Here is a 144,179-nt window from a genome sequence, read left to right on the forward strand (position 1 = left end):
CCTTTCCAAACCTTTCCTGTGTGCCCTTTGGAACATTCATTCCATACAAAACAAACTGTGCCATCTTTAATCTCTCTTCCGAATGATTCTTCCCCCTTAACTGAATTGGCGCTCTCACTTGAGGCCCGGCCTCTTCCCCGTCTCAAGGGGAGGCTTCTCATTCACCCAGGTCTCAGGTTCTAGAAAGATCAACCTCCTCCCTGATCCCACTGCATTTACAACCCACTTCCCTTCCAGCTCCATGGGGAAAATTCCCCTTTTGTGAAGTTCAACCTTCTAGCTAAACCATCTTCTAAGTCCAAATCGTTGATGTTATCCGTGGCTGCTGGTCCAATGTCCCAATTATGGACTACTGTGGTACCAGGCTCAGTCCTCTCTTAACCTGGACTGCTTGCGTTATTTGAGTAAATACTATGCCCAATGACAATATCCCAAAATTGTATTTTCACAATTGTTTGACATTTTAAACCTTAATAATTTTCTTTTCTTTTTTCCAGAGTTTAGGACTTTTAATTTGTCCTAAAGTCACTGAAGCAAAACTCATAAAACATTCTGCTTTCCTTTATACCCCCAACACAAACAAAACAAAAAACTATTTGTAGGAAAAAAAACCATTTTTGTACATGGGATGAAACAATATAAATTCAAAACTTACAGATAAGGGTTAGCTCTATCACTTATCTCTTTAAAAAGTTTATATGAATATCCAGTCAAAACCAACTGGGTATCTCCTTTGAAATGTCATCTATACGGATTTCCAAGTAGACCACAGGACTGTATACTGCCTTGGAATGTCCTCAGAAAGTTCTGTCATTGAACAGGTAACAGACTTTAAAAACCCCAGAGTCCATTCTTTCAAATAGAAGAGGGAACGACAGGGACAGAAGAAACTATTCAAACTTGGTCTTCTTTCCTTGTGGCTTGTGGTCGCCTCCTGCCCCTCTGCCTCCTCGTCCTCGAAAGCCTCCCCGGCCTCTGCTGCTGAATCCACTTCTGCCTCCTTGGCCGCCACCCCTGACTCCAAAGCCTCCTCTTCCTCCACCACGACCCCCAAGGCCACCTTCCCCTTTAGGCTTGGCCCAGTCCAAGGTCACTTTGTTTCCATCAATTTCACCATCTCCCATGGCCTCTTTGGCAGCTTTGGCATCTTCCTCACTGTTGAAGTCTACAAAACCAAACCCCTTGGAGGATTCGGTTTCCCGGTCAGTGACTATCCTTGCATGGACAGAGCCATCAAATGAGTCCTTTAAAAACCTTAATAATTTTCAATCACATACTTTCAAGGCTATACCTTAACCTCATCTTCACACCAAAAGTACCTACCTCTTGAATCTTATATTCTAATAACTCATTGCTCTAATCTCTTGTCCGGCCCACAACCCCCTTACTTGTTCTGTGCTTTGGCTTCATCCTGGACCCCCTTTCTCTCAACTGAAAATGTGTATAGTTAGAAAAAGGCTTTGGTTGCATTTTGCTGGGTTTAAACCATATTTATCGTTAATCGGTTGTCTTTATTTCTGTCATCTCTTAGTTTTTAGAGTTCTTGTGTTTGACACATGAGGGAACATGAGTCTGGGATTAGTGGTAGCTGTATTGGAGGAGGAAGAGAAGAAAAGAGGAGAGAGAGAGAGAAAAAGAGAGAGAGAGAAAGAGAGAGAGAGAGAGAGAGAGAGAGAGAGAGAGAGAGAGAGAGCACAAAGAACTGAGAAATGGGAGACAGTCCTGAAGATATCATTTGGACCCTGGATTCAGTTTACCCTGGAACCAAATTCATCTTGCACTTCCCAGACTGTATTAATCAAAACATTTCTTTTCTTTTCTACCTTCTTTCCTTCCTTCCTTCCTTCCTTCCTTCCTTCCTTCCTTCCTTCCTTCCTTCCATCCTTAACTTAATTTGGGTTGAGTTTCATACACTTGAAGCTGAGGGACTTTGACCAATAGTGTCTTAATCCATTTGTGTTATCATAACAAAATACCATAGGATATCTTATCATCAACAAAAAATTACTTTTAATAGTTCCAGAGGCTGAGGAGTCCAGGATTAAGTCACCAGCAGATTCTGCGCTTGGTGGACACAGATGATTCCTTCTTGCCATGTCCTCAAATGGTGGAAGGGATGAGCTCTGGCTCTGTGGGGTCTCTTTTGTAAAAGCCCTAGTCCCACACCTGAGGGTTCTACCCTCAGGACCTAATCACCTCTCAAAGACCTCACCTCTGAATTCCATTGTTCTGGGAAGCAGGTCTCAAAATATGAATTTTGGGGACACATAGTACCCCGTTTCTAGCAGCTAAGACACAATTCTAAGGAGAGCTTCTCTCACTCACTGAGTCCATTCCAGTCCTTGCTCCTCTGCATCTGTGCATGTGAGCTGGGGCTACTGGATGTCACATACTGATTTTTTCCATTAGTGGCTCATAAATGTCTTTAGACACCTTTACATTTGATTTCGTCGGAATCATTCAGAACCCGTACAAAAATATTCTTTCTTGATTTTTTTCATGGATGCAGGTTTTCTCACATTTTTATGTTCCTTTTCCCATTTCGGTGGGGCTGGGGTGGGGGTAAACACAGAAACGTGAGGCCCAGGGTTCTCAGCAACCTTAAGTCTGCCCTTTTAGTTCAACTGGCCTCATACCTGATCCTAGCCCACTCTTCCTTGCAGGAGTCTACTCCTGGCTCTCGGTGGCACATTGGTCGAGTGTTGGCACTCCGTGATTTGTGGCTTGGCTTCTGGGAGATATTTTATTGTACTAGATCTATGTTCAACTTCTAGTCACCCAAAATGCCTTTACTGAAGCGTCAGCAGATACCAGGAAGTCCAGGGGTGGCCCATCCAAGACAGGTAGGCAGACTCAGTGGTGTCACCAAGTCCAGGTTCCTCTGCCTTCTGGGCCTGTCATTTTACTGGTGTCTACGACACCTCCAGGCTTCGTACATATTCTAGGTGGGAGGAAGGGAAAGCAAAGAGGCAGCACCAGGAGATTCCTACTGTATTTCTTTGGTTAGGAATATGTGTCATGGCTGCTTCTAGTTGACAGGAGGTGGGGGAATTGAAGCTTTGTACACTAAGAAGCAGAGACAGAAAAGAAATAGATTGACAAAGGTGAGGACTGTGACCTCCTTCATTCCCAACACCTGTTGGTTGGAGGGAAAAGAAATAGTGATAGGACATGATTATTTTCCTAGATCCACATTCATGGGCTAGATTTTTTTTTTAAACATTTTGACACTTGTGTAATGTTCACATCGGGGTAAATATATCTATCTCCTCAATCATTTATCATTTCATCATGGTGAAAACATTGAAAATCTTTTCTTCTAGCCCTTAAAAACCAGTATACAGTGCACTATCATTATCTGTGGTCACTCTGCTATGCAAGAGGGCACCAGAACTTGTTTCTCTTATCTAACTCTAGCTTCAGACCCATGCTTCAGCCCTTCCTCATCTCTCCTTACCCTCCACTCTTCCCAGCCTCTGGTGACCACCTTCCTACTCCCAACTTCTCCAAGATCAACATTTTTAAATTCCACATGAGTGAGATCATGCAGTACTTGTCTTTCTGGGCCGGACTTGTTTCACGAAACATAATGTCCTCCAGTTGCATCCCATGTTTCTGTACACAGCAGAATTTTATTGTATTTTTATGGCTGAATAATATTCCATTTTCTTTATCCATTTATCAGTTTATGAACACTTAGGTTGTTTCCATTTCTTGGGTATTGTAAACAGTGCTATAGTAAACGCAAGTGAGCAGATGTCTCTCTCTCTCTTTTTTTTTTTTTTTTAGTTGTTGATGGACCTGTATTTTATTTATTTATAAATGGTGCTAGAATCAAACCCAGTACCTCACATATGCTAGGCAAGTGCTCTACCGCTGAGTGACAACCTCAGCCTGCAGATGTCTCTTTGACATTCTGATTTTGATTCCTTTGTTATAAACACAGTAGTGAGATTGGTGGATCGTATGGTAGTTCTAGTTTTAATTTTCTTCATTTTGGGGGGAATCTCTATACTGTTTTCCACAATGGTTGCACTGATTTACATTTCCAACATCAGTGTGTAAGGGTTCTCTTATTGTTATATCCTAACCAGCACTTGTTATCTTTTGTCTTTTTGGTAACATCTCTTTTAACTGAACTTAGGTGGTTTTGATTTACATTTTCCCATGATTAGAGATGCTGAGCATTTGTTCCTATACTGGTTGGCCATTTGTATGGTTTCTTTTGAGAAATATCTATTGCTCATTTTTTAGTTGCATTACTTGTTATTTTTTGCTATTGAATTTTGAAGATAAAAAGTCAGAGGAAGAGTGACTTTGAGTGGTTGTTTCTCATTTTTCCCCTGATGGACCCGCCTCCAAATCTGCACCTCTTCAAGTTAAGGAGTATCATGTTTCTCTCTGAAGTTCCTCTTCCATGTCCCACCACATTGCACAATTATTTCAAGAAAGTATTGCATGAATTTAATAACTGTTAAGGTAGGAACTTTTCCTTGGGTTTCCCATGGATCATTTTTGTTCAAAACTGTACTTTTTTCTTCTTCTCCTTCTTCTTTTTTTTTTTTTTCTTTTTGTGATAGTCTCTTTGAGGGAAAGGAGAATTGTACATATACATTCATGTCCCTGAGTTTCCCAGAGTGTACCTGTTTTTCAGATGAGGATGATTTTGTGGCCTCTGGATCTTTTGAGATCTTGCTTTCCTTATTTCTGACAGCACGGCAGAAACTTCTTACTTGTTTTTGTCCTTTCTTGTCTGCTGTGACTGCACCTTGGCATTTGGGGCCATTCCAGAACGTTCGGTAGCTTTCCCCTTCCTTTTGTGTGTCTCGGTGGCCACAGCAGGTTCACGGTTGCAGCACTGGAGAAGGGCAGAGAATGCTGGTAGGACATTTAGCAGCAAGCATTCCTGCTTGATTTGTTGTTGTTGTTGAAAATTAAATTGAATTGCCAGAAGGTGAAAATACAATTCTAACTTAATATAGAAACAGTCAAGCTAGGGGCGGGGATGTTATGTTTGTCGTTGGCAGATTTAATTGACAGATACACTCTCCTTCATCTTTACTCTAAAAATTACCTTATGAGTGAGTGGTTGGGTCAGCATGATATGAATCACAAGACACATTTCCTACCCATGACTTCTTTTGTGATGTACAAGATAGATTTTGAATGTGTTCAGTAAGTAAGCAGTAAAATGTGTGCATTAAAATTGTATTGAAATTTAGGATATATGCTATTGCAATTATAATTCTAAAGATTTTTATCCACTATGGAAAATCACCCCTGTAAGTGAAGTATTGTGACAAAGTGAAATGGTCAGGGTTGGAAGTTTGGATTACTAGTCCTGAATCTCACCTTTATTAACCATGTGAATTCAAATAAATCACTCGACTCCCAACTCTCAGTTTTACCCTCTTCAGAATGACAATAGGTACACACTCCACAGAGTGGCTGAAGAGTCACATGGTAGAATGTACTTGGAAAATTATAAAGCATTCTATGTGGGTCACATGTACTGTTTTTTTTTTTTTACGTTTACATAGGGTAATGATGTTTATTTTATTTTTCCCCTCACCCCCACCCCTCCCACCCCTCTTTTCCCTCTACACAGTCCTTCTTTCCTTCATTCTTACCGCTCTCCTTATCCCTAACCCTAAACCTAACCCTTAACCTAATGCTAACCCCTCCCACCCCCCATTATATGTCCTCATCTGCTTATCAGCGAGATCATTTGTCCTTTAGTTTTTTGAGATTGGCTTATCTCACTTAGCATGATATTCTCCAATTTCGACCATTTGCCTACAAATGCCATAATTTTATCATTCTTCATTGCGGAGTAATATTCCATTGTATAAATATGCCACAGTCTCTTTATCCATTCATCAACTGAAGGGCATCTAGGTTGGTTCCACAATCTGGCTATGGTGAATTGAGCAGCAATGAACATTGATGTGGCTGTATCTCTGTAGTATGCTGATTTTAAGTCCTTTGGGTATAGGCCAAGGAGTGGGATAGCTGGGTCAAAAGGTGGTTCCATTCCAAGCTTTCTGAGGAATCTCCACACTGCTTTCCAGAGTGGCTGCACTAATTTGCAACCCCACCAGCAATGTATGAGTGTTCCTTTTTCACCACATCCTCGCCAACACCTATTGTTGCTTGTATTCTTGATAATCGCCATTCTAATTGGGGTGAGATGAAATCTTAGGGTAGTTTTGATTTGCATTTCCCTTATTACTAGGGATGTTGAACATTTTTTCATATATCTGTTGATTACTTGTACATCTTCTTCTGTGAAGTGTCTGTTCATTTCCTTAGCCCATTTGTTGATTGGATTATTTGTATTTTTCGTGTAGAGTTTTTTGAGTTCTTTATAGATTCTGGAAATTAGCGCTCTATCTGAGGTATGGTTGGCAAAGATATTCTCCCACTCTGTAGGCTCTCTCTTCACATTTCTGATAGTTTCCTTTGCTGAGAGAAAGCTTTTAAGTTTGAATCTATCCCAGTTGTTGATTCTTGCTTTTATTTCTTGTGCTATGGGAGTCCTGTTAAGGAAGTCTGATCCTAAGCCATCAAGTTGAAGATTTGGACCTACTTTTTCTTCTATAAGATGCAGGATCTCTGGTCTGATTCCGAGGTCCTTGATCCATTTTGAGTTGAGTTTTGTGTAGGGTGAGAGATAGGGGTTTAATTTCATTCTATTGCATATGGTTTTCCAGTTTTCCCAGCACCATTTATTGAAGAGGCTATCTTTTCTCCATTGCGTATTGTTGGAACCTTTGTCTAGTATGAGAAAATTGTATTTATTTGGGTTTGTGTCCATGTCCTCTATTCTGTACCATTGATCTACCTGTCTATTTTGGTACCAATACCATGCCGTTTTTGTTACTATTGCTTTGTAGTAGAGTTGAAGATCTGGTATTGCAATACCCCCTGCTTCACTCTTGCTACTGAGGATTGCTTTAGCTATTCTAGGTTTTTTATTCTTCCAGATGAATTTCATAATTGCTTGCTCTATTTCTGCGAGGTACATCATTGGGATTTTAATTGGAATTGCATTGAATCTGTATAGCACTTTAGGTAGTATAGCCATTTTGACGATATTAATTCTGCCTATCCAGGAACATGGGAGATCTTTCCATCTTCTAAGGTTTTCTTGAATTTCTTTCTTTAGTGTTCTGTAGTTCTCATTGTAGAGATCTTTCACCTCTTTTGTGAGATTGATTCCCAAGTATTTTATTTTTTTCGATGCTATTGTGAATGGGGTAGTTTTCCTAATTTCTCTTTCTGAAGATTCATCACTTATGTATAAAAATGCATTGGATTTATGAGCATTGATCTTATAACCTGCTACTTTACTGAATTCACTTATGAGTTCTAAAAGTTTTCTGGTGGAATTTCCAGGTTCCTCTAAATATATAATCATGTCATGTACTGTTTTATAAATTGCCTTTTCATGTAACAAAACCACAAACACATTTAAGGATGTATATTTCATTACATGAAAGAAGCAAATGTTTAAGTCGTTTCATATGTATTTTGTTACTGATCTGATGGAATGAACAGCCTTATAGATAACTCTTTGCTCATATATATATATGTTTTTTTTTATTTTAATTTTTTATTTAAAGAATTTTTTTTAGTTGTAGGTGGACACCTTTATTTGTATTTGTTTATTTTTATGTGATGCTGAGGATCAAACCCAGCGCCTCACATGCACTAGCTGAGTGCTGTACTGCTGAGCCATAACCCCAGTCCCTATTTTTTTTTTTTTTTTGATGAAAATATTAGTTCACTTCAAGCATTCTTGTAGCTGAATAACATAGAAGTTAGGTGAACCTTTATCTGATTCTTAAATATTTATCACCTAGTGTTAACTCTGACTTCTGTTTTCTGATTGGATAGATTACCATCTCTCTTAGTTCCAAAAATATGCTTTACTAAACATTTTATCTCCAGAATGTAGGCCACTGAACAAATGACTGCATTAATTATTGCTGTTCTTTTTATTCATGATTTTTCTCATTAAAATGTTTTGTGTTGAATGTTCATTTGTTTTTAATTTTCATTTAAAGCACTGTTCCAACCAAACATGGTATGAGGTATAGAGTTATAAGCTAGAAATCATTTGGATAAATGTCCTGTATGTTATCCCTCAAGCAATATCTACTTTAAACATCAACAATCTCTACATTAAACACCCAGAAGTGTAGACACAGTGACTGTTTTTCTGTCTTACATTCTCTATTTCTCTTCCCATGATTTATGAAGCATTCTTAGATCAGTTTCTTGATTATGGTTCAAGCATATTTTTGTGCATTTCCTGGGGGATTGCACTGATATTCTTCACTGTGTATACTACACGAAGAGAAAATCTAATGACCACACAGATATGAGCTTCAATAGAGATGGGAGTGTGAACCTAGGAAGGTGTTTGTGGGCCTACTGCTCTCTTTGTGCTCACTACCATGAGAAAATCATGTATGAGTGGAGCACAGAACCAGAGTAGAAGCTTAATTGCCTCATAATTATTGAAAAAATTTTGATACAAATTCTAAAGTTCTTTTTGAAAACTCTAGTGAAAGCATATGTTAAAAGAGGGAGCATCACATTTTCATTAGCCTTTTTGTGTGTGTGTGGTATTAGGAATTGATCACACTGCCTTCACATTTGAGGAAGCGTTCTACTGCTGAGTTGCACCCCAGCCCATTTTATTTTATTTTGAGATAGGAGCTCACTAAGTTGTTCAGACTGGCCTCAAACTTTCAATACTCCTGTCTCAGCCTCCCAAGCCACTGGGATTATAGGCATGTTCCACCACACCTGGCTTTTAGTAACATCTTTATCTTTTGAATTGTCACTGCATAGTACTCCAATGCATGGATATGCCCTAAGTTCATCCATTCACTTTTGGTGGGTGTATTTATTGACTTCATATTTTTACCATAAAAATAATGCTATACCGAATAATTTTGAGCAGACATGGAGATATGTCTTTAGGGAGGATTCTTGGATAAGGCATTACTAGATCAGAGTGTGAATATATATGGAAATTGCCAAAGGCCCCTCCAAAACAGATTTTGTATTTTGTCTTCTCTTGATCAAATAAATGAGAGTGCTTGCTTTTCTGTATCTTATCTTCAAAGGTATTCTCCTACTTTCATATTTTTGCTAATCTGAAATTATAATTAGTGCCTTTTTATTCACTTTTTTCTTGCTTTGAGTGATGCTACACACCATTGCATATATTTAAGGAGCATGTTCCTTTCATTTTCTCTGAACTTCTGACTTCCTGACTGAACTGCCTCTTCTGCCACATGAATGTCATTCTTACCCATTAGGTCTAATTGTGGGTATATTTTCAAAGTTGTATTTTAATTCTAATTTTTTTGCTTTCTATTAAACTATTCTAAACTATAGTCAATAATAACCATCTTGTATATAATATTTTATTTGTTTATCTTTGGTCAAATAATCATATATGTTTCCTTTCATTTTTTTTTAAAAAATGGGGTAACATCATACACTCTGTACCTCAACATTTCTTTTTCCTTTCTGAATGATGTATCATTGGCATTTCGCCCAAGTCAACTAATACAGTTGATGTGTCCTTTTTAGTGGTTATGTAATATTCCATAGTATGATGCTTCATTCAAATATTTTCCTGAAGAAAGATTTTCCTTTTGTTTCTGGTGTTTTGCAACCAGCTTTGAATCTCACCTTGTTTGTACCCCAGTTTAAGATCTATCTTATACACGTCGACCCATTCCATAGACTTCTAATTTCCAACAAAAAGTTCAATCAGTATATTTGAAAATTCAGCATCAGTTGGAATTCCTTCTGATCATTAGCTGGAGGACTAGTTAAGGGGTATATTTTAGGCTCATTTTGAATGTTTCACAACATTTCTTTCCACTGATTCTTTCTCCGATGTCAGCAACCAAATGGAAAAACATAAAGAAGGACGACGTGTTGCCGGCACCTCTTCTAGTACTGTTTCTATTTCTGTTTTGTCTTGTGATATTTTCCTTGCTGGGACTTTCTCTTCCAGATATCATTATAACCAACCCTCAGTTCCAACCTGTTTTGATATCTGCAATTGTATAACTTTGAATGTAAGTTGTCTGGGAAGGATGGAGGAGAAGGGAGGGAGTGATATTTGGCTTCTTTAGAAAGTAATTTCCATGCCAAGTATGGAGGGTATCTGGTTTTCTGATTGGTTTAAGCCAGGGTCTCTGAGCAAGGAGCAGACAATGCAAGAAGCAGTGAAGTACCTACTTCCAGTCTTTTGAGATGACAGACTTCCCTGTTGAAGTACCAGTTCATATGTCAGCATGAGCCATTGATTATAATTTTCATTTCAGCTCCATAAATTTTATAATTAATCGACATCTATCCCTAATTCTGTCACTCAGATTTAATATTCATTGTTGTTATTTTTGTCTCTTTCTAGACATTTAAAGGAGACATTGGGAGAGTCTGGATGGGGACCTCTTGTCAAAATCTATCTAAGCCAGAAAACCTTTTTCTATTTTGGTTGTGATGGAAACCCAACCAGGTCAAACTTAGCTTAAAGTTTTAACTTGCCGAGATTGGAAAGAAGTTCAGAGGAATCCAGCTGACCAGGGCACTAGGTCTCACACATTTTAGGAAAAATGGGGAAAAAGTCATCTGTGATTGTCTCTAAAATTTCAGTAGTCAGGGCTGCCTATCAATTGAGGGGTAGAATGACAGTAAAAATTAATGAAAGTGAAGCTAAAATATTAGAAAAGATATAGTGATATCAAAGATAGGTAACCTCCTAGTACCATTAAGTGGTCAAGCAAAATACAGAGAAGAACATGATGCTAAAGGGAGCCCCATTTAAATAACTAAAACCACAGATATGCATATATATTTAGATGTATCTTAGTTTTGGGATATGATTTTGTGACATTTTAATTTTTGTGTGTGGGCCAAGAAAGAAAATAAACAAAAATAAGGGCTACCTGGAGACCTGAGAAGAATCAAACACAAAATACTACATTGAAAATGATCACGTTTCTTTTTTTTTTTTTTGGAAATTTACTTATATAAGAACATGTGTTCATGGATAAAGTGATGCAAAGAAGAATGATCACCAAAATTTTAATCATTATTTATCTCCATTTGGGGACTTTCAGAAGACTTTTTTTTCCCCACATGATTTTATATATTGTACCAATTCATTGTGATAACTTATTGTGTGTATAATCTTGAAAAACTGTTTTCCTTGTAAAAACTTGCAACTTATGCAATGCAAAAAATACTACCAAGAACAACAAAGCAAAAGACCAGCTGGCAATATCTTCTTACAGCATACACGGGAAATGGTTTGATCTCTTTAACACAGAGAGTTTTAAAATAAGTCAGCAAGGAAAAGTTGAAAACTCCAGTATAAGTTAGTTGAAAAGCCTGACTAGGTAGTTTATGTAAAAGGATCCTATCATGTTTGGATATGAGATGGCCTCCCCAAGCTCACGTGTTAGGTAATGCAGGAATGTTCAGAGGTGAAAATGAGATTATGAGAGCTGCGATCTCATCAGTAGGTTTATGAGTTGATGAATTAATAATCCAAATGAACTAAGTGGGTGGTAACTGTAGGCAGGTTGGGTGTGGCTAGAGGAAGTAGGTTACTGAGATGTGCCCTTGGGGATTATATCTTGTCCCTGGCTCCTCGATATCTCACGCTCTGCTTGGCTTCCATGAGCTAGCAGTTTTCTTCCAGCGCACCCTTCTGTCATGCTGTTCTGCCTCATCTCAGGTCCAGAGAAATGGAGTTGGCCAATCATGGACTGAAACTCTGAAATCGTGAGCCCCGGATAAACTTTTCCTCCTTTAAGTTGTTCTTAGCAGGTGTTTGGTTACACAACAAAACGCTGACTAATACAAACCCAAATGGCAAATATGTAAAAAGATGCTTTCTTCCTTTTATTGAGGAAACAAAATTAAAATCAGATTTCATTTTTTTCACTTGTTAGATTAGTAAGGATTAAGAAGTTTGAAACTATTAAGCAGATTTGAAGATATAAGGAAACATGCACTATAGAAATATGAATTGGTATGACTTTTTAGGAGTAGTTGGTTTCACAGTATCTTCAGACATTCAATGCAAATTTTGACCCAGCATTGTCACTTAGGATTTTATCTTATAAAAGCACTTGCTTAAATATCAAAGCTAATATAGTGATGCTTATTATAACAGTGTACATGTATGTTTCAGCAAAATGATCAAAGTAGAAATGACCTGTCATTATCTTTCAATTTGTCACTGATCAAATTATGTCCATTCATAAAATGAAGTTTTATATAGCAGCTAGAAATGAGACTGATTTCTGCATACTGATTTGAAAATGTTTTCCTGATGTGTTGGTAACTGAAAAGCAAGTTTCAGATTTGCTTCTGTGTACTTAACATCATCTGTTGCCTGGTACCAGGCAGGAAAAAAGCATGCTTGTATTTGCACAGACAACTTCTAGAAAAATATGAAAGAAATTGTTAAAAGTGGTTATCTTCTGAGAATTACACTGAAGTAAGTAAAAGGAGCATCTCTTTCTGTACCTTTGGAATTCATTCCCACCTCATATTTTATTATGAAAAATTTCAAACAAAGTTTAAAAGCTACCTAGTGAACACCAAAAAAACTCATTATCTAGATGCACCAATTAATGTTTTAGTCTATTGCCGTTATCAATTCTAAAAAAATCAAAGATGATGAATTATCTTTACGATCTATTTGGCAAGACATTAGTTTATTTAGCAAGTACTTCAAAACATCATGTTGTATACAGTAAATACAATTTTATTTCTCAATGTGAATAAATAAATAAGTTTGCAAAGAATAAAGAGAGTAGCAGGAGGAATAGTGAAACACTAAAATAAAAACAGAACATAGAGCTGCTGAAGGAGGAAACTAAGTAGGATGATGTGCTAATGTCAGCGGCTGTCAGGAGGACAAAATCTTAGGTGACAATTCTGCAAAGAGCAAAGAAAAAGAGACTCAGAGCCCTGGAAGGGTTTCCTGTCTGCAGCTCCTCAGGGCAGGGGAGGAGGGTCCCAGGGCAGAAAAGCCCCAGACCAGGTAGCTTTTGGTCTGCTTCACAAGCTTACTGTCTATCCATCAATAGAGAAGTCTGCTGAAACTCACCTGAGTCCATCATCCCTGCGTACGGAGGTGAGAGGTTTTATAAAAGCAGTTTAGATTTGAGTGAGGCCTGGAGAGATTTATTTATTTTTTTTAAATACTTTGTTGTTTAACACTGAACTACTCCATTGCCTGTAAACCTTAATTTGTTAGGAAAGAATTGGACTCAGAAATCTGAATTTCTGAATTCCGAAATCTTAATTTTTGACAAGTTCTCCAAGTGATTTCGCTGTGGGGGATGGGTGCTGCAAAATATCGTCCTTTTCTAAGGATGTGGTCTGTTTGACTCTGAAGAAGATCCAGCTGCTCCAGGAGGCTGCGGCTTAGCTTTGCTGGGAAAGCCTTTCTCCCGGCCTGCATGGCTCCCGAACAGCTTTAATTACTGAACTCCTAACGGACTTGGCCTCAGAGAGTTCTTATCACTAGGCGTAGGTAAATTATTTCACTCCAGGGTTGTAAACCAGTTTGGGTCTGGGTGAGGCTTCGAGAGGAGCTGGTCATTATTTTACATTTCCTGGTGGTTTCCTTTGACACCGGGGCTCTGTCCCTCTGGGTAAACGTGCATCTGGGCATCTGATGCCATCTTCTTGAACTCTTGGTCCAGTAGGGTCTTTCAGATTCACGTGGTTGAATTCTTCTCTTTTGGGAGGGAGGAAAGTCTCCAAATCTCTTCCCGTTGTTTTGCTTTGGAAGCTTCTCTCCGCTCTTATCATGGGCCTGTTCGCCTTCTCATCAATTTTCTTGTGACTTTTGTGGAATGTGCTGGTAGGACTGCAGCTGTTGCCTCTTCATTTAGAACAGGTTTTCTTCCCCTGAAGGATTAATAGGGAGGCAAAGTATTTGCAGTTGCTTCTACCCCACCTCTGACAGTTCTTTAACCCCCTGAGAAAGAACAATCTAGGAGTTTCTCATTCCTTCCTGGTGACAGTTGTGAGTTCTTCCTTGTCTAAGCTCACCTTCTTTCCTTCTCAGCCTTAAATGGGAGCTGAGGAATTTGATTCTATGGCAGCCCATCAAAACATGCAATTTAATTTTTAAAAAATGTGATACATATTTGTTGACCTCCTTCTGTGTGCTACACATTGTGCTAAATGCTGAAGACCCAGATGAAAAAGGAGAAGTAAGGGCAGCAAAGTCTCCAAAGAACCTAGACCAGTCCAAGTTGAGAACATCGCATCTAAACAGGGACAGCATCAGTAAAGGCTGGGAAGTGCATTTGTAGAGTGCAGAGTGCAGACTATTCAGGTCTGCCCCGGATACAGGGCACTTTGGTGAAAAAGAAAAGGTGATATCGTTAAGTCTGAACATCATTCAATAAGATATTATTTCTTGATTCTAAAAAATTAAGATCAGAGAATACATTGTTCTACTGTAAAAATATGGAAAATAAAATAATGTTTGCATTATGTTTGGTAGTCATGTCAGGGGAGTGTGGGAAGAGGTGAGGAAAGTGGAGATGATGAAAGGGAGAAAATTCAGATTTCTAGATGGTCAGAAAACAAGAAGTGTCAGCAAAGAGAAAGAGACATAGAGGAAAAAGGTTGACAGATGCAGCCTAAAGGTCTGGCATATAGTAGGTGCTTGTGAAATAGTTATTAAAGACAGATCAATTGTATGGGGAAAAGAAAGAAGAAAATCCATGACTGTGCACACACAGAAATATAAAGAAAGAAAAATATTAAAAGTCTACTAATGCCTATAGAAATGTACATATTCAAAGAAAGCACATGGAAAGGGACATAGGGAAAGAAGTAAGCCATTGGGAGTCAGGGAGGTTCATAAATTTGTGCCAAGTATTATTGAGCAAATGATTCTTTGTACCGTGTCTTAGTGTGCTGGGTGTGTGATGTGTGCCTGGGGAAAGTAACCCAATATTTTTTATGTTTAATCTGCTTCTTAAAAAATAAGGGTTTTCAAAGGAAATAGAATCATAAAAAGTATCATAAAATGTTAAAATCTGGACTGGGGATATAGCTCAGTTTGTAGAGTGCTTGCCTGTCAAGCACAAGGCCCTGGGTTCAATCCCCAGCACGAAAAAAAAAAAAAAAAAAGATGTTAAAATCTGATGAAGTGGGGTGGTGAGTACATGAGATTTTTTTGTCGGTGCTGGGGATTGAACCCAGGGACTTGTGCTTTAGAGGCGAGCACTCTACCAACTGAGCTATCTCCCCAGCCCCTGAAATTTTTCATACTGAAAAATCTTTAAAAAATCTTAGAAAACTTAATAACTAAGCATGAGCCCAGCTAGGTCTCTCTTGCCCCATGAAGTCACTAGTTAACTGAACTGCCAAGACACAGCAATGGATTGGGTGCAGGAGGCCAGTGGGGGAAGGTCATGTCCACTCCTAGAGCTGGTTAAGAGGATGATCGTGTCAAAGAGAATTGCAGGATGCTAATAGGTTCATCTTTTAAAAATTAATGTTGGGTGAATGCTCCAGGAAATATTTGTAGATCTGAGGAATTCGTTCCCGTAGAATTGGGGTTTCACAAGGCACAGTGGAGGGGCTTTAGAGAGGGAGCTCGCAGGTGGGGAGAAGAGGCGGGCCTGGCTGGGAGGGAGGAGGGAGGAGAGAGGAGGGGTGGCGGGAGGTGGGGGCTGGGCCTCGGCTTATAATTTTCAGTGGTGAGGGAGGAGGAGGTTTGGATGGAAGCTGAGACCATGGGCGTGGCCCGGATAACAGCTGAGATGGTTGAATTATCCAACCATAGTGTTCCCGGTGGAATGTTGACTCCTTGGCCTCTGCAGGGTTCTTGGGCCTCCCAGGTGCTGAGCACAGTTGTTCAGAGCAGCTCCTGCAGGGGGCGGTTAAAGGTCAGCAGGAGGGAGGTCAGAGGAGAGAGCCGGAGATGCCAAGCTCTGCAAAATGCCCTTATTTTTCTTGGCACGTGACAGGTGCACTAGATGAAACCTAGCTGGGGCCAAGGCCATCACAGTCCCTAGCTGTTCCCCACCCCTGTTCCGTCCTCCGTTGTTGCAGAAATCTCTTCTTCATGTTTTCTCCTTCTTTGGTGGACATTCTATTTCAATGTTTATTGGCTAAATGACAATTTAAAGAAAAAGCATAATAACTCACTTAACTAAAGTGATTTTTGAAAATGACACATCCGTTCACTTAAAGAAAATTTTATATTATTATAATTTCCTGGTATTTAGTACTAGTTTTTAGATCTTGGAGTTACCTGACTCATTAATTGAATTACAGAAAGATCTTTCCATTCTGAGATTAAGATGCAGACTTTAAGTTCTGAGTGCTGAAGAAATATTCCTCGTGCAATCCTGAATGATTGTTTTATAACATAACAAATCTGCTCCATGACAGGTATAGAACAATTAGCAAATACTATGTCCACATGATAACCCAGCGAAAATTAACATCATGTTCCAAAGAAACACCAATTGTTTAGATCATCATAGAGGGGGATGGGTGGATTCAAACTTAATTATTTCTTCCCTTGGTTAGAAAACAAAATTTTTGAACAAAGAGAACATTATATCCATAAAGCACTAGCATTTCTAAGATTCCACCCCCGGTAAGGGCAGCAGACATAAAGCCAAGTCTTTCACTGACTTTTGAATCCCTCACATAAACTTGGAAAATTACAGCAGAGTGACTGAGAGATTGTGTCTAGATAGCTGAAGTCAGAAACTTCTCTGCTTCCTTTTCTTTGTCCCTCCCTCCCTGCCCTGAGCGTTCCAGAGAGCTTTGATTTCTTTGCGTCCAGGTTGTCCTCAAATTTGATGTCTTAAAAACATCATCTGTTTCTTGTGGATTCTTCATAATCAGTTGCATCTGAACTTCCAAACTTGTTTATGAGTAGTAGGGAAGGCAGTTTAACAGGGGAGTTCAACTCGATTGCATTCCAGGACTATCCTAAGCACCATGTACCCACTACCATTTTTGTTCTTTATAACGACCCTCTGATAAGGTGCCAGCACCATCGTCATCCCACACTTCTTTCCATAAGGAAACCAGGACTTATTGCAATGGTTCTCAGCTGTAGTGGTTCTTTAGAATTACCTGGGGAAGCCCGGTGGCATGGTGTACACCTGTAATGCCAGTGGTTCAGGAGGCTGAGGCAGGACAATTGCAAATCCGAAGGCAGCCTCAGCAATTTAGCACGACCCTGACTCAAAATAAAAAAATAAAAAGGACCAGGAATGTAGCTCAGGGGTAAAATGTCCCTGGGTTCAATCTCTAATACAAAAAAAAAAAAAAAAAAAAAAAGAATTACTTGTGGAACCTTAAAAACTCTGAATGCTCAGGCCATCATATATGTAGAACAATTAAATCAGGTGGAGATGGAACCTGGCTTCAGCCCGTTTTAAAGCTGCCTAGGAGATTACAAGGCTTTTAGAGCAATTAGTTAACCAGTACAAGGTCACAGAGCTGAGCAAGGGAGTTGGGGCTGGAATTCAGGTTTGTTAGATATTAGAGCCTTATTTTAACCTAAGTTAAACACCCTCTTTCTAAAAAAAAAATTTTTTTTGTTCTTTTTAGTTATACATAAAAGTAGAGTGTATTTTTACATACTATACATACATGGAGTATAATTTACCATTCTTGTGGTTGCACGTGATGTGGAGTTGCACTGTGTATTCATTTATGAACATCGTAAAGTTTTGTCTGATTCATTCTACTGTCTGTCTTTCTGATTCCCATCTCCCTCCCTTCCCTTCATTCCCCTTTGTCTAATCCAATGAACTTCTATTCTTCCCTCCCACACCCTTACTGTGTGTTGGCATCCACATATCAGAGAGAACATTCAGCCTTTGGTTTTTTGGGATTGGCTTATTTCACTTACCATGATAGTCTCCAGTTCCATCCATTTACCAGCAAATGCCATAATTTTATTCTTCTTTATGGCTAAGTAATATTCCATAGTGTATATATAGCACATTTTCTTTATCCATTCATCCATTGAAGGGCATCTAGATTGGTTCCACAATCTAGTTATTGTAAATTGAGCTTCTATAAACATTGATGTGGCCGTATCACTGTAGCATGCTGATTTTAAGTCCTTTGGGCATATGCTGAGGAGTGGGATAACTGGGTCAAATGGTGGTTCCCTTCCAAGTTTTCTAAGGAATCTCCATACTGCTTTCCAGAGTGGTTGCACCCATTTGCAGTCCCACCAGCAATGTATGAGCGTACCTTTCTTCCCACATCCTCACCGACATTTATTGTTACTTGTATTCTTGATAATTGCCATTCTGACTGGAATGAGATGGAATTTCGTGTAGTTTAAATTTGCATTTCCCTAATTGCTAGAGATGCTGAACATTTTTTCATATATTTGTTGACTGATGGTATTTCCTCTGCTGTGAAGTACCTGTTCAATTCCTTTGCCCATTTTTTGATTGGATTATTTGTTTTTTTTTGTGTGTTAACACTGTTTTGGTGTTAGGTTTTTTGAGTTCTTTATATATCCTAGAGATTAATGCCCTATCTGAGGTGCAAGTGGCAAAGTTTTTCTCCCATTTTGTAGGCTCTCTTCTTGTTCTTGATTGTTCCTTTTCTGTGAAGAAGCTTTTTAATTTGATTCCATTCCATTTATTGATTCTTGATTTTACTTCTTGTTCTTTAGGAATCTTGTTGAGGAATTCGGTTCCTAAACCAACATGATGGAGATTTGTGCCTACTTTTTCTTCTAGAAGGCACCAGGTCTCTGCTCTAGCAAATAGGTGTTGGGGGCTATGCCATGCGGACTACGCCAAGATGGCGCCTGGCAGCCAGCCAGAGTTGTTTTGATCACATGGGTGGTGAGGAAGTCAGTTAACATAGACACACCCAGGTGCTTTCTCATTGGCTGTATTCAAATAAGTCCACGCACACAATGCGTGCACATGTGTTCCCGAGTGCTCCTGCTCATGCCTGCTTGTTTTTTGACCTTTACCTTGATTGGACAGCTAGCTCCTCACCTGATCTTGGTTTAACTAGCCTTGACCCTACCCTGCACCTCCTGGAGGGGATGGCTCTCCTCAAGTGCTGGGGTTCCGGGTTCATGAATCTTCAATAAACCGCTTCAAATTCAAGAATCTCACTGCCCGTTTGTCTCACGCGCCAAATTGACTCCGCTGGATGTCAAATAGGTCCTTGATCCACTTTGAGTTGAGTTTTGCCAGGTGAGAGAAAGGGGATTAATTTCATTTTGCTACATATGAATTTCCAGTTTTCTCAACACCATTTGTTGAAGAGGCTATTTTTCTCCAATGTATGTTTTTGGCGCCTTTGTCTAGTATGAGATAACTGTATTTATGTGGGTTTGTCTCTGTGTCTTCTCTTCTGTACCATTGGTCTATATATCTGTTTTGGTGCCAATACCATGTCGTTTTTGTTACTATACCTCTGTAGTATAATTTAAGGTCTGGTATTGTGATGCCTCCTGCTTTACTTTTTTTGTTAGGGATTGGCTTGGTTATTCTGGGTCTCTAATTTTTCCAAATGACTTTCATGACTAGATTTTCTATTTCTAGGAAGAATGTCATTGGAACCTTAATAACAATTGCATTAAATCTGTATAACACTTTTGGTAGTATGGCCACTTTGACAATGCTAGTTCTACCTATCCAAGAACATGGGAGATCTTTCCATCTTCTAAGGTCTTCTTCAGTTTCTTTCTTTAGTGTTCTCTAGTTTTCATTGAAGAGCTCTTTCACCTCTTTTTTAGATTGATTCCCAAGTATTTTATTTTAGTTTTTGAAGCTATTGTGAATGGGATACTTCTCCTGATTTCTCTTTCAGGTGATTTGTCATTAATGTGTAGGAACACCGCTGATTTATGGATGTTAATTTTATATCCTGCTACTTTGCTGAATTCATCAATGAGTTCTAGAGCTTTCTGGTGCACTTTTTTTTTTGGGTCTTCTAAGTATAGAATCATGTTGTAGGCAAATAGGGATAGTTTGAACTCTTTTCCAATTCATTTCCCTTCAATTTCTTTCTTTTGTCTAATTGCTCTGCCTAGAGTTTCAAGGACTATGTTGAATAGAAGTGGTGAAAGAGGGCATCCCTGTCTTGTTCCAGGTTTTAGAGGGAAGGTTTTCAATTTTTCTCCATTTAGAATGATGTTGGCCTTGGGTTTAACATAGCTAGCTCTTAAAATGTTCTGGTATGTTCCTACTATCCCTCATTTTCTAGCATTTTGAGGATGAATGGATGCTGAATTTTATGTCTTAAATACTGACTCTCAAAGTATTTAGGATTTGTTTTAAAAATAAAAAAAATTATTAAGATTAAATTTTTATATTTTATATAACTGTAGAAAAGTGCACAAAACCCTACATAGAATTAATGAATGATAATAAAATACACAGCATTTGTAAAAACCCACAGATTTTAGAAGAGACATTGCCCTGTGCACTCCTCCATGACCATAACTTTCTCCCTTTACAAATCTTATATTTTGACTTTTGTAATAATCATTGTGTGCTTTCTTTATGCTTTACCACGGATATATGTTTTCCCAAATGATGTTGTTAACTTTTGCCCAATTTTATGTGGAAGGATTCATGCTGTATATATCATTATTTGGTGTCTGGAGTTTTCGTTTGGTGCTGTGTTTGTGGTAACAAGGATGGTATGGATGTTGTTATTCATGGTTGTCATGGTAAGATATTCCATTGTGTGAGTCTGTTACAATTGATTTGTCTGTTTTATGGATGACTGATACTGAGTTGATTCCTGTTTGGGGCAAATGACAGCACCTTTCTGTTCCACCTGTGTATGAGACTCTAGAAGCTGACTTGTAGGCTGTGCCTACTTACTTATTTAAATTAACAAGTAAAACTTGCATTTATGGCGTGAAGTAGGATGTTTTGATATGTGTATAAATTGTGGAATGGCTACATCAAACTGTTTAACATGCGCTACCTCTCATGCTTTCTGTGTGTGTGATGAGGACACTTAAAATCTATTCTCAGTGATTTCAAACATACAATACATTGTTATTAACTGTAGTTGCCATGGTGTGCAATCTCTTGAATTTATCTCTCCTATCTAATTGAACTTGTGTCCATTGGCCAACATCTGAACCCTCCTACCTAGCTTATGCCAGTTGTAACTTTTTGTGGTGCTGGGTTTCAAACTCAGGGCCTCATACAAACTAGGCAAGCTGAGCTACACCCCCATCCCTGCCTATTTTAATTTGATTGGCAACACTGATCAAATTTCCAAACAGCTTTCTAACCAGTGTATGGCAGTGTCAGACTTTAATGTTTGTTAATGAGGTTCTTCTGAAATTTTAACTCTTAGTGTTTTCAATTTATGTTTTTCTGATTACCAATGTGGCCTAAAATCTTTTCATATGTTTATTCTTTATTTGGATTCCCTCTTTTTATGAAGTGCCTATTTAAAACTTGCCTGTTTTCCCAAAGTTTGTGTGTTATTCTTATTGATTTATAGGAGTTCTTTATATATTCAGGATTCTAATAGTTGTTGAGTAATATGGTCGTAAATATCGCTGAAATATTGAAAACATTCCTAATTTCAGTGTAGTTGAATTTTTCCTTTAGGGTTAATTATTTTAATGTTTAAGACATCCTTGCCTATTCTGGATTCCTAAACATATTTTCCTATATTTAAAAAAGACTATCATTTTATTTTTCATATTTAGGCTTTTAATTCATATGTTAATAAATTTTGTGGACATGGGAAAGGACAGACCAATTTCATTTCCGCCCATATAGACACTCAATAGTCCCAGCACCATTTTTTAGATAATCTTACCTTTCTCCTAGGATCTACTGTGTTATTCTGTCATATATTAAATATCTATTTATGCATTAGTCTGTTCTAGCATCTCTGTTCTGTTGCACTTGTCTTTCCTCAAGCAAATACCACATTATATTAGTTTTTATTAGTTTATAACAAATCTTGATATCTGGTGAAGCAAGTCTTCCTTTTTTATCAGATTACTTTGATAGGCCTCTACATTCCTATTAATTCAGGTTGTCAAGTTCCCATGCAAAGAAACCTGCTAGATTTTTACTGGGATTGCAATAAGGTTATCAATCAATTTGGGGATAAATTATATCCTTACAATTTTGAGTTTTCCAACCTTTAACATGATATGTCTCCCCATTTTTAAGAGATTTTCATTAATGGCTCTTAAGAAAGATGTATAATTTTCTCCAGATAGGTTTTTAACTATTTTTCCATTTGAGTTAATTATATATCCTTCATATAATATGTTACCTATTTAAAAGCACCTTTTTGATTTCATTTGCTGACTGAAAATATGATTGATAAGAAGTTAATGTAGACATGAATATTGACACTTTGACAGGGATACCAACAGAATGAAAAATTACAGATAATCACACTTATGGTTATGAGTGCAAAAATCCTAAAAAAATTAGCTAATCACATTGAACACTGTATAACACAATTCATCTATTATGACCAATCTGGATTCATTTTGGAAATACCAATTTACTTTTTCTTTTCTTTTTTCTTGCAGTGCTAGAGATGGAACCCATAGGTGTTCTATCACTGAACTACATCCCCAGACCTTTTTTATTTGAGACAGTCTCACTAAATTAGGGATGACAGTCTCACTAAATTGGATGGGCCTCCCACTTGCAATCCTCCTGCCTCAGCCTTCTGAGTTGTTGGGATTACAGGCGTGTGCCACCATGCCCTGTTCGAAGTCACCATTATTTACTATAATTTGAACATATGGACAAACATTATCATTGGGATCTTATATGTCTCCCAAAGCCTTCTGTGTTAAAGGCCTGGTCTCCAGTGCAGTAATGGTCAGCGGTGGAGTTTTGGAGAAGTGATTGGATCAAGAGGGCTCTAACCTCATCAATGAATGAATTCAATGACAGCTGAAAGGACTACTGGGGGGTGTTGGAACCTGTAGGGGTCCAGCCTGGTTGAAGAGAGTGGGTCCGTGGGGCATGCCCTTGGAACTATGTCTTGTCCCCAGCCACCCTCCACCTGTGCCCTGCTTCCTGGCTGCCAGAGCTGAGCAACTCTCCTCTGCCACACCCTTGAGCCGTGATGGCTGTCTTGCCTCAGGCTCAGAGCAATGGAGCCAGTCAGCCATGGACCAAAACCTTTGAAATCATGAGCCAAAATAAATCTTTCCTCCTTTAAGTCACTTTTCTCAGATATTTGTCATAGTGAGGAAAAGCTGACACAACAAGTAAAGGGAGAATAGAATATGATCATCTCAACAGTGTAGGAAATTAAAAAATTAAGGCATATATATGTAAATATATAGTCATGATTTGAAAAATATTAAAAGAAGAAAACTATTTTAATCTAAAAAAGGTTAGCTTCAAGAAGCATAGGCAAAATAATTATCCTTCATGACTAAACATAGAAAACATCTCCTTTCACATCGAGATGGTTCCAAGAACACCTTAAGTTGAAATAGAAACATTGAAATAGAAACTCTTGCCAGGTCAATTTGGCAAGAGAAAGGGGAAAAAGTTCTAATGATGAAGAGAAGGAACAAAGCTATTATTGTTCAGAAACAATATTTTCTTTGACATTTCAAAAGAATTTGTAGATAAATTAGAATTAAAGGAATTCAGTAAGTTTTCTTGATATGAAAAATCAATACATACAAATAATTCATATTGCTGTATGCCTGCAACCAACTATAATAATGCAGTTCCAGAAACATATCATTTAAATTAGCATTAAGCTATAAATTATCTTGGGAAGTGTAGCAAGTATTTGCAAACCTTTTAATGATAAAATCAGAATATTTTATTAAAATAACATTGAAGTCCAAACCATATCCATGGATTGGAAGTGTCAATTATACAATCGAAATGCTCTATCAATTGACCTACAGATTTGATAAAACAAGTCAAATACTGATTTGTTTAGATTTGCCATTTTGGGTCTAAAATTTACATGAAAAAGCAAAATCAATAACCTAATATTTTCTGAAGATTAAAGGGATATATTTTCCTTACCAGGTAGGAAGAATTATTATAAAGCTATAGTATAGTAACCTAATATTTGCAAAGGTAGAGATACACAAATGAAACAGAGAAGAAAACTCAAAACTAGAATCATATGTATATATGTGTGGATGCATGGACACACATATACTTTTATGGAATTTTATATTTGGTTATATAGTCATATTTGGGGAAATTTTCAAAAAACATCAAGGAAAGGACAAAGCAGAAATTTGGGACAGTACTGTGTCAGGGTGGCGTGCACAGAAAGCTTCAAATAGAGTGTTGTGTTCTAGTCCTTAAACTAGGTGGTGAGTATACAGGTTTTATTTTAATTCACAGATATTTGTTTTACTTTTATTCTTTATACTTCATATATATTTTTAAAATATTTTTTATCTAAAATATTTTAAAAGGCAATAGAAAAGAAACAATATGAAGTACTTTTTAGAGCAAAAAGAAAATCAAAACCCAAAAAGTCTCATAAAAACTGTCCCTACCCAGTCAGATGTGGTGGTGCAGGCCTTAATCCCAGCTATTTGGGAGACTGAGGTGGGAGGATGACAGGTTCAAGACCAGCCTGGGCAGCTTAGCAAGACTCTGTCCCAAGATGAAACATTTTAAAAAAGGGCTGGGGTTGTAGCTTAGTGGTGGAGCACTTGTTTGGTCAATGAGAGGCCCTGGGTTTAATTTCCAGCACTGAAAACAAAGCAAAACAAAATAAAAACAAGCCCCCCCCAAAAACAAAATAACAAAAACCAACTAACCAAGTGATCACTACCACCAATAAAACATCACTCAGAAGTACACATTAAGTAATAATCATTCAACAGTGTTCTCTATGCACATGCACAGAGAGGTCAGATAGATGAAAAAGAAACCATTAGCACTGTGTCAGGTATCTCGCATGCATGACAAACCACCCCAGAACTTAGTGGCGTATAGTAATAAAACCAGCTATTTACTCAGGATACTGCAGCTGAGCAGAGAGCTTGGTGGGCTGGCTTTCTCTATTCCCTGGGTTGTCCAGAGTTTTGTGTGTAGCTGCATCCAGCTGGGAACTCAGCAGGGATTGGAATAACTGAGATAACTTTATTTGTATGTTTGCATCATCTGCTGAGGGCTGACTGTCAGGCTTTCTCCTTTTCTGTGGTTTTTATCATTCAGTGGGTCTCAAGAAGGGGAAAGCAGAAGCTATAAGCCTTTGAAGGTCTGGGGGTGGGAGTCCCAGAACATCACTTCCATACATTCTCTTGGACAAAGCAAGTCACCAGGTCAGTTCAGACTCAAGGTGAAGGAACCAGATTCTGCCTCTTGATATGCAGAGATGTGTGCCTGCAGGGCTGGGAGGAATGACTGGAGGTCGTCTTGGGAAATGATCTGAGAAATGATTGACCTCTATAATCACAACATACATGCGACCTTCACGGTCTGTTGGCAGAAAGCTAGTGTTACCTGGTTCTTTGAGCAACTTCAACAATTCTTATTAAATATTTATTATGTGCCAGGGACTACTTTACTTTTATTTCTTTTATAATATTATTATTAATCACACAGTCTCATATAGGTTAGTTGAATGCTCTACCACTGGGCTATACCCCTACCCACAAGGGGACTGTTTTAACCACAAAAGAACAAGAACCAAGAAACAAAAGACAAGTCTTCACAGAACCTACATCTGAATGATTCAGGCAGTTATTCAGGTCATGTCACATTTTGTGCCAGAAATCAGTAAAATCTGGCAACAGGGAACTGCTGAATGTGCCCGTTACCATCGGCTCAGAGGTGGGTGCATATTTCCTCCTCGTCTCTAGCTGAAGCAAGCATTAATGGCACTCCAATGATTTCCATTTTCTACCTGAATTCCTTGTTTAAACGACCTGTTTAAACGACCTATTTACTTTACCAGTCTAGGTGACACCTATGGCTCGGGATGTCTGCTAGCTGGAGATGAACAAACAGCAGCTTGGTCTTTCTCATCTCTAACGGACGTTCCACGGATCCCTTAGCTTTAGCATGTACTGTGCAATGAAGTTTTAAAAAATGAGTAAAAGGGACAGAAGATGATAGAGATACACAAGCTGATCCTTTGTGCCCATGTGTTGTTCTGTGGTGGTGGCTCTGGATGTCAGATGTGCAGTTTGTGGCTGACTTAGAACCCTGTGTACCTTTTCCCTCACTCATTTCCCCTTTGTGATGAATGGCCTTGTGTGGGGGTTGGAGGGACTCTTGGTGTTTCTCATTTCTCAATTTGTTAATATTGCTACGTTGATGTTCTTGAAGTACTAGCTTCACCAGGGGATTCCTCTCTACAAGGGCTAGGATGAGTCTGTGTAGCCTACTGCAACCACGTCTTTTCTTTTGAAGCTTTGATTTCTCAGAGTACTATTGGAGCTGTATTACAAACATCTTTCTCTTCCTTCCAACAATATTTATCCATTCATTTAATAAATAAACAATTAATAAATAACTGTATTTACTAGACCCTATTCTATGTACTTGGGATACATTTATGAAGAAAATGATATCATTACCCTATGTACATGTATGATTACACAAATGGTATGAATCTACATTGTGTATGACCATAGAAACGAAATGATGTACCCTATTTGTGTACAATGAATCAAAATGCAGTCTGTAAAAAATTAAAAGATAAATAAAAAATAATTAAAAAAGAGAATATTCATATTCTATTAGGGCTTATAGTCTAATAATAGACTCAATAAGAAATTTTTATAGCATGTCAAAAGATGATAAATACTATGAAAAAATAGAATAGGAAAATGTTGGGTGTGAGTTAATGTGTAAATTACAATTGCAAAGAGATTGTCTCACTATGTTAGCTTTTTGTTACTATAACAAAATATAAAAACATAATCAACTTAAAAGGAGGAAAGGTTTATTTTAGTTCATAGTTTCAGAGGTTTCTGTCCACGGTTGGTTGGCCTCTGTTGCTTTTGAGCCTAATGTGAGGTAGTACATCATGGAGAAGAGTGTATGGTAGAGCAAATCTCTTACCTCATGGGCCAGGAAGGGACAGAGAGAAAGGACAAGAACAGGGTTTTACTCCCTGTGTGAGTTAGGTTTTCATTGCTGTCATCGAAATTCTTGACAAAAACAACTAAAAGGAGGAAAAGTTTATTTAAGTTTTATTTTATTTTTTCCATATTTTTTATTGGTACACTATAGGTATATACAATGGTGGAAACTTTTGTTGTTATATATTTGTACATGCACACAGTATAACAATATAATTTGGTCAGTATCATCCCCTAGTATTTCCCCTTTCATTTCCCTCCTCCCTTCCCCTGGTCCCTTCCTCTACTCTATTGATCTCCCTTCCATTTTCAAAAGATCACTGCTACCTTTCTTTTCCTTTTTCCTCTCCAGCTTCCACATACAAGAGAAAACATATGACCCTATCTTATGACTCTGGCTTACTTTGCTTAAAATAATGTTCTCAAGTTCCATCCATTTTCCTGGAAATGACATAATTTCATTTTTCTTTATCGCTGAATGAAACGCCATTGGGTATATATACCATATTTTCTTTATCCATTCATCCATTGATGGACACCTAGGCTGGTTGAAAAGTTTACTTTGGCTCACAGTTTCAGAGGTTCAGTCCATGACTGGCCTACTTCATTGCTTTGGGCCCCTGGTGGGGCAGAGCACCATGGCAGAAGGGTGGCAGTACGAGAGAGCTGCTCCCCTTACGGTGGCTGAGAAGCAGAAAGAGGAAGGGAAGGGGCTTCAGGGAAGATGAACCCTTTCAGGGCAGCCCCCAGTGACCCTGGGGGCTGTACTAGCCAGCAGGCCCCACCTGCCTACAGTTACCACCCAGTGAGTCCATTCAAACTAGGCCGGACTGATTAGGTTCAGCTCCCACAACCTAGTCATTTCACCTCTGAACTTTCCTGCCTTAATACAGGAGCTTTGGGGAACACCTCCTATTCAAACCATAATGCCCCCAATGACCTAAGACCTCCCATTACACCCCACTTCTTGAAGGTTTCACCACCTCCCAGTAGGGCCACAGGCCAACAACCAAGTCTCACCCACAAGTCTTTGGACAACATTCCAGATCCAAACCATGGCAGCTAAGAAGCGAGCCTTTGGCCCTCAAGCAAGTGGATCCACCAGGGCTCAGGACAAAAGGGCAAGCTTGTCCAGCATGTTCTAAAAACAGCCCAGTAGATGAGAGTGTTTACATCGCAGTGAGCCAAGGGGAGAGTAGGAGGAGAGGAGGCTGGGGAGGAGGTGAAAGAGGTAACAGATGGTGTGGAGACTAGAGCTTTGTAAGGACGGTGGCTTTTAGTCTTAGTGAACCGGGGAACCATGGAGGTTTTCAGTGGAGAAGTAATCTGCTTCCTTCCTTTGTGCTGTTGCTGTCATTAATTTTACCTTATTGCAAACCCTATGTCACTTTGTTATTTTTGCTTTAAACATAGGTTAGATTTTTGAGGGGGTGACGTTTGGAGTAATGATTGCCTGATACGTCTTTTTCAAACATTCTTATATTGTGTATATGTGAAGTGACTTTCTTGAAGACAGCATATTAATGGATCTTTTAAAAATCTACTGACCAGTCTTTTTACTTACATTATTTACATTTAAGGTAATTATTGATATGTTAAGTCTTAAATCTGCATCTTAATGTATATTTTTGTTTGTTTCCTGTAACTCTTCTTTCTCCCTCTCTTTTTCAGTCATTCCATGGTTACATAATCTTTTTTTTTTTTTTTTTTTTTTAGCATTTCATCTTGATTTATTTATGGTATGTTTTTGTATATCTTAGTGGTTACTTGGGTATAGCTTATTTCATACTTAAAAAAATTGTTGCAAGAATACTATAGCAATCTTCCTTGGCTACTTAGAGTCACCAATATTTTGCATTTGGCCTCATTTCCTTTTGCCTTCTCTCTGATTCTCTCTGTGGGGTGTGTGTGTGTGTGTGTGTGTGTGTGTTTTGCATATTTTTTGACCCACTTGAGAGTAAGCAGGCGAGATCATGCTTCTTCATCTCTAAATACTTCAGTATATATTTCCCAAGAGTAAGGGCATCATCCTTTTATAGAACAATTAACAAAATCCATAGATTTAACATCGACACAATATTATTACCTACTCCACAGAGCACATTCAGTTTTTGCTGTGTTCAACAATGTCTTAAGTAGCCATTCTCACTCAGTCTCTTTAATCTCTTTTAATCTAGAGCAGTTTTTCATTTTGTTCTTATGTTTCTTGACTTTGACTCTTTTTCTGAAGAAAAATTGTCTAGAATGTCCTTCAATTTGGGTTTATAGACTGTTTCTTAAGGAAATATTTACATTATGTATTTATAAGAGAATAAATTTGGAAAGGATCTAAATCTGACCTTTTTGGGGTTTTGGTTAAATAAATTCAGATATACCTGTAGTCTGAGATATGATGTGGTCATAATATACAGATATTTATATGATGACATAAAAAGTTGTTCTAAATACATAAAGAGCAAAAGGAAATGTACAAAGAATGCTATATAAGTGATCCAAGTATGTATATAGTTATTTATACATGCCTAGAAAGTAGCCTGGAAGGAACTGCACGGTTGCTGGCAGTGGTTAACTCTGGATGTCATTGCTATTGCTGGGTGAGAGCCTGAGTATTGTCACCTACTTTTCCTTTCCAAGTTAATTATGTCTCCTGCTTGTCTCCAGTAGAGGTTATCTCTGACAGTCCACACAGGGGTTTGCAGCCCTGTTATTACAGGGATTCTATTGTACATGATGCTATTATATCTCAGCATGCTCTAACAAACAGAAACATTTCTTGGGTTCCGTTGCCAGGAATGGTTGTGGGATCTGCCTTGCAACTGTTTTTTGTTTTTGTTTTGTTTTTAATTTGTAGCAGAATTAAGCTTTTTCTTTGGCTAAAATATATCTTAGGATTGAAGCTACGGCCTGTTCCTATCAATGTTAATCGCATGGGTTAGCTTACATTTTGTGATCTTTTCTTACTTCATTTTAACTTTTTTCCAAGCTCAGTTTCTTTTCTATTTTTCATGTGGTTTCTCTTGTCACCCCACCTTAACTTCCTCACTCACTGAAAACAAAATCTCTTTTTCTATGTTTATTCCACTTTGAAATATTCTTGTGAATAAAGCATAATATAAAAAAATGAAATCAACAACTTGAGAAGTGACAAACTAGAATAAAATTGTGTGTACAGTAAAATAATAACTAACACTTTTGCTTACCCTATGCCAGGCCCTGGGTTACACAATTTCTAGACATTTTCTCATCCTCACAACCATCTCATGTGGTTGGTCCTATTATTTCTTGTAGTTTTCGAATAAGGAAATCAACCTTTTTTTTCCCCTCCCATTTCTGCTTCTATATTTTTCTTGATTATGTGATCAGTTCTTGCTAACCTTTGAAAGGGTGTGGAAACGTCTCCTTTGCTCTTTAGAAATTTGGATTTGCCACATCCTAGGAATGGACATAAGAAAAAGCTGTTGGTAAATGTGCAGTGACCCAGTTGCTTCGGGGCCTCAGAGTTTCTGTCTCTTTCTGCAGTGGAAACTCCTCCTTGCCTTTTGCTCCTATGACGCCCAGGACCATAGCAGAGGCGGTGGCCGGGTGGATGAGGTGGCCTGTATGGAGGTCCTTGGCCACAGAAGAGAGTTCTGGAGCTACTGAGGAATTTTGATGGGAAGAGGATGTGGAAGGAGCAGGAAGGACTCCAGCAACGGTCTCGGGAGGTCACAGAGCTCAGCCTGGATTGCGCTTCTTTTTCTAGATCCAGTGGATGCTCCTGTCTGAAGCTGGTATTCTGTCTGCCACACCATCATGGACATTGTCAGTGTGAATGTTATTTAAGAAATAGTGATCATTCACATACTGGGGCTTGGAAGCCCACTTGGCCTTTTAAAACCTACATACGGATATTCCTCATGTCTTTCAGGGTTAATCGGAAAAAATTTTGTAATAATAATGTGGAAAAAAAATTGTGAACCCACAGTACACAGAATCAGGGGCTCTCTGAGTGATTATAATACAAGGAAATTTAGAGCTAACCGTTTTTTAAAAAATGACAGCTTAATATGTTACCCCAAACCATCTAAACAGTTTAGACATCATTTTAAACCACTCTGTGAAATGATTCATTATAAAAACAAAAAAAAAAATTTCATTAAAGACAAAAGCTTCTGGAAAATTAACTCTTCAAGACTTTTCTTTCTCCTAAATTTGATACTGAAGAAGGACATAGACAATAGTTAAGTCTGTTTATTAAAATCAAGGCAGACTTATTCCCATCATAGTCCAGGAGACTTATTATGCTGAATTGCCTTTTAATTACTTTGGACATCAGTGTTTATTCTAATCCCAGGATGTTCTAATAATTTTGATAATTTTGATGCTGTAAGGAGGGATCCATATTCAGAATATAAGTTTGGGGAAAGAGCTAACCTAGATTTAAGGATGTACTTAGGCTTTTTCTTTTCATTGTTTTCTTTTGGTGAATAATCCTTTATATCATTCCAATGTCATGAGAACATTTTTGATGAAATTAAGTGGAAACAGCTCCAAGCAGTATTATTAATTGCACTCTACATAGGATTAGGCATGACACAATTAAATGGCAACACCAGTGGCATACTTACTATAGGAAAAAGGTGACTGAAAATGGTGACTGAGGTTACAAAAGAGATATCGTGAGGCACATTGAGGGACCCAAGGAGCATCTTTACTCTTTCTTCCATTGCCACAAAGGATTATCATTGGGATAGAAAGAACAGAATGCAATGAAGAAAAGAATTCAGGCTAGAGATACCGGGAGCTATAGCATCATGTGGCCTCAACCTACACCTATTGTTGCCTGTATTCTTGATAATCATCATTCTAATTAGGATGAGATGGAATCTTAGGGTAGTTTTGATTTGCATTTTTCTTATTACTAGAGATGTTGAACATTTTTTCATATATCTGTTGATTGCTTATAGATCTTCTTCTGTGAAATGTCTGTTCATTTCCTTAGCCCATTTGTTGATTGGGTTATATGTATTCTTGGTGTAAAGTTTTTTGAGTTCTTTATAGATTCTGGTTTCTCTATTTGAAGTAGTAATTTTCCCCCTGATGTCTTCTGTTATCCATGCATCATTCAATAGCGTGTTATTTAATCTCCAGGTGTTGGAGTAGTTTCTGTTTTTTATTTTGTCATTGATTTCTAATTTCATTCCATTATGATCTGATAGAATACAAGGTAGTATCTATCTTTTTGTATTTGCTAAGAGTAGCTTTGTGGCATAACACATAGTCTATTTTAGAGAAGGATCCATGTGCTGCTGAGAAGAAAGTGTATTTGTTCTTTGTTGGATGGAATATTTTATATATGTCTGTTAAGAATAAATTATTGATTGTGTTATTGAGATCTATGGTTTCTTTGTTCAATTTTTGTTTGGAAGATCTGTCTAGTGGTGAGAGAGGTGTGTTAAAGTTACCTAGTATTGTTGTGTTGTTGTCTCTTTGGTTCCTGGAATTGAGAAGGATTTGTTTGATGTACATGGATGAACCATTGTTTGGGGCATAAATATTTATGATTATTACGTCTTGCTGATTTATGCTTCCCTTAAGCAGTATGAAATGTCCTTCTTTATCCCTTCTGACTAACTTCGGATTGAAGTCCACTTTATCTGATATGAGGATGGATACCTCCGTTTTTTTGCTGAGTCCATGTGCATGTTATGTTTTTTCCCATCCTTTCACCTTTAGTCTGTGGGTATCTTTTTCTCTGAGATGAGTCTCTTGAAGGCAGCATATTATTGGGTCTTTCTTTTTAATCCAATCTGCCTATCTTTGTCTTTTGATTGATGAGTTCAGGCCATTAACATTCGGGGTTATTATTGAGATATGATTTGTATTCCCAGTCACTTTGGATTATTTTTGGTTTTTAACTTGGATTATTTTTGGTTTCTCCTTTATTTGGCTATTCCTTTAGGGTAGTTCCTCCCTATGCTGATTTACATCATTGTTTTTCACCTCTTCCTCATGAAATATTTTGCTGAGAATGTTCTCTAGTGCTGACTTTCTATTTGTAAATTATTTTAACTTTTGTTTATCATGGAAGGATTTTATTTCTTCATCAAATCTGAAGGTAAGTTTTGCTGGGTATAAGATTCTTGGTTGGCATTCATTTTCTTTCAGAGCTTGAAAAATGTTGTTCAAGGCCCTTCTAGCTTTTAGGGTCTGGGTTGAGAAATCTGCTGATATCCGTAGTGGTTTCCCCTGAATGTAATTTGATTTTTTTTTCTTGCAACCTTTAAAATTCTATCTTTATTTTGTATGTTAGGTATTTTCATTTTAATGTACCTTGGTTTGGGTCTGTTGTAATTTTGTATATTTGGTGTCCTATAAGCCTCTTATATTTGATTTTCATTTAATTCTTCAGATTTGGGAAATTATCTGATACTATTTCATTGAATAGATTATTCATTCCTTTGGTTTGTTTCTCTGTGCCTTCCTCAAACCCAATAATTCTTAAATTTGGTCTTTTCATGATATCCCATAATTCATGTAGATTCTATTCATGATTTCTTACCATCTTCTCTGTTTGGTCAACTTTGTTTTCAAGGTTAAATATTTTTTCTTCAATGTCTGAGGTTCTGTCTTCCAGGGGTTCTATCCTATGCTTTCTATGGAGTTCTTAATTTGGTTTATTTTTTCTTTCATTTTAAGAATTTCTGGTTTTGTTTCAGAATCTCTATCTCTTTATTGAAATAATCCTTTGATTCCTGCATTTGCTCTTTTAACTGTTGATTGGTGTGATCATTCAATGCCTGCATTTGCTCTTTCATCTCATCCTTCAATGCCTGCATTTGCTCTCTTATCTCATCGTTTGCTTCTCTGATCATTTTAATTATATACATTCTGAACTCCCTTTCTGACATTTCTTCTGCTGTGCTGTCATTGGATTTTATTGAGGTAGCATCTAGGTTTGTTTGGGATTTTTCTTCCTTTGTTTTCTCATATTGTTCACATATCTTCCCCTCTAGGAGTGCAAATCTGAGGTATTGCAGTTTCCCCCCTGTAGACTTATAGTGTCCCTGTAGGTTTCCAATAACTCACCTCCCAGTCTTCAGTAGCCTGAAGTTTTGGAGGAACTCGATCATGCAGTGACCCAAAAAGAATGCTGCCCCTATAGGGATGGTGGCCTCCAGGTGGGGTATATTCATGTTGACAGATGGTCAACCACAGTGGCACTAGACTGTGGGCTGAGGCCTGGCTGGTCTGGTTCCGCTTTCTGGTCCTGCCTCCCAGTGTGGAAGTCTTGCCTGGTGGCTCTACATTGGGCCCGGCCCACTGGGCCTACCTTCCCGGCAGAGAAGTCTTGCCCATAAGCTTTGTGCTGGTCTCGGCTTTCTTGATATTTCTTCTTCTTGAATCCTGAATCATGGAGTGACACGGAATGCAGTCACCCTGTAGTCCACTGTCTTGCTTCTTTATTTAATTATTATTATTATTTTTTAATGTGATGCTGAGGATCAAACCCAGGGCCTCACCTGTGCTAGGCAAGTACTCTACCACTGAACTGCAACCCTGTTCTTGTACTTTAGGGTGTCATTAAGGAATTCAGATCCTAGGCTGACACATTGAAGATTTGGTCCTACTTTTTCTTCTATTAGGCACAGAATCTCTGTTCTAGTGCCTAAGTCTTTGATCCACTTTAAGTTGAGTTTTGTGCAGGGTGCGAGATAGAGGTTTAATTTCACTTTGTTACATATTTTTGGGTCTTGTTTTTTAATCCATTATACCAGTCTATGTCTTTTGATTGAGGAGTTTAGGCTGTTAACATTCAAAGTTATTATTGGGATATGATTTGTATTCCCTGTCATTTTGATTTATTCCTGGTTTTTAATTTGACTTAGTTTCACCTTTGATTTACTATTCTGTTAGTGTAGCTCCTCCCTTTGCTGGTTTTCACTTTTTTTTTTTTTGTCAATTCGTCCTCATGGAATATTTTGTTGAGAATGTTCTGTAGTGCAGGCTTTCTAGTTGTGAATTCTTTTAACTTGTGTTTATCATGGAAGGTTTTTTCATCTTCAAATCTGAAACTTAATTTTGCAGGATATAAAATTGGTTGGCACCCATTTTCTGTCAGAACTTGAAATATATTATTCCATAACCTCTTAGCTTTGAGCGTCTAAGTTGAGATCCAAATTGGTTTCCTCCCATACATAATTTTTTTTTCTCTCTCATGGCCTTTAAGATTTTATACTTATTCTGTATTTTACTCATTCTCATTATAATATGTCTTGGTGTGGGTCTGCTGTAATTTTGTACATTTGGTGTCCTGTAAGCCTCTTGTATTTGATTTTCTATCTCATTCTTTAGGTTTGTGAAATTTTCTGATATTATGTCATTTAAAAGATTGTATATTTCTTTGGTTTGTATCTCTGCTCCTTCATCTATCCTGATAACTCTTTATTTTGCTTTCTATTCTGCTTTATTTCTGTAAGGATACACTGAAACATTAGATGATAATATCTAATAATAAAATGTAGAAATGAATGAGGCATTGGCTTCTATAACCACTTCTAGAAGAATGTTAATATGTATTGTCATTACATGTTTACTTTCAATATTGTCTCCTTATACTATGTAATATAATAATGAAGAATACAGTAAGTAGGTGTTTCTGCATTTCAGGGAAGCAGGAGGCGGAAATCTGGTTCTCTGCCAGAGATCCAGTTAAACTCTTAAGGAAAAGTCCTAGGAATCACAAGAGAAGGGACTTTGCAGTCCTCTTGAACACATGGACAAAGAGCATACAACTACTATGTTACAAGGGATTCAACTCATCACAGTTTTGAGATGTCACAACCACGCTGCTGAAAGCCCTGGCACCTGCTCAGCCAACCCTCTAGAGTTTTATAGTCATTTCTGTAGGATGAATCTCAAAACTACAGGTACATCTGAGGGGGTTCAAATATTGTCATGCAAGTTACCAAACCCATAAACTCTTTTACTATTATTAATTATCACAAAAATATCATTAATTAAAAAAATATAAAAAGGACAGCAGGGTTAGTTTTGTTAAACTTCCATAAGTATTTGCTGTGATACTGTTGCTCTGAAACAGGCTCTTTTTCTCAGGTCTGTTCACACTTTCCAAATCACATTCCATGTTTTAAAATAGGAACACTGAAAAAACATGCCACTCCAGGAAGTCAAATGTTTGTAAGGGGAAAGGTCAGGTGAGAACCACCATTAACTTCAAATGTTAATTTTTCTAGAAATTCGTGTTAGTCATGTGAAATTTTGATGAGGAAGTTAAACCCGACTTTCCAGCCGGTTCTTCTTCTGCTCACAGAAGAGGGTGAGCAGTGAGTTGGAGCAGCCGCTGCAACTCTTGCATTTCGTGCCTCTACACGGTGGGTCCCAGCTGAGCCACGAAAGGTACCTCAGTGGCAGCTTTATCACTTATGCTTCTTGCTTACATCATGAAGGAGCTAAATGGCTAGCACTTTTATGCTCTATGATAAACATGCAGAAGAGTCAATCTATTAAGTTTGTTGTTATTTTCACTGCAACCATAGAGAAATGAGCTTTGCTGCAAGATTGCTTTTTGCTAAATCCTAATATGATCCCTGTGTGCCCTTACGTCAGTAATGCTGTAAAAGGGGAGGAAAGACAGAAGGAGCAACTTTAAAGAGGTGAAAGACCCCTCTTCCCCTATCGATGGTGTTGGGCAGAGAGGGCAAGGACACAAAGAATGTGATGCAAATTCCATTTTACAGGACAGGGGCCCCCGTGGATTTACAACTTTTTGGCAGTCAGGGCAACACACTTGCTCCTTATGAAAAGCACTTGTTGGTCAGATTCATGGAGCAGTTTTTTTCAGTGAGAGTAGTAGTCGTGCCAGGATTGTCCTTCATAGGTCACCACACTGGAGCCTTTACCAAACCCAGTGATGGGGTTCTTGCATCCAGCACACTTCTTGACCACAAAGTTCTTGTAGCAGTCCACACAGTAATACTCGTCCTCCACAGCAGTGAAATGCTGCCCAGTCAGCTTCTTAGAGCAGGTAACACACAAAACACTTGGCATGCCAGGGCTGAGCCTGGTAAGCAATTTCTCCAGTTGTGATGGCCTTCTTGCACTTGATGCAGTGCTTGGCAAAGTTGACTCCATGGCAAATCATGCAGTAGAAGTCTTCCCCTTTAGGGAAGAAACTTCCGGTTCAAATGACTTGCTTTCAACCACTGCAGGTGAAGCAGTCCTCGTGCCAGATGGTCCCCTTGTACTCCACATTCTGTTTTTTTTGTCACAATGGCCTTGAAGTACCCTTTGCCCCTGAGGGAGCCCTCTTGAGTGGCACACTTTTTGCACAGGATCTTGCTCTCCTTGGACATGAAGGTCTCATTGGCCAAGGGGTGAAGGCACTTCGCGCACCAGAAGCAGGTGTCGTGCCAGTAGCTGTTCTTGTAGTGCACCTCCTTGGAGTTGGCACCAATGGGTTTGTGGCATTTCACACAGGTGTTGGTTCAGAACTTGTCCAAACACTTCAGGCAGCAGTGGTGACCATCCTTCTGCACGTACTTCCTCCCCTGCAACAGTTCTCTCACACCGGAAGTGTGGAGAACAAGATGTATTCGGCAAGGGCTGGATACCATTGGGAATGGCTTACACTTGCTGCCTAGGGATGCTTGCCCATGCAGCTGTCCTGGTGGCAGAGGTGGCTGCTGCCTGCACCAAGGCTGAAGGGCAGTGGTGGAGACAGTGGCAGTGGACTATCCTGATAACTCTCAAGTTTGGTCTTTTCATATTATTCCATAATTCTTGGAAGTTCTGTTCATGGATTCTTAATATCTTCTCTGCATGGTCAACTTTGTTTTAAAGATTATGTATTTTGTCTTCTTTGCCTGAGGTTCTGTCTTCCAAGTGACCTAGTCTGTTGGTGATGCTTTCCACTGAATTTATAATTTGGTTTATTGATTCCTTCATTTTGAGAATTTCTGCTTGTTTTTGTTTTTAGAATCTCTAATTCTTTATTGATCTTTCACTTCCTGTATTTCCTCTTTGATTTCACTCTTTATATCAGTCTTTACTACAGATCAGTTTAACTATGTACATTCTAAACTCCTTCTTGGACATTTCTTTACTGTTATCAGGGAATTCTATGATTGGAGCATCTTGGTTTGTTTGGGACACTTTGTTCCCATGTTTTCTTATGTTGTTTGTGTGTTTTTCCATCTAGTGTTATGAATCAGAGGCATAGATTATATTGTAGAAGGTTTCCTGTACCTTCCCTTTAAGGGGCAGACTGATATCAACAGAACCGTGTAACAATATATAGACTTAAACCTAATAGCTCCCACTAAGATGTCTGCTGCTTTCTCCAAATAAACAGAATGATGAGTTCAATCACTGTCTAAAATATAAACAGAAAATTTGCTAAAAGGGTTTACAATTTCAAATGGTGGACAACAAGAGAACAGAAGTAGTGTAGGATGTGATATTCATGAGAGAGAAAGAGAGAAGTTAGAAATAGAAATCCACAGGAAGAGTAGAAGAGGAACCAACAGAGTTTGGCTTATGGTTGGAGAAAAGATTGAAAGAGAATCCAGGAAAACAGAAAAGCGAGAGGAAGAATACATAAAAAGAAAAAAATTAGAAATACAAGAGTACAAAAAAACTGTAAAACACCATTCATATATCATCATCCTCCACAATCTGATGCATAAAAAATACCCTGCTCCAAATTTGGAAGAGATGTTAGAGGATGAAAAAAATAAAATAAAATGAAATAAATCTCAATGGAAAATAGAACTGTCTCTGTCAGCATTCAAAAATTTCATGCATCAGAATTTTGAGGACTAAGATGTTTGATTAGCATATTTCAGTTTTGTTTTGTATTCTTTTATTTTTATTTAAAATTCTTTTTTATTTTGCCTCAACCAGCATGACCAAACTCTTGGGTCTAATGAGGGGCATAGAGGGATTGGAAAATAAAGATTCACAGACACAGATCTTGAAGAGTAAGCTGGTATCAGGTGGCTCTCTGTTCTCTGTTGGAGATGCAGATCTGAAGAGTTATTCCAGCAATCTTTACTTATGTATGTCTCATTATCAGGTTGAAGACTATGCAACCATTATTCTTTGTATTCAGGAAAGTTACAGAAACCAGGACATCTATGTAGCTTTTCCACACTTGCAAAGTGCAATGTTAGGAGTTTTGTGTAGCTCTCAAGAAAGTCCATTGTTTAAAGTTACTGTAAAGTGGGCAGGAACTGGAGAAACTGAGCTGGTGAAACTTTGTAGTTGTCTAGTATAAGAATTTCTTCCTTCCCAGGAGCTGTGTGCCTGAGATCAAGGTCAGAACTGTTAGGACTCTTGCACAGAGCCTCCTCATGCAGGGCATTGCCACAGCAGCTAAGCATCCTTTGCTCTTGCACAGGAGCATTCATAAGCATGGGGCATGCCACAGCTATGAGGTCATCAGAGACCCCTAATCTCTGTCACTGATCTCCACACTATATTTTCCTGTCTCCTGTGTTTCCCTTGATTCTCTTTCTCTCTTATCTTCTGCTAATATCTAATCTCTATTGTTCTCTCTTTCACTCTTCCTTTAACTTTTACTTCTATTTTCTTTCCTCCTCCCTCATAATCATCACATCCTACATTACTTCTATTCTCTCCCTGTCCACCATTTGAAATTGTAAACTTTTTTGCAAATTTACTGTTTTTACCATGGGTAATATCTGATCATATCATTTTTGTATATTGTGACAATTAACATTGTAGATGTCCTAGCAGGAAATATTTGTTTTGATGCTGCATATTGTTTGAATTGGTTGTTGTTATTATTGTTTCCTCTAAATGGCAATGTATTGGAATCCTCAGGGGCACTGTAAGTCCACAGGGTAGAAACACTACTGCCTCAGATTCATACTATCAAATGTGTAGATACACAAACATGAAAAAGCAAGGGAACAAATTGCACTCCCCCCCAAACCAAGATGCTTCAGAACAGAATCCATCAATACCACAGTGGAAGAAATGTCAGAAAAGGAATTTAGAATATACATAATTAAACTGATTTGTGAGGTAAAGGACAATGTAAGGAGTGAAATCAGAGAAAATAAAGAAAGTGAAAGAACACTTCAATAAAGACAAGAGATTCTGCAAAAAATAATTAAGAAAAATCCTCAAAATGAAGGAATCAATAAACAAAACAAAAAAATTCAATGAAAAGCATCACCAACAGACCAGACCTGAAGACAGAGTTGCAGACAAAGAAGACAAAATATATAATCTTGAAAATAAAGTTGACCATGGCGAAAAGATGTTAAGCACCCATAAGCAGAACTTCCAAGAAATACAAGATAACCTGAAAAGACCATATATAAGATTTATCAGGATAGATGAAGGCTTGGAGATACAAACCAAAGGAAAGCACAACATTTTCAATGAAATATTATCAGAAAACTTTCCAAACCTAAAGAATGAAAAGGAAACACAAACAACAATAAAAAATAGTGAAATGGAAAATCAAATACAGGAGGCTTACAAGACTCCAAATATACAAAATTACAACAGACCTACCCCTAAGGCACATTATTATGAAAATTTCTAACATACAGAATGAAAGAATTTTAAAGGCTGCCAGAGAAAAATGACAGGTCACATTTAGAGGAAAAAATCAGTCTGGATCTCTGTTGATTTCTCAACTCAGACGCTCAAAGCTAGGAGGTCTTGGAATATTATAAACCAAGTTCTGAAAGAAAATGGATGCCAGCCAAGAATACTATAACCAGCAAAAGCAAGCTTCAGAATTGACGATGAAATAAAAACCTTTCATGATAAACAAAAGTTTAAAAGAATTCACAGCTAGAAAGCCTACATTACAAAACATACTCAATAAAAATAAAAGTGAAAACCAGCAAAGGGAGGAACTACACTAGAAATATTAAAAAAGAAGCCCCCACAATATGCTGTCTCCAAGAGACTCACCGCATAGGCAAAGACATTCACAGATTGAAGGCAAACGGATGGGAAAAAACAAGTTAAAACATGTTAATCATAAACAGGGGTTTCTATCCTCATCTCAGATAAGGTGGACTTCAAGCCAAAGTTAATCAGACAAAGAATTTTGTAGTGCTTTCCTATATTCATATACGAACTCCACATCATGTTCAATCACAAGAATGGGATCCTAATTAAGTTAAACTCCATGTACATATAATATGTCAAAATACCCTCTACTGTCATGAATAGCTAAAAAGAGCAAAACAAAACAAAACAAAACAAATAAAACCCCCAAAAAACCCTGTGCCCTATGATCCAGTAATTTCACTTCTAGGTATTTATCCAAGAGGAATAAAAATGTATTATATTAGTCAGCATTCTTTGGAGAAACAGAATCATCAGGATTTATATGTATATATGTATGTATATATGTTTGTGTGTGTGTACACATATATGCTTATACAAGGGAATTTATTAGATTGTCTTATACAATCAGAGACTAGCTGTCGGCAGGCTGGAGAGCTAGAGGAAAGAGTAACTGCTCAGTTCTAGAACTTGGAGCTTCAGAAAAAGGGGAATCAATGATGTAGCCCAAGTTTGGTACTGAAGGCCTGGAAACTCACTGGACATTCACTGGTCAGAGTGCACTTTGGAAGAGTGAAAAAGCTGGCATCTGATGCCCTCAGTCAATCTCAATAGCAGTCAATGAACCTGCTCAAGACAAATTCAGCTTGCTTTTGCTGCTGCTTCCTTATTCTTCAAATTTTTGTTCCTTCCAAGTCCCCAACCTATTGGATTGTGCTGCCCACTTTTAGGGGGGATCATCACCTCAGTCTGCCATCCCATGTGCAAATCTTTTGAGGCAGCCAGAAGCCTATTAATGTTAGGCATCTCTTAATCCAATCAAGTTGACAATTCAGACTGTCACAGGTAGGTCTATACAAACTTTAACATGAATGGTCACATCAACTTTATTTGTAATATACCAAAATTGAGCTGGGAAAGAACCACAGAGCAATCCTGGAGTAATGAAGTTTTCTCTCTCAATTAGGGTAGTGATAACACAGTTGTATACATTCTCAAAACTCATTGAACTTTATACTTAAAATCTATGCATCTTATTGTAAATTGCACCTCAGTGTAGTCAATTTAAAAAAAAGAAAGATTGAAGAGATGGGGGTGGGACATATCTTTAAAATTGGGCACAGAAGCAGCAGAAAAATCCTCTTGTCTCGCAATACAGCAAGTGGACAAAAACATTTCCAAATCAGAAGAGGCTCTCTGTCTCTGGAATAATAACTCAAACTTCTTTAGAGTTCATGTATAAGGCAGTCTAAAACTACAACTATTCAAGATATTTATTTTGATACAAAGTTGTAAAATGTTGGAAGCATAAAACAAATAATAATTTGTTTTTGGTCTGAAACCCTTACAAGAAATTGGCTTGTAGCTCCAGGGCCTCCAGATACTTGACTGGATGTGCTAGGCAGAATAAAGGCCTCCAAGATATCAGGTCCTAATCTTTAGAACCTGTAAATGTTTCTTTATAGGGAAAAAAGGGTATCTGCATATGTGATTGAGGATTTTGAGATGGTGAGGTTATCCAGGTGAGCTCACATGCCTTCATAAATGTCCTCCTAGGAGAGAGGTAGAGGCAGAGGATGCAAAGTGCCTATGGAGTTGGAGACTGTATTGATAGGAAGGTTGGGTAAAAGGAGGAACAAGAGAATGAGATACACTTTATTTCTGATTAAGTAAACTCCTATCTTGTCTGGAAAATGGACTATTTATCTTTGGTTTTGTGAGTTCTACTCCAGTTCCCACAAGGTTATGTTGAAGAGGTGGAGCCTCGTAGAGGAAAGTAGGTCATGGGAGAAGGGTGGCTTTGAAGGGTATGTTTTATCCCTGCCATCTCTCCTTCTGTCTCTCTCCCTCTCTTTGGTTCCTGGCCACCATGAGGTGAGCAACTTTGTTCTGCCATGCACTCCTCACCATGATGTTCTGCCTCACCAGATTTCATGAAGTCAAGTGACCATGGTCTGAAACTTCTGAAATCATGAACCAAAATAAATCTTACCTCTTCTAAGTTGATTTTGTCAGGTATTTTGTTACAGTTACAGAAAGCTGACTATCACAAAGCTCAAGATGGCTCACATTGTGCTAATCCGCTCCTTGGTCATTGGACCAGCCATGCCAGTGCTGAAAGCCCTTTTCTCTATTTACATAGGCTCTCCAACTAGAAGACCCCTGTTTTGTTGCTGTCTTGGGAACCACATGATTCTACCTTTTGCTTCTGGGCCCCATATTGGAGGTTAGTTCCATGCAGACTTCTTCCCTTTCTTTTGCTTTTTATTCTAATCCTGGGGGATTTCATTCTGCTATGGGATAGGGGCAACTGAGGGAAGACCCCCCCGTTCTTCCTGATGTTTCCAGACATTTAATTTATGCCTCATTCTTTTAAGTTCTCTTTAAATGCTTGAAAATTTAGAGCACCAAACCCAGAGGAAATCATACACTGTTGATCCTGTTACTGCTAGATTTATAAAATTCCAGGTGAACACTCTTTAGGAATTATTATAGATGAGATTTAAGTCTAGCAAACCCTGCTTAAGTGTTGGACTGAAAATTCTGATGTTCAGAACTAGTACACCCAGTGGAATACCTCTCTTAAGGAACTCTGTATTTATTCTCAGAACTTGTGTAAATGCATTCATGTTTAGTTATAATTATGATCTCACCCCAGTCACCAACCTTCTGTGTAGACATCTACTTATCTGTTAAATCTGTTTAACTGCTGTTAAAAATATCCCACAAATATTTATGGAAGTTTGAATATGGATTATGTATTAGATGATTTTACAGGAGTTTTAAAATTTGGTTATATAGAGAGTGGCACCATGGTTTGTAGGTGAATATCCTTATTATCAGAAGATAACATGCTGAAATGTTTAGTGGTGACATAGCACCAAGTTCACAACTTTCAAATGGGTCAACAGAAGTGAGTGTGTGCATGTGTGTGTTGTGGGTTATTATTGGGTATGTAGCTTGTGTGCTTGTGTATGGAATGTATGGGGTGTGTTTTGTATTATACATTATGTGGTATTAGGCTATATGCATGTGTATGGGTATGGTATAGTGTGTATGTGTGGGTTATGTGTGTTGTGTTTTATGTGGTTTGTGTGTGGTGGATATATGTGTGTGTTGTGTGGTATGTATAGTGTGTATGTATTTCACTCTTGTTCTGCCTTCATTTTTTTTTTTTTTAAACTCGAAACAGATCAGGTGCTTAGAAAGGAAGATGAAGAGGTTTCCTCCTTCTTCTACTTTTTTTTCTCACCAGGCCTTCAGCCTACTGGATTATGTACCTACACTCAGGGTGGGTCTTTCCCCCTCAATTCTCTGACCCACATGCCAGTTAACTCTGAAAACATCCTCACAGATACACCCAGAAGTGTGCTTCACTAATTTCCTAGGTGTCTTTCAATTCAGTCAAGCGGGCAATCAAGATTAGCCAATACAGAGGGTATTTGATGACTTTAGTTAGAATTTCTTTAAAAATTTTTTATCTTAAACATTTCAATTATGATATGTATCAACCTATACTGAAAATGTAAATCTGGCAAGTTTTCTACTAAAGAGAGTATTAGACTATTCAGTATTAATTTTTCACTATGAAAAGTATGCCTAAGAGACAAAGTAAATAAATTATAATGTCTCAGAAAAATAATTATTCTGGCTATTTGAATGTGATGGTTAAATATGTCTTGAAATTTGAAAAAAGTTTATGTCTAAAAGCACAATATTTGAATCTGCAATGTGACAAACTGAATAAATTCTTTCTTTTTCCTACATCAATAACCAAATATTCTAATTACATAGCATAGTGTTCATCAGGTAATATATGTTTACTAAGTGTATATTGAATACAGTAAGACCAACCTAAGATGAAAGTTAAAAAGAGACTTATTAACCAATTTCCCCAAAATTCAGTTGCTATTTTTGTAAAATTTCTGTCTTAGAGAGATAGTACAGTGCCTTCATGGTTCAGAGAAAAGGTTAGGGGACATATCCTGAAAAAGAAGCAGAAAGCAAGCAAAAGACTGGGCAAAAATACAAGGAATATCTCAAGTTCATAGTTTTAGTTATTTCCACTGGGTTTCTTAATCTGACAAAGTGTAAGGGTGGATAGTACATACAGTATAGTGCTTTTAAAAACATGTGAGATTCTATGACATACTTTCTATTGAGAAGTGGGAATATTTCCTTCCCTTTTAACCTGGGCTTACCTTAGTGACTTATTTGTAATTAATAGAATGTAGCATGAGTGCCATTTGACTTCCAGGGATAGGTCAGACAAGTCTGCATGGTGTCCACATTCTTGGGTGTCTTACTCTAGGGGAAGCCATTCACCATGTGAGAAGTCAGACTACGTTAAGATCTGTGCTGGAGTGGGTACGGGCAGCTAGCAGAGCTTCCAGCCCTTGGTTAGCAACAAATGCCAGCTACATGGTTGTTCCATCTTGGATTTCTAACTAGGCAAGGCTTTAGAAGTCTGTAGCTTGGGAGGACACGTGAATATAACTGCTTGGGAGACCCCATGAGAGAGCTGCTTAGCAGTCCTTCCCAGATTCCTTTTCTGACATTTCTTCTAACATACTGTCATTGGATTCTATTAATATAGAATCTAGATTTGTTTGGATCATTTTCTTCCCTTGTTTTTTCATGTTGCTCATGTATCTTCCCCTCTAGCAGTGCCGATCTGGGGTATTGCAGATTTCCCCCTATAGGCTTATAGTGGCCCTATAGGTTTCCAAAACCCTTTCTTTAAGGGAAGATCAATATTAGCAGTGCCCAATTCAGACACTATGCAATCCTAGACCAAATAGCCTCTATGAGGACAATAACAAAATTGTCATAATAAACAGAATGAGTTCAAATATTATCTCCAGTAAAACAAACAGATTTGCAATAAGGTCTGCAGTTTCTAATGGAGGACAAAGAGGATGCAGAGGGATGTAGAGTGTGGCTGTTAATGAGATAAGAAAAGAATACACAGAAGTTCTAGATAATAGAAAGGGTGAGAGTATAATCAAAAGAAATTGGATGTTAGCATGCAAAAAAGGGAGAAAGAGACTCTGAGGGAACAGGTAAACAAAAGGAAAAGAGAGCAAGAAAAGTAAAGAAATAAAAACTTAAACTTTTTCAATAGGGAGAAAAAAGAAAATCTACAGTATAACGTCATATAATAATGAAACCTTCCAGTCTTCAGTAGCCTGATGCATGAGAGGTACCTGACAATGAGCTTCAAACCTCCAGCAGGCGTCTCAGGATGGGATTTGCCCCACCTAAAGATTGGAGCTACGGCTTCCGGGATTATCCAAGATGGCCGCTCTGGCTTCGAAATGTGTTGGCAAATTGGGAGCTGCAGCTCAGGGTGTGGCCGTGGTCAGCTGGAGGTCCTGGAGGCGGGATGCAGTTGGTCAGGCAGGGGTCCTGGAGGTCCAGTGTGTTTGGTGTGGTTGTGGGATCCTGGAGGCCGGGTGCAATCAGTCGGTCTGGGGTCCCAGTGTTAGGGTGCAGTCAGTTGGTCTGGGAGTCCTGGCGGCAGGGAGCAGTCAGTGGATGTGAGGGCCCCAGAGGCAGGGAGTGATCAGTCGGGCTGAGGGATCCTGGAGACAGGGCTCAGTCAGTCTGGCCAAGGGTCCTATGGGGCCTGGCTGTTTCCCAGATTCCTGACTCTCAAAATTGAACAAATAAAATGATTGTAGTTTATACCACTAAGTTGTGGTGCAATTTTTATATAGCACTGGTACAACTGTGTGGCATAAAATATTTTAGGAAAAAGTTAAAGCAAAGGTTTCAAGTGTCATTATCCCACCATGAGAATACCAGAGCAGGCACATCTCTTAAGAGAATCCAGTCTTGCATTTCACACACCACTCCCCAATCTGTCCTCTCTATGGGTCATGCCCTACAGCTCTGCATCAGCCCCCAAATCTTAGCAAGTGAGCAATGTTCAGGTTTTTCCTAGACTTACTCATTATTCCAGTAGTCTCTAGCTCTATAAAATCTGTATAAGGAATTACTGTCCAAAACTAGCAGGAGAAAAGAATCTGTGTTTTGCTAAAAGCCACTGATTGGATTTTGAATTACTTTGCTTCTCCCTGACATTCCAAGAACAAGATGCTTGTTTTTCCAAGATTCTTTCCTACTGCATAACAGACTACAAATCATGGTGGAACAGACTTTTGTTGTGACTGGCCACACATGGGCTCAAAGTTCCTTTTCCCTTCTTCCTTTTTGGTTTTGTTTAGATTTAACCTTCCCTTTTGTTCCCACGAGGCAAGAAGAGCATATAGGTAGTAAAATTTTTCTTGAAAAATGTATAGATTAAAAAAATATCATTTCTATTCTAGTGACTTATGCTGCTCTGCACTAAATTTAAAGTAAATCTAGTGCATGATTTGGGAAAAACTTCAAGGGCCATTAATAGAGAACTTTTACAATTTGATGGCTGATGGGGGAGAAACTCAATACAAGAGAGAATTTATACTCTCTGGTATTCTTTCTGCCCCTCAAAGACAAAAATCATTTTAATTTATTCAACAAACATTTATTGAGTACCTACCATGTGATCTCCATTGTTCTAGCAGTGGAAATTGATGAGTAAACAACAGAAAATCCTCAGCCTGATAGAGTTTGTGTGAATTAGTGGTAGCTAAGTGCTACAGAGAAGAAGAAAACATAATGAGAAGAATAGGGGTAGAATGGGACAGAAGATGTTCCTAATTCTGTTTAGGTTTGTCATACTTTTTTGATAAAGTAATGTTTGTGCAAAGATCTTAAGGAAAGTATGGAATACAGAATTATGCCCCCTTCCAAAGATTTCCATGCCCTAATCCCTAAAACCTGCATATGTCACTGTACATGCAAAAGAGACTTTACAGATGTGATTAAGCTAATGATCTTGAGATGGGTTACTTAGGCCCAATGTAATCACAAGGGTCCCTATAAGAAGGAGGCAGAAGAATTAGAGTTAGAAGAGATACAACTTTGGAAGGAAAGTCAGAGGGATTTGAAGGTGCTATGGCATTGACTTGAAAATGGAGGAAGGGGCCATGGACCAAAGAAGGCAGAAAGTCTTTAAAATCTAAACAGAGGCATGAAAGTAGATCCCTCTAGAGCCTTCAGAAGGAATAATTTCCTGTTGGCATCTTAATTTTAGGACTTCTGGTCTCCAGAACTATAAGATACATTTGGGTTGTTTTTTAAGATCCTAAACTTGTGGGAATTTTGTATAGAAGCAAAAGGAAATGAATACGGAAATGCGGAAGCAAGACATGCAGGTAAACTGGGGAAAGAGAAAACTCAGAGGAACATACATAAAGAGCAAAGGGAGTCTTTGGGTGGAAGCATGGAATACGGGTGGAAGTCAGGAAAGGAGTCCATGTGTCCAAGAGTCAAGTGAGTTGGGCTGGGTTATGCAAGTGTGGCAGGAGAGGAGGCCAGAAAACTGGAGGATACATAGAGTTGGTTCTTTTCTCTGAGTCAGGCAGGAATCTCCCCAAGTAGAAGACATTCATTATAACTTGAAGGTGCATTCAGCTTATTATTTTTTAATTTCTGTGTTATAAAATTTGTTAAAATTTTCATTTAAGGATTCCATCATTGCTTAGATACTTTGAAGTTCCTTTTATACCTCAAGATCAATTAAATAATCAGTTGTAATTATTACCAGTCAGTTTTTAGTGGTCTCATATCTACATTTAACTTTTAAATCATCTTAATTTTTTTTTTTTTTTTTTTTAGAACTGGGGATTGAACCCAGGGCCTTGTCCATGCTAGGCAAGCACTCTTCCACTCAGTTACAAAACCCAGTCATCGCGTTAATGTTTGTACGTAGGATTAGTTGAGTATTTAACTTTATTTGTGAGTATTTAACTTTATCCATCTTGACTTTTTTCCCAGTGGAAGCCAACATTTCCTTCCCAGTCCTCAGGTCTTCAGACTCCACCTGGGAATTACACCCTTGGCTCCTCTTGTTCTCAGGCCTGTGGACTCAATCGACTTTCAGCACCATCTCTCTCCTGGTTCTCCAATTTGCAGAGAGCAAATCGTAGGACTTCTTGGCCTCCATAATCATGTGAACCAATTCCCACAGTAAATATCTATCTTTGTCATCTGTTTCTTCTGTTGTTCTGTTTCTCTGAAGAACCCTGACTAATACAGTAGGTATCCTCTCTCCTTGAAAATTTGTAGAAATATTTCTTCCTCCATGTAATTAAGAAATTTTGCTATGGCTCTCTTTTGAGCAATTTTGTCTAGAATGTGTTAATCACTTTTGATACTGATATTCCAATCTCTATGCTTTTAAGCTCAGAAGAGTTGTGACTTCTAAATGTTCTGATACTATTGGCATGACCACCACTAATTCTTTGATTGGACTTGCATCTAATTTCTCTATATTTATAATTTCTCCTTGCATTTTCAGCTTTTTGTCCATAATAGCTGTATTTTAGGAAGGCTTTTCAAGTTATTTTCCACATTTCCTTTCTTATTTCTCTCCTGCTTCCATGCAGATTTTAATTCTGCTGTTTCAGTGTGAGCTTCTTTTTTTGTTCTTCCTTATCTCCTCTACCTCCCATCCATCGCTGATTATTGTTTTTGCTTCTGTTTTTGTCACAGTATCTTACCTTTTCCTGGTCTCCCTCTTTCATATTTGCTATGGCCTTTTGCACTCTATTCAGTATGCCAAATTTTCTAAAAATTTTCTTTGCTCGCCTCAAATATTTCAAAGAATGGGTTAAGTTTCCTCTAGGTCATCTGGGTGGTACATTTTCCTTGTATTACAGTTTTTTTTTATAGGACCCACTTAAAAATGGTTTTCTTCTGTTTAAATATATTTACTTTTTTAAGTTTAAAAATTACAAAGCATTTCTTTTCAAATTAAAAAATTGAAATAAAGTTCTTTTTCTTTATTTTTTTCAGAAATGAGAAAGAATAGGCCTTTTCATCATTCAAGGTGAGTAGATTATCTTTGAGTCTTAATGTCTCATTGGGTGTCACCTGGCCAGCTTTTTCCTGGAACCCACACATTTATTGAGCATATTCTGCTGGAATGAGGAGGCTCTTCTCTTACCTCTGCTCTTTGGACTGAAGAGCACATGAAACCTCATAGCCTGCACTGTGTGTCAAGATTCTTCCTATCTTTGCTTTTGTGTGGAGCCAGAGAGGGTGGAGGGGTGAAGAAGTTCATCCAATGTCTTTCAACTCAGCATTGACCTTTATTTCACATGATGAAGCTTGAGATGCCCCAATTATTTCTTCTCAATCTAGATTCTTTGACATTTTAGTTTGGGGAAATTCCTTTCCTGCTGTATATTTCCATTCTACTGCCTATTAATTTTATTGCTGTTTCTATGGTTTTCTCAGTCTTCTGTAGTATGCTCTTATGTTTTCAGCATGCAGGTTGCTGTTGAAGTAGCTAAAGAGATACTATTTTATACTAGAACCTTGCATTTTCCTTTCTTTAGTGGAAATGTCTAAGTCCCTTGTTTGATGAAGCATTTTTTTCCTCAAGGTAGTTTTCTTACATAATTCCTTATTTTATCCTCACAATGGCTTGATCAATCTTTTATTTCATTTCATTTTAAGCCTCCTAAAAAAGCCTTTTGGATTTTGGAGGACATATAATAAATGAATACATGAGATTAATTTTTTTCCTAACAACAGTAGATAAATCACTAAGATTAAAATAATATAGAACTTCAAAAGCTAATCAATCTCAGAATTTTCAAGGCAAACGCTGAAGGCTGTGTTTATCATTAAGCTAATTGTTCACTTGGCATCCTAGATAAACACAATCATATTTTTTTCTGGGCCCAAAACAAGTGAACTGCAACCCACAGAAGAATTAATAATTTGGTGTTTTTACTGTACTCCTGCCTTGAAGCTGCTCATACCATTTGCAGACTTTCCTTTCATTTTGAAATCGTATCTATTCCTGAGAAGGGAAACAAGCGTTTCTCCCTCTGTACGATGGATTATCAGGGACTGACCAGTGGGCACACAGGCATTCTGGACCATGTTTCCCACTCCAGACTGCCTGTTTCCAAACTCTGCATTCCTTATCTATATTATGCTACCTTAGTATTTGTGAAAGAGTCCTATCTTAATAATAAGGATGATCTCTTTTCTACAAATTGCAGATGCAATGTACACTAATAAGTGTAATTAATTGAAAGCATTTTGGGTGCTTTCATAGTTTTCTGCCCAAATTATCAAAAGTATTTAAATGTGCAGGAAATTTCAAGATTTAGGAAACTTTCCAGAAAATTCTTTAACTGTATAGAACAATCTTCTTTTCCCAGAATCATTCAAGAACATGAACGGCATAGATAAGTCTTTAGGCATATGTGCTCCACACACCCTCAGGAACTCTCTTTATATACATAAAAATAAATAAGGGGAGTGAATAATTTCTCTTCCTTTCATAAATATTTAATCTGGCATACCGAGGCAACAGATACAGCTGGAGAAAGTTGACATAACTGTTAGAACTCTCAGTGAAAATTGTTCAAGAAGTTGATGTATTAGGTTCATATATTGCTGGAGTAACAGTGGAGTTAATTTTTGTTATCAAACATTTTGGGCTCTATCATGTTTATTACACATGTGCACGCTGTTTGGGTTGTCTTCATCTTATGCGGTCTGTCTTTTGTAAAGAAGTTTTTGTTAGCTTTATTTGTCTGAGAAAAAGGTAGTAGACCACTGGGATTTCTCTCTAACAAGGCAAAATAAAATTTTTACTGTACTTTAGCTCCTTCCAAAGAGCTGAGTTATTGGCTAAGTGGAAACACCCCATAGACCTTAAGGGGCATATATTTTACTTTGAAATAATGCTATTAAAAGAAGAGAGAGAGCGAGGTGGGTGGAGAGAGAGAGAGAGAGAAAGAGAGAGAGAGAGGGAAAGAGAAAGAAGAGGGCACAAAATTATCACTCTATTTAGAGAGGTTTAATTTTAGGGTGTGGATATTTAAAATAGTAACTTATCTAATTAATTAAGTCATTTAAGTTTTTTGTCTCCTTAATTTTGGTGACAAATATACCTGTATTATTTTGTGTCCTGGATGTCTCATCAAGTTCACTGCCAACGAATGTGGTTGTACACGTCTCTCTTCCATCAATGTATTATTACACACACTACACAGGACGTGGCAGGACAATGTTTTCTGGCTCATGTCCTCTCCATGCACTGTGGGTCATACTGAGAGAGGGAGAGGGAGAGGGAGGAGAGAGAGAACATTCACTTTAAACACAGGAGGTCATTAACGACATCAGCAAGAGACTATGAAGCAATCATTCACAGGAACATAAAGATTCTGTTCACATAGCTCTGTTCAATACGTTTTGTGGATTTTACGTATCTTACTTGGGTGGTCTACAGTGGAGTTTGATAGCCTGAAATCAGAATGTCCAGGTTCACGTTCTGGCTGCACTACTTCCTGTCTGTTCTAGGGCAAGATGCTTAACCTCTTTTATTGGTGGCAGCAAAATCTTTCAAATTGGTGTTGCATAAGACCTGGTTTGGGGTTAGGCTACTTTGTCTTCTCTAGTTCTTGTCCATTTTTGAAACCTGCTCTTTGAGACTTCCCAGCAATTTTAATAAAGTGCTTATCATTTAATTCATCCATAATTTGTTCTGATGCTTACAACTAATGGCTCTAAATGTGCACAGTCATCTAAACAGTATGTGGCCATGTATTCACATGCTATAGTTCCCTTCTGCCACCTAACTTCTTTCTATATATTGCCCAAGTTTGGACAGTATATGTAATTTGACACCTGACATTCTAGGTTATTGCACAGTGGTACTGTGTCACCAATATCTGCTTTGTCTATAAAATTGCATTATAAAATTATTTTAATATTTCTTACCCATTCTTCTAGCAAGTAGTCATTGAATAAATACCTGAACTAGGCATATGCTAGGTGGCATAGTTATATTATTTTTCCTTTTATATGAATTTTTATTACACACACAATGCAATAATTTATTCTTTTCATTAAAAATCAGAATACTACAAATGAAAGTACCATTTGGCCTCCCCCATTCCTGTTCCTCTTTCTACCTTCCGAAGTATGACAATCATTTCAAATTTAGAGTAATTTTCCAGATCTCTTTTCACACATATAAAGAACAACAGGAACTATATAGAAAACAGAAAACCACTTTATGTATTCTGGGCATAAGGAGTTAATATAGGTATCTGGCATTTACACATTCTTTAAACCATATAAACTGGGGAATGGAGGGGATGTTACTTTCTTTTCATGTGTAGGTGTGCTGGGATCCAGTCTGGGATCTTGAACATGCTAGGCAAGCACTCTACTTGTGTGTCTCACCCCTTTCCCCATGCTTTATCAGTCATGAGTACCCAAAGAAATGGATTCTGGCTAGTCGAAGCAGAAAAAGACTTTACTAAGACTTCCCAGAATGTGAAAGTAATAGGAGAATCTTCTGGGTGTCTCTGCTGATCCAAGAACTGCTCAGAGATGTACACAGTTGTGCCAGGAAATCCATCTACGTCAGAGGAGTGATCTGTCTCCGCCACAGACACATTACCGTCATGCCGGCGCTTGGAGATGTGCTACTGTATCCCGTGGAGCTGGGTGGGGTTGCCTTTGGACTCCTGGCTCCTTTGTCTGTCAAAGTCCACCCCATCCCTCACTATTTCTTTGATCGATTCCACCAAAATCTCACTCTCTGATCCAGCATTCCTGCAGCAGAGATAGGAAAAGGACAAAAGGGAAATAAATCCCAGAATCATGATGATGCCTTGGGACAAGTGCAGGGATGGAGGGAACAGTTCTGGGACCTTCGGAATGCCGTGAAGTTAATACTTCTAATGTAACATGGTCTTCCCTGAATGTATTAAATAATCAGGGGACACTTGTGTACCATCGCCCTAGCAAACTTTCTGGTCCCTGCTTCATGAGTCCCACTAGACCATTCTTGTTTACTTGCAGAATGATATTGAAATATTACTTCCAATCTTGAGTAGCATAAATTTAACAGTGAGACAGTATAATAAGAATTCTTGATACCACCATTCATCCACAATATTATACAAAAATGATTGCCAATGCATAATATCCAAGCTATCTGGGAACCCTAGGGAGCTATTTCCTTTCGTATCTTCTTGATTGCCTATCAAATATAAATAGGACAATTATTTGTCTCAGTTTCTCTGGGAATCCCTGCTTTATCATTGTTATCCCAGTGCAATAATAATGTCCCAACTTGAGTGATAAATTATGTAATTGCCCTGTTTATAAACGTCTCCCTCCTCTTTGGTATCATTGTCTCAGTAAATCTCTATAGATTTTTAAATCCCTAATTAGTTTAACCCACATTTCCTAAAGTTTGAAGCTGATGTTTTCTGGTTTTATTTGTTTGTTTGCCATTCCTACCTTTTGGTATAATATTTTGGTTTGCCCGTGTCTTCTCAAGCAGGCTCTTTTCTGGGATGATGACTTTGGTTACCTTTTTCTCCATGAATCTATTAGCAGGCAGGTCCTATGTATTCTTTTACTGCCCTCTGTTCCATGATTAGAGTCCCCACTGGCACATACCCCAATGACAGCCTTGGCACATTGTGGAAATTCATAATGGTGAGGGGGAAACTCATGATATAATGTTAAGTAAAAGAAGAATGGTCTAAAACTATTTCCATGTGTGGTGCTAATTATGATTTGTTTTAGTAGCTATGACTGGAAGCATAGTGATTTCACTTGGTAACAGTTCTTGTCACCCATGAGGTGATTATAAAAGAAACATTATCTTTCAGTCCATAGATGTTTGTTTTCATTCCACAATTCATACAAAATTATATTTTATAATCAGAAAAAGAACAACATGAAAGGAACATGATAGTCTTGGATGAACCTTTGCCTTAGGGAGTGCAGTATCCAGAAAGTTCTAGAAGAATTCCAGCAATCCTTTGGTAGACAGATTTTAGGTCAGAGACAAACCCCTCCACATTTTCTTACTTATATGTGGAAAAAAACTGAGAGACAGTTCTTCAGGATTTCTCTAGAGAAGAACTACAGTCAAGGTCTCCTTTGATTATTCAGAAAACTCATCCTTAGAGGTTTGGGTTTTCCTAAATTGTCAAGCTTTGCATTAACCAGTTCACAGTAAACCCAAGAAAATGTGGGGGTTTGTGCATCCATGGAATCAAAGGTTGATTCTCTGCCCTTTTGATATTTCCTCTTCATATCCTAAACCAGGTTATATTATTTAATTCAGACATAAAACAATCAATGTGGATGATCTCTGAGTAGCTGAATTGCCAGCACATTCACATGAGAGTTCCTGTCTTTCCTGAGGTGGCAGCATTATGTGAAAAGAATATGACATTTCAAGTCATCATGAGCCCTATGTCTTTGGATAGCTGCTGGTGCTGCTTCTTCTTCTTCTTCTTTTTTTTTTTTTTAACACACCTGTGACTCTGTTACCTTAAAATAGCTACAAATTCTCATTGATTATTTGAAATGTCTTGTTTCTTCTGTGGTGCCAGATTTTTAATGAGTAATTAGTAATTTTTGGGTAAATGGGAGGTTCTGGCAGCTGTGAATACAAAGATTGGCAAATGCTGGGCTTGGTGGTTCATGTCTGCAATTCCACTGACTCGGGAGGCTAAGGCAGGAGGATCTCAAGTTCAAGGCCAGTGTGGGCAACTTAGCAAGACACTTTCTCAAAATAAAAAATAAAAAAGGTCTGGGGATGTAGCTCAGTGTGACGTGCCCTGGATTCAGTTCCCCAGTAGTATGATCAATCAATAAAACAAAACAAAACAAATAAGCAAATATTGGCAAATGCCTTAATTTTCCACAAATGCAGGGCCACTTAGTCCAGGGGGTGTCAGTTTTACTTCCAAACGTCAGGTAGAGAGAAGGGGATGGCAAATTGATGGCCAATCGAGCAATTCTTTGGTCCCATGCTTTGCTTTGTTTTCTGTCAAATGCTTCTGCTATGGTAAGGCTGGTTCTGCTCAGCTGATGGGTGTCTGTACACTCTTGAGGACGTGCTCATGATGGCTTGGATTCTGGTCAGTGTTGTACACATTCCTGGCTGGGCTGCCATGTTCTGTGCCTGATCATTGCTCTTTTAAAAGCTCATCACTAAGTGGAGAGACGGAGTGTGCAGGGCTTCCTGACTTAGCCCTTCCCCCTAAGACTTGGGCTTGTTTTAAGGTTGCAGCACCTACTCAGGAAAAAACAGTCTTTTCTTTTTCCTTGATTTCCCTTTTTGATACTTGTTATGATTTTCTTCTACCATCCCTTGCTCAATGGCATCCTGGCTTATCCCAGATTTTCCTAGCCTTGTGTTCTCAGGGAACAGGGCCTTGCACTATTCCTCTTTGAAGATTGTGGGCTTACACAGATTGATACACTTCGACCTAGAGTCTTCAGGGAGGATAGGCAGCTTTTCTCTCTGATGAAAAATGACCACCTGTTCTAGTTTTATATTTGCACAATCAAGAGGACCCAGAACCTAGCTCGACTCCTAGGGAGCTTTCTTTCTGGGTCTCTTAAATTGAGAAGTCACTCCAGAGTAAAAAAAAGTAAAACAAAATAAATAAAACCCCTCTGCCTCATTAGTCATCACCATTAGAGATGCTCTATGTAAATTCTAAGAATGACAGTGGAAAATACAAAAGTAAGCAACCGAGCAAGCAACCAGGCAAAACACTCCCCCACCCCCGCCCCAAATCAAAACAACTCAAACCTCTGCCAATGAAATGACAAAGCAGTGTGGATCACCCTCCCCAACTTCCGAGAAGTTAAAATATGAAAATGATGCAGTACAGAATCCTAAACTGAAAACCAAAGCTGAGTTTCAGAACTGATGAAAAAACGATAGATGACATCCCCATAAGTTAGCAGCAAAGACCTTTTCCTTCAGTTGGCGGCCAGGAGACTAAATCAGACCAGACGGCATCCCACAGATTCAGAGGGAGGTTAAAAGGTTTGGGGGTAAGGAGGCAAGGAGGAGGAATCATGAGGTGGCTTTACTCAGTCTGCATTAAATGCAAGCATGTTAAGTTCATCAGTGAAAAAACCCTGCTCTAAGTCTTTGTTTCAGACAGAGTATATACGTGTGCGTATATATGTATTTCTCCCTTCTTTCCATCTGGACTTTGTTTGAAAATTTCAGGTCAGGCCAGCTTGGGGTAAAAAAAAAAAAAAACAAAACCAGAGGAGCTACCTTCCCCCAGTATGACATCATGTCTCCCCTGTTTCTCATTATGAAGTCGAGTTTCAGATGTTAAAACCATCTCCTCCTTACCCTCTTGCTTTCTTCTCCCCGCCCCTCACACAGTCCCAACTTGATGGAGTTCCATTGTTTTTGCAGTTGCACTATCGTGCCAGAGCCACAGAAGTATGAACCTGACATTGGGAAAACACATCTTATGAGTAAGAATTCAGCTTTTACGATTTTTAACTCTGCAGAGTTTTCAGTGCATTTCCTTGCCAGCTGCAGTTCTACAACTTATTTTTAATTTTCCAGTTTTGCCCTCCATACAAAGAGGTTATAGTTTATGAAATGAAAAACTTTGCATTTGTTCAAAAATATGACACAACTTCTTGGGCGCATATATAAAAGCATGACTCGAGTTACAAAATGATTTGTAGATATTATTTTTTAAATGCATAAAATAAATATAGAAATAATTTAAAAATAGTGGAAACATGCCACAATAATGGAAAGATGCTTCATCTTTCCACTAGAAATTATAAAAAAGGTTGCCTGACAATTTTGACTACAACATACAGTATTTCTACAATCTTAATTTGAAAACAATCAATTATAGTATTAAAATTTAGTTAATTTTTTTTTCAGTGCTAGGGATTAAACGTAGGGTCTTGTACATGCTTGTAACTAATAATAATTATTTCATTTATAATTAAACTATAAATTGAACTATAGCCCAAGTTGTTATTAATATTTGAGTAATTATAATTTCTAATTGAAGAGGCACATTCATTTATTCAAGTTACTTAGTGAAAAATAGCAAATTAGTCATTTCTAAAGCAAGTGATATTTCTATAGAATACTGACAATGGTCACTCTAAGCACCTCTTCAGAGAGAAGCTGTAGAAAACTGGAATATTAGTAAAAGAGAACTGGTGAAATTGTTGATCTTGGAATTGAAACTGAAAGAGAAAGTGCTTAGATAAGAAAAAAAAAAAGGAAAATTTACATAGTAGAACTGATTTGTAAATACATACAAAACTTTATAGTTCAACACTACACTGAGATTTCATCTCACTCCAATTAGAATGGCAATCATCAAGAATGCAAATAGCAATAAATGCTGGCAGGGATGTAAGAAAGAGGAACACTTTCGTGCTACTAGTGGAATTGTAAATTAGTATGAGGACTGTGGATGTTGATGTGGAGATTCCTCAAAAGACTAATATTGAAACCACCATGTGACCCAGCTATAGCACTCCTCAGTGTTATAAACCACATCAGCACACTGTAATGACCCACACATGCCCCTGCGTCTGACAGCACAATCCACAATAGCCAAGGTATGAAACCAGCCTAGATGTCCATCAACAGATGAATGGATAAAGAAAATGTGGTCTATATACACAATGGAGTTTTATTTGGTCATAAAGAAGAACCAAATTATGTCATGTGCAGGATGGAACTTGAGAGCATTATATTAAGTGAAATAAGTGACTCATAAAGTCAAGGGCCATGTGCTTTCTTTCATATATGGAAGAAAGGGAGAGAGACAGACAGACAAGACAGACACACAGGAAAAGAAGAGGAGGAGAGGAGAGGGAAAGGATCTCATAAAAAAAGAAGGGAAACCAGAAGATGAGAGAAAAGGGATCAGGGGAGAGTAGAAGGGAAGGAAAGGAGGTATGGTGGAATGAAATTGACCAGACTATGTTATGTGCAAGTATGAGCATATCATAGCAAATTCCATCATTATGTAGAATTATAACACACCAATAAAAAAGAACAACTTATACTCCACAAAGAAAACATATTCTTTTTCAATATCTAAGAACACTTAAGAAATAGATGATTATCTATGAAGCTATAAAAATTATCAATAAATTTATGAAAAGGATTAAAATCTCATTGATTCATTGAAAAATATTAGAAATTAAAAACTAAAATGTAAAATAAACAAATCGACTCATTGGAAATACTCTCTGTGGCAGGTACTGACTCTTTTTTCCTGCTTATTCTTTCTCCTGTTTTTCACAGAAATAGAATTTTTAATTGGGTACCTAATCAAACAGTGAAAGATTTCCAGGGTTCCTTGATTCTAGATGTAGACACATGACTAAATTCTGGTCACCAAGATGTGAATAGTGGTGATATTTGCAGTTAATACTTTGCAATAATTTCTTTGGCCCCTCATGCTGCTTCTGTGGGTTGGAATATGGATATAATGCTAAGATCCACAGGAGTGATCTGAAGCCACAATGCAGAAAAACCTACTGTGGAAACCGCTAGTAGAGGAAGAGAAACCACTGAGCTGTCCTTCCTAAACTGCCTACATGTACGTTTACCATATGTTAGCCATTGTCACTTAGGGCCTCTCATTTACCACAGCCAAATCTGTTTTCTTTTCTTGAATTCTTCAGTTCTTCTTCTTCTTTTTTTTTTTTTTTTTTTTTTTTTTTTTTTACTGTGCTGGGGATTGAACCCAGGGCCTTGTGCTTGTGAGGCAAGCACTCTACCAACTGAGCTATATTTGCAACCCTCTTTTCTTGAATTACATAGGAAAAATTCTTCGAAGCTGAGATTATTGAAAATGATATTAAGGACATTGGATATCAAATCTCATGCACTGGAAACTAAACATATAACCAGAATGAATCCATTAGTACATTTGTCATGAAATCAGGAAGAATGAAAATAAATTAACACTCAACAGAGTTGGAAAATGATCAAATTTATCTAACAGAAGCTAAAGAAAAAAATCAACAATAAAAGCAGAAATTAAGTAAGGCAAATAAAACAAGAAACTGCCAATAAAGTTAAACATGTAGGATGAAAACCCAATATACAGCATTACAAATTAAAATGGAATTTAAATCTAACTGATGGAATTATTTTAAAAATCTGTAAGAGAATATATTTAGTATTAACAAGTATGAAAACTGGCAGTTTGATAGGAAAGTATAAATTGATCAAAATGAGAATAAAGAAAAATTGAAGAAATTAAAAAAAAAACACCTTCGAAGAGAGCCAGACATAGTGGTATGCACATGTAGTCCCAGCTTCTTGGGAGGCTGAGGCGGGAAGATCACTTGAACCTAAGAATTTGAAGACAGTCTGGACAGCACAGCCAGAGCCTGCATCAAAAAACAAAAAGGACTAGGGATGTAGCTCAGTGACAAATCATCCCTGGGTTCAATCTCCAGCACCAAAATAAAACAAAACAAACATCTTTTGAGTCATTTTTATGGGTGAGTGTTTTCAAACCTCCAGATAACTGATAATTGCCATGGCACATGAAATATTCCAGAGGATGCAGAAGGAAGTTTTCCTAATTCATCAGACAATCTAGCTTAACACTGATACCCAAACCTGATAAAACCCACAGACAAAATCAGACTCTGCATTATGATCACTGAGGCAAAGCTTTCTAAAATACCACAGGAGAAAAAAATTCCACATTTCCAATGCCAGGGGCAAAAACAACTACCTAAAATGTTTATGAAAGACTAAAATATAATCATGTTTACAAAGAGAGAGACAAAAAATACTTTACAAGCCAAACATACAACTACGTTAAAAGAAAAATGATATCTAGGACTATGGTAGCACAACAGGCCATGATATTGCTAGATCAAAGGAAGGAAATTATTTGAACTATTTTTATAATTATGGGGATTAATTTTCTATACGTAACCATGACAAAATGCAGGGAAAATTAAAGACAGGTGGATAGTATTTTAATATGATAACAAATACCTTTCTCAAATTAATACCAACATCACATTTAATGGTAAAGGTTAAGGACTTGTTTATCAAGACTACAAGAGAACAGGAACACTAGATTTCATCGCTTTTTAAAAACATTTTAAATTGAAAGGTAAATTAAACCTATTTATGGAAACCATTTGATGTTTTGCTACATGTATACATTTTGATAGATGCATACATTTTGCCCATTTTAATGGGGTAACCATGTCTATTTTCTCAAACATTTATCATTTCTGTGTGGTGAAGGCATTTAAAACCTCTTCCAATTTTTTAACATGCATTTCATCACTTAAAAAAAAAAATTTGGCACTTCCAGACAAGAATAAGGTGCTAATATATCCATTTTTCAGTGATATTCTGAATTCAAACAAGAATAAAAACAAAATATCCTACAGAGGAAAAACATAATAGAAATAAAGAAGTCTAGCTAAAATAACCAAATTATTTTTCCATATATGAGAAACAACTAATTGGTAATTATGATAGAAAAATATATAATTAAAATTTCCATAAAAGTGATCTTTAAAATTAGTTGAGGAAAAACAGAAAGAGAGAGAGAGAGAGACAGAGGGAGGGAGAGAGAGAGAGCACTGAAGTACAGCAGAGTAAGAGGGAGAGAGGGATTCAAATAAAAATAAATAAATAGACGTACTATGTTTCTACTAGGATGACTCAATATATTATCAGTTCTCCTCAAGTTAATTTGTGCATTTAATGTGACTCAGCAAACTCCCACCATGAGTATTTGGGCCTAGCATCTTTTTTTTTTTTTCTGAAAAGTTTATGAAGTCAAGAATTTGCAATAATATATGCAATAAACATTTTTAACATTATTTTCATTGAGGTGTAATTGATATGATGAAAGGCAAAAATCTTGATTTTACAGGTCAATGAATTTTCACAAATGTATACACCCCCATGACCACCACAGAAGATGTAGAATATTTTCACATTCCTAGAAAGTTTCCTGTGGTTCCTCCTAGTCAACAACTCCAGCCCAGAGATAACCGCATTATGATTTCTATCATTATATATTAGTTTTGCCAGGTTTTGAATTGCATAAAAATGGAGCTCTGTTGTCCATATACTCTTTTGTGTCTATTTCTGACAACTCTCTGGGAGTCAAGTCTGTCAGTCATTTATTCTTATTGTTGAGTAGCGATCCATTGTAGGACTACTGCACAATTTGCTTATCCGTTCTTTGCTTGTTGGATACTTGGTTTTGGGGGGTGTTAGGAATAAAGCTGCTATGAACATAGCAAGTCTCTTTTTTTCCACTTTTTAAAAATTTTGATTCATTGTATGCAAATGGGGTACAATTATCATTTCTCTGGTTGTGCATGAAGTAGAGTCATACCATTTGCATAATCATACATGTACATAGGGTAATGATGTTTGTCTCATTCTATTATTTTTCCTTCCCCCTGCTGCCTCCCCACTCCTCATTTCCCTCTACACAATCCATCCTTCTTCCATTCTTCCCTTACCTCCTTCCTGCCCATAGCAAATCTTTAGGTGGCTCTAATCTTTCATTTCTCTCAGGTAGGAGTGAAATTACTGTGTCACAGGGCAGATGGACGTTTAACTTGATTGGAAGTTAGCAAACATCTTTCCAATATGATTTTACCACCTTTCCCACCAGCGTTGTATGTGAGACTCATTTGTTTCACACCCTCATCAGTACTTCATATTACTAGTCCTTTAATTTTAGCCATTTGGCTGGTGTGGAATAGTATCTCACTACTGTTTTAATTTTTGTTATTTTTTCTGATCAACAATGATATTGAGCATATTTTTATTTACTTACTTTCTATTCCAACATTTTGTTTCTTGAAAGTCAAGTCTTACCCTTTTAAATGAGATTGTCTTTTTTATTATTGACATATAGGAATTAAAAATACATGTGTTGGGCATTAATTTTTTTTTGTTAGGTATTGTGACTATTTTATCCCAGTCAGTGACTTGATTAATGGTAACTTTTAAATGAGCAGTATCCATTTTTTAAATTTTTTTTATTATTTTATTGTAAACAAATGGGATACATGTTGTTTCTCTGTTTGGCGTTGTTTTCTCTGTATGGCGTAAAGGCATACCATTTGTGTAATCATAAATTTACATAGGGTAATGCTGTTTGATTCATTTTGTTATTTTTTTCCCTTCCCCCCACCCCTCCCACCCCAACAATATCCATTTTTATCTCATCCATTTTATTAATTTTTTTCTTTTATCTTAGTGCTTTTTTTTTGTATATTACTTAATTGCTCACCCCAAAGTCAAGATATTCCCCATATTTTCCTACAGAAGCTATACAATTTTTGTCTTCACTTTTAAGTCTCTGATACTTTCTTCAATTGACTTTTGTATAACGTGTGAGGATGGATGAAATGAATTTTGGGAAGGGAAGGGGAATCTGCCAGTTATTCAGCGTCATTTATTGAAAATAGAATTCCATTGGTGCCTTTGTCAAAAAGCAAGAGCTCACGTTGTGTGGGTTCGTTTCACTGGGTTTCATTGTCCTCTCTTCTGTCCCATTAGTGTGCTTGTCTAATCTCACAGCAATACCACGTTGCCTTGTGTATGTAACTCGTAAGAAATATTGAGGCCTGGCGTTGTAAGTCCTCCAGCATTGTAGTTCCTCAAACTTTTCTCAGTTATGCTAGGCCATTTGCACTTCCATATTAACTTTATACTCAACTTGTACATTTCTCCTAATGAAATCCTGCTGGGATTTTGACTGGGAGTGTGTCGAAGTTATAGAACAATACGGAGAGGACTGACAAATTAACAACATTAAATCTTCCAGTTCACAAACATGGTAATATCTCCATTTATTTAGATCTTTAATTTTATTCAGTAATGTTTTATAATTTTTAGTTGAGTTCTGCATAGTTTTCATTATATTCCCTGCTTTTAATTTTTTGATGAGCTTGTAAATGATGCTTTTTTTAAAACAAAATGTATTTTCCAATAGTTTCTTATGTTCAGAAATATAAGCTTATGTTCAGAAATACTCTTCATTTTTGTCTGTTGATCTCATCACTAGCAAGTTTGTTAAAATTTACATACTGTTTCTTGTCATTTGTGTATGTTTTCTCTGGAATTTTTATGCATATAACTGTGTCTAGAGAGAATACTATTTTTTTTTCTTTCCAAGGACGAGAGCTCTTTCCTTCTTGCCTTATTTCAGTAACTAGGAATGGCAGTCCAGTGTTTCATAGAAACAATAATATTTACATCAAATTTGCTATTAGTCCTAACACTGTTGTAGTGAATATCTTTATCAGCTTGAGGTAGTTTCTTCCTATACCTAACATGATGAGAGCCTTTTTTTTTTAAGTGAAAAAAGTGCTGAACCTTATGAAATCACTTTTCTGTATCTAATGGTAACATTTTGTGGTTTATTTTTCTGATTCTTTAAATGCAATAAATTAAATTGACTGACTTTAAAAGTTAAGTCAACTTTACATTCTTTGAATAATTCAACTTACTTATGATATGTCATCTTCTAAATAATAGATTAAATTTATTATTATTTTTCTTAGGAATTTTGCATCTATCTTAATGAGGGACATTACTCCACAATTTTTCATCTTTTAATGACATCGTATTTTGTTTTGGTTGTATGAACCAAATCAAATGAATAGTAACATATTCCTTTTTTCTCTGTTTCCTGAAAGTGTTAGTGTAGAATTGGTATTTCTTTCTTAAATGTTTGGTAGATTTTTTTTAAAATGTCTTTTTCTTTTTCTTTTGTTTTGCCTTGTATGTTTCTTTGAAGGTTGTTCATTACAGATCCTATCATCTCTGTAACCCTCTCTGTTTTTTAAAGGTTCTTCTTTCTCTGTGTTTTGATATTTTTTTGTTGATCAGTCTTTGAGTTCACTGATCTTTTGATCCTTTTAGTCTCCTATTAAGTCATCTATAAATGTCTAATTTTAAACATTGTGTTATTTATTTTTAATTGACAACTAAAATATATATTAATGATATACAACCTGATGCTTTGAAATAGGTATACATTGTGGAATGGCTAAATCAAGTTAATTGAAATATGTGTTACAATGTTTTAGAAAGCCCATTTTATTGATATTAGTGAATCTTTTCATCTATTAGGTCTTTTTCTTATTCTATTATTTTTTAAAGCATTCCTAATATCAATTTCACAGTAATTTTGGGGTCATCTGTAGTTGTCCTTCCATTGATGATACTTTTCATTTGAATACGTCTTCCTTCTTCTTTTCATGAATTGTAACTTTTTATTATACTTTAAAAATCATGGGAACTGAAGTAAATAACACTTTCCTCCAGAAGGCGCATGTCCTTTCTTCTTATCAGGCAACTGGAATGGAAGTGCTTTTCCTTTGATCGAATGAAGAATTTAACAGGATTGGGGCTCATTTGCAGTGTTAGTTTTCAGTTGCATTTGTTTTCAAATTTCTAAAGGGTGAAATCTTATCTAGGTGGGTAACAGGACCTTCCTTCTAGTGGACTTTGGGATCTGGGTTTGCGTTCTTGTCTTGCCTCCAGCTTCCCAGATGCTTCTGCCAAATCCTGAGCAAAAATCCAAGTGGGAGAGTTGTTGACAGGAAGGACCAGTGCTGCATTGGGGTTTTCTAGGATTCTATTCCATTATACCAGCTCACTTGGCTGCTAAAAGTTTAACTGGTTTTTCCTTACCCCAGCAGATTCTGTCTAATGCTCCCAGGAGGAAAGAAGTCCATGGTCTCTGCTTATCCAGAAAGGGTTTGCCCCTCGCTGGAAATCTTTAGATTATTTGCATTTATAGCTCTTGAATGTGTTTCACATATTGAATTTTCAGTTATCCGTAGAATTTAGTTGTTTTACTGAGATCATTGTTTTATCACTAACTTTGGCATCTAAACCTGAAGTAAAACTGCAATAAATTTGTGAAAAAAAAAAAAAAAAAAAAGAATCATGAAGTGACATTTGCATCACAGAATTTTAGAACACATTATAATTTCACACTGTGGTGTTGGCATAACAGTTGACCAACATAGTTTTAATAAAACAGAACTGAAATCAAGAAACAACGTTTTGGCTTGTGATAAAGATATACCCCCAAATTTTGTAGGATGATGTTTTATTTAATATAAAGGCAGTAAAATACCTATTTGTAAAAATAAATTTAGAGTTTTTCCTTCCTCAATACTCTAAAAAGAGATTGTAAAATAGTTAACCTGAAAAATAAAACTAAAAATAAAAAATTACAAAACACAGGAGAGCAGACTCTGTTTACAGTAGTGGTAAAGTATTTCTAAATATAACACTAAAGAAAAAAGAATAATAAAGGAAAATAAAAAATAGAAACTTTCTACTTTCAAAATCATGAGCACATTTAAAAATCTGATTCCAAATGAGGTCCATTTGTAAAATATATGATACAAGTGTTATTGTATAATAAACCCTTATAAATCGATTTAAAAAGGCAAATATAAAAATGTTTAACAGGTAATTCACAAAGATATACAAATGGCTTACAAATATGTAAATGTATTTACATTATTAGCAATCAAAGATCCTTATTATATTATTATTTGTTTCTCCTCCTGGAGTAGTGAATAAACCCATTAATAATCCAATAGGATCATTTTTTGGTATACATTTAAGGTATATATGTGATATCTTGTTATATACATAGTGAAATGATTACTACAAATTAATGAACATATCCATCATGTCACATAGTTATCCTTTTGTGTGTACAATAAGAGCACCAAAAATCTATCCTCTTAATAAATTTTCCATATATAATGCAATATTATTAACTAAGGTTCCATGCTCTACATTATATACCTAGACTTATTCATTCTATAAACTGCAACTATGCAGTTAACTACGTTTAACAAGTTAACTCCAACTACACACAAAACTACATGTTTGCCTCCTCCACATTTTGCGTTTTTGATGTCAGAGTTCACATCTTTTCACATTGTGTATCCATTAAGGAAACATTGTAACTGTTGTTAGTTTTAAAAATACTTTTGTCTTTCAGCCTGCAACCCAGAGTTACAAATGATTTCCCTATAACCATTACGGTATTACAGTACTCCGTTTTTATTTTTGTTATTGTTTTGTGGTATTTGGTATGGAACCCAGGGTGCCCTACCAGTGAGTGAGTTATATCCTGAGCCTTTGTAAATTTTTAAATCTTGGGTCAGGGTCTTGCTAAGTTGCCCAGGCTGGTCTCAAACTTGCAATCCTCCTGCCTCAGCCTCCCAAATAGCTGGGATTATAGGTGTGTACCACCTCGCCGGATGTACTATTTTTAATTTAACACATTTTTACCTTTACCAGAGAATTTCATACTTTCACATGTTTTCACATTAGTAAATGGTGTCATTCGTTTCTGCTTGAGGAACACCCTTTTGCGTTTCCTATTAGGCAGGTGAGGAACTCCCTCAGGTTTTGCTTATTTGCGAAAGTCTTTATTTTTCAATTATTTCTGAAGGACAGTTTTTAAAGATACGGTGTTATTGGTTGGCATGTCTTTTTTCTTTTAGCAGTGTGTCTGTGCAGGGGTGGGTACTGGGGATTGAACTCTATCTTTGTGCATGTTAGGCATGGATGCTGTTCTGAGCCACAGTCTGAGTCCAACATATTATATCTAATCCCATTTTTCCTGTAAGGTTTCTGTTGAGAAATTTGTTGATAGTCTTAATGAAGATTCTCTTACATGTAACAATGTTTTTCTCTTGCTGGTTTCAAAATTCTTAAACTTTGACTTTTGACAGTTAACTTTTAATATATCTTGGTGAATACCTCTTTGGATCTGTTTAGGGACTTTTGAACATCATGGATTTGAATGTTCATATTTCTCCCAATATTTGGGAAATTTTCAGCTATTATTTCTTCAATTAGCCCCTGCCCCCTATAATGCCTATAGGAGATAGCTTAATAATATCTCATAAGTCCTGTAGACTTTCTTCACTTTTTTGCAATTTTTCTCCTCTGACCAGATAATCTCAAAAGACCAGTCTTTAAGTTCGTAAATTGTATTTTTTCTACATGATTAAATCTGCTGTTGAAATTCTATTTATATTTTTCATTTACTGTATTTATCAGTTCCAGGATTTCCATTCAGTTTCTTTTTAAAAATAATTCCTATCTCTGTTGAAATTCTATTTTGTTCTACTACTGTTTTCCTGATTCTGTTGCTTTGTTTATGTTCCCTTGTATCTATCTTGCTGAGCTTCCTTAAAGTAATTATTTTGAGGTTCCTTTCAGTTTATTCATAGATCCTCATTTCTTTGGGGTCAGTTGCTACAGAATTATTCCTTTGATGATATGATTCCTTGCTTTTCTGTGTTTCTGGTGACTTTGAATTAATGCCTGCACATTTGATGGAACAGATAGTCACCTCTTCCGGACTTTACAGTCTGACTTTGGTGGAGAAAGACTTTCACCTGCAGGGGTGTACAAGGACCTTGATGGGTAGGTGGGTAGGGTATGGTAGCTGTGATTCAAGATGGGATGCAGTGGCATAATGTCCATGCAGCTCCATCAGCTGAGGTCAGCATGGGTGAAGATGGGGTCTGTAACACAAAGCTGCTCCCCCACCCTTTGCATCACAACCTAGCTTGTCATTCTGAAAGCCGCTCCCTCCACCCTTTCCACTGCAGCCATTTCCCCGCCTCCCAACTACTGTCAGTCTGTGAACATCCTAGCTAGCTACTGGTTCATCAGTCATCTTGCAAGTATCCTTCTCCGTTATTGGTCCCCTGTTAGACCCAGGGAATTCAACTCTTAAGAATAGCTAGCCCACCATCTTTTCTCATGCTTTTCTCTCTCCTACTCACTGTCTTTCTCCTCCTCGCTTTGCACACTCTTTCTTGCACGCGCCCTTTCTGTTTTCCTCTCATTTTCTCTCTTACCCTGCAGGGAGACACTCTGTTTGCTTAATAAACCCTCTTATGTGATTTCCCGTGTGGTTTTCATGGGGTTTTCTTACAGGGTCCCTTGATGGCCAAGGCTGCAAATGTTTGTGGTGACAGCAATGGAAGTGTGGGCTGAGAGGCCCACAATGGCAAAGGCTGTTGTGATTCTCCCGTTCTCCTATTGTCTGCAGTGGACAGTCTTCTCTGAGAGAATCCCTCTTGGTGCTGGACCTAGTGTGGCCCACAGGGAGCAGGTAGCAGGTCATGGTGCAGGTGCTCAGAAGAGTGACTCAAGGGCTCACAGAACTACTGTGATAGCTGAGTTTGGGGCATAGGTGCACTTGCAATTGCACGGAATCATGCAGATCACTCACCAGTTTGGGACTCTGGCGTGCTCCCCAGCATCTCAAGTCCAGGAAGACAGGCTGTAGCATTAGTTCAGACCCAGGGGCCCCGGGCAGCAGCAGCACTGCTGTGGGGATAAAGGGACCTTCCAGTGACTCAGGCCATTGGGAACGGTACAGCACAATTGTAACTAATTCCTGGGAAGCTGCTGTGTTGCAGCAGCTCATGGCGTGGGACACTTTGGCAGTAAATTCTCAGGATTGGCGAAGTACAAGTGACCCGGTCCCTGAGGAAGACTGCAGCAGTAACTTGGGCCCAGAAAGATGGAGGGGCTCCATAACAGCCTATAGCAGTGCAGGCCCAGGATGGTAGGTGTTGGTGGCCAAGACTTTGGGTAGGAGGTTGTAGTAGCAGCAAGACCCCAGGAACGGAAGGATACTACTCCAGGAACCAGGGCAGAGCACGGCACTGGCCCCTCCTCTGGGGAGAGTGCAGTGGTGTGACCTCTGGGCAGCTCCCTCTGCTGGGCTCTGCACCGTGAAAATTGCAGGAGTCCACAATGTTGAAGCCTGCAGGTGTCCCAGTGGTGAGGAGGGCAGCTGGGGTCTTCTTGCCCACCTTTTCCCCTTGGGGGAAATCATTCCTGGCTGTGAGCAGATCCTGAGTGGGAGATGGGTGGTGCAGACAATGTGTGGCCCACCCTTTTCTAGGCAGCTTTCCTTGGTTTCTGTGCTCTGTTGGGTTTCTACTACTGCTAGATGGTAGGACTTTCCCTTAGCTATTTTGTTGGCATGTAGCTATTTGTTTTGTTTTTGGTGAGGGAGATGAGTATTGTCACTGTCTAGTCCACCATCTTGATGATTTCACTTTCTAATAGGCTTTTAAATACCATTTAAAAGATAATCAAGGAGTGAATTACCTAAACTAGTTAACATAGGCTACTTCAGAAACCAGCATTGGCTTCTACTCAGTCTTACTTCACTAGCTAATTTTTGCTGTGTCCCTATCATGGTTCTGTTTTTAATGGTTTGGTGTGTGTGTGTGTGTGTGTGTGTGTGTGTGTGTAAGTTGATTTTTCAGGACTCACTGGACCCCAGTAATAAACTCCACGGAAGTTGCCCAGGGTTGACAGAGGATGTCCAGCCCTTTCAAGGTTTACTTGGTTACTTCTCTGGTATCTTACTTCAGTTTGTGTTCTTCTATCCTGTGAACCCTTCTGAATGTCTGACTTTCATAAATCCTCCTGAAAATTGCTGCTACTGGTATCCACCATGATAGCATTGACGATGTCTCCAAGAGATGATCTCCCTAATTTTCAAGTCTTGGGTTGCCTCAGTGACAATACATTCCTTCAGTCCTCACCAGACCAAAGCTGTGCTGTGTTGTGGGCAGAAAGGAGGGGCCTGCACCTCCCTACACTCTGTTACCTGGTTACCACTATGCTTCTCTGCTTCCTTGGAAAAACATCTCCCTCACTTCTTTCCTGCAATCCTGTTCTTTCTAAGGTGCCAGGCCCAGAACCAAGACCAAGTTATACCCCTTTATTCTAATTGTACCCAATTATAGTTATACCCAGCTGCCCCAATTAGGGAACAGTCTGCTAAGCAATGTGTATCTAAACTTTTTTCTCTCCACACAGAATGAATGTAGATAGATGGACACCTAAGCTCTTATTTCTCAAGTCCAGATAGAGATGAATCTCCTTTAAGATCACCTGCAACATCCAACAACACATTCATAGCCCTAGGAATGGAGTTAAGAATGAGTTCCTGAGTTAGGAATAACGAATCCTCCATTCCATGATTTCTTTCTGAATTTTTCCTTTTGCAGATGGCGGAACTCTCTTCTTCCCTGCTGCCTGTGCTGCTAATATTTGTTTGATCTCAGTTAAGCCATTTGGTCCACAGATCTCATTTTCTTTCTGCATCTGATAAGTCAATATCTTCACTTATGAAATTCCAGGGACACGGTGAAGCACCTGATTGACTGAAGTGAAATCGTCAGAGAAGCCCCAAAATAGGCATTCTGAAAATATTAAGACTCTGAACCAATGAATCAGTTAAAGAGGTAAAAACCTCTGTAAGAAAGAGAAGTGACCTTCTGAGCTTTTCTCCCTCTGGGAATATTAGTTTTACCTTTTCTGCTAAGATGATGGCAACCAGGCTGGGGACACGGGTTGGATTATTTATCCAGTATGACAGCCCCTCCTCCTCTTTCTCCTTCTCCAACCCTTTACTCATGACCTCTCCAGACTCTTCAAGTTTTTTATTTTTTTTTAAACAAACTTCATCAAAGAACCAGATCTAGGTGAATAAGCATTGAAACCCTGAATTACCTTTGTTTTTCTTTGTCTCAAAAAAAAAGCTTAAACGTTTCCCAGATGATCTTTACCTATGGAAATTAAAGGCAGCAACTCTAGCCTTTTCAAAACGTTTAAAAATCTCACTGATGCTCAGGAAAAAAAAAAAAAAACAACAAAAAAAAAACCCAAAAGTGCTGTAGTTCCAACTGCTTGTGTGGTAGAAGGAAAAACAAATTCTTGAAAAGGGCTTGTTGATTACAACTCTCTCTTGTTAAAAGACAAATTGCTCAATGGGAAATGGAAGATCACAAATCTTCTGCTCTTAGGAACTAAACAATAATAGAGTTTTAATACCCTAAGAAAAATAAAACCTCCTCCCTCGGTGAGCTACTCAAATACTGCATTACTTGAATAATGTGCGGAGTTAAGTTGGGAGGCCTGCGGTGTAGTAATTACTCCAAGGAGGCTGCAGGGAAAGCAAAGTACATTCCAGACACCTAATCATTTACAATTGAGTTTAATGAGGTAGTAATTTACAGCTTTGGGGGTGGAAGCATGGAAAGGTCCCTGCCAGGAACTGGGCAGACTCTTTAAAATCCTGGAATTTAATGAAGGCATTGGAGAGTGGATTCATACAGTCTAACTTGTGTGATTTCATCTGCCTAGTGCGTGGACAAGAAGTAAATGACAGGGCACTTGGGACCTACATCTGGAAACAACATGTTTCAAAGGATTTTTATAAATCTTGCAGAAAAGAAGAAGAAGAAGAAAAAAAACAGAGGTAGAAAAGCATAATTGTGGGGGGATGGGAAAGCACCACAAAGAAGGGCCGTTACAAGTTCTTTGTAGCTCGACCAAATAACATTTCCTAATGTCAAGGTCAGTCATTGATGGTAATTGCTGAAACATGCTTGTGAAGCCTGATGTGAAGACAGAAGCTATTGAACCTTCCTTTCTGAACAGGATTTGGGTGAAGAACACAGAGGAATCCAGTATTCACTGTAACTCCCTGAAGCCCCTCTTTAGGGTCTCAGTAATGTTGCTGTTGCCTTCTTTATTCTTAACATTTCTTGGTTTGTAATATACTAGGTTAATTTTATTATTGCTTCATTATTTCCTTTTAACTACAACTAGTGCATAAAGGCCATTTGTCTTAAAGAGATGGAAAATTCTCAAGTTATAATTGTGGCATGTAGGGGCAAAAAAGAAGCAACTGGACAGGTGGACAGACCCTTCCTTATGTTATGCCAATGATATTCTCTCTCTCTCTCTCTCTCTCTCTCACACACACACACACACACACACACACACACACACACATCAGGATTCATTTCTTCTCTAAATCCTCAAAAACATTCTCCTATAACCAGATTTCCTCATTTTTTTTCCTTCTCCAGTTGCTTCTGAAAGTAGGGGAGAAATGAGGTTACATCAAACAGAACAATGAGAAGTGTGTTTCTTGTCTTTGAAGAGTGTGGATCCAGGTTAAAACTCATCCCTTTGCTGGGTTATTAGGAAGTATTTCAGAAGGAAATATGTGACTGTGTTCTCAGCAGGCAGGTGGTGCTAGTCAGAGAAATCAGATTAATTCAAAGCAAGGGATGCCACTTTTTGAGATCATAACCACATTCAGAGTCAGAATCATTGATAGCAGTGTTTGAGCATTTATTCTGTGCTGTATGGTTTATTGCATTATCTCTTGCAGTAATCCAATAAAACATATTATATTTTAATCTCATTTTTCAGATGAGAAAGTTGAGAATCATAGAGGCTACTAGTCAGCTCATTAGGACCATGAATGGAGAATTGAAACTCAAGTTTATTTGATTCCAGAACTACAATTTTATCTCCTAACTATCTTACTTTGAATTTCATGGGATTAGATATCATATTATAGGGACTTGAAAACTATTTGACCAGGAGGCAGAGTGACTGTCCTCGTGACATCTGGGAAACACTACTGTTCCCTCTAACAGCCAAAAGTACAATCCTTAAAATCTTTCCTATGATATTTGAATTGTTGAATATAGGGGAAAAATATATAATATATATATAATATTGTATAATATATATTTTTAATCATGGACCTTAGAATATAGCTCAGGGAAAAAGGGAAAAGGGTTTTCAAATACTTTATTTTCCTGTTTTCCAGAGAAAAGAGCTATTTTCCATGTCTTAACTTTGAACATATTCTTTTTGCTGATTTAAAATCATAAACAAGTTTTTTCAGTTTTTCAAGATCTACAGTTGACTTTTTGAAAGTCTGGGCAAAATCTCTACACTGGAATAATAATTATTCTTTGGAAAGCTGTGTATGCCTCTCCACAATAAGAAACATGTGACAAGGTATTTAGTTATGGTTTCAATCCACATGAACCGGGAAGGACTTTCAAGTTAAATAAATCTTCACATGTGTGACAAAAACAAGCTCCAATATACAGCCAGTAATGCCAGCAGTGAAATCTGAGACAAGGAGTGCTAATGAGGGTGGAAAAATAGAAAATTTTAATATTAAGTTCTTATTTCTTTCTTTTCTTAGTCTGCAGAGATTCTGATTATTGGAATTTCCTTTGGTAATGCTAGTTTATTTTCAGTTTCGAGATTATTGCTGCTCATTGTAGAAAAACCAACCTCTTATTTGGAAAAAGTATGTTTAATTACTCACAAAGTTGTTTTATTTCTCTAGAAGATCACAGAACTAATAAAGTAGGCAATCTTCCATCTCCTGGACCAGCTTGTGTAGGATTGTTGATATGGGATGTTGCTTCTATGCTAGAGTTGCAATGCATATTTCCTCTTAGATAACCTTTGGCATGAGTCACATAAAAATAAAGTCCAGTTATTGTTTCTATTTTTTTATCCTTTGGAAAAGTATATTGTTTTAATCAGCTTTTTTGCTGCCATGACTGAAAGACCTGACCAGAGCAACTGTAGAGGAGGAAAAGTTTATTTGGAGGCTTATGGTTTCAGAGGTCTCAGTACACAGTCAGGTCCATTTCTCAGGTCTCAAGGTAAGGCTGAACATCATGGTGGAAGAGTATAGCAGAGGGAAGCAGCTCACATGGAAGCAGAGAGAGAGAGAGAGAGAGCTCCACTTGCCAGATACAAATATATACCCCATGCACCCAATGGACCACTTCCTCCAGCCACATCCAACCTGCCTCCAGTTACCACTCAAACCCATCAAGGATTAATCCACTAATTAGGTTAAGGCTACAACTCAATCATTTCTCCTCCAAACCTTCTTGTACTGTCTCACATGTGAGCTTTTGGGGGACACCTCATCTAAACCACAGCATACATGAATATCCCATTTATCCAGCATGTTGGGGGTTGAGCTTTTCCATTACATAGATTTTTTTTCCCAGAAATTTTAACTCTTCAAATGTCAGTTTTAAAGTCATGCAACCAGAATCTATGGCTACTTTTAAAAAATATGACTTGTCTGTCTTCTTGAAAAGAAGATGCTGAATATAACTTAGTCTTATCTTCCTGACAGATTGTTGCTCTAAGTAATCACTGTTTTACACTACCCTGTATTCTTCTGTGGTGAAAGAAAATCCCTGCTGAGGTATGGAAGGCTATCAAGACGTGAGGGCCCATGCTAAGGCTGAAAGAAATTAGACCAGGCCATTTGAGTTCTTGAGACTTCTAGAACTGTGTGTGTATGTTTGGGGGCCCATACCCCTTCTAGTACCAGAATCTTGGTTGGTTGCTTTTAAGTTTCTGTGACTGGAATACCTAATCCTAAACCAGTGACTCTGAAAGAACCTGCCAAGCCCCTCACACGTAAATTCAGGTTTTGTGACATTTGCTTAGGTCATGTAGAGGCCATGGCTTTTTCCATTTCTCCTCTTGGATTAAGTAGTAGATATCTAGCCTGCCAGATTACTCACCTCTGAGTAAGAAGGCAATTTCCCTAATGTTACGCTTATTTGGCAAAATGTTAAGTGATTTCACAACTCTCCATCCCAAATCTTCCTTCCTTAGACCCTTAATTACAAATACAACCTACCATCCATTCCAGTCACCCCCATCAGAGACCCAGGTTGTAGCATGAAGCTTTAGGGCACGTAATTTTTTAAAGTCAGGTATATCTGTGTTCAAATCTCTGCTCCTCTACTTGAAATCGCTTGATCTTAGACATATTAATTTATTGATTTTGCCCATCCATTTAACAAATTATTTTTGAGTACTTATTCAGTGCCAGGCAATGTTCTGGGCCCTTGGGATAGAGAGCTTGAAGTGTGCAACCTCGCTGGAGTAGGTAGACAATAGTTGAGAGTGGAAGTGCCAGGGGTGTGTGGGATAGAGTGTGAGTCACAGAGATAGATTGGGGATGTTACAGAAGCTGCTTCAGTAGAGTGTTAGGAGGAGAGCCTGATAGGAATGCATGCAAGGCAAGATGGGAAGAGTGGAATTGGAGACATCATGGGTAAGCAACCTTCTATAGAAGTTCTACAGTTAAGGAAGGTAGAGATGTATTATCTTAGCTGGGAGGGAGTAGGCTTTCAACCACTTCTAGCACTTTCGTATGCTGATATGAATGACAGGTAGAGAGGGAAATAGAAGGGGCAGGGAGAGAGCAAGTAACTGTTGAATCACTGTTGTTCTGCGGGAGGCGTGACATCTACTGCATAATTGGAGGGCATGGACTCAGGTTGGAGTTCAGTAGTTTATCCATCACCAAAGGAGGGATGGCAAAGAACTTGGGCACCATTCCCATATGTCAGCTGCTACATGGTCAGGATGCATGCCAGCACCATTTTGGATTGCTTCTGGAAGAAGGAAGCTGGGTCATCACCTGAGAGAGAAAACAGGGAGAATGCTTGGGATATTTGAAGAAAGAGAAAAAGGTACAAACTTGTTTTCTTAGGGAGGAGAGTGAAGGAGCCATGTGCAGAAATACAGTTGAATTGCTGGAAGCTTTAAGGGCCCATTTGAGATTAGTAATCCTCAGTGTAAAACTTGCTCAGTTGGTTTCTCTTTATGGAATATAGTTTCCCTGTTTTTCTACCTTTTTAAAAAGGATGTAGCACTGTCACTGGCTCTGAACAGCACTGGGAATTTCTGCTGCAATTCTCCCCTCCTGTTTCTCTCCACCTGTTCCTATGCTCCTAGGAAAGAAGTGAGTGGTCTTCCCTTTTGAATTTCCAGAAGATCTTACACACACTTTAAAAGTTCTTATAGCCCCTTTAAAAGGTAATCATTTCTTTGCATTCCTGTCTCCATTCTGATCCCCACTGTGTATAAGTTTATATTCCTGCCCCCAGTGCAATGTCTTCATATTATACATTTTCAGTAAATGCTTAGGTCATGTAGAGGCTGTGGTTTTTTCCCATTTCTCATCTTGGATTAAGTAGTACATATCTAGCCTAGAGGACAGAAGGAAAATAAAAATTACACCTTTTACTTACATATATTTAGTCCTTATAGTTGGTCTGTTTCTGATATGCAAAGATTAAAAATCAAATAACCCTTCAGTTTGTGTTTCTAGAGATTTATTTACAGTGTTTTCCCCCTTTGGATTCATTTGGAAGATTCCATTTATTTACTGAATATTTATTTTTCCTCTGGTATGTCTAAATGATGAAGAATATTTCTTGGCTCCACTTTAACAAGACAAAAATAAAAGAAAGATTTATTTTCTAACAACTGTTTCCCTTCCAGATAATGGCAAATCACATAAAACATTTCTAGGTCAACCAAGGCAACTGAGAAATTTTGATTTTGACCACGGCTGAGGCAATTTGCTGTGGAGATGGCTGGAAGCACACAGAGGTTCCCAAAGCCAGTTGGGGGGCTGTAATTGATTTCAGATGTGCCCTGAATAACACTGAAGATAAATGTCCCCGAGGTAGATTATTGGAGAGGGTCTTTAGCTGTTTCTAATAAAAATTTCTTTAAAATTCCAAGACATTTTTTTACTATAGATGCATATAATTATTTCCAGCATGAATTAATGGTCCTGAATGAAAACTATAGATGTTTGTTAATGATTTCCCACTTCCCTTTAATTGTGAAAGAATGCATACTTTTAGTAGAAAAGTTGAAAAACATAGTTATCTATCAAGAACAAAACAATAATCATTTGGTGTTTACATACACATATTTAATTGAGATTATGCAAAAGATAGTCTTGTATATTGATTTTTAATCTTTTAAAAATTTATTTGTTCTTTTTAGATATGCATGGCAGTAGAATATATTTTGGCATATTATACATACATAGAGTATAACTTATTCTCATTAGGATCCTATTCTTGTGGTTCTACATGAGAGGAAGTTACCATGGTGGTGTATTCAAATACAAGGCTAGGAGAGTTAAGTCTGATTAATTCTGCCGTCCTTCCTATTCTCTCTCTCCCTTCCCTTCATTCCTCTTTGTATATTCCAGTGGGCTTCTTTTTTTAAAAAATATTTTTAGATGTAGATGGACATAATACCTTTATTTATTTATATGTGGTGCCAAGGATGGAATCCAAGGACTCACGTGTGCTAGGCAAGCACTCTTACCACTGAGTTACAACTCAGTCCACTAATCCAATGGACTTCTACTCTTCCCCTTGCCACCCTCCCTTGTTGTGGATTAACATCCATATATTAAAGAGAACATGAGGCCTTTGGTTTTTTAGGTCTGGCTTATTTCACTTAGCATGATATTGTATAATTGATTTTTATGTCATGTCCTGAGCTTTTCCTCCTCAAGGTGACAAATTTTTCCAGTAGTCTTGTGATCTTATATAACAGTGTTCCACCCCTACCAGGTTTTCCCTGTTGTCCTGGGGATTCATTGAGGCAAGTGTTGTGGGGCCACCACAGGGCTTGAGGCAAGCAGGCATCAGAAGGGAATCACTGAGTTTATGGGTTCCATGTTTCCCTAGCACTTTTTGAACAGCAACTCCACATTTAACTAATTTTTATGTTGGGCTTCTGCATAAAATTCTTGAAGAAGTGTTTCCAACCTATCAAAATCACAAATCATTATTGATGAGTTGTAGTGCATTTATCTATTTCACATGCATTGCCTATCTAGTGTTTCTTGAAGTAACATCATGGACAACTTTGTACATGTGGAGATGGTCCCCGATATACAATGGTTCAACTTAGAATTTTTGGTTTGACAATAGTGTAAAAGTGATATACATTTGGTAGAAACCATACTTTTGAGTTTAAATTTTGATCCTTTCCCTGGGCTAGTGGTATGCTATATTATATTCTCTCCCAGTGCTGGACAGTGGCAGTGGGCAGCAGCTCTCCCTCAGTCTTATGGTCACAAGGGTAAACAACCAGTGTGTTGCCAGCACTTTGGGGCTATTGTGTTTTGTGTTTTTGCATCATGTCTACAAAGTGCCCATCTCTGTCTCCTGGTTCTAGTGTATTAAATGCATTTTTTACTTTCAGTATTTTCAACTTAAAGTGAATTGATCAGGATATAACCACATGCTACGTTGAGGAGAATCTAAGTATGTGTGTATATAATTCTCTGTCTGGAATACATAAATTGATATAGAACTACTGGGCCAAGCTATAGATGCTGTTAAATTGTGCCTGCAGACTGATCATGCAACTTCAACTCCTAACAGCATGTAGTAATCCTGTCTTGTGGCACATGAACTACCTTTCTTGATTGTTATTTTCAATGTTCTGGTTGAAAAATAACACATCACAGCTATTTTATAAGCAACTACTTAATTATGGTGAGACGACTTTAATTCACATGTTTATTGATACATTTTCTTGAATAAGTTTTTATTTGCTTGTATTTCTTTGCTAATAGTTTTATTGGAGCACTAGTGTTTTTTCTGGTGGGCTTTAAGATTTATAAGTGTGCTTTGTATATTAAGGGTATTAACTTTTGTCTTATTTATGGCTATTTTTCCAGCTTATCACTTAAGTGTTATGATATTTTTATAACATTGAACATATTTCATGGAGTCTAATTTGTCTACTTTGCTTTATGACTCCTTCTTTGACATTTATACTTAGAAAAATATCTTCTCATTTACCTAAACATGCATCTGTAATGTCTGATATTTCAGTAGTTTTATTGAAAAATTAACATTAACTCATAAGAATTTTTGGGGGTTGAAGATGTTTTATTTTAAATGCAAAATAGCTAATTTTTATGGTTTTTAAAATCATTAATACTAACTTCTTTGGATTAGTAATATATAGAAAGCTATTGATTTTATATAGTGATGTTTATCCAGCAACCTTTATAAACTACATCATTTGATCCGGTAATTTTTAAAAGTGTTTCTTGAAGTTTCTTGAGTGGAAAAATAATGTTATCAGGAAATAATTCTTGTTTTGCTTCTCTATCTCCAAACTGAATGCCACTTATCTTTCCTTCTTTCTTCATCCCTGTGGCTAGGTGTCTGGTTCAGTGTTCAACACAAGAATTGATTGTGGAAACCCTTATCGTGTTCCTGTCTTTGAAGAAAATGCTCCACTTCTTGCCATTCAGGGTGCTGTTGTAAGCTTTCAGTAGATTCTGTTTATTAGTTGAAGGAAGTTCACTTTTGTTTTTATTTGCTAAGAGTTCTTTTAAAATCATCAATTATTTTTATCAATGAAAACCCATTTCTTCCATCCACTGAAACATGTTTCTTTCCTCTTTTATTTTGCTAAAGTGATTTGATTACATGAATTAGAGCCCATCTGAAATTGGATTCATTGTATTATTTATTTGGTGTACTGCTGGATTCAGTTTGATAATATTTTATGTACGTATTTTAATTTATATTTTAAAATAAGACTGGTTTATTCTCCTTATAGTAGTTTAGTATACTTTGGAAGCCAAGCTTATTTAAAAATGTAAAGACTAGAAAAATTAGATACTATAAATATCATAAATTGAGTTTGGGAGCATTTCTTACTTTCCTGTTCTTTGAAAGGTAATATTTGATGTGATTAGTCTGCAACACCAGCTGGGCCTGAGTGTGTGTGTGTGTGTGTGTGTGTGTGTGTGTGTGTGTGTGTATCACAGTGATAATAAGCTGTATTCTGGGAGGCTGGCTGCAGAGGTAGACATAAGCAATGCCTCTCACCCATATATGCCCATAAAACTCCTCCAATTAAGAGTTAGGGTTTATTGAATCTGGCCTTGTGTGACTTGCTGTGGTCAATAGATTGAAGCTGTAATTGTGCTGTGCTAGTTGTGTACCTTAAAAGGTTGTCTAACTTTTGTTGTGGTTCTCTTGGGATTAGTTAGCATGTGAAGAAACTCACCTTTGATCATAAAGTGATTAGAGTCCATTAAGGGCAGAGGAGAGCAGTGGGACAGAGACGCAGAGAGATAGGACGAGGTTTAACCAGTCCCCATTCAATCTAGCCACCTTAGCTGAGGCACCAGACATGTGAGCAATACCCTTTTGGAATTCCCCAACCCCAACTGAGCTGCTTTGCCAGAAATAAGTTGTCCATTCCAGGCTCTATCAAAATTTCAGAATCATGAGAAGCAGTAAATGCTTTTGTACTAAATTCTTATACATACTTGGGTCTGTTTCAGTCTCTTATGATTTAGTAGGATTATATCGTCTGTCTTTTCTGCCCATATCTCACGTTGTTCTTAATATTGGTTTTATCACATTTTAAAATCTGATAATGCAATTCCTCCTTATTCTTGTTGTTCAAAATATTAAGGCTATTCCTGTCTGGCTTTTTTTCCAGATGAACTTCAGAATATTTTTGTCAATTTCTAGGCCCTTTGGAATTTTGATTAGAATTGCATTAACTTTGTGAATTATTTTGGGAAGAATATTTGCAAATTATCTCTACAACCTGAATCACAGTCTTTTCGTATCTTTGAATGTTATTACACTTCTTACTAATTTTTGTAGTCTTCACATTTTTAAATCAATCATTCATTTACTTATCATTCATTATTTAGAGGGTATCTTTCTTATTAAGCTCAAATTTGTAGCTCATTACTATCAAGGGTACAGGATTTTATAGAATGTGCTTCATATATTAATCTTGCTATTATTATTTTATTCCCCACCTTTATTTCTGTATTTCATGCTCTTTTACTGTTTACTTTTTGTTTTATTGTGGCACCTGGAATCATATTGCATAATAGCAAAGCCCTTATATCTCATCTTTCTTGGTCTTTGGGTGACCAATTCTCAGGATGCCCTGTGAAGGGTAAACCTGGGGTAAAGTAGTACTATACCACTAAGGCTGACGCTGAAGGAGCTGTCAGTTTGAGGCTCCCTGATGGCCACATTCCTCCTGGGTGGGCAGCAAGTCCTTTCTTGAAAGGGTGCTTAGGCTATTCATCACCATGTTTACCATAGCCCAGTTCTAAGAAACTCTTGGCCCCACTTCATGGGCTGGAGGAGTTTGGTTCTCTGTAATGTCTGCTACTTCTCATTGTTCCAAACACTGTGTATTCTCAACCACGGCCTATCCTCTTTTCCCCAATGGCTGTTTATTTAACTTGCTTTAGTGTTGCTGGAGTAGCCTGACTTACAGCTTTGATGTAAAGAGTGACTGCAAGACTCTCAGCATGTAGCTGTTCACACATAAGCCACAGCAAGGCATAGCCCTGCCTGAGCCAGAGACCTCATTTGTGACCCTGGAGGGAAGCCCCAATTAAGTTGCACTCATGGCTTTAGATTTTAGTGAAACCTCTTGATATGCCACTGCCCCTGTTTCATCTTTCTGCAGTGTTTTGGTGGTGTGCAGATGGGCGTGCAAGCACCAGCCTTCAGGCTTTTAGTAGGTAAATAGACCTAAAATTTCATTCATGCCTCACTGGCTGCCATTTCCATTTGCCTACATCCAGAAGACAGTGTCTCTGCTATTTTCATTGGACACTTTTGTTCCTGAAGCAAATTAATCAAATTCAGCTGATGTCATTATTTTTAAAAGCCCATAAGCAGAATATGGTTATTTTTTTCTTTTTACATTACCTGTTTCTCCAATCATCTCAATTTAATTCTCCTTAGGACCATCTGTTTAGTGAAAGGAAAATAAATTTAGAAATGGATACGAGAATAGCAGAAATCCAAGTAAGTTTTTATAAAAAGAAATTATGTAATTAAAGTGATGTGTGCTGGATTGCTAAAGAAATATAAAAGTCTATTTATAATCAGATACTCTCAGCAACTAATTCAAAACAGTAATCTGAGATCAAGATGTTTTAAGCACTCTTAGGTAATGGCAATTATTTACTTTAACAATGGTTACTCAGAATTGGTGCTACCAAATTTGCTTTTAAAACTCTGCATATGATATACCTTTTCCCAGTATTCTGCTAGGATATAATGGTATATATAATTAAGTAAAGACCCTAAAAGCAAAACTAACTAAAGAACTTGAATACTAGGGATAATAGGCGATCACATTCCTAAGAATGGAAGGAAATTCTACCAGCTGCAATGACACAGAGGGAGGATTGGACTTCTGCACACTTCCAAGTGCCAGACAGGAAAACCAAGCAGAAAGAGATTTTGACTTACTTCTACCATCTGGCCTTAGTTCTGAGAGACAGATGATTCACTAGCCAGAAAAAGGTCAGTCCCCTCCCGACCCTATATATTTGAATTCTTTCGTGAAGACATCAGGTCTGCTTTCTTCCCATCGGGTATCTTTTTTTTTTTTTTTTCCTTCCCCTACTCAGTGACAACAGCCTGACAGTTGCATGATGAAAGCAGAAGAAGGCAAGATGTGCATTTGCTTCAAGTAAGAGGTCCTATGTCAGGGAAGGAATGAAGAGAACATGGGGAGCGCAGGGAGGCCTTCCACCGCAGCACACCTGAACAAAACACTACACCCAATTTCCATCATATCGCCAGAGACCTAGAGCCTCACTCAAAGGCTCTGCCTATCCCTGTGTCTGAGATGGCTATTTGGTCAGGATGCAAATGAATGGAGAAAGAGTGAACCTCAGCTATGCATGCTGCTTCCGGACAGAAGCAGGATCTGAACGGGTAGCTCCTCATTCAAGCATGAGAAAGAAAACAAAATCACAAGAGGGCTGGGAAATATTCTTCAATTGGCATCGCTGTTGGGAGGTGGTGGAACCTTTAGGAGATGGGTTTGGGAGTCCTGTATGCTTGGTCAGGTTTGTTTTAAATAGGAAATGAAAACAATTTTTCAAAAGGGAAATAACTCTATTTTGTTTTGTTAATCCATGAGAAAACAGAGACTTGGAGAAACAGAACTAGAATTTAAATCCAAGTATATAGGATTCCAAAATCCAGATTCTCATTCACTAGAGCACAGTACTTTAACACATCTGCACATCTGCACATCTGCAAGTCTTTTTCAGAGCCCCACATTGTTTGTTGGCTCTCAATGATCTGTACATTTTGGCTTGTTTTCTTTTAACTACGATATTGCTTTTTTTAAGAATGGAAACATAATCTTATAATTAACCACTATACTAGGAAAATTAATGTTTTGATGGATCAATGGTAAAAATAATTATTGTAATGACAGTAATAGGAAACATTTGCAAGATAGTTCACATTTTGCAAGCTGTTTTTCCCATGTCCACGTTGCTATATATTGTGAAATTTAAAATTGAATTTACAAATAGTATGTATCGCTAACCCTAATTTTGTTACAAAATATGTGTTCACAAATATATGCATAGTCAAAAAATAAATTTGATACTATATTAAGGTCATGGATAATTTTTAACTTTTTAGGGTTTATTTAGACCTTTATATGTTTTTAATAATCATTACACTTAAGCTTTATATATTTTTAAAACAACCTAAAAAGAATTAAAGGCAAACACCAGTCTTAAAAGTTTTTTGAAGAGTTAATACTTGTAGTTGATTCTTGTAGTTGAATGCCAAAAGTTAGGATGTTCAATTGTAATAACAATCTAAAGTTAATAGGGCAGTTTTTTTTATTTTAACAGAGGAATAAACCATAATTTAGAGAAGTCTGAGTGGGTTTCCCAAAATCAATTAATAATTTATGAAGCCAGAATTAGAATAAAAATTTTCTGAATGTAAATAGACTCTGAACCCAATTAATATTCCATATTCAAAGAGATACATAGCCAAATGAAGCAGCTGCAGTTCCCCATAACCCTAAACTGAGGAGAAAATGCTCTGGAGAAAATGAGGTTAAACTTGGAAAGTCACGTGGTGCTGGAACCCCCTGTATCACTATGCTGATGGTTGTGCCCTTTCACAATGGAGTTGATGGTATGAGAACACCCTGAAAATCAAGGGGTGTGGAGCCTGTGGAAAGAACAGCTCCAGCTGGTCTGGGGCCTCCCACACCAAAGGGCCAATCCTTGCTGGGTTTGCTCCAAATTGTCCCGGAGGCACCTGCAACAACTGTGCTAGTGTGTCAACCTCAGAGCCAGGCCTTCCTGATTCACATAAACACAGCCCACATGTGCAGCTCCAGAGCCAAGAACCCATCCCTACTCCAAAAATCCCATTGCAATGGTTAGTTCTTTCAAATCCAGCTGCTTAACATGGCTTACAACTTGCTTTACAAATTTTCATAGCTCTCCTGTGTCGAGATAGCAGCTCTTCTAAGAAGCAGGTGTCAAGAACTCCTGTTCCAGACAGAATGACTTTTGGGTGGTTCAGGCTAGTTCCTTGGGCTTGCTCAGGTTCTGATGTATTGTGTTGGATGACCAGTTGGACCTGGGTCTCATTTTACCAAAATCCAAAGAACATTCCAATCAGGAAATAGATCAAAGCACAAAGTGATCTAGGTTTAGATGCCCCCGTGTGGGATCTGGAGGTGAACTAGGGAAGTAATAAATTCTTAGCACTGACAGTGGGTATGGAGAGATAGGCTTCCTTGTGAAATTTTGACATGGTGCAGCTAAGAAGGGGAGCAAATACTATTTAGGAAACTAAGGCGGAAATGTTAAGATGGTCATCAGACAGAGTTGGAATGACAAAACAGGAGAGTCAGATGGCAGTGAAAAACAATGTTTAGCAACTAAAGAATAAGGTATTCAGTGTCTTGATAAGGGTGACAGAAAATGTATGTGCATTGCAGTGTTTGGTTTTTATTTTGTTTTGGGGCTGTTTAGCATCCATCCAGTTTCTTTTGGTGATGGCACGAGAATTTCCAATTGGAAATAATTTTTCTCTGTTGAATACAGCCTATTGGTCAAATTGGAAATTCTCTGTCTAAAATTTAGATTATGAGCTGACTGATGAAAATCTATCATTATCACTACCACCACCACCACCATCACCATTATCACAGTCCTTTCATTGGGGCATCAATCCATCTCCTAAAGTCACTGGAGCAGCCTAGATTCAGTATGTTCCATGCCTTGTTTCCAAGCCCTCCTGCAGTCTTGAGAGTTACCCTCTATCTTACCCATAATTTTCCCACTTGCTTACAGTACAGTAAGTTTCAGGTGATCACATCAAAGAATTTAAACTAGTATTCTCATACTCTAGATTAGGCAAAGTAGGTGAAGTTGAACCTTGACATGTTGACAGTATTATCAATATACTGAAACAATATAGATAATTACATTTTGAAAGGTTGAGACTAACTCCAAAACTTTTAAATTATTAGTAGTAGAGGATGTCAATGGAGGCTGATATAGCAATGTGATGTGTTTACTTCATAATTTATTTAGAACTGCACCTGAGAATATGAGTTGATTTCTTTTTCCTTCCAGAATTTTATTAAGCAAAGTTTTCAAATATATAGCAACACTGAACAAATTGTATAGCGAACACTGTGCCCATTATTTACATTGCATTATTAACATTTTACTTGCTTTGTCATGTACCTATGCATCACTCTTACTACATCTTATTTTTGTTGATACAATTTGAGGAAAATTGCTGACCTTAATATACTGACATCAGTAAACTATATCATATGTACTGTCTATAAGAATTAAAAATTAGTTTATAATCTTTTTGTGGTGCCAGGGATTAAACTCAGGGTCTTATACATGTTAGTCAAGCTCCCTACTACTGTGCCACCTCCAGCCCTTAGTTTATAATTTTTTGTTATAAAATTTCCATACAATAAAATGCACAAATATCAAAAATGTTAATTTCCTGAATCCTGACAAACATATCCACTTGGGTAGCTCAAATCCCTATTAAGATATAGAAGAGTATGTTCACCCACAAAGTTCTATTCTGTTTCTTTCTAGACACTCTTCCCCTACTTCCTCTTTCCCAAAGTCAACCACTGATTTTTTTTTTCCCTTGAAACTTTTTTTTCCTATAATGGGGCAACAAGTGAATCAATAGGATAGCTTTCTGGGTTTGTAGTCATAGTTAAAATTGGAAACGTAACTAGATGGACAAAGTTGTATTTCACACAGGGGGAGTTTGGTAGGTGACTGAAGAATATTGGGCCTTTGGGGTGGGAGGAATTGGCATCTAAGAAGCATATTTTAGTTGTACTTGATGGATCTCTGGGCCCAGAATAGTGCAAAAGAGGCCGAGAACTGTGACCATGGTCCTCCTGATGCAGAATTCAGTCAATCTCTCTTTAAGTAAAGGTTGTTGTATCCCTAATTACATCTGTTCAACGTATTATCAATATACTGAAACGATACAGATAATTACATTTTTGAAAGGCTGAGCCTGTCACTCCACAATTTCTAAATTTTTAGAAGTGGAGGAGGTCAATGGAGGTTGATATGGTGATGTGATGTGTTTACTTCATAATTTATTTACAACTGCCTATCTGAGCCTATCTGAACTATCAAGTTATTATGTTATGAAGGTCCCCAGATGTACTTTGGGCCTGAAGTGAAATCAAAATACGCAGAATAAACATAGGGCAATTCTGTTTATGTTACTTTAATTACTAACCGGGAGAAACATACTAGATCTCAACTCTTCCCATTTGCTAGTGTACATTTGGCTTAGAAAATTGGAAATGAATTGGAAAAGAAGGATGGGGTTTTAAATTCAGAGGGTAAATTCTGGACAGTCTAGGGGATGGACTGGAGTCTGGGGAAGACAGAATATCCTCCCTCTTCTCTAATCCCTTTTCCCAGTGAAGGCTCCAGGAGGGTCTGCGGTTCTCAAGAGTTGGTGAACCTCTAAAAGAGTCTGATGTGTTCTAGTTCTTGGCTATATTTTCTGCCATAGACAGATGACCTGACCACTGAGCATAACTGCATTTTAAGCTTTCCTCTGCAGGGACTGGCAGCCTTCTTTGTTCTTTCAAAGGGTGATCTTTACATGGAAATAAAAACATATGTGATTGCTCCATATTAGAGCATCCCTCTTCTTCTGGAGGCTTATTTCAACTATTCCTCAAGAAAATCTTCTTTTGAGTGCTTCTCCTACAAAACTTTCAACATGACCGAATCAAAATGGCATCCAGATCTAGGGATTCCGTCCTTTGGGAACTCAGGATAGAAGTGCTGAAAATGGGAATCTGTGATTACCTGGCTGCTGTGCAGTTTTAATCAGCTTTAAGATTTGGGGCTATGACCCTCCAAAAACAGGGAAGCAAACAAGAGACTTCATATCCTTTTTCTTATAACATTTACTTTACTATGCCAAAAAAAAAAAAAAAAGTAGAGATAAAAGATGAATGACCCATCACCATAATGTCAGCAGAATTTGTTATCTCTTGGCATACTTTATACATTTGACCTATGCTCATAGCATTTATGTAGTTTCTATTGTTTTGACATTATTATTCAATTGTAACAATTTTATTATATTTTATGTCTCAAATCATTATTGCCTTAGGGTTCCTAAGTATGTCACCAAGCTAATAGAGAATAGGGTGGATAATCAATTTTCCAGTCCTGGTCATGTGAGGTTACTTCCATGTTTTTAATGGGATAAATAGCACTGTGATGGACCCCTTTTTGCACATAGTGCTTCTGTGCTTGGGTACTTACATACAAGTATGAAAGGGAGTGAATACCAAGAGAAGCAAATACAACCTAGGAAACTTTGGTGGAAATTTTAAGAGTTGGAATGACAAAATAGGAGAGTTGGATGGCAGTGAAAAACAGTGTTTAGCAACTAAATAACAGCAATTCCTGGTTGCTAAGGAAAATATATAGCCTAACCTTAAACATGCACAAGAATGGAAAATAAAGGATGAATAATGAAGATGGCACTGAGTGTCCTATTGCCTGCACCATGGTCACCTACTCTACATCCTACCAGGAACTCTAACTGTAGGAAGTTGTTTTGCAGAGACTATATTATTATTCTTTTGCAAATAGTATTTGTTACTTTATAATCATGTTACTGCCTATTTTATTCATCTCTTCCATTTTTTTGAGGGGGAGGTATTGGGCATTGAACCCAAGAGTATCACTGAGCTACAATCTCAGCCCTTTTTGTTTTTAGACAGGGTCTCACTAAATTGCTGACCTTGAACTTGGTGATTCTCCTGCCTCAGTCTCCTGAGTAGCTTGGATTACAGGTGCGAGCCACTGTGCCCTGCCATCTCTTTCATTTTTTATATAATTCCAAAACCTTCATATTATGTTCATGGTTTAAATAATGTATATTTCTCCTTATATAGTAATGTTTTTCCTTATCACTATTAATCAGTTACACCTTTGAATTAGTGTATACTTTTTGCTTTTTTTCATCCCAGAGTTTTTTTTTTAATGAATTTTTGTGTGCATGTGTGTGCATGTGTGTGTGTGGTGCTGGCGATTGGACCCAGGCCTTGTGCATGTTAAGCAAGCGCTCTACCGCAGAGTCACACGCTCAGTCCTTATCCCAGAGTTTTAAGACATTTTTGTTTATTCGGATTTAAATTTCTTTTTTACCTAATATGCTTTTCTGTACACTTCTAATTATTTTAAGATGGTCATTGCATTTGCAACCATTCTATTATGTAGAATTCCTAGGTTTAATTACACATTTTTTTTTTGCTTTTATGTGTAATATCACATATGAAGGTACATTTAGCATTTTTTAAATGAAGTTATTATATCACATATTTTGCCTTGGAGCTATAGAGCTGTAGCTGTAGAACTGTGTGGCAGGAAGTTGGGAAGGCATCCGGAGAAGTAGATTCTGTCTTATTAACTGCCTATTAAACAAATTTATTGGTTTGCAACCAGAGGTGGCTGACCTCTGCAGTTGTCAGAAGTAGCACTTCCCTTTAAGTCTAAGTGAAAGACTCTGAGCCCTCATTATGTTTGACCACAGGAAAGTGAGACTTTTACCAGCATCCCTTTCCCGGGTCTCTGGGCTTCCCCGTACAATACTTCATGTTCCCCAGACCAGGCCTAGTTTTCACTGTGTGCCTGGGCCAGCATCCTCCCTCTGACCGGCATCTCCGATTTTAGGATAATAACATCTTATTGTTCCTTAGAGGCCACCACTGCTCTCTCTGTACAGTTTCATTCTAAATATGACTGTAGGCCCATTCATTAGTACCCAGAGTGCAGCTAAGATCAGGCTGTAAAAAATTAGCCCAACTACTAACAAAACCAGGTAACAGAAGGAGATGTAACATTTAAAAGAAAAACTTGGATATTAGGAATATTTCTAGCAAAACCTACTCTCCCCAGGACCCTCCAGGGCGTCTATCATGCTGCCCCCACCCTGTTACCAATATTGCAGGAACTGGTTCATATCCCTTAATTAAGGTGACTTTGACTTTGTTCCCTGTAAGAAAATCCAGGACCCTCGCTTCCTCCACAATGAAGCACAAGAAGTCTATTTTCTTCCAGTTTTAACCCAACATCCCAATTTAAAGGGAAGCAAGCAAGAATATGTAGGTAAGCACCTTTATCTATAATTAAGCCTTCATAAATTTGAGAGTAGACACTGAAAGACTCAGATTGATTTTTTAAATATAATAAGCAAAACACTCATCTGTAAGAAAGATTAAAAGATATGAAGTATTATTCAAAGTATTAAGTGTTGATTCAAAGTTGAAATGTAACCACTAAAAGTTATGAGAATAATATGTAATAAAATATAATAGTGTTACTCAAAGTATCCTAAATCACAGCCATTGTGGAAAAATCCAAAGGACACCTCTAGAAATCATTACAGTTAATAAATTAGTTAAATAAAAGTCCAGAAGAAAAATATGCATAGAATTAAATGGTTTTAATTATGTATCATAAAGATCATTAGGAGGTATAATGAGAAAATGAAAGTTTTAGGAAAAAAGAATTTAATGATGAGAAATAGGGGAATCTAGTGAATGAAGTTATCAAATATATGAAGTGATATAAAAATTCATGTAAAAGTTGAATCTATTATTTGCTTATTCTATAATGTCACCATTGTCTCTCTCTGTGTTCCAGGGGCTGCATTTACCACTAGGAACAGATTAATGATTGGGGCAAATATTGTCTCTGCCTTCATGGAGATGATCAGAGGCTATGTACAGTTTTAAATTTTGCACTGAGATAGTTGCATGACTAAATTTGTGATAATCGCAATGTTTAATATAAGGGCTACCTACACACGTGCAAATCATGAGGTGTGAGTGACATTTGTGAGGGGTTCAAAGGTCATGGTGATTCAGGCTTGAGGATGAATGGGAAAGAAGGAAGTGGAGCTGCAAACTGCAGAGAAGCCCCAGAGCACACAGGGGCTTCTGAGAGAAAGAAAGAAAGATATTAACCCTACTCTAGGAGCAATAGGAAGCCATTGAAGGATTTTATGAGGGTTTGGAAAACTAATGACAGGAAACCAGCTCTATATCCATTAGAAGGGGAAAGGCTTTAGAAATTAAAACCAGAGATAGTATGTTTTTCATTATTAAAAATGTTCACTTAAAATTTTTAACAGCATGGAAAATCGAAGGTACCTAAACTGGGAGTTAATATTAGATGTGGAATCAACTCTGTTAATACATATAGTAGAAAAAGTTAACAATGACATGTGATTTGAGAGTTTCAGTAAATCTTATTTCTTTTGTACTTTTTCTGTGTTTTCTCTATTTTCTACAACAAATGTGCATTAATTTTATAATTCTAGGAAAACATTTTTATTTGTGATCAGTTCTCAATTTGTAGCTTATCAAATAATTTACTTGTTCAATTATCTTTTAGGGGAAAACTTTATTCATTTTAACTTTATGTTTAACTTTGAGCATGAATGAACCTGACATATTTGTTTATATAATTTCTATATCTGCTAATCTGGCAATTTGTATCTTAAGAGTGAAGATGTGTGTTCAGAAAAGAGTCTGAGACTGCTGTCTTTAGAGGGTCTGCTTGCAAGGTGTCCCTTGACTGGCATCCAGGAACTTAGATTTCTAGAAAGTTTCCATCACTCCCAGAACTAGTAAGAGTGGCTTGCTGTGCCTAGACAGTTTATCCAAACAACACAGTTTATACTAAACACTTATTTTCCTTCTGGATTTCTGGACTATTGGAACATGCTGGGCAGAGGGCATCTTTGTAACTAGCTTTCAATAAAAAACCTTGGGTTTCCTTGGTAGATGACATTTCTCATGTGTTGTCACAGCTCATTGTGAGAGGAATTTAGTGCATCCTGTGGGATTCCACTGGGACATGATTCTTAGAAGCTTGAGCATGATTTCCTCTGGTCTTAGCTTCAATTTTGCTTTGATATTTTTGCTGAAATAAATCATAGTTCTGAGTATGGCTTTGTTCTGAGTCTGGCTTTGTTCTGGGATCTTCAACACAATGAGTCACCTTAATCTTCCCATTATTTGAACTCTTGTTCCAGAATTGTATTTTAAGTTGACTATTAAAAAGCATTTAAATGTAAGGGCATAAGTGAGGGAATATGATGATTCCATTTTTTTAAGTAAAAGATGATATCATATTTATATTTACATGAAGTGGAATACAAGTGGTTAATTTTGTGCTTATTTAGAATAATTCTATCACTGACTTCGTTTGGGCATTGATGATTTGGAATGATAGCCCAGTTGTATTTGAAAATGAAAAAATTCTAAAATAACTTCTCAATATTATGCAGATCATGTAAATCCACATATATTTTACCCCTTGTGCAGGGACAAACATTACTAACCTTTTCTTCATATGTCTTAGCCATCTGTCTTGACCTTCCTTGCAATTTCTTGTCTTTTATGCACATACATCCAACATTTTTGTATAGAATTATAATAACGTGTACTTGTATTCCCATTTTGCTTCTCTTAATATTAAATTATGAATATTTTCATGTCATAAATATCCTTGTATATCAAAATTTCATTTGCCACATAGAATTCTATCTCAGGATATTCTACATAATCAACCAATGTCATGACACATTCTGACAGTTCCTCTATTTTTAGAATTTAAATAGTTAGCACAGTTGATCCATATTTTTGAAAGGATATATCTCTAAAGAAATATTGAAAGATGTAAAATTAAAAAGATACAAAGATATCAAATATATAAACATTCAAAAATATAAAAGGTTTTATTCTTAGGGAAATATAATCGAATATTTACATAATATTGGGGAAAGACTAAGCATTCCTTTAGCTAATAGCAGAAACTACAAAAAAGTTGTTATATTTGCCTGTATAAGAAACAGACACATATCTACTATAAAAAAGCATTAAAAGATGAACAACAAACTGAAAATGGAGAAAGAAATTGGGAAAACTATTTTCAACCCATATAACAGATCAAAAATATCAGTGGTAACTTGCCTATTTATTAGAAGAAACAAATAAATACAGCAATCAAAAATAGAAATGGGACAAAGGGGCCAAAAATATGCAATGGAGAAAAGCCTCTTCAATAAATGGTGCTGGGAAAACTGGAAAACCATATGCAACAGAATGAAATTAAACCCCTATCTCTCACCCTGCACAAAACTCAACTCAAAATGGATCAAGGACCTTGGAATCAGACCAGACACCTGCATCTTATAGAAGAAAAAGTAGGTCCAAATCTTCAACTTGTTGGCTTAGGATCAGACTTCCTTAACAGGACTCCCATAGCACAAGAAATAAAAGCAAGAATCAATAACTGGGATAGATTCAAACTAAAAAGCTTTCTCTCAGCAAAGGAAACTATCAGCAATGTGAAGAGAGAGCCTACAGAGTGGGAGAATATCTTTGCCACTCATACTTCAGATAGAGCGCTAATTTCCAGAATATATAAAGAACTCAAAAAACTCTACACCAAGAATACAAATAACCCAGTCAACAAATGGTCTAAGGAAATGAACAGATACTTCACAGAAGAAGATCTACAAATGATCAACAGATATATGAAAAAAATGTTCAACATCTCTAGTAATAAGAGAAATGCAAATCAAAACCACCCTAAGATTCCATCTCACCTCAATTAGAATGGCGATTATCAAGAACACAAGCAACAATAGGTGTTGGCGAGGATGTGGGGAAAAAGGTACACTCATACATTGCTGGTGGGGCTGCAAATTAGTGCAGCAACTCTGGAGGGCAGTGTGGAGATTCCTCAGAAAGCTTGGAATGGAACCATCATTTGACCCAGCTATCCCACTCCTTGGCCTATACCCAAAGGACTTAAAATCAGCATATTACAGAGATACAGCCACATCAATATTCATAGCTGCTCAATTCACCATAGCCAGATTGTGGAACCAACCTAGATATCCTTCAATTGATGAATGGATAAAGAAACTGTGAACAATACAGTCAGGATGGCTAAAGGTGACCCCAAGAAACCAAAGGGCAAGATGTCTGCTTATGCCTTCTTTGTGCAGACTTGCAGGGAAGAACACAAGAAGAAAAATCCAAAAGTCCCTGTCAATTTTGCAGAATTTTCCAAGAAGTGCTCTGAGAAGTGGAAGACAATGTCTGGGAAGGAGAAATCTAAATTTGATGAAATGGCAAAGGCAGATAAAGTGTGCTATGATCGGGAAATGAAGGATTATGGACCAGCTAAGGGAGGCAAGAAGAAAAAGGACCCTAATGCCCCCAAAAGACCCCCATCTGGATTCTTCCTGTTCTGTTCAGAATTCCGCCCCAAGATCAAGTCCACAAATCCTGGTATCTCCATTGGAGATGTGGCCAAAAAGCTGGGTGAGATGTGAAATAACTTAAGTGACAGTGAAAAGCAGCCATACATCACTAAGGCTGCAAAGCTGAAGGAGAAATATGAGAAGGATGTTGCTGACTATAAGTCTAAAGGAAAGTTTGATGGCACAAAGGGTCCTGCTAAAGTTGCCTGGAAAAAAGTGGAAGAGGAAGATGAAGAAGAGGAGGAGGAAGAAGAGGAGGAGGAGGAGGAGGAGGAGGAGGAGGAGGAATAAAAAACTTTATCCGTCTCCTTGTGAATACCTTAGAGTAGGGGAGCACCGTGATTGACACATCTCATTTTAGATGTGTCTGTTTCTCTCATTAGGTTCAGTTACAGAATTTGATCACGATCATATTGTAGTCTCTCAAAGTGTTCTAGAAATTGTCAGTGGTTTACATGAAGTGGCCCTGGGTGTCCAGAGCACCCTGAAACTGTATCAAAATTGTACATATTTCCAAACATTTTTAAAATGAAAAGGCACTCTTGTGTTCTCCTCACTCTGTGCACTTTGCTGTTGGTGTGACAAGGCATTTGAAGATGTTTCTGGCATTTTTTTTTAATTTGTAAGGTGGTGTTAACTATATGGTTATTGGCTAGAAATCCTCAGTTATCGACTGTACATATCTATAGTCTGTAAAAAGAACAAAACAACCAAGAAAAACTCTTGATGCTCCTTGCTGGCGTTGAGGCTGTGGGGGAAGATGCCTTTTGGAGGGGCCATAGCTCAGGGCGTGCACTGTGAGGCTGGACCTGTTGACACTGCGTTGGGCATCCATTTAGCTTCAGGTTGTCTTGTTTTTGTATATAGTGATATAGTATTCTGCTACCTTTCTTAGTTGTGGAAAAAGGGGGGTCAGCTGGCATGAGAAGTGTTTGAATTTTTTTTAGTTAAGTACAGTAGATTTTAAACTTTGTTTTCAAACAAACTGTAGAACTCTACATTGTCAGCAAAGAGCCACTGCATCAATGAAAGTTCAAGAACCTTCTGTACTTAAATACAATTTGCAATGTTATGTTATTTTTTGTATGTTTAGAATGCTGAAATGTTTTTGAAGTTAAATAAACAGTATTACATTAAAAAAAAAAAGAAACTGTGGCATATATATATACAATGGAATATTACTCCGCCATAAAGAATGATAAAATTATGGCATTTGCAGGCAAATGGATGAAATTGGAGAATATCATGCTAAGTGAGATAAGCCAATCTCAAAAAACTAAAGGACGAATGATCTCGCTGATAAGCAGATGAGGACATATAATGGGGGGTGGGAGGGGTTAGTATTAGGGTTAGGGTTAGGTTTAGGGTTAGGGTTAAGGAGGGTTGCAAGAATGGAGGAAGGAAGGACTGTATAGAGGGAAAAGAGGGGTGGGAGGCGTGGGGGGGAAGGAAAAAAAATAACAGAATGAATCAAACAATATTACCCTATGTAAATTTATGATTACACAAATGGTAGGCCTTTAGAAACATGTATCCCATTTGTTTACAATAAAAAAAAGGAAATATAAAAAAAAATAGAAATGGGGACTCAATAGGGAATTTGCAATGGCCAAGAAAAATATGAAAAAGTCTTTAGCTTCATTGCAGAAGATAATAAAATTACAAATATAATTATTCTATCCAGTTGCATTAGGCATCAATCAAGAGTTATAACACTCAATGTGAATATGATTGCAAAGAAAAATTTACCACTGGTGGGAGTATAGAGTAGCATAATATGAGGCATACACTTATCCCCCCAAATATTTGTTAATTGAATAAAATGTATGAAGATAAAACTCTAGAACTATTTATTTTAAAATGATATGTGAATACATATGTAGCATTGTTCACTAAAAGGTAACTTGGATTTTGTTTCAGGTTGACTCCAGTCTCTTCCCTGACAGAGAGCCAGGCTGGTAGATGAATTCAGGAGATACTGTATTTTCTTGCCTTCAGCAAGGTAAAAGAAAGGACTTCAGCATGCTTATCACAAAAAAGAGAGAAATGCAGTCTTATGTAAACTTAAAAGTGTGGTCTGTGGATGTTAGTTTTAGAGGTCAGTTGTTGAACAGCATTCTGAACTATTGGGTCAGAATCTCTAGCAGAGTCTAAGGAATTTACAGGCTACCCAGGAGACTCATAAATACACTGAGATCTGTGCAACTCTGGGCTAGATGCCAGAAACACAATGGGAACTAATTAATGCATGAGGTGATTTTCATATTATATTACAGCCTGTGGCCTCCAAGATGTCCAGATAATCATTTCATCAAATTAAAACGATTTGGATGATGATTGAAGGTTGTTCCTTACAAATTTTCAGATATCACAGAACTGGCAGGGTTAATGAATACCTGGAATAATTGCTTTCAATGCAATGGAACGGGACAACTGGATGAAGATAAAGGTTGTTGGAAATAAATATATGGTCATGTACTTCATTCCCAATCTCAACCTCACAGGGACAAGATGATGAAGATAGCTTTGACTTGGCAGCGTTGATGAATGAAAAAGTCACAGGGCTTTAGTCCATTGTTTGACTCATGTCAGTCAACCTTGTGTATTAACTGCCCAAAAGGACTAGGTATGATTTTAGAATGCATTCATGTAAATGCAGTAGTAAAATAATCAATAAAATGACCTTTAGTTTGTGCCATTCAGTGCACATCAAATACATTCAGGTCAGGTGCCAAACAATTGGAGGGCTATTCATAAGTTACTTAGAGAAAATTGACAAGCTTGAAAAGGGGTCTTGAAATCATGTGTATGAGGATACAGTAAACAAAGAGGGAAATGAACTAGCATCAAAGAAGGGGATGCATGGTTGGAGTATTTATTTTTTAATTTGCATTTTAGTTTCATTTATTGTTTTGTTATTACAAAAGCAATACCATTAGATTATCTTAAAAATTGAAAAACGTCTCACTTTATATGCTTTTAAGTACGGTAGCATTTTAACATATACATACAATAGCACATCCAGGAAAACTAATTCTATAATCTCAGCACCCTAAATCTTATAATATTTTCTAGAGTTTTTTTTTCCTGATGGTTCTTTCATGTTTACTTTCTAAATAATATTTAGAATCATTTTTCAAGTGAAAAAAGTTGTATTAAAAATTTGATTTTGTCTACACAAAATTTATGGATTAATTTAGGGAGGACTGATACCTTCTAGAATTTGAGTTTTTATATCCCAGATAAGATAACCTTTATATTCTTCCATAGAATTCTTCAAAAGATAAAAAATTGAGATAAAATTCAAATACCTTAAATTCATCCTTTTAAAGTATATAACTGAGTTTTTAAAAAATATATTCAGAAAGTTACACAATCATCACCATTATTTAATTAGTGTTTTCATCCCCCCATGAAGAAACACCCTACTCATTAGCAGATACACCCCATTCCCACTCTTCCAAATTCCTGGCAAATACTAACCTACTTTTGATTTGGATTTGCTTATTCTGGATGTTTCGTAAAAATGGAAGCAGACACACAATATGTGTTTTTTTGTGTCTGTTTCCTTTCACTAAGCAACATGTTTTCAAAGTTCAACAACAGTGAAGCATGTATCAGTACTTCATTCCTTGTTATTGCTGAACAGTATTCCATTGAATGGACATACCACATTTGTATGTACATTCATAGTTGGTAGATTTGGGAAGTTACCCAGCGTTATGAATAATTCTGCTGTGAATAATTCTATGCAAGTGTTTGGATGAACATGTGTTTTCAGTGGCCTGGGTCTACCTAAGAATGGAATGGCTTGTTTGTTTGTTTGTTAGCTTGTACTGGGGATTAAACTCAGGGCCACTCAACCACTGAGCCACATCCCCAGTCCTATTTTGAATTTTATTTAGAAAGTCTCACTGAGTTGCTTAGCACCTTGCTGGAATGCCTTTGTGTTTAAGAACTACCTGCCTTCTGAAATGACAGCACCAAATCTGCCAACAGTGTGCAATGGGTCTGATTTTTTCCACATTCCAACCAACACTTTATTACCTACTTTTACAAAACATTGTAGCCATCTTACTTACTGGGTGTGAAGTAGTATCTCATTGTGGTTTCATTTCTATTTCCTGATTGCTAATGGTGTCTGGCATAATTTGTGTGGCATTTTGTTTTATTCTGGGGAAATGTCTGTTCAGATCCTTTGCCCACTTTTTAATTAGGTTATTTGTTGATGTGAGAATTTTTTATATATTCTGGATGCAATCTCTTATCAGACATATGATTTGGAAATATTTTCTCCCATTCTGCGGGCTTCTTTTCACTTTCTGCACAGTGTCCTTTGAAGCACATGTTTTTAATTTAAAGAAGTTCAATTTATCCTTTTTTCTTTTGTTTGAGTTTTGGTGTTGCAAACAAGAAACCATTGCTTAATTGAAGTCTGCTTTCTCCTACATTTGGTAGTTTTGATTTTTATAGTTAGGTTTTTGATCCCTTTTGAGTTAATTTTGAATATGGTATGCAGAAGGTTCAGCTTCTTTTTCTTTTTTTGATAAGATTATTTTCCATTTTTTATTGGTGCATTATAAGTATATATGATGGAATTTGTTGTTATATATTCATTCATACACTTGATATAATAATATAATTCACCAGTATCATTCCACAGTGTTTCCACTTTCCTTTCTCCCTCAGTCCCTTTCTTCTACTGATCTCCCTTCCATTTTCATGAGACCCCCTCCCCCAACCCTGAACTTTTTCCCCTTTTTCTTCCTTTCTCTTTTCTAGTTTCCACATATGAGAGCAAACATACAACCCTTGACTTTCTGAGTTTGGCTTATTTTGCTTAACATAATGGTCCCAATTTCCATTTGCCTGCAAATGACATAATTTCATTTTTCTTTATGAGTGAATAAAACTTCCTTGTCTACATCTGCCACATTTTCTTTACCCATTCATTCACTGATGGACATGGAGGCTAGTGCCATAGTTTGGTTATTGTGAACTGTGTTGCTGTGAACGTGGATGCATGTATTACTATAGCATGTTGAATTTGATTCTTGAGGATAAATACTGAGGCATGTGATAGCTGGGTCATGTGGTGGTTCCATTCCTAGGCTTTTGAGGACCCTCTGTACTGATTCCCATAGTGGTTGTACTAATTTACAATACCACCAACTATGTAAGAGTGATCCCTTTCCTTTACATCCTCTCCAATATTTATTATTATTTGTTTCTTGATGATTGCCATTCTACTTGAAGTGAAATGAAATCTCAGTGTAAATTTTTATTTTCATTTGAAGGATTCAGTTTCATTCTTTTGCATATGGATATCTAGTTATCTCAGTAATATTTGCTGAAGAGTCTATTCTTTTACATTGAATTGTCTTACATACTTATCCAAAAAATCAATTGACTATGAAAGTATGGGTTTGTTCTAGACTCTTAGTTCTATCTCATTGTCCTGTATGGACTATTTTTATACAAGTACTATGTACAATCTTGATTACTATTGCTTTATAACAAGTTTTAAAATTGGAAAGTGTGAGGATTGCTTTGTCTATTCTGGTCCTTTGAATTTCCATATGAATTTTAGAATCACCTTGGTAATTTCTGCAAATTAAAGAAATAAATAAAAGGAAAGGAAAGAAAAAAGAAAAGACAGCTAGGGTTTTGACAGGGATTGCATTGAGTCTGTAGTTCAATTTATAAAGCATTTTCCTCTCGAAACTCTTGTCTTCCAATCTGGAAGTGCATAATGTCTTTCCATTTCTTTAGGTCTTTTGCTTATTTCAGTGATATATGCTATAGTTGTTTTCAGTGATCAAATCTTGAATTCCTCTGGTTAAATTTATTCCTAAGTATTTTATTTTTTGCTATTATTATAAGTTGAGTTTTAAAAAATAGCTCCCCTTTTGTTGTGATCATATATTCACATTGTACTTATGTTATAAACTCCACAATACAATGCCATTGTTTTTGCTTTAAATTGTCAATTGACTTTCACAGGAACTAGGAAAAGAAAAAACAAAGTTGGTCTTTTATACTTAGTGTTTCCAGTGTGATTGATTTATTCCTTTGGGTCAACGCAACTTTTCCTCGTGTGTCCTTTTTTCAGTCTAAAGAACTTCCTCTGCATTTTTGATAGTGCAGGTCTGCTGGATGATTAGCATTTCTTATCTGAAAATGTCTTTATAGCATTCTCATTTTTAGAGGATATAGTTACTGGTTAAAGAAATGTCAGCAGCCTTTTTTCTTTTTCTTGTAGAGTTTTTTTTTTGGGGGGGGGGGGTGCTGGGGATCGAACCCAGGGCCTTGTACTTGCAAGGCAAGCATTCTACCGACACAGCTATTTCCCCAGCCCCCTAGAGTTTTAAAGATGACATTCCTTTTGTCTTCCAAACTCCATTGTTTGTGATGGAAAATCAACCTTCATTTATACCCTTGCATTTCATGTCTTTTTACCGCTTTAGATCCTTTCAATTTTTCCTTTTTAGTAGTTTGATGGTAATATACCTAACTTTGACTTAAATTTTCTTCTAGTTTATGCTACTTGGGCTTCTTGGATCTGTAAGTTTCTACTTATAATCAATTTTAGAAAATTCCACCCATGTCTCCATGATTTTGTTTTAATCCCTTGTTCTCCTTATTCTTAAGATGTCGACTTTACTTAAGGTTATGGTCCTCGTCCCTAACACATGACACTCCTGGAGTTTCAAGGTCCAGGATTCTTGACAAGCCTCTCCATGCTGGCTGACCTGGAAATCATCTCAGCCCTGTTGACCTCTCTTATCACCAGTCAGCTCTCAGCCCTGCACCAGCTGCTCCTTGCTGGCCCTGTGGAGTCCCACCTTGTATACATACAGCTCAGCCCTCAGTCAGTAACCCACTGGAGGCTTCTGAATCCCTCTTCTGTGTAGCTGCTGCTTCTTTAAAGCTATGAGACACCAATTCCAGCTGCTTCAGGAGTCCAAACTCTGGCTCCTCCTTCATTAGCTCAGTGAGACTGCCCTTCTCTGCTTGGACTTCACCTCCCTTCTCAACTCTCTGGAAATTGCCCACAGACAATAATCCAGGGAAAGTGTGAAAGTCATCTCATGTGTTTTCATTCTCTTGTGATCACAATCCCTCATGTAACACTGTCATGACCATAAGGGACCTGATTTTTCTTGTTAAGTCCTTTTATTTAGAGTATGCAAAATATGAAATCAGATACATCTGGCTTAAAGGAGGCTAGCAGGTTTAAATGACACAGGAGTAATCTAGCAACACTAAAAACCAGTACGGGGGGAATCTAGGTGTAATTCCTCTAACTACTGAGCTATATGTATTCCTTTGAAAACATGTAAGTCAAACAAAACACCCATGAGCCTCTGGTGACAACCTCTGTTAAACTTAAGATCCTGGCTTTATGGTTCCTTGTTTGTAAATCTCAGGTTCCTTGTTTGTAAAGTTAGAATAATGACACAAATCATTTGGCTATTGTAGAATTTAAATGAAACAACTATAAGTAGTATTTTTCAAAAAATGCAAGCTTGTCCAGTAGCACTTTTATCTCTACGGTCCTCTCAGCCCAGTAAGGGAGGTCTTGTGGGTCCCTGAACTGATGACTATTTCCTCAACAACACTACTGAGACCCCAAATCCTTCATCCCTCTCATTCCTTTTCATTACCTAAAGTGTGAGTGAAGACCCATCTCTACTCTCTCACCTTCCAAACTCTTTTACTGTGCTCTCTAGAATGACAGTTCTGCAGCCAACAGCAACTGTCCCCACATTTTCAACCTGTGGCCTGAGTATTCCTTCTGCTTCCTTGATGTAAGTGCAGTCTTGCTCTCTTCTGAGAACACCTGAGGCTCTCCTAAGTGGCTATGGTGCTTTGCTTTCACAAACCCTACATGCCTGAGGACCCGAAGCTAGGACTGGTGTCTTCTTATAGCTCACTAGGGCCCTGTCCATTCCTCTACCACCTTTCCAGTGAAGCTTATCCCACTAAGTTTCATTCCCCTCTACCCAATATTCATTCTAGAACATGGGTCCCTGCTCACCTTCGGCCTCCCATCTTTCCACTCCACTTAGGATTGAGGATGGCATCATAGTCCATTCTGTCCCATTGACTTTGAGCTCCTTGATTTTGTAATCAGTCATGTTCCCCTCCTTCTCCTCCCTCTTTATGTTAATTATTGGCACTTTTAATGAATACACTTGCAGAATCACTAAGTCATGTGGAATTATCTGTAACCACGATCTCCTTCCTTGACGGTAGCTTATATGGCATTCCTACCAGAATTTTCTTCAACCTCTTCATAACGTGTAATTTAATAACTTCTCAAGCATCTTTTTTCTTCATTTCCTTTGTCTTCAATTCAGAGTCTAGGGCTCAGAATTTCAAAAACACTCCTTCCTGTAGCAAAAAATTCTCTGTCACCTGTTTTCTTCATTCCATTGGTCTGGAAAAATCCCTGATCCTAGATGAATTCTCTTCTGTTCCTTCCATACTCCAAGTACTGCTGGAGGAAGTAACACAGGTCACCTGTCAAACTACTTGACTCACCCACCCTCCACAATGGCAAGGTCAAACCAACCACTTGCCTTCTTTTCATTTTGAAGTTTTAGACAACTAGAGTAACGTGGTCTGGGTCCTTCGTTACACAAGGTATAGATAGAGGTTTCTGGCTCCAAGGCTAGGGGCGGGTGTCTGGTTTCTGATTATAAACTTGGGTGAGCGTGTGGAGATCTACCAATTCCAGTTTGCTCATGAGCAACCCATTCCAGTGCTCCATTTTACAAGCCAGCTGAGTTCTGGCTCGGCGCAGCATTTGAATCAAACGGTTTTAACTTCCTTCACTAAAATCTCAGACCCAAGGGACTTGCAGGTGTTTGTGTGACTACACATCCTTTACATCCTTCACTGGACTCAAGACCTCATGAGGACAGAGACCAGCTCTACTTTTACTCACCATGTGTCTCAGCACAGGGCAGAATTCTGACGCGTTATACTCTGTTGACAGTTGATTAAATGAATAAATTGGTCTCATCATTGTATATGTAATGTCTTTTAGTACCTAACTCCATTGGCCATTTCTGCTCCTCATCAGCTCCAAACTTCCTTCCTGTGAGATCCATGCTGTTTGGATCACCAGCCTGTTCTCACCTTCTGCTTGTCATCTTCGGGTTTTACTCCATCGTGTATTAGTTACTTATAATTGTAAAAATATGTCATTGTCATCTGAGACCACCGTTGAGTCATTTAGGATGACTCTGACTGCAAATAACAGAAAACTCCAGTCCAGTTTGATTTGCCTTAAATGATAAGGGAGTTTATAACCGACAGAAAGTGATCAGACACAGTGCTTCCGGCCCAGCCAGCAGGGTTCTCATTTTACTTTTCTGCAATTCCCTGGGGTCTCTGGATTCATCTTTCATTTGGGAATGACAGCTACAGTAATTTCACACAGAATACCAAGACATAGGGCTGGAGATACAGCTCAGTGGTAGAGCACTTGTCTGGCCCCTCTGAGGTCCTGGGTTCCATCCCCAGCACCACCAGAACAAAACAAAACAAAAATTTAAAAAGCCATCACCAAGACACTGTGGCATCTAAAGGAAGAGAGGGGCTCACTTCTCCCTCTCTCTCATTTTTATAGTAATGAAAATCTTCCCAGAAACTCCCAGCAGACTTTCCCTCATGACACCACATCTGGATTACAGGCTAATCCTACATAAAAATGCTTAAGTGAGACTGGGGTCCCATGCTTGCTCAGTCTAGTCATTTGGGGTGGGTTGGGAGTTGTGGAGATAAGCCATCTTGGTTTCAATGACTCCAAGTTTGTAGTGTAATTCAGAATTCCAGTTCTGATGATGCTCGATATTGTTTCATCTTTTTCACTTCTTGATCTCCTTTCAGTATTTCCTTTGTGTTCCCTGGTTCCAGGTCTGTCAGTTCTATAATAAGTCAAAACTCAGCTGATGGCCCCATCTCCTCTTCCTAACTTAACACCCACGAATCTTCAGCATGCTCTCTTGCCACCTTTGTTTCAGCCACAACAACCAGGTCAGTCCTTGGTCAATCCTGGGTGAATTGAGCAATTAGCATTCTTCATTCTTTTTCTTGAGTTGCTAAACTTTGCTGGAAAAAGATGGCATAACTCTGCAAATTTGTATCACTATAAATTCATAGATGTTAAGCTGAACTTGTCCCTTAGGGCCATGCAGCATTGCTGTACATCTTTCTAGTCAATTCCTTTGACAGGTGGTGAGTTGTACCTATGATTCACTAGGCTGTGTGACCTTGGGCAAATAATTTGACCTTCTGAAATTCACTCAGTCTCCAAGATGAGAACCCAAGTCCCAACATCAAAAGATTATTTTAACATGAAATGATGAAAAAGTTAAAGTATGTGAAGCAATTTTTCCATAGTCTGGCACATGGTACCAGACAGTTTATTTTAAGAGCAAATCCTACACTTTGTTCCCCTCCAGTGTCCTCTACTTTGAATCTGCTTTTCTTCCCCATCGTCTTTTATTTTTAGCAATTGTCTTGACTTTTTGGAGAAAAGAGGCCAACATTGGTGAATTTCCTGGTTTCCTTTCACCTCCAAAAGTACCAGGAACTATATTCCTTTTTGCATCCTGGATGCTAGCACGTGGTCCGGCACATAAAATATCCAGTGTTTGTTCCACCAAATTTAGCATGTCCTTATTTTTAATTTGATTCTAAGATTAGGAAAAGATAAGAGAGCAAGAATCACAATGCAATAGTTTGGAAATTAGTTAAACATTTGCTTGTGATAGTTAGTGAAAAATAAATCCTCTGGTATTCAAAATCTGCCTGAGAGGGACTTGGGACTCAGAAGATGTCTAAACAAAATAATACACTCAACTCTGATAATTAGCAACATAAACAAAATACAGACGAATAAGTTAGCTTTATTTGTAAATAACCATTCATAGTCCAAATAATTTCCCTCTGTGATAGAGACTTCCCTGCTCAATATTGCAACATCTCTTGAATATAAACAGTAAAACCAGATGACTACAGACAATGATCAATGTGTCTCATGATAGCAATAGGAGGGAGAACAAACACTTCACTAGTAACCAAACACAACCAACCAAGCAAAGTTACTTTCAACTCCGTTGGGGCAGGATCAGAATATAATCAATTTGTTTCTTATGGTATACCCAAACTGAATTTCCATAGCCAAACTAAATTAAATTTATATTCTTGAGTTAGCTTGGAATTAGAAGAGAACATTAGAGTGATATATTTTCTTGGGCATGTTTATTCTAGTAGAGAAGTTGTTTTAAGATCAGATCTTGGTAGAGATCTGAGACTGGGAATCTAGCTAAGGAAGCTTATGAATTTGAACTCTTCTGAAAAGTCACTTTTCTCAACTCTGTTTTTTCTCCTCAAGAGTATCCATTTTATTTCTTGTGCACTAGGTTTGAGTACAGAGGCTCCTGTAGTTTATGGTCCTATGGAGGTGTGAGACAGTAAGAGGCTTCTGTCAATTTCTAAAATATGAATACATTGGTAAAGCAAAGTCAAATTGCTGTGAATCAAACACTCTACTATTTAGAAAAATAAATCTTCAAAAATCAAGCATGCATGTATTGCTGGGATCATTCTTAGAACTGCTTACATATATGGAATGGGGTTTTCTGCTTTTAGTTCAAAATTTTGTCCATCTGCTTCCTACCACACACTTTTTTCCTTTGACTCTTCTCCACTGGGTCGATTTATGTAATGTTTCTTTTGCCTTTCATTAGCTATTTCTATTTTTCAAAAGGCATCACCTAAAATTGAGAAGGAAACATTGATATGTTTAAATGATGTATCAATGTATAAAGCTGTTGTTGCATCTAATTATTTTCGTCAATTGCTATGACCAAAAGACCTGACAAAAACAATTCAAGAGAGGAAGTTTATTTGTTGCTCTTGGTTTCAGACGTCTCAGTCCATAGACGGTCAGCTCCATTGCTCTGGGCCCAAGATGAGGCAGCACATCATGGTAGAAAGATGGGCACTCCCCGTACCAGGGAGAAATATATACCCCAAAATCACATCCCTAGTGACCCACCTCCTCCAGCCACACCCACCAGCCTTCAGTTACCACCCAGTTAATCCCTATCAGTGGATTAATGCACCGATGAGGTTAAGGCTGTCATAACCCAATCCTTTCACCTCTAAACTTTCTTGCATTGTCTCACATACGAGCTTTTGTCTAAACTATAACATGTGTTCATAATAATGAACAGTTAGGATTCTAAGTAACAGAACCAAACGAGTTAGACTTGAGCAAAACAGATTTGTTTGAAGGATTCTAGGCAATGTCAAGAGACTCAAGGGAAATGTGAAGCTGATTTTCAGAATAGACTGTGAAGATGCTCTCCATGTTCTTCATTTTCTTCCATGTTTCACTGAACATTTGTTTTATTCTTTTTATTTGATTTTAATTTTGTGGTCCTGGGGATCAAATTCAGGACCTTGAACATCCTAGCACTCTAACACTGAGCTAAATCCCCAGTTTTATTCTTTTTTTTTGGGGGGGGGGGTGCTGGGGATTGAACCCAGGGCTGTGTGCTTACAAAGCAAGCACTCTACCGACTGAGCTATCTCCCCAGCCCCCCCCAGTTTTATTCTTTATCTTACTGTTTATGACTTACTCAGCTCTTCACATAGACTGGTGAAGGAGGGTAGACTTCCCCTAAAAATTATTGGATTGAGTTGACAAAAGAGTAGTTATCCTTTAAAAATCGTTATAAAAATAATTTGTAGAAATATCTCCACGCAGTAAATGCTACATACTTTATGAAGATCATCTAGTTTAACCCTTGTTATCTGAAAGCAGGGTCTTCTGAACTTTTTCTTCTTGCAGGTCTATGCTGATTATTCTGTGGTCCCCTTTACTTTCATACGCATTATTTACTTCTCTGCATTGCTGTTGATCTTGGAAAACTAGCCTCTTTTGACTCTTTCACTGAGGTTCCCTGCCTCCTTTAGCTTCCATTTGGTTGGGCTATGGCAGATCAGAAGTTGAGATGAGAGGGAGATAAGAATCTTTATTCTTTGATTTTTACTGCTTCAATGCTAATTCTCTGGCATTAAATGTAACTATATAGATATAGCTTCCTACTGGTCACTTCTCTTTGATATCTAGTAAAACTATTTTTTCTACATGTCCCTCAAATTTAGGAGTAGGAATAGCTCCCTGTTAATGTTAACCTCTAGGTACCTTGAAATTAATTGAAACCACGAATATACTCTAATTGGAGTGAGATGAAATCTTAGAGGAGTTTTGATTTGCATTTCTCTAATCACTAGAGATGTTGAACATTTTTTTATATATTTGTTGATCAATTGTAAATCTGTGAACATTTTTTCATATACTTTTGTTCACATATATGTTGGTTATTTGTATTTCTTCTTTCGAGAAGTATCTTTTTAGATCATTTGCCCATTTATTGATTGGGTTATTTGGTTTTTTGAATTAGTTTTTTGAGTTCTTTAGAATGGTTATTAATCCATGGTATTGGCATAAGAACAGACATGAAGAACAAATAAGTAAAAGATACAGACACAAATCCACATAGATGTAGTCATCTGATCCTTGTCAAAAGTGCCAAAAACATACACTGGAGAAAAGATAACCTTTTTAACAAATGATGCCGGGAAATGATGATGTTGATCCAAATGTAGAAGAATGAAATTAGCTCACTAACTCTCACCCCATATAAACAATTCAACTACAAGTGCATTAAAGACTTAGGAATTAGGCCCAAAACACTGCAACTGCTTGAAGAAAGCATAGACTCAACACTACAACATATTGTTGCAGGCACCAACTTCTTAATATGACTCTTAAAGCTCATGAAATAAAACCAAGAATCAATAAGTAGAGTAGCATCAAATTAAAAAGTTTTTGCACAGTAAAGAAAACAAAAGAGGGAAGAGAAAGCCTACAAAATAGGATAAAATCTTTGCTAGCAACTCTTCTGAATATTTCTGAGATTTTCTATAATACTTTTTTTGTTTTCTGTCTTGTGCTCTGTGAACTTTTTTATCTTTGCTTTTACCACTACAATTATTTGGGGGAGTTTTACTAGTGATTGCCTTGAAAGTTTTCAAAAGTATCCTTTATCTTCAGTTTCTCTAATTATCAGAGAGTTGGATGTCCATTACTCTTCTCCTCCTCCTCCCATTACTTTATGTTCTGCTTATGTTAACTGCTTGTATACATGTCGGTAGAATGCACTTGGACACATCATAAATAATGGAGTATAATTTCTCTTTCTTCTGGTTACACATGATATTGATGTTTTCATCACAGCAATCTAGATAGAAATGGGTGTAGAGCTAGGTATATATGTAGGCTGAGGATAAAGTTCATTTAGGTTATTATCAGTATAAGCAATAGGACATTATTTTAATTCAAAATTCATCTTAGAATTAATCTGATTTTTTGTGGTTTTTATATATTTTGTACATTTCAATGCTGTCCTACTCATCATCTAAATAATTATTTCTTCAAATGAAATAGATATTTCATTACCACTTTTTGTTACAGCATTCATTTCTCTTCAAAACTGTAAGCTATGTACACTACTGAAATGATATTTAGATCTACAGTATAATACAGCTGTGAAAATTTCCCATAGAGGTGGTTGTAATAGCTAATAATTTTTACTCCTTTAAGAAAAATAACTATTCAAATACCACAGTAAGATATGTACTGCTATACAGTTTCTGGGCTAGGTTACATTTTGATCTTCTCTTAAATAAAACCTATAAGTTCCTTGCCCTTTCAGGACCTAGAAGAAAAAAAAAAAAAGCATTTGGAGACAATAATCTGAATTTTTCCAACAAGTGCACGTGGATGATACATTTCTAAGCCTTTGTATCTTTGGAAGTATAAAGTTCTTACCTCATATTCTCTCTCTCTCTCTCTCTTTTATTTATTTAATTTAATTTTATGTTTTACACTGGGAATTGAGTCCAGGGCTTCACACTTACTTGGCAGGCACTCAACTACTGAGCTATACCCATAGCCCTTTGCATTTTTTACTTTGAGATAAGGTCTTATGAAATTGCCCAGGATAGCCACAGACTTGAAATACTCCTGCTTCAGCCTCCCCAGTAGCTGGAGTTACTGCATGCATCACCTTGCCCAGCACTTTCTCTCACTCCTTCTGGGCAATTTCATTTGAATGTAATCTGATTGTCTGTGGGCATTGTGGTGGGTGGTGAGCTTATACAGAGTCACTGGATACGATAAAGAATGGCTAGAGGTAAGAAAAGTGATTCAGGAGGCATCACATTACCAGACTTAAATTATACTATAGTAACAAAGACGGCATGGTATTGGCACCCAAATAAGCAGGTAGACCAATGATGCAGAATAGAAGATATGGAGACAAACCCACATAAATATAGTTATCTCATACTAGACAAAGGTGCCAAAAACATACATTGGAGAAAAGATAGCCTGTTCAACAAATGGTGCTGGGAAAACTGGAAATTCATGAGCAGTACAATGAAGCTAAATCTCTATCTCTCACCCTGCACAAAACTCAACTGAAAGTGTATCTAGGATCTAGGAATTAGACCCTATGCCTAATAGAAGAAAAAGTAAGCCCAAATCTTCATCATGTTGTCTTAGGACCTGACTTCCTTAACAAAACTCCTAAAGTGCAAGAAATAAAATCAAGAATAAATAAACAGGATGAATAGATTCAAACTAAAAACTTTTCTCAGTAAAGGAAACAATCGATAATGTGAGGAGAAAGCCTACAGAATGGTAGAAAATCTTCCACATGTACTTCACATAGAGCACTAATCTCCAGGGTATAAAAAGAATTTAAAAAACTTAACACCAAAAACAAATAACCCAATCAATAAATGGGCTAAGGAACTGAGCAGACACTTCACAGAAGAAGATATACAATTGATCAACAAATAAGTGAAAAAAATATTCAACATCTCTACTAATTAGAGAAATGCAAATCAAAACTAAGATTTCATCTCATTCCAGTCAGAATGCCAATTATCAAGAATACAAGCAACAATAAGTGTTGTGAGGATGTGGGCAAAAGGTACACTCATACATTGCTAGTGGGAATGCAAAATGGTGCAACCATTATGAAAATCAGTATGGAGATTCCTCAGAAAACATGGAATGGGACCACCATTTGACCCAGCTATCTATACACAAGGGACTTAAAATCAGCATACTATAGTGATGCAGCCACATCAATGTTTATTGAAGCTAAATTCACAGTAGCTAAATTATGGAACCAACCTAGATGCCCTTCAATAGATGAATGAGTGATGAAACTGTGGTATATAATACACAATGGAATATTACTCAACCTTAAAGAAGAATAAAGTTATTATCACATTTGCAGGTAAATGGATGGAGTTGGAGAATATCATGCCAATCCCAGAAAACCAAAGGCCAAATATTTTCTCTGATATGTGGTTGCTGATCCATAATGCGGGGGGCAAGGCAAGATTGGATGAACTTTGAATTGGGCAGAGGGGAATGAGGTGGGAAATGGGGGTGGGAAAGTTGGTGTATGAGATGGACATTATTACCCTATATACAGGTATGATTGCATGAATGGCGTGACTCTACATCATGCACAACCAGAGAAATTAAGAGTTGTGCTCCATTTGTGTACAATGAGTCAAAATGCATTCTGCTGTCATGTATAATTAGAACAAATAAAAAAGATTGTCTATGAGGAGACCAAAAACATGGTAACTAAAATTTACACTTGAGGAGAAAGGGGCAGAATTGAGACTGGAAAATCTCACTAATAATATGGAATAAAAGTGGATGTTCCTGCAGAATTCAGAGGAAAACTATGCTAGTGAAAGAGAAAACCAGAGCTGTGGTAGAGAGAATCAAAGCCTCCCACTGCTAGACCAGACTGTGCAGGAAAACCAGTCAAACCGTGGCCACGGGTGTCTGTTGCAACTCAGCATTCCAGTCATAGGTTAATGGTTTTAAAGTTTTGGTCTTCACGGGGCCTGGATACTGAGTTTGAAATGCTATGCGCCGGATGGGAATTCTGCAGCCCGGAGGAGTCTGATTTGCAGTGATTTAACAGAGGCCGTTGCTACCCATTGTCAGGGACTATGGTTTAAATGTGTCCTCCAAAGTTCATGTGCTGGAAACTTGCTCTTCAATGCAGCAGTGTTAGAAGGTGAGGACTAGTGGAAGTGTTCAGGTCATGGGGGCTCCAACCTCATGAATGGGTCAACGCCATTATTGCAGGATGGGTTTATCATTGACAGAGTTTCTTTTAAAAGGACAAGTTTGGTGCATGCTCTCTTTCTTTCTCTTATCCTCTCTTGCCCTTTTCCCCTCTGAAATGGCATGATGCAGCAAGAAGGTCTTCATCAGAGGTTGGTCTCTCAATCTTGAACTTCCTGGCTTCCAGAACCAAGATTCAAAAGTTTCGTTCATTGTAAATCACCCCTGATGTGATATTCTGTTATAACAGCACAACGTAAACCAAGAAAACTCACTTCCAGCAAAACAAGCAAATAAATAAAAAGTCATTCCACCTCTCTGGCTACCTCACCTCTGTGTGCATTTTAGCTAACAGGTCATTGAAGGGTATGGGGAACATAATTTTGATACTAGAAAATGTTTGAAGTTTCAAATAGTTTTATTTAACCTAGGATGATATGAAGCCCTGCTAGTATACCCTAGGAATGGAATTGTGACTCATGGGCACCAAGCTGCAGAATGTGCTGTCCCCAAATAACTAAATATACTGATTTTTTTTGTTGTTGTTGTTCTTGACTTCTGTATCCTTGACTGAAAAACTAAGTGACTGAGCTTTGTTGTTAGAAGAGTTAATGCTAAGGGGCAGATTATATACCATGCCGAGCTATAACAAAGGCTCAGTACATGCCACTGGAATTCCCTGCTTGGATCAATTGCAACAAACAGTCAAAATGAGAACACTCTCAACTAATGATGGGAGCAGTGGGGAAATTGCTTCCTATGGATTTGACTTATTACTTGTTTGTTTAATGGAAATGAATATGGCTCTTCTGATCCAATAGTTAATTGTTGGGCAATCTGAAGAAGAAAGACCTATTTCTATAACTTACCTTGGTGAGGTGACCTTGAAATGGGAATAGAGTCCTTGGTGTTGATCAGAATTAGGTCCAGAGAAGGAATACTTTTGAAGAACAGTAAAAAGATTGAAATTAAGCCTAGCTTTGAAATTTAGTTTTCTCGATTGCTAGCTATGTAATCCTGGGTATGTAACCTCTGTTGGAACTTTGGTCAAAGATACCATTCATGAAAGCAATTATTAATTTTCCTTTTTCTCTTCCCTCTGGATAGTCAAATATTTCCAGTGGGTTCCTCTAATTTTTTTCTACAATAATTAATAATTTTAAAGGAAAGCTTTCCCAGTTACCATACTTCAATGTGTAACTTGTTTCATTTTTCTGTATTCCATTTTAACTCTTCTCTGTATTCAGATCCCTTATTATATAACTCACTTTCATACTGATACCGAATTACTGTTTACATAATTAATTAATTAATTATTTTTTGCTGTTGTGGATTGAACACACAGCCTTGCTGTACCACTGAGCCACACTTCCAGAAACTCTTTACTTTTAAAGGATTTCCTTTAGGAACTTCTTGGTTGAGGCTTTTAAAAACTATATTTCATTACATCCAGAAGTCAATTTAGAAGTGAACTTTAAGGCTTTACTTACCTGTTGATAAGTTGACCACCAGTCTATATTAATTATGCCAAGGTCAGAGAATAGATTTATATTCTACATGTGTAGTTACATAATTTTTTCATAACTTGAAATTATTAAGTTCCTTTTACAAATGGAGAAATTGAGGCTCAGAGTGTTCAAGAGTTTGTCCTAACTGGAATTCAAAGCTGGGTCTTTGATATCTTCTGCCATACGGTGGTCATTCTTCTCATGTTTTATATGTTAAGAGTTCATGCAAATTTAGCACCAGCTTTATTTCTAGGGTTTTTGTGGCAATTCTTGTGGTGACTGCAAATGGTCTCTATACCCTATGCCAGATTTAATAGGCATTAATACTATGTCTTAGTTGGTTAAGATATTTTTTCCTGTTAAAGACATAAAATGAGCCAGGCACAGTGGTGCACACCTGTAATCCCAGCATCTTGGGAGGCTGAGGCAGGAGGATCTCAAGTTCAAAGCCAGCCTTAGCAAAAGCAAGGCACTAAGCAACTCAATGAGACCCTGTCTCTAAATAAAATACAAAATAGGCCTGGGGATGTGACTCAGTGGTTGAATGCCCCTGAGTTCAATCCTCAGTACCAAAAAAAAAAAAAAAAAAAAAAAAAAGAAAAAAAGAATGGCCTGTAATCCCACAACTCAGGAGGCTGAGGTAAGAGGATCATGAGTTCAAAGCCAGCCTCAGCAGATTAGTGAGGCACTTAGCAGCTCAGTGAGACCCTGTCTCTAAATAAATTTTTTTAAAGAAAGTGTTGGGGATGTGGCTCAGTGAATAAGCACCCCTGGGTTCAATCCCTGGTACAAAAAAAAAAAAGACATAAAATATTACTGATACAACTGAAGCTCATCTTTTCTTTTTTCTCCCTCTGGGGAGCTAGCCAGGATCTTGAAGTTCTTACACAAATCTTAAATCTTTTACCACAAATGTATATACTCCCAAATATAGCATTCTCAGTATTAATAATATAGTTCCTCATACGTGTTATCATATTTAAAAGAATCACACAGTTCCTTTCAAGAATCTGGAATTCAAGATGAACCAATAAGCAGATGTATTACTTAACAAAAATGTGGGAGGAAAATCAACAAAAAGCATTATATTTAAAACAGATGCTCTAGCATCTGAACTGATTCAAAGAAAAAGAAAAGTTTAAGTCATAGAATGAAAAGGGAAAAATGGTCAGTTTGTGAAAACATTTATGTTAGTTTATATTTCAGGAGGGATCTGTGCTAAAATATTTTCTTTGGTTAAAAGTAATCAAATATGGAAAAATTGATACTAAGGGAGGAAATGGAATAAAAAGAAACCCAGGGAGGCACCCATACATTTTTCATCCTGAGCACTGTAAGATTTTCTGCCTAAACTTGGAGAATTTGCTGATAAAACAAATTAGTACAGGGCATTTCTCCTTTGTCTAAATAAGCTTCCTGAATCATGGAATTTAAATTATACCTGAAGATACTCTGTCAAAATAGACTCTTCTGTTTCTCAAGCAATTGAAGACACCTGAACATTAGCTCTTGGCCCACAACATCTGGAAAACATCCTTTTTGTTTTTAAATTGTAAGTGTGTATACACATAAATGCAAATATCTGTAGTCTCCCAGGTAAATTTCATGTTTGTGTTTACTCAGTGTTTTATTCAATTTTAATTTACTGCTACAATTGTGTCACAGACAGAGCAAAATAAAATTAAGATGAAGAAATATAGTTTAATCTTTCCTACAATTCTTTTTTTGCATTTATTATGTTGCTTTTGTTAATCCAGAGTGGCATGCTACAGATCCTGTACAGCATGAACATTTATTCATTAGAAAAATAGCTTCCAAACCATTAAAAATGAACTTGGAATAAGAGCATGAAAAAGAATAGTAATGTCATAACTGTTAGGAAACATTCGAAGTAATCACACACAAAAAATGTTGTAGTTAGCACTTTAACAAACCAGAGAAAAATCAGAGCCAGTTTTACAATGCTTCACATCAATTACAATAGCATTGAAAAAAACAGATGTAGCTTTTTATAGTGTTTTGCAATATCAACATGCCTAGGACTTTTTTGTTTTGTTTTGCAAGTTTGCTATCTACCTGTATACAGTATGTGTACATAGAAGCAGCAGATGGCTTTTTGTTTAAAAGTAATCTAATACACATGATTCTGTCCCTTAAAGGTTTATACCTCTTCATTGAACAATTTGCTACCAAACACTTTGTTTTAGGTGACATTAAAACTACATATGTCACAGCAAAATATGATGAACAAAAAGTACAGTATCAAAAAGAGAAAGCTAAAGCCTCTGAGAATTTTGGCTTGCCTCTAATTCTTATGTTTACTGGGCCATATGTTTACATGCTATTGACTTCATGCTAAATGTAATACTTCAGGGTCACTTCACTGGGATTTGGGATTTTTAAATTTTTTTAATTTAATTTTTTTATTGACTGCATTTTGATTCATTGTACACAAATGGGGTACAACTTTTCATTGCTATGGTTGTGCATGATGTAGATTCACACCAGTCTTATAATTGTACATGTACATAGGGTAATAATGCCTGTCTGGGTTTGGGATTCTTGTATGGAATTTGTCTCTGAGTAATAGCTCCTGGGAGTCAGAAGTGTCCATCCTTAGGCTACTAGCCTTCTGCACTGGACAAAGGACTTCCCCAAACTCTGACTGTCTCTCCAGATGGGTCCTAAGTCCCAGCATCCACTTTTTAGTTTTTTGGAGCTTTCTTTCATTTTCTCTCTGCCCCCTCTTTGGGTCTTACTTTTGAAGTGAGGTGGAAGCTTTAACTACAATTGCTAGCTATGAGGGATAGTAAATTTACAGAACTGTAAATGCTTTGATTCTTTACTTAAAATATTCATAGCATTTGTACTATAGATAACTCACTACACTTAAGCCATAAAGCACTCAGTTTCAAATACATCACTGGGTTTGAAATACTTTAGAGTAAGCTTGTTATCATTTTGGAATATTTAGGCAAAAAGGGCAGCAAGTTAATCAGTAGATTCTAAATCAATAGTTAAATTGAGATCTGTACCAAGGATGTGTTTAAAATCACTGTTGTGGGGGCACAGTGGCACATGCCTGTAATCTCAGTGACTTAGGAGGCTAAGGCCAGAGGATCACAAGTTTAAGTCCAGCCTCAGCAATTTTGGGAGACACTGTCTCAAAATAAAACAATAAAAAGGGCTGGGGATGTAGCTGAGTGATAGAGCACCTCTGGGTTCAATTCCCAGTATTGTAGAATAGAATAGAATAGAATAGAATAGAATAGAATAGAATAGAGTAGAATAGAATAGAATAGAATCACTCTTGATAAAATGTGATTTTAGGAAATGTTTCTAAAAATTTAAAATGATTCATTAAAAAAAAAAACTGCATTAAAGAACAGAGAGTAGTTTTTGAAAGATTCTCCCCACACAATTGGTAGGGTTTTTTTGTTTGTTTTAGCAATTTCATGTTGAAATCAAACATGAAAATTGAAAATATAGTAGAAAAAGAATTACTAATATCAAGCTATATGTCATGAAAGATGAAGAGATGAGGAAAAAAAAAGAAATTTTCAAAACAATTTCAAAAGCTTAAATTGTACCTGTAATTTTTCTCTTTAGCCTGACTATTCATTAGTCTTTAGGGGAATGTTTGCATATTAGGGAAGGATAGGTGTTTTCTATACAAATGTGATTTCTAAAGTCTCTGCCAAAATGCTTTCTTTTTTTAAAAAATTTTTAATTGTAAACAAATGGGGTACAACTTGTTTCTCTGGTTGTACATGAAGTACAAATGCTTTCAAAATGCTTTCTTTCATAGTTCCATCACTGCCATAACCACTTTTCCCACCAATCTGTTAAAATTTCTGCTTGACACCTTTGTGGTTTAAAACCTCTCAGGTGAATTAGACAATTGACATGAGTCCATCAGATTCTATGTACCCCATTTTCTACTGACATGATAATATTTCAGAAAATTTTCACTGTAGTCTTATGATGAATTCTTGCCTTTTCATTCTTGAAATTCCTTCTCCATGAAACCTTTAACAACAGTCCTCACCTGTTGGTGTTATGTCCCCCTTCCAGCCACCTCAAGGTCTTCTTGTTTTGTGCTACCTCTTACCTTGCACAGACCTTCATTATATCATTAAGGCTCTAAATCATTCTTCATTATTTACACATTTCGAAACTCCACTGTGAGGTCCTTGAGAACAGCAACGTACTGTTTAACTTCAAAATGTTGCAAAGAACCTGTTTATGATCGGCTTAGCCAATCACGAATCTGGAAACTTGAGAGGAAGCATTACTTCAAAACCAAATTGAGACAAATAGAGAGTGTTTTAATGGGTAGAGTTTCAGTTTTGCAAGATCAAAAATTTCTGGTGACTGCCCAACAATGTGTATATACACAGCAGTACTAAACCGTACACTTAAAAACAGTTGAGATGGTCTATTTCATATTTTGTGTATTTTATCACAATTAAAAATAACCATTAAAAAAGTAATTTTGAGTGGCAAAGAAGACACATGAACCTGAGAAATCATGTTACCCAAAGATGACTGGACGTTGCCAAGCAGAGATAACAGCCTTTGGAATTGGCCACTCACACTTGGCTTTCCCTTTTTGGTACATAGTGGGTTTTTGCTTGTTTGTTTGTTTGTTTAGTTATACATGACAGTAGAATGTCTTTTGGCAGAATATACATACATAAAGTATAACTTATTTTATTTAGGTTCCCGCTCTTGTGGTCATATATGATGTGGAGTTTCTATATACAAATACAAGACTCAGAAAGTTATGACCAATTAATTCTATTGTCTTTTGGTTCATAGTATTTTGCAAATTATATATTATTTGATTTTCTTAGCAATGCCATGAATGGAACACACTTTTACTTTCTTTTAAAGGTTAGAAGACTAGTATGAAAAGTAGGGAAGTGGTTGGTTTGTGTGCCTTGTGCTGGATATTGATGAACTGAACTGCCAAGATTAGTGGCCAGTTACCCTGTGTTATGTGTATTAAGTGTGGATCATTTATATATTCACCATGTTACACTATTGGTTTATTGAGTTCAGAAGATCTTTCAAATGTTGACACATTTTATTTTACAATGTTAAAACATCACAACTACCCATGTCAACACTAATCTCAGAAAAACAATTTAAGTAAGAAGTTTCTGTCTTTGAGTATTTAGGAGATTTCAAGTTCATGATTTTGGTATAAGTTTTCCAAAATTGTCATTTTTGTTTGGAAACTCAAATTTTAGAATTGGCAACAAATATTGTCAGTTGTTTTTCTTGAATTACCAGGCTTAATTTAGCTTGTAACTCAAAATTTCACAGATGCTATTCTTCATGGCAAGCATGTTACATTGTATGCAGTTTAATGCATATTGTTAAATTCTTCTCACAGAATATTTAAGAATAATCAATATATTACCACTGCATCAAAGATGTTTTGAAGTAAAACTGGATTTTCCCTTGTGAATGTGTGGGAGTAAAGAAAACAATAATTACTAGTCTGGTAGTAACTTTTGTTGCCCCTGCTTATTACTTCTGTGAATGGGGGGTGGGATTTAATCAAGGGGTACTCTAGCACTCAGCTAATCCCTCAGCCCTTGCAAAAATTTTATTTTGAGACAGGGTCTCACTAAGATGCCAAATCTGGTCTTGAACTTGGGATCCTCTTGCCTTAGCCACCTGAGTTACTGGGATTACAGGTATGTGCCACTATGTCCAACTTGTCCACTATTACTTTTATACTATCAGCCCAAATATCAATGCAATGTAAAAAGCACAATATCTTCTTATTATTGAGAAAATAGTTTGACTGATAGACCTTCAAAGAAATCTCAGGACTCTAATGGTATGTAGACCATTCAGTAGATTTTTCTAACCTCTATTTCTAGCTGAGATATTGGGGAAGGTAAAAGCCTTCATGCTTTTGGAAATTTCCCCAATGCCCACATGAAACTCCAACAAGATATTAAATATAATTCTACCAAGGAGGTTGCCCATAGAATCTAGATTTATGTGACCTGTGGTTCTGTTTATTATTACTACCTGAACTAAATGATCAGGAATGGGAAAGTGAGCTTCTTATAGAAACATTTTATTTTTTAAGAGCATGGGAGAATGGGAAAAGGTGCAGCAGTTGGTATCGACTGATGGTTTGCCAAAGTTCCTGCTGCCTCAGGCTTCCTGGGAAGCATAATGAACCCTGTTGTTCCAATACTTCTGAGAACCTGGATAACAAGAAGTGCCAGAGGTTTCTTTGCCTTAAAATTCTTCCATCCAAAACTCTGTAGCTTTTTCAACCCCATTTGGAATCTAAAAACCCCTATCTCTAACACCAGTCCTACAAAACAATCCTCCTCCATTCCACTTCTGCCCGAGGTATCAGGGAGCTAAATGAAGGGTGCGCTTCATGATGCATCATAGTCAGATCTAACAGTCACCAAAGAGGCCTAGAAATTTCCTTCCAGGCTTCTGTTGGCCTCAATGATAGAACAACGTCTTATGATTGCCAGTGGAGCTTGCTTCAGAGTAAAGGGCATGCTAGGGAGTGGGACCGGCCTTGGGGGAGCACCCAGTAGAGGAGGTCTGTGGCACAATCCTGACGGTGCCTGATGGAAGCTTAGGATTCTCCTTTCTGGGGTCTTCTGAGCTGGTTGCCACTTGTTTTTCTGTGTTTTGATCTTCCAAAAATCTGTTGTGATTCTGTTCTGAGTCAGCTCAGCAATGATGACAATTTCTTTTTTCCAGGGTCATGACGCCCTATTGGTCATAGGCCATATCTGACATTTGTTGTATTTAATCTCAAAATGAGGGTTCAGGCTGCTTTACGTGGTTGTAAAGTTTGTCCATTCGACAAAGGTGCCTGGCCCAGGGAATGAATAGGGCCAGGACCGCCCTGCTCACCAAGGTGTAGTTCTATAGCACTGGGTCTGCCCAGAATGGGCATCTTCGTTGGCACCTCCACAGACAGGTACCTTTTCCAGCTCACACAAAGATGATTCTGTAGAGGCTAGTGGTTGCCCTCTCAAGACCTACTTTGTCCCATCCTCTGTCCTGTGGGTATTTTCCTTCATGGACTAACCATTTATGTCCTATGTAGCAGTACTACCTTAATGGCCTTCCAGATACAAATCCACTTGTCTATTTACTTCTTGCCAATTTAGCACCTGCATAGGGCCCTGGAGGAGTGGGCTGAGAGCTCTCTGTCCTCCCTCCTAGGTAACTGGACCATCCTCCTCCCAGTAGCTAAGTTCTAGCAACTGATTCTTCAACTGATTAATCTCCTTCCCACATCCATATCTAGCACATACCCTCTTCCTTGTAAATAGAAGGCACTCACTTTGTGAGATAACAGGAAAGGGCACCTGATAAGCTATAGACCAGTACACAGCCAATAAGCACTAGTTACCCACTGGGGAATCCCAGGCGAGTGAGTGAGAACACAAACGTGGTTTAGCTCTCACCACAACCAGATGACCCAGGCTATGACAAAGTCACACGCAGTCCTGGCAGCGACTCCTCCTGCTCCTGCTGCAGGCCTTGTTGGGCAACCTTGGTCCAGAACTGCAGCTTACTAGCAGGATCTGATACAGGTATATCCTTCCCTTGCCCCTTCAGGTCAAAGCTGGAGATTAGCTTCCTCTCTAAGTGCCTCCAAATTCCCGAATTCTCTTCATTGTGGGCTATGTAAGTAGTTCCTTCATTAAAGTGTCTTCAGGAATCCTATCTGAGGGTATGATTGCTTTCCTGTCAGATACCTGGCTGATACATCATGAACTTTACAAAACCCTGGGGAGAAAGAGAAAATCCTATAAACTTGGAGGTAGAGGTAGGGACTGGGGAGAGATGTTGGCAGAGAACGATTCTGAATTTTTCAACAGCAACAGATGAGGCTAAAAATCAATGAAGTGATTTCTTACAAATAGTGAATCAAAAGTATTTTCAATCTAGAATTTGATTCCCAATCAGAATATGAATTAAGTATGAAATAGACTGAAGACACTTTCAGACATCCAGGTGTCTTGTAGGAATTTACCATCCAAATTTCCTTTCTCCAAAGAAAGACCTGGAATTTGCTGGAGGAGATACTCCACAGCAAGAGAGTAAACAAAGAAGGAAGACATGTGACCTGAGAAATAGGAGATCCCTGAGCAAGACGGAAGTGGAGGGAATCCTCAGCGTGAGGGCCCAGGGTGGTCTCAGGACAGCAGCTGCTCAGCAGACATAGGGAACAACCAAACCAGCGAGGACAGGTCAGCAGGCTCCAGGAGATAGCTCCAAAAGGAGCAATTGATAAGATGAAAGAATATTTTTTTAAACATATTTTTTAGATGTTGATAGACCTTTTATTTTATTCATTTATTTATATGTGGTGCTGAGAATCGAACCCAGTGCCTCACACATGCTAGGCAAGTGCTCTACCACTGAGCCACAACCCCAGCCCCAAAGATGAAAGAATATTAAAAGGAGATTTGCAGCATGGGAAAGAACCTGAGATGCATTAGGGATACATATGTAGAAAACAAAGCAAGTAAAAATGCAATTATTAATACTGAGGAAAGCAAACATTGTGTAAAAACAAAAAGTAATGGCAGCAAACTTCCTGACTCAATTAGGGATAATGTAAGTACTATTGACTTAAACAAAATTAATATTTTAGTCTTGTTTTTTTTTTCCCCCATCCCGCCATGCTGGGGATTTGAACCCTGGTCTTTCTTCCTGCAAAGCAAACGCCCTACAGGATGGGCTATAACGTCAGCATACAAAATTAATATTTTAAAATGTATTAAAATAAATATGTTGAGAGAATAAGAGAATAATAGAATGCATATGTGTGCATGAATCTATGTGTATGTGTGCATGAATGTGTGTAGGAGAGAGTATGTATATGACATATGTGAAGATATGTGTTTGTAGATGTGTAGATGTGTAGCTATGCATGTGAAAGTGGGGGTATGGATATATGTGTGAAGGAGTGTGTATGGACAGTGATGGTAGGCAGAGGGGAGAACTGGACAAGCTGTCTAGGCAGAAGAGTCAGTCAGCCAATCCATTATGTCTAAACCAGACAAAGCAAGAAATATGACTATAAACGTGCTACTGAGATATGGTACATAAATGGAGACTCAGCTGAAAGAATCAAAAGTGATTGTCAGGGCTGGAGTTGTGGCTCAGTGGTAGAGCGCTTGCCCAGCGTTTGTGAGGCCTTAGGTTCGATCCTCAGCACCACATAAAAATAAATAAAATAAAGGCATTGTGTCCATCCACAACTAAAACAAATATTTAAAAAAAAAAGGTGGTTGTCATTGGGTAGCAGGAAATAGGAGGGAGCTGTGGTGCACAGGATTGCTGTTAAGGGTTTTGTTTTTGTGACTTGTTTTCCTTTTTCTAGCGAGCCTTCTAAATTTTGAGTTATGTGCAGGTATAATTTTGGGGAAAATATAAAACCTAAATTTACTATACATTAAGACACTATTTAAATTAATGCAATGGGAATAATTGTGATTTTATGTTATAAGAGAGAAGCAGAGTGCAAGTGTAAGTAAGAATTCAGTGTAATTAAAACACACAACAAGTAGGGGTGCACTCTTAGGAGTCCAGCAACTCTGGAAGCTGAGACGGGAGAATCGTAGGCCAGCCTGGCCAACTTAGCAAGACGATGTCTCAAAATAAAAAAATAAAAAGGGCTGTGGATGTAGTTCAGTGGTAGAACACCTCTGGATTCAATCCCCAGTACTCCAAACAAACTGCAAACAGACTATGACCAGGTAACCCTGAGTACCTGTGACTAATATTATTCAGAAACTGGGATCTCCAGATGAGGTCATCCTGGCCATAGGGTGGGTCCAAAGGCCAATGGCTGGTTCTCTTATTATAAGAAAAGAAGGGAACATTTGAGTCATCAGCACAGAAGACACACAGGGAAGGAGGCCAGATGAAGATGGAGGCAGAGGAAAGAGTGAGGTAGCTACCAGCTAAGGAACACCTGGGGCAACCAGACACTCGGACAGGCAAGGAAGGATTCTTCTCTAGAATCTTCTCTTGAAGGGAGTGCAGCCCTGCCAACACCTTGGTTTCATATTTCTGGGTTCCAGATCAATGAGAGAATAAATTTCTGTCATTTAAATTGTCAACTTTGTGGTCATTTGCTATCGCAGTCCCAGGAAACTGGAACAACAGGCTAACGCTGATGGAGGAGAATCAAGCCTGCGAGCCCGCACATATTCCAGGTTTTCTTTCCTGCAAACCCATATTTACTGAGCACCTGCTGTTGGTAGGCCCTGTGCTGGGCCTGGTGGCGGGAGGTGAGATCATGAAGGGCAAATGCACCATGGGCCACATTGCAAGGCCTGGCTCACAGATCAGAACAGGCTCCAGAAGGATTGCAAAGATGAGTTCTGTGCTTTAGAAAAAGATCTTGGGAGAATGGGATAATAGGAAGAGTGGGGCATGACGGAGGAAACTGGGGAAATGTCAGGGCAGGGCTGTAGCTAGGATGGTGAATGTCCCCCAGAGGTCCGAGTGTTGAAGGGGTGGTCCCAAGTCCATGGTGCTGTTGGAAAGGGGTAGAATCTTTGAGAGGAGGGGCCCCATAGGAGGTAAGTAGGGATGTGCCCCAAAGGGAACTGTGAAACCCTAGACAATTCCTCTTTCTCTTTCCTCCCTGGCCTATGAAGTGATCAGTTTTGTTTTGTCCCACACTTCTGCCATGATGCGCTGCTTCACCACAAGCTGAAAACAACAGAGTTCAACAATCATGGACGGCAACATCCAAAACTGCGAGCTGAAATAATGCTTTTCTTTTTATAATGCTTATTGTCTCAGGTATTTTGTCATAGTGTCAGAAAGTTGTCTAATACAGACAGAGAGTTTTAACTGAAGAGCATTTGGGCTGGATGCAGTAGTGCACACCTGTAATCCCAACAACTCAGGATTGCAGAGCCAGCCTCAGCAACTTAGTGAGGCCCTGTCTAAAAATAAAAAAATAAAAAGGGGATGTGGTTCAGTGGTTAAGTGCCCCTGGTTTCAACCTCTAGTACCAAAAAAAAAAAAAAAAAAAAAAAAAAAAAAAAAAAAAAAAAAATTTACAACTCAACTGAAGAGCACAAAAGCATTTGGCCTCCACACTGAGTATCTCAAAGCTTGAAAGAAGCCTATGATGTTTATTTTTTTTAAAAATCCAACATGTCTATTGTTTTTATAATACGAATTACAAGAGAGTAAACATGAGAAAATTGTGGCTGGTGAAATTTTGCAGAAGAGAGCATGACAAGATATTCGAGGGTGATGGATTTGAAAAGGTTGATAATAACACACCCAGTCTATTCTGAGTTTTGCCGTTTACTGTGCCAACTGCTGTTTACTTGATATTTCATATAACTCCCCAACAGCACTATGAGGACTTCTGTTTTGTTTATGAAGAGTTGGAGGCTTAGATTTAGGTGAGGTCACACAAATTGTAAGTGACAGAGCTGGGACTCTAACTTGAGCAGCTGGGCCCCTTAGCCACTTGCACTCCTTCTCAAGGCCTCATCAGGCAGGTAACAGAGTGGGCTAGAAGTTATAGACTAAGTTTCCCAGGCTGGCCTTGAACTTGATCCTCCTGCCTTAGCCTCCTGAGTCTCTGGGATCACTGGTGTGTGTCACCAGCACATTTTTTTTTCTTTCTGCTTTTGAAGTACCGTGATGTTTAGAATTTTGTGGTTTAAACATTGAATTTCACAGGTTCAACTCCATACAATCTGTCCAAAGCCATTCACTATGTCTTGAGCTGCAACAGGAAAGGGCCAGATCTCATCCGAGTCACAGAATGGATATAAGTTCTTGGAACCCCGTTCACCAATGAATTATGGAGCAAAGATATAAAACTCAAGAAACCACAAACTGGTTTCTCTCCTGCATGGTGGGGTTCCTTGAGAATTTGTAAGTAGATAAATACATTCTACCCAATTATGCCTCACGGACAAATTTACAAAACCAGACTGATTTTTTTCTTCTATTTGACTTCATGTTGGGGTATCACTGGTGCAGATTTTATGTCACATTTAAGAACTGGCTGCATTGGTTTGCTAGGACTGCCATAACAAAGCTAGGAAGACAGAAATTTGTTTTCTCACTGTCCTGGAGGCCAACAGTCCAAGATCAAGGTGACAGCAGGTTTGGTTTCTCCTGAGACCTCTCCTCTTGGTCACTTTCTCACTGTGCCTTTTCTCTGTGGGCATGCTTGTCTGTGTACCAATCTCCTCTTCTTAAAAGTGGATTAGGATCCACCCTAAAGACTTCATTTTAAACTTAATTGACTATTTAAAGACCTCTGTATCCCAAAATGATCACGTGGGGATTAGGACTTCAACACAGGAACTTTGAGTTTGGGGGGACCATTCAGCTCATAGCATTGCCCAAGGTCACAAAGTTCAGAACCTTAGTCACACTGTCCCAAACTGTTTCTGAGATGATGAGATCCAGTCACCCTGGCCATTTACATAATCAGAACGGATCCAAAAGTGACTTCACCATGGGGACACTTAGGAAAGCTCCCTCCCTCTTCCTTCTTATGTGGACGGCTTCCCAGAGCTAAAGAGAAATTTCAGTCATTCTTTGGCTTCCTTGCCGGCCATGGGGACATCTACATCTGATATTTAAAAGGGATGAGAACATGGGTGGGTGGAAGCTGCAGCAATTGTTTGTTTAGACACGAGCACATGGAAAAGCTAAGTGAAATGGGGTGATCTCAGAGGGTGGACTGGAACTGGAAGGAGTTTAGTCCCAGGGGACCCCAAGAACTGTGCCATTTCTCCCTGTTTCAGCTCTCCCTGTGAAAAGTCATCACACATGCTTCAGTCTGACATCCTGGAAGAAAGGTTTTCTCCAGTCACATACATGATTCAAAGTCTATTTATTAGGGAGAAATATTTTGGAAGTATGTGTATATTTCCTAATAAAACAAAGTGAAAGTTTTTTCTACATTTTATTTGATTAAAATACATATATATAATTTGGGGGGTACTTTATCTTGCCTGTTTAAATTAGATCTCCACTACTCTGTTTTATATTCCTATTCCCTTGAATGGTGAGTGAGAGGTTTCCTCATTCTGGGGGGAGGCCAATATTTTTTTTTTTTTTTGGTAAGATTAGCTCTTGGTGATCTATTCATTTCAATGCCACTAAATGTAGAATCACTCCTCGGAATCCAACTTGTTTTCAAACAAATGCAAAGAGGAAACTGGATCCTTTTTAGGTAGAGAATTGTATCAAGCCAGGAAAATCAGCAGTTAAATGACGCAAGCATGAAAGAAAAACTTGCTTGTTCATAAAGCTACTCCTTCTTTGTTCTGGGGAGTGAACCCAGAGGTGCCCTATCATTAGGCTACATCCCCAACCCTTTTTATTTTGAGACAGGATCTCACTAAGTTCTGAGACTGGCCTCAAACTTGAGATCCTCCTGCCTTAGCCTCCTGAGTCCCTGGGATTATAGGTATGTTCCACAAAGCTCAGCTTCAACCTTTTGGTATTTTGAGAGTAGATGAGCATTAGTACTGATTTTGGACCTAGGAAAGAGGAGTTTTTCTCCCACCACTGCAGGCATATTCTGTTTGTACCCAAGGCAGTGTGGTTTCTGGTAGACAGAAGGTGCATAGGATTAAGGTGATCAGACCTCTCCTTTGTTCACAATAGTCCTAGTATAAGTTTTTGTTTTGTTTTGTCTTGGTAGAATTAATACAGCACTCCTTTACTCTCTAAATTGTCCCTGTTTGGATAATAAAGTGTATGTTCATCTTAACCCTGGTACATATTAAATGAATGAACAAATAGTTGAATGAATGAATTCCTGGTCTCATTCAACATGGGAAAAACAAAAATAAATATCTCTGTGGTAGCACTCTGAATTACATTATCCAGGAGAAATTTGGCTAGCAGTGTTTTACACAGACGTGTAAGGCATAGGAATAAAAATTCAGATATCCTAATAGAGAAGTAAAAAGATTCCTCTTCTCTCCCCAGTTGTCTTGACCCTTAACTTTCCCCATTTTCTTTAAAAACATTAACAGTGAGAAAGCCTAGCAGAGCCATGGAGACATTAGGGTTCAGGGGAGAGAAATGCCATTGGGATGTGAGTAGACCCCACGGATCATCAGATTTTGGTGTTATTTTCCAATTATGTGGGACTTAACATTAATCCAATGGTGATATTTATAACATTTATCTCTGAAATTAACATTGGCTCCATTTGATCAGGAACTGAAGTCTTAATCTGATCTTCAAAAGTGGGATACATATTTTAGCTATCAGTTTATGTGTCTTGTCCTTTGACCTCTCCATTTCCAAATACCTTGAGGTCAGGGAACAAGAAGTCCTTTAACAGGTGTAAAATAACAACTGCTGACCCTCAGAGACTTGCTAGGAATACACGCACATTGTCAAAGTTCCCTGAGCACTCTGACAGCACAACTGCTGAAATCCTGTCCTGCAGACAGAAGTGTGATACAAGCACTCCAGTTAGCATTCGCAGGAGCTCGGGGCCCCAGGTTGTGGTGGCCAAAGCTCTCTGAAGCTATGGGCAATTACTCCCAGGTATTTGCTTAACACCTGTAAGCCAGGACAAAGGAAAGTTTATGGAGTAGGGTCCTGCTAAGGAAACAAATGCCTAAGGGAATAGAGGAAGCTAATTAAGGAGGAAAATCAGAGACCTGCTGGGATTTCATTTCCTTGAGTGCTCTAGACAATTATGGGCAGGTTTACCAGACTCTCTGATGTCATCTTGTGGTTCTGTCCCCACTAAATGTCAGCCCCAGTCATTTGAGAACACCTGCTGGGACAAAAAGTGCAATGAGGCCTCCATCTCCAGATGCTGAAAATACAGAGAGGGCACCAGGCAAGGAATGAGGGAGGAGAAGACCATCCCATGATGGTCAAGATCAGAGATAACCTAAGCAGATGTGAACACAGGGTCACATACACAAGGAGGTGCTTCAGGATGTCAGAGAGCATGCAGTAAAAATAGAACCAAGAAATGCTACCAAACAGTGTCCCAATGTCTCAGAAGTCATAACTCTAGGAGTCTTGCAGAGATATGGGAGGAAGTAGGGGTGGAATAGGGACAGTGGGAATCAGAGAGAAGATGAGGCCCAGAGTGCCTGCCCTGCCTGCCCTTCACAGAGGAGACTGTGGGCCAGAGTCTGCAGAGTCCCAGTCCCCAGAGAAGCAGGCTGCGGTGGGGTGCTGAGAAAGGCTCAAGTGTGAATTTAGTGGGCAGGACAGGGGCTCAGGCTCTAAATGGCCCTCCGGCGGGGACGAAATTATCATTCACTCTGTGGAGCACACCAATGCACCATTGAAAGTATCGCTTCCTAAGTGAAGAAGTAAATCAGGCTGTGTGAACTGAGAGGTCTCTCGAGCTGTTGCTGAACCTCAAATATCTCTTCACCTCCTTGTTTGGATCTTGCCTCTTAAGGGAAAGAACTTTACATTATGTAATCTTAGCTTATTTCAGGTGGTTGAAGTCTCATTTTAATGGGTATGAATATCACCTTACAAAAGACATACCTGCTATTTATTTATTTGTTTATTTACTTACTTATTTATGGTACCTAAGATTGAACCCAGGGGTGCTTTACCACTGAGCTACATCCTTAGGGACCCCCTTTTTAATTTTTTAAATTTTGAGACAGTATCTCAGTAAGTTACCATGGCTACCCTCAAACTTGTGATCCTCCTGCCTCAGCTTCCCGAGTTGCTGGGATTATAGGCATGCACAACCACTTCTAGCTCTTTGTTTATTTTTGATAATGAGCAAAGTTTGGTGGTAGTTATTTTGGAGGAGGGATGTATAGAGTGCTTTGGATAGAGACACACATTTAAGTAGCTGCTTTGCCACTTCTTAGACCTTTTCTCATTAGCAAAGTGAAATTAATAATGATTAGGGATTAAATGAGTTTAAACCAGTGTCTTTACATCATAAAACCTCATTAAATGAGACCAAATGATTTATGAATGGATATTTTTGGGAAAAATTTTACCACTGGTCCTTCAAATGCTGGCGATTGAAGGCTGGATCTCCCTGATTTACTCATCCGATCTACTCTAAGGAATTATCATCAGGTCAATTATTGACAGTTTGTGACTTTGCCTGACAATGTTCCCATCCATAAGCTCTTTTATAATAAACATAAAGTTCCTACGACTGCCTATCACCCCTGAGGTGAGCAGGCATCTGTCTCTGTCGAGGCAGCACAAATCACATTGTCTTAGTAAAAATAATTGCAAAACACAGAGGATTGGGATGCAGTAAAAAGACATTGTATGAATACTGTCCAAGGACAAAATTACAGCAATTTAGTTTAATGATCCTAAGTGGCTTTATTTTTGGTTCTAGAATAGGCATCACTTCGTTCCAAAAAATAGAATAATTGTTCTAGTAAGTTGAGCAGAGGAGGTTGGTTTTGTAGACAGAAAAGGGATGAAGAAAACAGATAAAAATCAAAAGCAGGTTGGTCATTTCAAAGTTACTTTCCCTGTAAGATGGGAACACAGAGAGAACAATAGAAGAATAACTGATTGGTTAACATCAGGTTACTTCAGGTTACCTTTTATTGTCTAGGGATTAGGCAGAGGGAACCTCATTATCATGCCAATTGAAACTGACCTGTTTGGGAAATTTGGCAGTTATCTCTCTAATCCTGGTTTCTCAGAAGTTTAGATAAGTAGCTCAGTCTTAGCTTGTTAACATGGAACTTTAGCATGAGTGACTCCATTTTGATTTTTTAGCTTAGTCTGTTGGAGCCTAGTGTGGGAGTTTAATCTAAAACAATGGCCTCCTGTAATTTTTATTCAATAATATTACAAAGGTGAATGCATGCCATAATACATTTGTCTAAACCCATAGAATGTACACTGAGAGTGAACTGTAATGTTGACTATAGACTTTGGGTGATTACCATGTGCCAGTGTAGATTCATCAATTGCAACAAATGGACCATTCAGGTGGGGATTCTGATAATTCAGGGGCAGTGCATCTGTGGGGCCTGGAGTATATGAGAAATCTTTCCACCTTCCTCTCAATTTTGTGTGAACCTAATGCCATTCTTAATAACATTTTTGGAATTTTACTATATGCCCAGAACTGACTTAAGGATTTAAGCATTTTCTTATTTAATCCAATAATGATTCCATGAACAAGTCAATATTAAATCTAAGTGTGTTCTTCATTAACAAAAATCAGATACGCAGGTATTGTCAGGAAATTGTTTTTTTAAATTGCAAGTTCGTTTCCCGTTCTGTAGTTATTAGAAATATCATTTGTCTTACCCAAATTCCATGTACAATTTTTCTGCATACTTCTTTTCAATAATATAAGATACATTTATAGATTTGGGGTTTTGCATTGCATACTTTCAAGTGAAATTCTTCTGTCTCTTCTAATTCTTACTCCAACAGACCAAGAAAGAAGAGATAAAGCTTCAGAATCTCTGGAGAGGGAACCCAGGCATCAATATTTTTGAAATCTTTCTCCAAGCGATTTTTTTAAATTTTATTTTTTGGTACTGGGGATTGAATCCAGGGGCACTTTACCACTAAGCTACATCCCCAGTCCTTTTTATTTTTTTAAGTTTTGAGACAGGGTCTCACTAAATTCCTGAAGCTAGCCTTGAACTTGTAATCCTCCTGCCTCAGCCTCCTGAGTTGCTGGGATTAGAGTCATGTGCTACTATGCCCAGCTTCTCCAGGTGATTCTAATGTATAACCAGTTAAGAACTGTTCTAGCAGGGCATAGTCTCACATGCCTATAATCCCAACAATTTGGGAAGTTGAGGCAGAAGGATCGCAAGGTTGAAACCAGCCTCAGCAAATTAGCATGACCTTCAGCAGCACAGTGAGGCCCTATCTCAAAACAAAAATATAGAAAGTTCTGGGGGACATAGCTCAGTGGTAAAGCACCCCTGAGTTCAATCCCCAGTAACAACAATGAAAGAACTATAGTTCTGCTGAATGGAAGGAGAGTTAGAATGGAAGGAGGACACAGAAAAGTAGGCCAATGGGTCTCAAACTTAATGTGCCTTATGAATCACATGGGGATCTTATTAAGATGGAGATTACGAATCTGTGGGTTTGGACGTTGTCTGGGAATTTTTATTTCTAAGCAAGCTTCCAGGTTCTCAACAACACTGAGTAGCAGCAGAGCATGAGAGTGCTTATTCTCAAACTTTGCTGCCTAGCAGAATCTGCAGAAAGATCTTTACAATAAATTGATATTCAGCCTGCACTGAAAGATCAAATAAACCAAAATTTCTGGGGTGGGATTTGGCATTAGTAGTTTTTAAACTTCTCAGGAGATTCCAGTATACAGCAAGGGCTGGGAACCAGTACAGTAGAATAAATTCATATTAAATCCCAAAGATAGTAAGTTTTAACTATTGAAACCCAAAAGAGTAGAGGAGGTTGATCCCTTAGTTGAGGATGACAAAACCTATATTACTGAAGTTTTAAAATCTTAATTTGTTTCACTTGGTCTAGAGGAAAATTTTAATGCTCTCCTTAGGACCCCCCCACCACACCCTGCGCAGTGACTACTCAGTGTCTCTGCACTTGCCTGGTTCCATGTATGGCTGGGATGAGCTTCATGCCCCAATATCCTGCCATATCACATTATTTTGCTCAGACATGGGCTAAGCTAACTTTCTAAGACATGAAGTCCAGAAAATTTAAGAACATGTGAAATCTGTTTAAAACAAACAACTTGGTACTCATGGAAACAAGAAGCTTAAAAACCTTGTCCAAGAAAGCTGTCTGGAAGGACATCTCACTGCTCTCAAATGACTCTTGGTTATCAGTCTCTGGGAGCATCCCAACTGGCTGGAAGCACATCAGTTTGATGACATCTTGGGGGCTGTCAGACACGGATTTCAGGCTCTCACTCCATGTTTAACTCCAGATATTTCACTTTTCTCTCTGTGGTCTAATGGAGAATATTATTTTTTAAACAAGAAGTCCTAAAAATAAATTCATACCAGCACTATTTCATTTGAACTTCATTTTTTCCCAGTGTGTGCTAAGAGGGGTCTCGCCTCAGTTTTTTCAGTGAAACTTACTGCTTTTCTCCTGAGGTTATTCTAGCACATGACACAACCAGGCAAGTCTTACCTAGTGATCTCCATGTCTCCTGTAGATGTGATATGCAAACTTTAAGACTTCCCTGCCTCTCGGAATCTCCTGGGGTCTGTCTCAGGATAAAGCTCTCAGCATGACAGTCCCCACATTTTCTGCTCTCCTCCTCAAACAAACAAGCTTTCAAGAGAGTTCTCTTGATAGAAGATAGACATGAAGCAGCACATGAAATGCTAATTGAAGTAATACTGGTACTATAATTGAAACCTATAAGCAACTTTCTTCATGCTCAGCAGTGACAGAGGAAGCAATGACAAATTCAAGCAATCTGACTTGGTTTACCTTAGAAAATCTCAATGTATCCCTTCTGCAAAGACACCTGAAAGAAAGGGTCTTTTGCCATAATTCCCAGTAATGGGCATCCTCCTCTAATTACCATAGTCCAACTCCTTGGTCCATACTGAGCCCCCGATGAGGTTTTGTCATGCAGAGTCGAAACCCCAATGGCACAGCCTCTCCTGGTTCCTCCTGGATTCATCATCCTTTCCCTTTCTCTGATTCTAGTTCTGTGAAGACTATGCTCCTTGATTTCTAATCTTCTGGAACTCAGAGTCCTTCCTTTTCTTTTAGAGAAATCAGATAGAAACTCTGGAAATTCTCTCAGCTCTGATAGTGTTAGTGCGCTATGCATCATTGTGACAAAATACCTGAGATAATAGAACTAAAAGGAGAAAAGGATTATTTCAGCTCAAGATTTCAGAGATTTGAGTCCCTGGTTGCTTGACTCATTGCTTTGGGCCTGTGGCAGCACAACACATTATGGTGGGAGCACATGATGGAGGAAGATGCTAACCTTGTGGTGTCAGGAAAGCAACGAGAAGAGCCATGAAGGGGCCAGGGTCCCTATATGCCCTTCAAGGGACCCTCTCAATGACCTAACTTCCTTCTACTAGGTCCTACCTCCCAAAGGTTCCACCACCTCCCAGTGGTACTTCAAGCTGGGTTAACCTTTAACCCCTGGGCCTTTGGGGGATGCTCCAGATCCAAACTGTAACACTGACTATCAAAGATGGTCAAAGGTAATGCTGGAGATAAAGAGGTTGATTGGAATGATCTTAGTCCATTTTCTATAACAGATTGTCACAGACTATATTTCTTAAAGTTCTAGAGGCTGGAAAGTCTAAGAGCATGACTCTAGCATCTGGAGGGTTTCTTGCTACAAAGTGAAAGGCATCATATGGAGAGAGAGAGGAAAGAGGGGAAGGGAGAGGAGGGGAGAGGAGAGAACAAGAGAGGGAAATAGAGAGAAAGCAAGGTTTTATAACAAAGTTACTCCCAGGATAACTAACTGCTGCAATGACAGTATTAGACCATTCTTAAGGGTGGAAACTTCATGGTCTGATTAGTTCTTAAACATCACAATCCTTAATACCATTAAAGTGGAAATTAAATTTCAACATGAGTTTTGGAGGGGACATTCAAAACCCATGCTGAAATTTAATTATTATGATAATGAATGGAATCAGGGGGCAGGGGTACATTTCTTTTTTGAACTAACCATCAACCACGACTCAGAATTCTCCCCACTGAGGTTCTCTTTCACTGATAAACAGTAGCAGTCCGGAATCCTACAAGAAGATAACAATATTCTTGTGCTTTCAAATCATCATAGCCCATGAACAGGGGTTTTAATTGATGAAACTTCCACCCTTACTTGATAAGTCCTATAACTGAAGTAGAAGGCATCTGATTTTAGTCAATCAAAGATTAAGATGACAATTATTCCTTTTTGTCTTTCAGAATAAGTCTCAGAAGAAAATTTGCTGAGCATGAAGTAATGTGCCCCTTGGATTCTGCGTGGCTGATTATTAAGGCAGAGTTCTCTGCTTTTCCACGTAACCACTGTGGATTTGTTAAAGGCCTATGATGTGGGAGCCTCCTCTGGGGCACAGAGAAAGATCTAAGCAAGGAGAAGCCCTTGTCCTTAAATACAGATAACTTCTTTTGAGAGAGAACCACACAAGTGTGCGAAAAGACCAGGGAGCACAACAAGGAAGTGTGGAGGGATTTGCCTGTGGGCCAGAGTGGCCAAGGACGACCTCAGAGAAGGCCGGGTGTGCACATATGCATATGTGTGCACAAATGTGTGCATGCATCTTATAGATATTGGACTCCATACAGTAAATAGTAGCTAACAAGTGGTGTTAAAGTAGGAATTTGATTTCCTCAGTAGATGAAAAAAAATTCTGATTTTCATTTTTTTCTTATGTCGATTTTTGGAATTTATCTCTTGGGAATTTATTTCAGCTAGGTTATTGAAGTTATTGACCTAAAGTGGTTTCTAACATTTCCTAATTTTTAGCATCTTGATCATGTAGTGAGTTCTTTTTGCTCCCCTTCCTTCCCTTTTCTTTTCCTGTACAGGGAATTAAACCCAGAGGCACTCAACCACTGAGCTACAACCCCAGCCCTTTTTAAATTTTTGAGACAAGATCTTGCTAAGTTGCTGGGGATGGCTTTGAACTTGTGATCCTCATCCCCCAGTTTTCCAAGTTGCCAGGTGTATGTCACCATGCTCTGCAAGTTTTCTTGATTTTACTAAATTTTCCAGAAAACCAATTCTTGAATTCTCTGCATTTGTGTTTTCTTTTTATATTGTGTTTTAGTTGTTTTATCTTTTCCTTCCCTTCTACTTACTTTAGGTTTAATTTTGTTCTTCTTTTTCTAATTTCTGAGATATGCATGTTTTGATGTTAGATTTTTCTTCTTTTTTAACGTAGGCAGTTGAAGTTGTACCTTTTCTTCTAAGCATTGCTGTAACTCATCTCATTAATGATGGAGAGTTGGGCCTGCATTTTCTTCTAGTAGGTGCAGGGTCTCTGGTCTAGTGCCTAGGTCCTTGATCCACTTAAAAATTTTTTTTTAGTTGTATGTTGTATGTGTATGAACACAAGTGGTAGGCAAGTGCTCTACCACTGAGCTACAACCCCAGCTCACTTTGATCCACTTTAAGTTGAGTTTTGTGCAGAGTGAGAGATAGGGGTTTAATTTCAATCTGCCACATATGGATTTCCAGTTTTCCCAGCACCATTTGTTGAAGAGGCTATCTTTTCGCCAATGTATGTTTATGATGACTTTGTCTAGTATGAGATAACTATATTTATATGGGTTCATCTCTGTGTCTTCTATTCTGTACCATTCATGTTTGTTTTGGTGCCAGTCCCATGCTGTTTTTGTTACCATAGCTCTGTAGTATAATTTAAGGTCTGGTATTGCAATGTCTCCTGCTTTACTTTTCTTGCTAAGGATTGCTTTGGCTATTCTGGGTCTCTTATTTTTATGAATTAATTTCATGACTGCCTTTAATATTTCTATGAAGAACATCATTAGAATTATAATAGAAATTGCATTTAATCTGTTTAGCACTTTTGTAGTATGGCCATTTTGATAATATTAATTCTGGCTATCCAAGAACATGAGAGATCTTTTCATCTTCTAAGATCTTCAATTTCTTCCTTTAGTATTCTGTAGTTTTCATTGTAAAGGTGTTTCACCTGTTTTGTTAGATAGATTTAAAAATTTTTTTCATTTTGAGGCTATTGTGAATGGGATACTTTTCCTAATCTCTGTTTCAGCTGATTCATCATTGCTGTATAGGAACACAATTGACTTATGGGTGTTGATTTTATATCCTGCTACTGAATTCATTTATAGTTCTAGAAATTTTCTGGTGGAGTTTTTGGGTCTTCTAAATATAGAATCATGTCATTGGCAAATAGGGATAGTTTGAGCTTTTCTTTTTCTATTCATTTCTCTTTAATTTCTTTCTTTCTTTCTTTTTTTTTTTTTTTTTTTTTTTTTTTGCTTAATTGCTCTGGCTAGAGTTTCAAGGACAGTGTTAAATAGAAGTGATGAAAGAGGGCATCCTTGTCTTGTTCCAGTTTTTAGAGGGAATCCTTTCATTCCAATTTTTTTCTATTTAGAATGATGTTGGCCTTGGGTTTAACATGTATACCTTTAACAATCCTGAGGTATATTCCTACTATTCCTAGTTTTTCTAGTGTTTTGAACATGAAGGGGTGCTGTAGTTTGTCAAATACTTTTCCTCCATCTATTGAAATAATCATGTGGTTCTTGTCTTTCAGTCTATTGATGTGGGGAATTACATTTATTGATTTTCATATGTTGAATCAACCTTGCATCCCAGGAATGAAACCCACTTGATCATGGTGCACCATCTTTTTAATGTGTTTTTGTATGTGATGTGCCCTTATTTTATTAAGAATATTTTAAAACATTTTTAAACTTTATTTTATTTATTTTTTTTATGTGGTACTGAGACTTGAACCCAGTGCTTCACACATGCTAGGCAAACACATTACCACTGAGCCACAACCCCAGCCCAAGAATTTTTGCATCTATGTTCATCAGGGATATTAACCTGAAGTTTTCTTTCCTTCATGTGTCTTTGTCTGGTTTTGGAAACAGGGTGATACTAGCTTCATAAAATAAGTTTGGAAGGGTTTCCTCCTTTTCTATTTCATGGAATATTTTGAGGAAGATTTGTGTACTAACACCAATGACCCAGACTTGGCTAAGAGTCTAGTCTTCCCTTTGTAGGTAGGCTTTTGATGATATCTTCAAATTCATTGCTTACAATTGGTCTGTTTAAATTTTCTATGTCCTCCTGATAAAATTTGGGTAGGTCACATTTCCATAGAAATTTGCTGATGTCTTTGAGATTTTTTATTTCATTGGAGTAAACATTTTCAAAATACTTTCTGAGGCAGTTTTGCTACTTATCGATCCCCTGCTGTTTACCCCATTTCTCTGCTTTGATCACTTGCAGTCTACCAGCACAAAGACACCTTTTTTGAGTGCAGATTGCTCACTGTCAAGCGCCTATCATCTGCCATTTGCCTGCCTCTCGCCTGTCCATCGCCTGCCTTACACCTATCCATCACCCAACACACGAGGTTCACCTCCCGATCGTCCGACAACAGTCAGCAAACTGATCGCCAACTGCCAGTGGAGCACCAGCTGCCTGTTGTTACCTGGAAGTTCACTGTTACAGTACCTGCAGGTTTGATTACACATGACTGCCGCCATTTTGAGAAAACAGCCAGGCCCCGTAGGACCCCTAGCAAGACTGACTGAGCCCTGTCTCCAGGATCCCTCAGCCCAACCGATCACTCCCTGTCTCTGGGGCCCTCACATCAACTGACTGCTCCCTGCCGCCAGGACCCCCAGACCAACTGACTGCACCCTAGCACCGGGACCCCAGACAGACTGATTGCAACCGGCCTCCAGGATCCCACAACCACACCAAACACACCGGACCTCCAGGACCCCTGCCAGACCAACCGCATCCCATCTCCAGGACCTCCAGCTGACCATGTCCACCCCTGAGCTGCAGCTCCCCATTTGCCAACACATTTTGAAGCCAGAGCAGCCATCTTGGATAATCCTGGAAGCCATAGCTCTGATCTTTAGGTGGGGCAAATCCCATCCTGAGACACCTACTGGAGGCTTGAAGCTCATTGTCAGGTACCTCTCATGCATCAGACTACTGAAGACTGGAAGGTTTCATTACTATATGACTGTTATATTGTAGATTTTTTTTTTCTCCTTATTGAAAAATTTAAATTTTTATTCCTTTACTTTTCTTGCTCTCTTTTCCTTTTGTTTACCTGTTCCCTCAGAGTCTCTTTCTCCCTTTTTTGCATGCTAACATCCAATTTCTTTTGATTACACTCTCACCCTTTCTATTATCTAGAACTTCTGTATATTCTTTTCTTATCCCATTAACAGCCACACTCTATATCCCTCTGCATCCTCTTTGTCCTCCATTTGAAGCTGCAGACCTTATTGCAAATCTGTTTGTTTTACTGAAGACAATATTTGAACTAATTCTGTTTATTATGACAATTTTTTTTTATTGTCCTCATAGGGGCTATTTGGTATAGGATTGAATAGTGTCTGATTTGGCACTGCTAATATTGATCTCCTCTTAAAGAAAGGGTTTTGGAAACCTATAGGGCCACTATAAGCCTATAGGGGGAAATCTGCAATACCCCAGATCTGCACTGCTAGAGGGGAAGATACATGAGCAATATGAAAAAACAAGGGAAGAAAATGATCCAAACAAATCTAGATTCTATATTAATAGAATCCAATGACAGTATGTTAGAAGAAATATCAGAAAAGGACTTCAGATTATACATGATTAAGATGATTCACGAAGCAAAGGATGAGATAAGACAGCAAATGCAGGCAATGAATGATAATACCAATAAGGTGAAAGAGCAACTGCAGGAAGCAAAAGATCATTTCAACAAAGAGATAGAGATTCTCAAAAAAAAAAAAAAAAAACCAAGCGGAAATCCTTGAAATGAAGGAAACAATAAACCAAATAAAAAACTCAATGGAAAGCATCACAAAAAGACTAGACCACATGGAAGACAGAACCTCAGACAAGGAAGACAAAATATTTAATCTTGAAAATAAAGTGGCCCAAACAGAGAAGATGGTAACAAATCATGAACAGAATCTCCAAGAACTATGGGACATCATGAAAAGAACAAATTTAAGAATTATTGGGATTGAGGAAGGCATAGAGATACAAACCAAAGGAATGAACAACCTATTCAATGAAATAATATCAGAAAATTTCCCAAACCTGAAGAATGAAATGGAAAATCAAATACAAGAGTCTTACAGAACACCAAATGCACAAAATCACAACAGGTCCACACCAAGGCACATTATAATGAAAATGCCTAACATTCAAAATAAAGATAGGATTTTGAAGGCCACGAGAGAAAAGCATCAGATTACATACAGGGGGAGACCAATACGGATAGCAGTCAACTTCTCAACCCAGACTCTAAAAGCTAGAAGGGCCTGAAACAACATATTTCAAGCTCTGAAAGAACATGGTTGCCAATCAAGAATCCTATACCCAGCAAAACTCACCTTCAGATTTGAAGATGAAATAAAATCCTTCCATGATAGACAAAAATTAAAAGAATTTACAAATAGAAAGCCTGCACTACAGAATGTTCTCAACAAAATATTCCATGAGGAGGAAATGAAAAACAACAATGTAGGTCAGCAAAGGGAGGAACTACCTTAGAGAAAAACCACTTAAAGGAGAAACCAAGCCAAGTTAAAAACCAAAAATAAGCCAAATGACTGGGACTACAAATCATATCTCAATCATAACCCTGAACGTTAATGGCCTAAACTCATCAATCAAAAGACAGACTGGCAGAATGGATTAAAAAGAAAGACCCAACAATATGCTGCCTGCAAGAGACTCATCTCATAGAAAAAGACATCCACAAACTAAAGGTGAAAGGATGGGAAAAAACCTACCACGCACATGGACTCAGTAAAAAAGCAGGGGTTTCCATTCTTATATCAGATAAAGTGGACTTCAAGTCAAAGTTAGAAGGGATAAAGAAGGACATTTCATATTGCTTAAGGGAACCATAAATCAGGAAGACATAACGATAGTAAATATTTATGCCCCAAACAATGGTGCATCCCTGTACATCAAACAAATCCTTCTCAATTTCAGGAATCACAGAGACCACAACACAATAATTAATGCACCGCTGTCACCACTAGATAGATCTTCCAAACAAAAACCAAACAAAGAAACCATAGAACTCAATAACACAATCAATAACCTAGACTTAATAGACATATATAGAATATTCCATCCATCAATGAGCGGATTCACTTTCTTCTCAGCAGCACATGGAACCTTCTAGAAAATAGACCATATGTTATGCCACAAAGCAGCCCTTAGGAAATGCAAAAAATAGAGATACTGCCTTGTGTTCTATCAGACCATAATGGACTGAGAGTAGAAATCAATGACAAAATAAAAACAGAAATTACTCCAACACCTGGAGACTAAATAATATGCATTGAATGAAACATGGATAACAGAAAACATCAGGGAGGAGATAAAAAAATTCTTAGAGGTCAATGAGAATCACGATACAACATATCAAAATCTCTGGGACACAGTGAAAGTGGTACTAAGAAAAAAATTCATTGCATGGAGCGCATTCCAGAAAAGAATGAAAAGTCAACAACTAAATGACCTAACATTACAGCTCAAAGCCCTAGAAAAAGAAGAACAGAAGAACAGCAAAAGTAGGAGAAGACAGGAAATAATTAAAATCAGAGCTGAAATCAATGAAATTGAAACAAAAGAAACAATTCAAAAAATTGACAAAACAAAAAGTTGGTTCTTTGAGAAGTAAACAAAATAGACAAACCCTTAGCCACACTAACAAAGAGAAGGAGAGAGAAGACTCAAATTACTAAAATTCATGATGAAAAGACATATCACGACAGACACCACTGAGATACAGAACATAATGAGAAGCTACTTTGAAAATCTGTATTCCAACAAAATAGAAACTACCGAAGACATTGACAAATTTCTAGAGACATATGCTCATCCCAAGCTGAACCAGGAGGACATACACAATTTAAACAGATCAATATCAAGCAATGAAATAGAAAAAGCCATTAAAAACCTACCATCCAAGAAAAACCCAGGACCAGACGGATTCTCAGCCGAGTTCTACAAGACCTTCAAAGAAGATCTCATTCCAATACTTCTCAAAGTATTCCAGGAAATAGAAAAGGAGGGTACTCTACCAGACTCATTCTATGAAGCTAATATTACCCTCATACCCAAACCAGGCAAAGACACATCAAGGAAAGAAAATTTTAGACCAATACCCTTGATGAATACAGATGCAAAGATCCTTAACAAAATATTGGCAAACCATATCCAAAAACATATTAAGAAAATTGTGCACCATGATCAAGTGGGGTTCATCCCTGGAATGCAATGATGGTTTAACATCCGTAAATCAATAAACATAATCCATTATGTCAATAGACTTAAGGATAAGAATCATATGGTTATATCAATTGACGCAGAAAAAGCATTTGACAAAATACAACACCCCTTCATGCTCAAAACACTAGAAAAAATAGGGATAGTAGGAACATACCTGAACATTGTAAAGGCTATTTATGCTAAGCCCATGGGCAACATCATTTATAATGGAGAAAAACTGAAACCATTCCCTTTAAAAACGGGAACAAGACAGGGAGTCCTCTTTCACCACTTCTATTCAACATTGTCCTCAAAACTCTAGCCAGAGCAATTAGGCAGACTAAAGAAATTAAAGGGATACGAATAGGAAATGAGGAACTTAAGCTGTCACTATTTGCTGATGACATGATTCTATATTTAGAGGATCCAAAAACCTCCTCCAGAAAACTTCTAGACCTCATCAATGAATTCAGCAAAATAGCAGGCTATAAAATCAACACGCATAAATCTAAAGCATTTTTATACGCAAGCGATAAAACAGCTGAAAGGGAAATGAGGAAAAAAACTTCGTTTGCAATAGCCTCAAAAAAAAAATAAATAAATAAATAAAATACTTGGTCATCAATCTAACCAAAGAGGTAAAAGATCTCTCCAATGAAAACTTCAAAACATTGAAGAAAGAAATTGAGGAAGACCTTAGAAAATGGAAAGATCTCCCATGTTTTTGGATAGGCAGAATTAATATTGTCAAAATGGCCATACTACCAAAAGTGCTATACAGATTCAATGCAATTTCAATTAAAATCCCAATGATCTACCTTACAGAAATAGAGCAAGCAATCATGAAATTCATCTGGAAGAATAAGAAACCTAGAATAGCTAAAGCAATCCTTAGCAGGAAGAATGAAACAGGGGTATCGCAATACCAGAACTTCAACTATACTACAAAGCAATAGTAACAAAAACAGCATGGTATTGGCACCAAAATAGACAGGAAGATCAATGGTACAGAATAGAGGACACGGACACAAACCCAAATAAATACAATTTTCTCATACTGGACAAATGTGCCAAAAACATGCAATGGAGAAAAGATAGCCTCTTCAACAAATGGTGCTGGGAAAACTGGAAATCCATATGCAACAGAATGAAACTAAACCCCATCTCTCACCCTGCACAAAACTCAACTCACAATGGATCAAGGACCTTGAAATCAGACCAGAGACCCTGCATCTTATAGAAGAAAAAGTAGGTCCAAATCTTCAACTTGTTGGCTTAGGATCAGACTTCCTTAACAGGACACCCATAGTACAAGAAATAAAAGCAAGAATCAATAACTGGGATAGATTCAAACTAAATAGCTTTCTCTCAGCAAAGGAAACTATCAGCAATGCGAAGAGAGAGCCTACAGAGTGGGAGAATATCTTTGCCACTCATACTTCAGATAGAGCGCTAATTTCCAGAATATATAAAGAACTCAAAAAACTCTACACAAAGAATACAAATAACCCAATCAACAAATGGGCTAAGGATATGAACAGATGCTTCACAGAAGAAGATCTACAAACAATCAACAAACATGAAAAAATGTTCACCATCTTTAGTAATAAGAGAAATGCAAATCAAAACTACAGTAAGATTCCATCTCACCCCAATTAGAATGGCGATTATCAAGAATACAAGCAACAACAGGTGTTGGCAAGAATGTGGGGAAAAAGGTGCACTCATACATTGCTGGTGGGGCTGAAAATTAGTGCAGTCACTCTGGAAAGCAGTGTGGAGATTCCTTAGAAAACTTGGAATGGACCCACCCTTTGACCCAGCTATCCCACTCCTCGGCCTATACCCAAAGGACTTGAAATCAGCATACTACAGAGATACAGCCACATCAATGTTCATAGCTGCTCAATTCACAATAGCCAGATTGTGGAACCAACCTAGATGTCCTTCAACTGATGAATGGATAAAGAAACTGTGGTATATATATCTACAATGGAATATTACTCAGCTATAAAGAATAATAAAATTATGGCATTTGCAGGCAAATGGATGAAATTGGAGAATATCATGCTAAGTGAGATAAGTCAATCTCAAAAAACCAAAGGATGAATGATCTCGCTGATAAGTGGATAATGACACATAATGGGGAGTGGGAGGGGGGCAAGAATGGAGGAAGGAGGGACTGTATAGAGGGAAAGGAGGGGTGGGAGGGGTGGGGGGAAGGAGGGACTGTATAGAGGGAAAGGAGGGGTGGGAGGGGTGGGGGGAAGGAAAAAATAACAGAATGAATCAAACATCATTACCCTATGTAAATGTATGATTATGCAAATGGTATGCTGTTACTCCATATACAAACAGAAACAAGATGTATTCCATTTGTTTACAATAAAAATAAATTTAAAAAATACTTTCTTACTATCATCTGTATTTCAGTAGTGTCACTGGTGATATTTCCTTTTTCATCATGAATTTTAGTACTTTTAGTTTTTTCTCTCTTTCTCTTCATTAACTTTGCTAAGGGCATGTAAGTTTAATTGATTTTTTCAAAGAAGCAACTTTTTGTTTTGTTGATTTTTTTATTTTTTAATTGTTTTTGTTTCAATTTTATTGATTTCAGCTCTGATTTTAATTATTTCCTGTTTTAAAGGTGTAATGTTACGTTATTTATCTGGTGATTTTTCTGTTTTTTTAATGAATGAGCTCAATGCAATGAACCACCTTCAGAGTGTCCCAGAGATTTTGATGTGCTTTGTTACTATTCTTATTTACCTCTTAATTTTTTTTAAATTTCAGCCCTGATTTCTTCTACTATCCATTGATCATTCAGTGGTGTATTATTTAGTCTCCAGGTGTTAGAGTAGCTTTCAATTTTTATTTTATTATTGATTTCTAATTTTATTCCATTATGATCTGATG

At 37.7% G+C, this 144,179-nt stretch overlaps 2 pseudogenes; one reads left to right on the plus strand and one right to left on the minus strand.

The window, feature by feature from the left end:
• Positions 1 to 890: 890 nt before the first annotated feature.
• LOC124964057 (four and a half LIM domains protein 1-like) lies at positions 891 to 69,588 on the minus strand (annotated as a pseudogene).
• Positions 69,589 to 94,198: 24,610 nt separating this feature from the next.
• Positions 94,199 to 94,816, plus strand: LOC124964726 (high mobility group protein B3-like; annotated as a pseudogene).
• The last annotated feature ends 49,363 nt before the right edge of the window (positions 94,817 to 144,179 follow it).

This window comes from Sciurus carolinensis, chromosome 14 (assembly GCF_902686445.1).
Source record: "Sciurus carolinensis chromosome 14, mSciCar1.2, whole genome shotgun sequence".
Classification (NCBI taxonomy): Eukaryota; Metazoa; Chordata; class Mammalia; order Rodentia; family Sciuridae; genus Sciurus; species Sciurus carolinensis.